We start from the raw sequence: 144,179 nt of genomic DNA on the forward strand, positions 1-144,179 counted from the left end.
TAGAGCTCAATCATTCCACGTCAAACTGAAGAGCTTTTGCAATTGGCCTAATTCCTCCACTTCTTTCTTTTCAGTGGCTAGAGCTGACAGAGGAGGTAGCTGTTAATTTTCAAATTCACGACATAGCACAAACACATATGGACCTAACATATATAAAAAAAACGGTTTTGTGTGGCAGGGCACCCTTAAGATATTGGTTGTCAGATGGAAACCTCTACCGTAGCTGTTAAGAGTACTAATGGTACATGAATTTAGTCTGCTCTTGTCAACCAGCCAACCTTTTCTTTAAGGCTAGAATCTAATAAGCAGTCGCCTATTGCCGAAGTCTTTTCAGAGACCCATCCATTGATGAAATGCTCATAGCATTTTAAACTCTTATAATTCATCAAGCTGTCACGTGAGCGCCATTTCGAACATTTTCAGCGCGAAAACGAGGCCGAGGTGGTAGACAGTTCGGAACATTGTTGTTGTGAATGAAGGTGAATGGATAAATGCGGAATGATGTCTTATGGTATTTACTGCTGTGTACCGGGCTGTAATTGTTACCATCGACGGAACAAAGAATTATCTTTTTATCATTTCCCGAGAGACATAGACATCCGTTGGCAGTGGATAGTAAAAATAAAGCGTGGCGTTGGACCACATTTTCAGGTAACTGAAGCAATTCAAGGAGAGCTAGCTAATGTTAACTTAGCTAACCGAAGAACCACCATCGTAAAAACATAACGTTACTGATAACGATAGCTAACATTGATAGTTACCTCTACAAGTAAATCATTTAGGCTACATGACTACTGACATTAACCCGTCTCTCATCTCAGATTAGGTGCCGGAAGTACGTTTCCCATCAATGTCTACCATTGACGTTTTGGAAAAAATTGTATCTAAAGAGTTTTAGAGCATGTCTTAGGCTAACCAGCTATGGCGTAACTCATAAGCATACAACATATAATTTCGAATGAAAAAACGAGAAAATCCAAAAAAAGTCAAAGATACAAGACTGTGTACATATTTTCATTTCTGAGTGAAGGAACTACTCATCCCATCTCACCGCACCTCACTGAATAGTATAGCAAGGCACAACTGGCGCAAATTGCCATTTGAACAACTTCCAACCGACGACAGCACGCAAACCTTTTCCTCCAAACAGTGATTTTTATATAGTGGTTGTGCAGTTAATAGCAATTATTTGGAGTATACCCGAGGAGCAATCGTGTAAATAATAGTGTTTTGGTATTGAATTTTATATTTATCATCGTGCATTTTATATTGTGTGTGTGTGAAAGCGCTTAACGTTAGCAACATGGTGCAGTGCTTCATACCTAACTGCTCAGTCGGGCTGATGCATGGACCGGTGCATGGTCTGCTATTGGACCACCATATATTCAGTTTATTAACTTGCTGTGAATTATTACACAAAATGTTCATTAAATGCACGAAGAAGTATTCCTAGGTTAATGATTGATATGACTCATACAGTATGAAGGGTACAGTAGCCTAGCTAATGTAAACTAGCATTACCAACCTCCCTGCAAAACTCACCACAACTTTGTAGGTCTTGACTCGCACATTGCTACTGCTACTGGAAGCAACTGGAAAATTTCCACGGAATTATTTTCTCGGCCTCGTAATGAGCCCGCTGCCCCTCCTCTGCATGTGCATTTAACAAAACATTGATTGTTGAAGGATTGTTGTTACCACATAGAAGCATTGCATAGAAGACGGTGGGCTAAATTGCTATTAAATCCGCTTAGCATCGTGACAATGCTGCGCAAATTTGTTCAAAACTGCTGCATTAAAGTTAACTCTGCTAAGGTCTTATCACAACATAGTACATTGACGAGACTAAACTAAGTTAAGTTATGCAGTCAAGCAGTAAGTATCTCAAAAAGCCAACGTTAGAATACTGTTTGGATGTCGAGTTTAGCATGCTTACTTACAGCTGCTTGTCGATTTCGTTACTCATGCAGGGCTCATTTTATTGACTCCGACACTGAATGTTTGCAAAATCCCGATGTAAATGGAAAAGTGTCCCCCCCCCAACCCCAACGTTGTACAAGTCATGCTACCGCCACAAATTCAATCAAATTCTGTGGGAAACACTGAGGGCCAACGCTTTTGCGCCCACTTCAGGCGTATTTGTTTCGCAATGTGCGTGTAAAATCATTGCGAGGTATGTACAAACAGGCCGCAATGATGTAAAAGGGCAAACTGCCCGACGCGGGAGCTGAAAGTAACAGATTGCATTTGTCATGTCATGCATATGCATTCATGGGAGGATCCAGGGGAAAGTGGAAGTTTAGTGTAAAAAGATGGGAGGGGAAGAGTAAAGAGCGCCTAGTTATGTATTCCGCGGTATGTACGAAGACTGCTCCTGAAAGCGCACTTCTACTCTGCGCCAAATACTTCCGCCTTGTAAAAGCAGGTGTTAATCCAGATTGCAGTTCAATGCGTCAATAAGAGCACCTTTCAAAGCCAACAGAATCGCTATTTAGAGCACCAGTTTTTGTGGTGAAAGTATTTGTACTACCAAAAGCAACCTTAACTTTCGTTGGCCTTTCGAATGTCTTACTTTCACTTTCACGTCATTCACTTTAACTTCACTTGCTAGATTTGACCAATCTTCCATAGCCTACGTGCACAAGTAGTTTGAGTAGAACTACTGATCTTCATTATTTCCCTGCTTGTTTACATCTTATCATGTATGGTATTATTTCATGATCGCTAAACGTTTGATTATTTTTAATGTTGTCATCAGTTAACTTCATTCAACTGTGCTTGTATGTAGGCACTGCCATTCAGTTGTGGACGTTCGTAAATTGCGTTTATGGGCGGAGAAAGGCAATCTGCGGTGTGTCCATGACGCTAATAACGCTACGTTCGCAAATGTACGTATATCTGGCCCTGAGTTACACAAACTGATGACTGAGACTATTGTTTGTGCTCTATTTATCTATTGCATGGTTTTATGACATGCCTAAATAATATGTTTATATATTTGTAGGCCTAATCTCATTTCCTTTTTGTCTTTTTCTCACACAGGTCCATACAGGTTTCAGAGGCAGTGCCTGACCATGACTATGTGGTGAACTCCTTGTCTGTGAAGAAGCGGCAAAGAGAGAGATTGCCCGTCTGGAGAAGGAAAACCAAAGTTTGAGACAGGAGCAGTTTAATATCCAACGCTTCCAGTGTGAGCCACAGTTGATAATGTTTTACACTGGATTTAAAGGTTATGATACACTGAAAGCAGTTTTCCTAACTTTAAAACCCACAGCAGAGTCAATGATTAGATGGAGTCAAATGCAAACAAGACCACATTGTGAAACCGGGGTTCCATGCCCAGCACCTATGTCTCTTTGACCAGTTCTTTCTTTTCCTTTGCTGTGTGCGGCAAGGTTTTTTTTGCTGTGGATTTAGCTGTGCAGTTTAGCGTATCACCAACAATAGTCAGAAGGACCTGCATAACATGGGGGAACTACTTGTTCTTCATGCTTGGCACACTGCCAAAATGGCCAATTAGAGAGGCTATTAATGAAATGATGCCACCATCCTTTAAAAGGACATTCCCCAACTTCAAACTGCAAGCTCAAAGGTTCTGAATTCGGTCACATACTCCCATTACAAGGGTACCACAACACTGAAGTCATTGATCGGCATTACTCCTTTTGGTTCTATTAGCCTAGTCAGCAATCTGTATGCAGGTTCCATCTCGGATAAAGAAATCACCAAAGAGTCTGGCATTCTCAACCTCATACAGCCAGGAGGATAAGGGATTTCTTATCAAAGACCTCCTTGCTGACATAAATGTGAAACTTATAATTCCAACATTCTTGGGACCAAGTGGGCAGTTCTCCAAAGAAGAAATTACACACAAGATAGAGATTGCCCACTTGTGGATTCACGTAGAGAGGGCCATCAGGTGTATTAAAGAGTATAATATATATGATGGCGTCATGCCCCTTTCACTGTGGTGTAGTTAACCAGTTATGGACTGTTTGTGCTCTACTTACTGACTTTCAGGGACCTAACTTTTAATCCTGTTTAATCCTGCATTTACAACATTCTGTCAGACATCTTGCGCACACACACACACACTCATCCACCCACACACTCACCCACATTAGAAAAAAGACTGATTGATTGATTAAATAGAGGGTTCTCATTTCCTGATATGTTTCCTGAATTCTTTTTTGGTTGGATACCAAAGGAACATTTTTGGCCTCAACGAATTTCCACCTCCACTTCCCCTGTGCTCTGGTCGTGCCAGGCAGCTCAGATTTCCAGTCATGTGCCACCAGGGAGTCATAACTATTCTTTGTTGTGGGTGGCCACACCGACCTCTTGTTTGAGCATGTTCAGAGAGATACACCTTGACTCTTCTCCCCACACTTTTTATAGTTGGTATGGGCCTGAGAGTGTGACACGTGCTGAGTTGTGTATATGTCTGTCTGTCAGTCTCTCTCTCTCTCTGTGTGTATGTGAGTGCATGTGGTTGCAGCACACAATGGTATAACTGGAGCAGCCAAACGATGCGCAGTGCCAATGTAATCCCAGGTATCGTTTTATATGAATATGTCAACAAGCACATCACTCCACAGCTTATTCTGTCTCAAATAACACAGGGCCATGATTAAGAGGATCTGTATCGCAATGGTAGGCCACTGACATTGCCCAAAACCAGTCTGTAATTGTAAAATTATGCCCTCCTTGTGTTGCAAGCATGTCTTATTTAAGCCTGCAAATCTTGGTGAAACCAAACCATGAAATATGAGAGTCCAATATAATCTGAGGTGCTTGTTATTTTATGAAAATCCACTCTAAAATCATTGTAATGAAAACATGACTTTTCTTGGTTATGTTTGTGTTACTGAAATATGCCTACTGCTTGAACATGTACAATATCATCAAATAACCATGAAATATTTACTATACGGTGCTTCTACTGTGTCACAATTTTATTGTTAATTTTTTGAGAGAAAATTCATAAGAAGCCAGAGAGAGGCCATGTGGCAGAGTCTAAACGATGAGAGAGCACCAGGTCCTAGCTCCACTCTGCTGATGTTCCTGGCGCACGGTCAGTGACCTGATGGAAACTTGGGCTTGCCTGCCAGTGTCAGGCCTCCGAACAGTTGATCGCCCACCCCTCCGTGTATCAGCTGACTGTCACACCACCTCTAGTCAGCTCTGCTCGCTGAGTGTCATCTGTCAACATGTATGCCAGTCAGATGCCACCATTTCACAGTCACCTAACACAGAATAGACTGTCAACACACACAATAGTGGACTTGACTATGATGTTCCACCTTTATTAGAATTCCAGGAAAGAATTTGAGTGCTTGAAATGAAAGAGAATCTTTTGGAAAGTAAAAAAACAATGATTGGCACCACACTGAAGCTGATTAGCTCAGTATTTTCCTTCAGTATCTTTTCCCTTGACATTACTCAACCATGCCCTGTTGTGCTGCGTATTACACACCTACTCATCCAGGGGGAGCATCCGTCTCAGACAACCTACACAGCTGTCAGCATGTTAGCATTTATGACCATGTGTTTACTCAAGTTTACATTGCTGAGGCCCTTTGAGCTTACACGAGTGGTACCCTCTCTCAAGGACACCAGTGTAGTTTGTCATGCAAAATAAACATCACAAACACTAATCCTCTGTTCGACAGAGCTCTTCTGTTAAGAGCTTAATCAGTCTCAGAGTTGGAGTGTTTAGTTATTTACATTTGATTAGGAATGTTTAAACTTCAATTAATCACACCCTCAAAGAGGAGAGAAAGATGCCAAGCAGGAGCTGGTTTGGCTAAAGATGCCAGTGATTGGCCTTGATTATTGCAATCTTCAATAATTCTACCTATTAGACTTTTTGAAGTAGTAGCTTTCAATAAACACCCCAATTACACAGTAATGGTCTGAGGTGGAGCGAAGTGGACAGACTTCCTCTGAGTGTAAGGTGTGGTTCAGTCATTTCGGTTACACTGTCATCTACAGTATATGAATGCCCCCAATGTTTCCTGTGTTTGCTGTGTAAAGTAAGGAAATGCTGACATCCATTCATGGCAGATAGGAAGATAGAGCTGGATGACAATTCCCATCCTCTTTAACTCACTGTATTCATCTAAAAAAAATTTGAGTACCTCTTACGCCTCTGTTTGCTAATATTTCTAGTTTCCATTATTTCATTTATAGTTATTTGATATCTAACAAGAAATAGTGAGAAAACTGTCTCCATTGAATTCACATTTATAAATACTGTTTGATTATCTTTGGTTGACCATCCTAAGGGTCTGCAACCAGGCAATTTCCCCGAGCGTCGCCGTTGAAGCAGGCAGCTCACTGCGCCGGGATTAGTGTGTGCTTCACCTCACTGTGTGTTCACTGTGTGCTGAGTGTGTTTCACTAATTCACCGATTGGGTTAAATGCAGAGACCAAATTTCCCTCACGGGATCAAAAAAGTATATATACTTATACTTCATTTGTAGCACATTCTAGCCCCGGGTCCAATTTTCTGTCTGCTTTTCTGTTCAGCCAGGGCTGCTGTGATTTCAGATATTTTGAAAAGGTCTCTTTAATTTTCAATAGACCATTTTGAAAAGTAATGTCCATTTGCCATTTTAGCATCCATCCACAACTTTTAATGTGTTTCCCGAAATGTGGAACCAATCTACCCATCTGAATACTGACAGGGTCTTCGTGTCAAACCTTTCAATGGTGTTTCTTACTAATGACACCAAAAGAAGAACTAATGTCACTCGTGGGACCTTGTTCAGGGGCCCTGCAAGTAATCTGGTTCTAATTGAGTAGCATGGAAAGCAGCTCCACCAAATGGGTCTTAAGAGATATCTTGGAAGTTCACTTTAACCCTCTGACCCTGCTTGGCTCTGCATGATGGCTGGGTTTACATTTTACACTCGTAAGTAAAATATAAACTTGCCTTCAAAGTACAATTTTTAAAGTGTATAGGAATTTAGTATGGGGATTTTTGTACACAAGGTGAGATAGCTGAGAACAGTTCTGAAATGAGCCTGTGATTGTCTGTGTCATGATTTGAAAAGAATCTCATTTTGTGAGGACCAAATGGACTGTCCTCACACACACACCCGCTCACTCTCTTTCTCTCTCTCTCTCTCTTCCTGTTCCTCTTACACAGAAGACATACATAAACAAACAAGCACACACTCTCAAGGCACTGTGAAAGAAGTCTCTGTTTCTACTTTTATTTTCCACTGAATGCTCAAACCTGTTCTGGACAAACAAGCTGACTTCAGGAAACCACAGGCTCAGATTTTTGCATGGGTGAAAACAGTAACTTTTTTACAGTTGCTAAATGCCTGCTAGACCTTCAGTAATCATAAATGCAAAACCAACATTTTGAGTCAACAACCACTCCCTGGGCTAAATTCTATTGTACAAACATAGGACAAACATGTGTAATCAATCTCTGTTAAGAAAAGCAAGAAGAAGAAAACAGAGTTGTAAAACTTGTAATGTGTGTTTTATATGTTTCCTGTTGAGGTGTGCCCACCAGGTATACTCCACCCTCGTGAAAGTGCCTTACTCCACATGCTACATTTGATACATAAATTTCTCCAGGTCAGACATAGAAATGCATCATTTCAGTCAAATACCTCACTCTCTGAATGTTTTCTTTTTATTTACAAGGGTATGTTATTTCCCTAGTGGTAGTAGCCCAAGTCATGTTTGAGGGGCTAATGGAGGGCCTTCCCAGGGTAGTAGTGTGAGGGTGCCTCTGGCTCCCCACGCCTGTAAATAATGAGTGTAAAATGAGTTTTGTTGCACTTAATGCACAGATTTTACAGGCATTCCACAGCACCAGATGATTTAGCCGCCATGCTCTCGCCCCCAGTGCCCCTTCACATCTCATGTTATGCAACGAGCCATTATCATCTCGCTCTGGAGCTGGGGGAGGAGGCATGTCTTGATTTCCTGGCACTTGTTCTTGTTTTTAGTTACCGTAGCCACAGCTACCAAGAGGCCAGTATCCCCCTCTCCCCCTAACACATACACACACACAAAATAAAAGATCAGGGTTACTCCACGTGTCTACTTTTACTTCCACTTGGTTTCTATTTTCTATTATTTTCATCGTTTCACTTTTGTCATGTTCTTTTCATGTCTACTGTTATGACCTGCCATGTCAACTTTTGGAAAAGATAACTGATTATGTCCTACACAAGTCACTGACTAGAATATCACTTGTTATTACACGGTTCTTCATAATGCTGAAGAATGCTCCATTCACTTGAATGAGCCTTCCCAAAGTTCGGTGGTCTGCTAATTCTCAATAACAGACCGTTGCTAAGTATAACAGACCGCCGTCAAGGAAAATGGGTTTTGTGCTTCTATTTCACGTCTTTTATATCACTACGCAAAGACTGGAACTTCATTCAAAAGTGAAAGCGGACGGTTGATCACCTGTGTTCTAATGAATGTTTGATTCAAGTTCAGCGTGTGTTGCGAACTATGTGTTTCTCTGCAAAAGCCACGATGAAACGGTAACAAATAGGCTATAGCCTAGGCTATGTAGGCTAAAGAGTCATATCGTGGGGAGTTTATTGTTTCGGTTTGGCAAGTAACCGTGTAATAAGCGGAATAATGTATAGAACGCCGGTCATTATTGGGAAAACTAGATGTACTGCAGAGCGGTACAAAATATGACCACCGCCCAGTCCAGCACATTTTTTCCACAAAAAGAAATCACGCTGAAAGGCCTATATGATTCTAACTGTCTCACTAAATTGCATTATCCACACTCAATTCTCACTGGTATCTGCTAGACAACAAGTACCAAGACATGATTAGTTCATAGATTTCACATGTAAAATTCATTTCTTCATCCTGTTCATAATTCTGAGAAATTCTTGATTGTTTGTGTTATGTTATGTGTGTGGGTGAGTGTTTGTGTGTGTGTGTGTGTGTGCGTGCTTGTGTGTGTGCCTGCGTATGTGCCTGTGCATGCAAGCGTACATATGTCTACTGTGTGAGTATGTGTCATACGTATGATTACTGTGAATGTGTGTGTGTGTGTGTTTCTGTTTGTGCACATGAAATGGGTTAACATGACCCCTGGAGGCAAACATACGGAAAAAAATGGTCATCCTAGGCCCTACAGTTCTCAAGATATTCACAGAGAACTGTGTCTGTCCTACCCTCCTTTCGGGGGTCCAGTCCAGCGGGGGGGCTACAGATCAAAACGAAAAATGATGGTTCCATGCTATCCATGTGGGGGTACATGCCCACCAAGTTTTGTGTACCCCGGTCTTTCAGTGTCCAGGGAATCCTTGTTGGTGTACGTCACTAAATGTACACATAAATTATTTTATTGTAAGGCCCCCCATGAACGAAAGTACACAAAACTTGGCATGCATTCGGAGGGTGTCATAATGATCCTACACTTTTAATTTTGTGCAGTTTTGACCTTGTCAGCCAGAGATATTGTGATGAAAACACCTAATTTTTTGCTTTTTAATTTTTAACTAGGTGGCGCTATACATATAAAAAGTGGTAATGGGATGGGTTGACATGCCCCCTTAAGACCAACATACATAAAAAAGGTGGACCTCCTAGGCCCTACGGTTATCGAGATATTCACAGAAAACTGTCTCCGGCCACCTACAGGCCAGTTGGTGTATAGTAACATAAATTAATTTATTGTGTGGCCCCCCATGAACGGAATTCCACAAAACTTGGCATGCATACAGAGGGTGTCATAATGATCCAATTTCGTGCAGTTTTGTCTATGTTAGGTCACAGATACCAATTACAACACCTCATTTTTACTTTTTTGTGTTTAACTAGGTGGCGCTATACATGAAATGAGTGGTTATGGAATGGGTTGACATGGCCCCTTGAGATCAACATACAAAAAAAATGGTCCTCCTAAACCCTACGGTTTTCGAGATATTCACAGAAAACTGTGTCTGCCCTACCCTCCTTTCGGGGGGTCCAGTCCAGCGGGGGGGCTACAGATCAAAACGAAAAACGATGGTTCCATGCTATCCATGTGGGGTTACATGCCCACCATGTTTCGTGTACCCCGGTCTTTCAGTGTCCCGGGAATCATTGCCGGAAATTTGGGCATGCGAAAAAGAAAAAAAAATCTGACTAAACCTATATGACCGCCGCTTCGCTGCGCGGCGGTCATAATAAGTCCCTTCAGGGCTCGCTGCGCATTGGGGTCCGGTTCGCCCTGTCGGGACTTATTTTCCCAATAATGACCGGCGTTTTATACATTATCCCTTACTTGAAGAACATAGCAAAGTCAAGTAGAACACTTGTAAGTTATAAAATATGTTATTGTTCTATTCTTTGGAGATATCTTGTAACAATATTGGGTAACACTAATAACTACACATAATTCATCATTTAATAAGCCTTTGTTACTTATTAGTTAATGGTTTGGTCATCATTAGTAATTTCTTGTTTATACATAATTTATCATCAGTAAAGCATTTGTTCACACAGTTATAAATGGTTTGTTCATAGTAAATAAGCCTATCCATAAATGTAAGTACATGATTTATACTTAATAAATAATGAAACCACTTGAAATGAACTAAATGAAATCATTTTCCTATTATAAACCAGTTGCAAACAATTACAAAATGCATTTGTAAAGCATTGCTCCTATGCCAATTCTCATAAATAAAGTTTGTATACACAGTTATAAATGGCTTGTTCATAGTAAATACGCCTATATCTAAAATATATTTATCAATTATTGTTAATACTTAATAAATTATGCAATAATATTTTATTGATGAAGTAATATTTCCATTATTTAACAGTTGTTACATACACATGCACTAATGATAAGTTAGGATGAGGATACATATTTTATAAACCACATCCTAATACTATAATTCATGATTAACTCAGGAGTTACACGTGGTTAGTTAATGATATTTGTGAGCTTATCTAATACAAATGTAAACTTTATAACTTAAATGTGTTGCAAGGCATAAAATGTCCTCACTTTAGATGAGCTCACAAAATATCATTAACTAACCACTTGTAACTCCTGAGTTAATCATGAATTTAGGAAGTAGTTTATAAAATCCTCACCCTAACTAATCATTAGTGCCTGTGTATGTAACAACTGTTAAATAATGGAAATACTTCATCATCAAACATATTATTGCATCATTTATTAAGTATTAAAGGGACACCAGGCAACGTTTTCGTGTTAAAGGAACCGTATATGTAAGAAATGTATTACAATTAATCATAAAATGGCCCTGGTATGTCACTAGACATTAATCATGTTCATTTCAAATACTTATATCACTGACAACAGTAGTCTGGCCAGGATATTGTCATTTAAAAAGTGAAGTTGCTGCCCTCAACTGATGTTGATGTTGTGTTTTGTCATGTCATGTTGTGTTTTGGCCTGATGCGCCACCCTCCACCTATCTACTAATCACAAAGTCAGTAGTGTTTCGGCATCCGTGTTGGCAACCTTGAGTCAGGAGGGGATACACCGCTCTACACTAATTTGAAAGTGGTTGCAGTACCAGTTTTGACCACAATCTTACATATGGTTCCTTTAATTAATCGTCTTCGTAAGTCGGTATATGGTTAAATGACTCATACGGGGCGGGGAAGAATATCCCACTTGCAAGTTCGGTGTATCCTACCCGCCGACCTTCAGTCTCACAAAGTCTCAGACATTGCGAGAAGCAGGATCAGGATCATCCCCAGCACAGAGGCAGGCTAACGAAACGCTAGCGATTTTTGCAAACGTGTCTATAACGGCGGAGCCGGTAAATAAGCAGCGAAAACCCTTGACGGAAGATGCAAAGGCAAGGAAAAGAGCTTCAGACCGAGCGAGGGCTCGTACACGTATCGAAACGTACAGATGGTAGGGGGAGCTTCGTAGAGAAAAAGCATCAGGCTTGCCTGGTATCCCTTTAACAATAATGTAAATTACTAATTGATGAACAAACCATTAACTAATAAGTAACAAAGGCTTAATAAATGATGAATTATGTGTAGTTATTGTAAAGTGTTACCCAACATTGTATGTGTTTGCATTTGACATTCATAGCAGCAACAACTACAAACTGAATGTGAAAACACCCCAGGTTTTTGGCAGTAAAATCAGTCCATAATGTGTGTGTGTGTGTGTGTGCATGTTCATGGATGTGTACGTCTGTGTGTGTGTGCTTGAGTATGTGCTCATGTCTGTATGAAAGAGAGAATGTGAGTGAGAGAGTGTATGCAGGAATGTGTGCAGTGTGTGTGAGAGAAGGCCAGGACTTAAATATCAAACCCTAAGCTCTAAAAGAAGCTGTGGCATGAACATATGGCACCGAGCCCAAAAACATCCAGGTCTTTACACAAGGCTGACAAGGGAAACAAACCAACAGGAGAATAGGATTTTCCATGCATTGCAATAATGCACCATGACTGGCATGGAACACCACTTAAAACACCTTGAATGCTGAAAGAGACCAACAATGTTTTTGTGATGTAAAATGAGTAATATTAGGAATCTGCTACTTAATCAGTTAATGTTCACCTACAGTATGATGTACCTTAAACCTTCAGCTGCCATTTATTAAGAAAGTGTGTCTGGAGCAGTTACATTCCACATTTGTAGTAAAACAGCAAAACCTGAGAGCAGACTCTGTCTTTTCCCTTGTCACAGTTCTAAAATAAAACTTCAAAATGCAATGTTACAATGTACATCCAATAATACACAAAATCAGAACCCCCCATCTTCACATAGTCTAGTCGTGGTATGCCTTCAGCACTGGTAAAAAAAAAAAAAACCCAGCACAGGGCCTTTAAATCCACAAGGATCCGCTTAGCATCCATCAAAGAGGCGCCCCAACGCGAGAGACCCATTCCACATTCCAAAACGTGAAGAGCATAAACGCAACCGCGGGAGGCGGGAGCCCGAGGGCAGAGATGGGGGATGTGGGGTTGGGCTCGGCCATTCTCTCACTAAAACCTGGATGACCTCCTGTGAGCATATGGGGACAGCCTCACACCAGAGATCTTGGAGGGCTGTTGATTTTGCATGGGGGATGGCTAACTGGTCGCAGCATCGGAATATGGAAAAATGAATGATGTAATCATCGAGGCTATCTGGGTTAAGTATAGTCAGAATAGTTTAAACTGCACAGGTTGCTTAGCGGACATGCTGTCCCAGTGAATCGTGATCATGTAAATATATTATCACGGTAATATGCTGCTGTGCATGTGTAAAGGCATGATGGTTTCCATTATGCATATGCCTCCCGCATGACAACTGCTTCCATTATGGGATGGGGGTGCAGCAACAAAATATGTCTGTCAAAAAAGAACGGCAGTCTTTTATTCAGTCTGAACACTTAAAGCATGTGCCCGCCTAAGATGTGTACCATATGGATGTGTGATGTGATCTCTCTCTCTCTCCTATTTGAGGAACACTGTATGACTGTATGACACTGTCAGTGTGACTCTGTGAAGTGGAGGTGAAAGATAGTACTGTAGTGTTGTGCTGAGTATGCATGTATGTAAGGTTGTGATCACACCTGACTTTCTTTTTTGCTGTGTGCTTCACCTCACTGTGTGCTCTGTGTGTTACACTAATCCACAGATGGGATAAATGCAGAGACCAAATTCCTTGTACACAGTATACTTGGCCTATAAACATGATTTACATTTACATCTTATACAATGATTTTCTTAAAAGTTGAACAAAAATACACGGACTGTTAAGAAAACCAAGTCAGTTGTGAACATGGTCTTGCAATTTTAGAACCGGAGGGCAGGTTTTAGGGGATTAGCTTCATACAATTAGCATCGGCTAGCTGAATACTGTTATTAATTCATACTTATTGAGCCGCTGTCAAGCACATTGTTTCCATAGGCTGCTGCTGTAACTTTGTGTGTGTCGATAAACCAACTGTGTAAATATCTTGTAACTCTTGTAAATATTTCTCTTATGACGCTGTTGTGCTGTGTCTGTGTGATGTCTTTATGTGTCTGCATTGTGTGCCATGTGATATGGTATCTGTTATCTGATAATGTGATGTGTGAAGGTGCATGAGCAGTGGTGGCAGTGAAACTGAATTTCCCATTGGGGACAATCAACTAACTAACTAAAAACATTCTAGTCACATCGTCTTTTATAAATGCCATGCTGAACCAGACAGAGCTTTTAGCCTATCCTAGTGGGTGCCATCAGAACATTTTTCTGCCTCAGAACTGCGTCTGAAAGGGGGTGGTAGGCAATTTTATCCAACTCAATATAGCTGGTATCTGATGAGAAACGACTGGTACTGTTCCCATTCTGTTGACTGGATGTCTCTGTGCCAAGCTGCTGCTGTCCGCTGACTCTCCTCACCATTCTATGTTCCAGTTCACTGGGCCGGGTCATGTCTGCGGCCGTAACAGCCTCAGCACGGTGTGCCAAGTCTGATGAGGTCCGGAGGAGTCACAGTAACTGGGTTAGGATCAAATGGGCTTTTCAACGTGGTCTTTGTCCTGGTGCTATAATTGGGACAATGGGGGCCTTTGTTTCTCTCTGAGAAAGCACAAAGTATTTTTGGGATGATTAGACTAAACAGTGAGCATACATGCATTTTGGGAAGTAAGGCAACATCACATAGTGCACCCACTTTTCTCTTTGTGAACAGAATGAATTTATCACAATGAAATTAGTAGTTAGTGTCAGTGGTGACCATACTTCTAGGGAATTGAAACAATCTGAAGGGACTTGATACATGATGGATAAAGAGTGATGCATCATTGTGAGAAAAAACACATGGAACATTTTGTGCTGGAAAGTTTAAAAAAAACTAGATTTTATGGGCTTCAAAGGTGATATCAGTCTTTCTATTAAAGGAGAAGTTTGGTATTTTTCAACCAAGTGCCTATTTCTGGATGATAACTGATTATCTTACTCTTCTTCTGGTTGCCGCCAACTTCACTAACAGTCGTTTAATACTCTTTTCTTTACACTTACAAAGGCAGTAGTGTCTCAAGCCTCGTTGATATAATATTTTCAGTCTTACTCAAAATCGCACAGATTAAAGGCGTTTTGTGGCAGAGAAGAATATGATGTAGTGGTCAGTGGCTTTAGTTGTGTTTAGAACAATTGAACTAATAAAATCTCCTCCTTTAACAATTGAACTACTGAATAAAATCTCCTTCTCCTGAACGGTAGTTAGCAAGTTCAAACTTTTGATTGAAAGTAAAATTACGTGAATTGGAGTTTTGAACAAGACTGTTTTTTGCATTATCACTGAGGAAAATGTCCTGGCTTCCTGATCCGGTAGCGTCAAATCAGCGGGCGCCTTTGATCTTGCAGCGCTGCCCAGATCAATCAAATCAATAAGGCATGTTTGTATTGCAGAGCTGCCCTGATCAATCAAATCAATAAGGCATGTTTGTATTGCAGCGCTGCCCTGATCAATCAAATCAATAAGGCATGTTTGTAAGATTCGGCAGATTTGTGCAGCAAGATCGAACGCTAACGGACCAGGAAACCGGGACATTTTCTTCCTACAGATATAGGTCTTGTTATATGCTCTCTGTACACTTTCAAAGCTTACAATACTTCGGGTTGTCTGTCCAGACCCTCACTACACTACCACAGAAGTGCAATTATATTTTGAGCATTGTCAGTGGTATAAAATACTGTTGGTTTTTTGATGTGCTAGTTGCCCCTTTAGCTTTCACTATAAGCCCATTCAGTGCAAAAAACGGTCTTGCTCAAAACTCCACCAATTCACGTAATTTTGCTCTCAATCAAAAGTTTGAACTTGTGAACTACTATAAATAGACCCTAGGTTGTTTTTACTCCAGAGTTACACTTTAAGGTGAACATTTAATGTGGTGTGCATTTTGATCAACATTCAAGTACAACAATCAGCATGGTTTCCAGGCAAATGTGAGTGCTACTGCTACATACATCAATGTGGAATGGAATGTAGAACATACTCTGATTGTGACTTCAACTACAGCCATTTAAATGTTGTGTTGTGATATGGTCCAATCAGGTAAAAACCTCTACAATGTATCACTCAAATCATGACTTCTATTAATCAGCACTTGGGCTAATAAAATAAATGACTATAAACAATCCTGGACCTCTCCTTCAAAAACTCTGCTCCAAGAATATTAACACAAGATCTAAATTAAAGACATATTAGGCACTTCCAATGGTAAGGAAATTAATGCATGTGTGCAAGTAATTCCGGGAAGTCAGGGGGAAGTGCTGTTTCTTCCTGCCAGTGTGCGTTGCGTGGAGCCTTTTGTGTAAGCTTACACAACTTTGGCTGATGTTCCGCAGGCATGCTGGCTCACTCACACTACTCTATTCTGCTCTGTGTCGGCGCAATAGAGATCCCAGTCTTGATTAAAGAGATCACAACTCCCCTGGAGGCTTAAACGCTATTACAGCGGGAAGAGAGGAGCCAAGGTTGAGCTCAGATTTTTCCTCTGTTCAAGGCAGACAGGTGTCCTCGCTCCCTCGTGTGCAGTCAAACTGAGCTCAAGTCAAGCAGAAAAGGCTTGGGGAATTGTATGGGGATTTGCAACCACTCTTCTGCCTCTACGCCTTGTATTCTATGATCCTGTTTATTTTGAATTCAAGCCGTTTCCAGAGTCATGAAAAGTCATGGCAATGAAGATAATGATTTGTCAAAGAAAACAGAGTAAACTAGGACACACATGGATCTAAAAGAACATTCTACATTATGCCCTGAATATTGGGGGGAAGGCAAGGATGTTGAAACACACCACTGTGACAGCAAAAGCTATAAGCAAAAGGGTTCTAGATCATTTTTAGCTTTGTAAGTTAAACATTTATTAAGACAATGGTATTGAAAAGCGGAAATAGGAAAACGATTCCATGCACTGACTGTGCGTCTAACTTCTACACTGTGTGTGTACACGATGTATGGCTTTTGAAGCCTTGGACACTTTACGCCTTGTTCTCATGCTGAGCTTGACTGTCGTACTGTATGAAGAGCTTGTCAACCTCTGAGGTGGTGAGATATTTTAATGAACTGAGAAATACCATTGGTGCATAAGTTATATTGCGTATGGAAAGAAGTCAATAAAAACAGACCAAAGCCTGAACTCTGCACTATGCTCAACTAAGATTTGGAGAAGTTGAAAAGTTTAGGAGTTCAAAGTATATAGCCTGGCAGACACCCCAGGAATGCTTTGGTTATAGCAAGGGGGAAAAAACAAAATAAAATAAATTGTGTGAAATATGGAATAAGGCCTGTTTTTATAAAAAGATGCATCTGTTGTTCCACTGCATCTGACACAACCTCTGGGCTTTGTGAGTTGCATGATGGTGGCTTTGAAAAGCCACAAATGTGAAAACTGAGAGTCTATTCTTTTAAATAATTGGTTTTGTGTCATCCTCAAATAGCCTCTGCAAAAAGTCAAGCTGCACCTCATCAGCTCCATGCTGGAATTACATAATCTGTGGGTTCTCCTTAAACTGCAAACAGACCATTTCCTAAGTTTCTTTCTCCATTCTCTTCCAGTTTGGTACATTTTCTTTGGCTGAGATCGAGGAAAGCTACATATTGCTTTGTGGACTTGGAGACATCAGAGAGACCAGTGTAATCTCTAGTTAAAGATGCACCCTCTGAGCCAAACCTTACTTAAAGCACATAGCAGTATGATCAAGTGTTATCAGCAGAGGTGGGACCAAGTCACTGTTTGGCAAGTCACAAGTAAGTCCCAAGTCTTAGCACTCAAGTCCAAGTCAAGTCCCAAGTAAATACAGAGAAGGGCAAGTCGAGTCCAAGTCCAAGTCTCATCAAAGCCAAGTCGAGTCCAAGTCCAAGTCCCAATCTTTTTCAAGTCCTGAACAAGTCATCAGGTACTCTTCACTTAATAATGGCATTATTAGACTATCGATCATAAATTTAAATCTAATCCACAGAATTTTTTTTTATAAATACAGATTAAAATATGTTCAATGTTTCGGTCTTGAAATCTTTTACGATATATGCATGCGCATACAATATACACCATGTATATATATGTGCATACCTGAGTAATCTGTACAAAACGGATAGCTACATGACAAATAAAAATATTGTTTTTCCAAATTTCGGAGCCCACTGTAAGGATGAGTAATAATTTGACTGATGGCATTTCACTGCGCTAGGCCACAGATTTGCCTGCAAACAATTTATTAGGCTGTCTGCCAGTGGCGACTCATAAGGGAAGCCAAGGTCAACACTTTTATATTATTTAAAAAATAATAATGACACAGTAATTTTGTTTCAAAGTATTCATTTCTTAAGAAATACTACACATGTGATGCCGTTTATCTCATTTGTAAATGGTGCACTGTCACTTTAAGCCCATTGTGTGCCACTGTCCACACATTCTCATAATGATCTTTTTTACCAGCTCCATTCCTATGGCTAGTCCACAAACTCAAACATTGTTTGTGCCACATGAATAGCACAATATTAACAATGATAAGCATTATATTAAGTTGGCACAAACAGCTTTCATTCCTTTGGAAATAGATGCATGTATGACATGATGCTTGCTTGACATTTTCTGTTTGCAATTAAATGTGAATTATGAGCCTGGTAGCCATGTAGCCACCTAGCTAGCTGAGTGGAATGCGTTTCAATCGGCATATCAATGTGCTTCATGTAAACAAATTATTGAATAGGCCTACTTCAAGACTCACCATTTCCATTAAACAAAGGCAAAGACAACTCTTCATATTCTTGTCCACTTTCCAAATCACAGTGAGTGCAGCCTATGTCATAGTGACCTGGATCTCATAGTTTATAACAGTAGTGAGAACCGGATAAATCCGCAATTTCCCCCAATCTCGTATTTGTTGCCTTCATGATTTCCTTTTATACGTTTCTTATATTTAAAAGAAAATATCAATCATCATCAACAATGACAAGCCAGCTGGAACCTGCCACTCGTTTTCTCTCCCTCTCGTGCGTGCTTAGATGGGGTTCTCAATTAAATGGAGTAGGCTAGCATAAGTTCAAGTTGGATCTTAATGGAGAGGACTCGAAAAGTATCATCTTTATGTAACATGCTGTTGGTGCATTTTGACATTGTAAACGTTCTCTAACAAGAGTGCAAATCAGTTTGCAGTAAAGCTACTAGTTATTAGCTAAATGTTGGTCGTTTCTCTGTCTCTTGGTGCCCTACACACAGTGCGTAACGCATGTGGGGGTAGCGGCAGCACTGAACTGTGCTCTGGACTGGCCGCTTGTCTCCGCTATTTTTTTTTTTTTTTAGTCGCGGAGGGAAAGCATCTCTGGGGTGACTGGTCCACGATCAGGAAATTTAGTTTTTGACTCGAGACATGTCAAGTCGTCACAAGTCAAAGAGGCAAAGTCCGAGTCAAGTTTCGAGTGAATAGTATTCAAGTCCAAGTCGAGTCGCAAGTCATGCCGAATTTTATCAAGTCAAGTCTGAAGTCATTAAAATCATGACTCGAGTCTGACTCGAGTCCAAGTCATGTGACTCGAGTCCACATGTCTGGTTATCAGTGCACTCTTTGTTAAAACAACAATTGATGTTAAATAGAGAACCAGCTTGAAAAAGCTTTGACAGGAAATACATTTCTGCTTTACCAGGCATTATATTACTAGCCTGTTATTAAAGGTGGATGTTTATATTCATGCTGGCACCAGTGCTTTCTTGTTGTAGACAGCATTTCTCAGGGCGAAGTTCAGTAAGAGTAACATAGTTTTGGATGCAGTAGTTGAATATCAATCAAACTTTAACATGTTAACTTGTCCTGTATTGTCAATGCCCTCCCCCCTCACACACACACACACGTTTTAGCACTTTAAACCTTTGCATTATGTGTGTGTTGATTACTGTATTGTTGTAAACACACTTAGTCTTAGTTGACTCTATACTATGAAATGTACATGTACTTTCAGTTGTCTGCTGCAGATACAGTACACACCCGGGATAGGTCTTATAATCCTCTACAGAGTTTATTGATATGCTGCCATAATGAACAGCAGGCCCTTTCAGCCACACACAGGGCAAATTCTATTTATGGAACACAAATGTTTCTTTGTTACCAGGTGTTCCTTAAAAAGAATGCTACAACACCTGTATAACACCTGGTCTGGTCTGTACATATTTTTGTTCATTGTTACTGTGTTTCTGGGTATAAGCCCATTTAAAGAAGGTTCCGGGTTCAAAGTTCTGAGAAACAAATGCATATGCAAGAGCAGAACTCTTATTACTGTTCCTGAAATGAGAAAAACAAAAGATAGACAAGGTGTCAATCAAGGATGTTTAATTGATCAAGTTTTAAAATAGATCTTTCACAAGACATATTTAGCTATACCAGTAAAAACCTCAAGGTATATGGTATAGCGTTGCATAGAGGCATTCTGGACATGAGTTATATGGTATAGCGTTGCATAGAGGCATTCTAGACATGAGGTATATGGTATAGCGTTGCATAGAGGCATTCTAGACATGAGTTATATGGTATAGCGTTGCATAGAGGCATTCTGGACATGAGTTATATGGTATAGCGTTGCATAGAGGCATTCTAGACATGAGGTATATGGTATAGCGTTGCATAGAGGCATTCTGGACATGAGTTATATGGTATAGCGTTGCATAGAGGCATTCTAGACATGAGTTATATGGTATAGCGTTGCATAGAGGCATTCTGGACATGAGTTATATGGTATAGCGTTGCATAGAGGCATTCTAGACATGAGTTATATGGTATAGCGTTGCATAGAGGCATTCTGGACATGAGTTATATGGTATAGCGTTGCATAGAGGCATTCTGGACATGAGTTATATGGTATAGCGTTGCATAGAGGCATTCTAGACATGAGTTATATGGTATAGCGTCGCATAGAGGCATTCTGGACATGAGGTATATGGTATAGCGTCGCATAGAGGCATTCTGGACATGAGTTATATGGTATAGCGTGGCATAGAGGCATTCTGGACATGAGTTATATGGTATAGCGTCGCATAGAGGCATTCTAGACATGAGTTATATGGTATAGCGTCGCATAGAGGCATTCTGGACATGAGTTATATGGTATAGCGTTGCATAGAGGCATTCTGGACATGAGTTATATGGTATAGCGTTGCATAGAGGCATTCTGGACATGAGGTATATGGTATAGCGTTGCATAGAGGCATTCTAGACATGAGGTATATGGTATAGCGTTGCATAGAGGCTTTCTGGACATGAGTTATATGGTATAGCGTTGCATAGAGGCATTCTGGACATGAGTTATATGGTATAGCGTTGCATAGAGGCATTCTGGACATGAGTTATATGGTATAGCGTTGCATAGAGGCATTCTGGCATTCTGGACATGAGTTTCAGGTGGTTTATTCACCCTCTTGTATGCAGTAACAGGCTCAAGATCAAAAGAGCATACTGTAGCACACTCAGCCACTGTTCTTCCAGGCCATAAAACACAACAACACAGCAAGCTGGCTAACTGCAGGGGACCAAAAGTGATTGCTTCAAGAATTTTTATCTGTGGACACCTCACAAAAGAGTTTATAGTGTAATATATACCAGTACCATTGAAAATCCCTGAAATCTATGTGCTATGCATGCATGCAGTATCTGCAGAAGAGTAATTATGCCAACTAGCTTCCAAAGACATTGCTGATGGGTAATCTGAGATGCATTCTGGCCAAAGTAGGTGACAGTGAAACCTCCACAATGTCATCCTTAGACCTGCCACCTTGGAACATTGTCGTGTTAGTGCTGAAACGAGACCATGCAAAGTTATTTCAGGTCCTTTTAGAGCCCAGGTACAAAGCCCTGCGTATAACGCTGCTCCACTACGGTTGTGGACCAGGGTATTTGACAGTTGAGCCTCTCGTTAATCACGGCTCCGTTTGACTTTGCAGGGCGAGGGTGACACGGGGCTGATTTATTCATGAGGATCTTTGACTCTTGGAACCTTTTTGACTCCACCGCACCATGAGGAGCTAAACTGAGAGAGCCTGAGCACATACAACATGCTCCACATACCTGCCCACAAGGAGACTCGTGTTCACTCACTGGTCGTCTCTCCATTGCAGTTTAGATATATTGACAACTGCAATCGCAATTCATCACATGCAAAGGCACATAATTACACTGTTTTGTACCTGTGCCTGTAGTGCTGTGCCTGTAGTGCAGTACACGTTTCCTGTGATACATTAAAAAAAAGTTTTAACACGAAAAAAAGGAAAAAGAAATGTAATATGTTCCACTGATCATTCTGTATTTGGGAAAATGTGCATTATGGGTAACATCTGATGTGTCAGGTCTATAATGGTAAGCATTAAAAATGATCTTCCGTGCACATTGCAAGGACACCAGTCTTTATTTTATGATAACGTCAAAGTAATATGATATCCCCCATAATTCTTTGCCCGAGTAATGTCGTACACCACAGGGGTTACAAGCACATGGCCTTAATTGTCTCTTGTGTCCTGTAATTCGCGTCACTGTCATTTCAAGGCCTGCCACAGAGGGCGGGGGGGTTGCAAAGGGAACATTCAAAATCTCAAGTGTCTTGAGTCATAAACACTATGGAACAGCATGTGGAGCTCTTTCGCGTGTGCTTCATGAAGAATGACTCAGCAAAATATCAGGGAACACATGGTTAGAGAGACTGGGACTGGGTGTGTACCGGTAAGTGAAGTGCAGCTGTGGCAGTTGGTGTTGAAAATGAGGTACACATTATAAAGCGGAGGGGAGAGCGAGACTAACAAAGACTGAAGACCCTACAGACAAAAGATACTAGAGCGGAGTTCTAGAATCTTTGCTACAGACCCTGCCATTTTTACTGTCCACGATGTATTACATACTGTAGATACACTGTCAATATGAACGATTGATAAGTAAGAGCGGTGCATTAACATATGTGTTTGTGTTGTTACAGATCCAATATTTCATAACATATGCATACTTTTTCATTCTCTTCTGTCAGAATATGTATAGCCTTATTGCTGTCATAGTGACTTGAAAAAGAGGGTAATATAGCAGGGATTACATCAATCAAAACAAATCTCCAACCTCCAGTTTGTTTTTCATGGGCCACTGCCCATATATCTGGATGGCAAATAACCAGTCCTCTTACATTCTCTAATGATTGTAAATACCACACTTCTTCAGAGCACACTTCCCTGAGTCTCCAACCTGCCCAGCAAGTTCAACCTCAACTTCAGCTGGATTCATCCCCTGACTAGCTTCCCTTCCCATCTCGGCTAGTTCAAACCGAAAGCCTTTTTTCAAAAAACTACCAAAAGCTACCTTTTTAAAGTAAACATTTAATAGTACAAGGTAAGTACGGCAGATTATTGCCATTGTCCAGCTCCCTGCAATGGACGGGAACGACAGGTGCATAGCCTGCTTGGGAGATCAGGGGGAGGAAATCGCATCCGGCCCCAGTGCTGATGCCAGCCTCTTGGCTGACTCGTACTCCCATCAGGAGCCTGTGGCAGAAACCACCAACCACTGCCTGGATGGACGGCTGCTTCTTCGGGGCTTTCCCCATGAAGCACGATCGACCACGACTGGCCTTTCCAGATTTCGCCCAAGGAATCTGTACTCCTGGTAAAACCCACTTTTACAGTCTGAAAGTTGCTAGTATATCAGTAACCTGCTCTGTGCTCTTTGCGCCAGTGATTTTCCCTCTTGTGCCAGTGAGCTGTCATTATATGGAATCCACTATCTTGAAATCTCCTGGCTTCTTGTTCTTCTTCTTATAACTAACTCTATAACTCTAACTTACGCTTAATCTACAGACATGTTGAAACCGTTGTGTAGGTCTGGAGTTGGACAAGAGAGTTACTTTTTTTAGATTTTCTTAAAAGTTTATACTTTTTGAGAAATAGGGGATTAAAAATGTCAAAAAGCTAATTTTTCCCCCATAGACTTGTATGGCTGTGATGTCATAATGGCCTAAAGCCAGCTGCACTCTTTAAGCTCCCAGAGAAGTTCCCGGGCTAATCAGAACACTGGCACAGGTGTCACCTGTGAATTCAACTGTCTCAGTTTCCCGTCTGTCAAAATAAAAGTCACAGCCATATCTCATTCTTAGCGCATTATATCTCAGAACGGCTTGACGCATATGATTCAAATTTGGTACAAGTGTTTGTATGGACTCAAAGATTAAAGGGGTGGTTCAGGATTTTGGACATAGGACCTCATTTCCAAGTAAGCAAGTGTGATATTTATCAGTGGAGACCGTTTTCAACACGTTTCATCCAGTCCTTCTAATTGCAGAGTTCGCAGGTGCTAGGCTAGCGCAAGTCAACGGTATGTGCTAGCCTGCCACTAAAGACAGTCTTACCCACTCCAAAGTACACCCGAGGCAAATAAATTATAACGCCAGACTATCGATGTAAATGTCTGTATTGACAGTGTTATTTCTAACGTTATTCTATCCTTGCATTTCAACGATCGCATTACATTTTGAGGGACTAGTTTCTTAGCAGCGGCGGAATTATACTTGCTCCGGTTAGTAGTACTGCGCCGAAAAGTAAACAGTAAAGCGCACTCCAATGGGGATACCTAGTAGTAGCCTTGGTAATATCAGTCCGCCGCTGAGTTGCAAAATGACTACTAACAACTTTAGGGACCAAAGTATAACTATTGCAACGCGATGCAAGAGTAGTTGTATTTCTTACACTATTCTATCAACACAGACATTTACATCGATTGTCTGGAATTTGCCTCAGGTGTACTTTGGAGTGGGTAAGACTGTCTTTAGTGGCAGGCTAGCACATACCGTTGACTTGCGCTAGCCTAGCACCTGCGAACTCTGCAATTAGAAGGACTGGATGAAACGTGCTGAAAACGGTCTCCACTGATAAATATCACACTTGCTTACTTGGAAATAAGGTCTTATGTCCAAAATCCTGAACCACCCCTTTAAGTGAGCTGATGTTGGAGGTCAAAGGTCAAATTCATGAATACTCTGAGCGTGATATCTCAAAAATGCCTTGACATACATGCCTGAAATTTGGATTGAGTGTTTGTATACTCAAAGATGAAGTGAATTGATGTTGGAGGTCAAATGTCAATGTGAAAAACACCTTGAGTGTTATATCTCAAGAACGCTTTGACACACAAGGTTTTTTGGTACGAGGGTTTGTATGAACTCAAAGATTAAGTGATTCAATGTTTTTTTCCAGGAATCTCCCTACCAACATTAAGCCAGCAGCTTTCCATCCACTATTGTAATTCATCTTACATTTTCTAGTTGTTCATTGAGACTCCAGTACTCATCCGTGGTCTGCCTGTGCTGCATTGTCGGCATGTATCAACCATGTGTGCCTTGAGTCTCCTGTGTGAACGCCTGTCTATCATCGCCAAAGAGGTGCTGATACATTGGTTAACGTTGCGTGAACTCTGCCAAAAGAGAATGTATGGTTTAGTATAACTTCGCTCCTCCGCTCCACTGGCACTTTGGACCTGGTCTAATTGATCCCTAAATAATGTAAACGAGGACTATTTTACTACACAGAATAGAACACTGGGTTGGATTTACAGGCATAGTTATCAGCTGGCTCAAATCATATCTACAAGAAAGAAGCTTCTTGTTGCCATTGGAAGCTTGTTGCCATTGGAAACTACCTCAACACTAGCATCTTTGACCTGTGGTGTTCCAGGGGTCGATCTTGGGGCCACTATTATTCAACCTCTATATGCTCCCACTTGGACAAATCATCCAAAATCATCCATACCTTAGCTATGCAGATGTCACACAAATTTACTTAGCTCTGTCAGTGGTCCCCTTGAATCTATGTGTCAGTGTATAGAATCTGACACCTGGATGTCTCAAAATTTTCTTCAGCTGAACAAAGAAAAAACTGAAGTAATTATATTTGGTAAAAAGGAGGAAAGACTTGCCACTGTCCTTGATACAAAAGGGTTGAAGGCAAAGGATACTGTTCAAAATCATGGTGTATTAATTGACAATGATCTAAATTTCAACAGCCACATGAAAGCGATAATTAAATCAGCTTTTTACCACCTCAAAAATATTGCCAACTTTAGAGGGCTGATGTCAAAACATGACTTAGGAAAACTCATTCATGCATTTATCTCCAGCAGGGTTGATTACTGCAATGGACTGTTCACAGGCCTTTATTAAAAGACTATTACACAGCTTCAGGTGATAAAAAAAGCAGCTAGGATTCTAACAAAAACTAAAAGAACTGACCACATTACTCCAATTCTTAAGTCCCTGCACTGGCCTCCTAGCCTGACGAGCCAGATCCACATCAAGATGTAGGATCTGGGGACTCACCATTCGCAGTCTGAGGGGGGGATAAACGGTTGTCTTTCAAATTCCATCTGCATGCAATAGGATAGCACTACAACTCATGAGTCCCATGCGTTTTCCCACCAGCAGAGCTAGTTGGCTAGTTGTTCAAACTTTTGCCAACTTAAAAAAAGCTCAACTCGTGTCACGCTGTTCGCCAACAGCAACATTCATCTTCTTCGTTTTCAGGGAATTCACGCCGAACTGTCGCAACTCTGCCATCATTATGTTAAGCCCGCTTACCGACTCTATACACGACGTGATTGGCCTGATCGAAGTTTAATTTTTCCAGCTCACAAGCCAACGGAGAGTTGCTAGAGGTGCGTCTAGATTTCTCGGCTACTGGCTTCCAGTAATTCACAGGATTGACTTTAAATCATTACTGCTTCTTTATAAATCAGTCAATGGAGCAGGACCTAAATACCTATCAGACATGCTTCAGCAGTAGGCTACACACTTTCTCGTCCTCTCAGGTCCCAGGTGAAAAACCTGTTAGTAAAACCTGCTGTTAGAACTAAACATAGTGAAGCAGCTTTTTATCTGCTATGCAGCTCAGCTCTGGAACCAACTTTCTGCTGACCAAACTGTTCTCAGATGCTTTCTGCTAACTGCGCTGAGTTACAAATTCTGAATCTGTCTTAAAAAATTATTCTACCTTGTCTTTTTATTACTTTTATTTCTTTTTTTTACTACTTTTGCTTATTTTCTTATTAATTTTTCTTTTTTTTTAATGATTTTACCTTGTGAGTTTTTTTTTTATTATGATTTTTACCTTTTGAACTATTCTTTCACTATATTGCCCTTCTATGCTTTTATTTGTTATTACTGTTTGCTTTTGTTTATGTAAAGCACATTAAATGACCTCTGTGTATGAAATGCGCTATATAAATAAACTTGACTTGACTTGACTTGGTTCTTTGCAATGCGAATATATAAAAGCAATGACTCATGAACAAATCCCAAAAACGGGTAGTTGGAGATTGGTTCAGATGGATGACGTCATCCGTGAATGACTTTCCATTAGTTAACATCTTGTGTATTGCACTAAAGATCAGCCCTTTCATTCTACAGGCATTCACATCATTCATGATGGAAACAAGAACATTTCTAAGTGACTCCAAACTTTTGAACAGTAGTGTATATAATAAATGCATGGAGTATATCATGCTTTGTTTACTAATTGATAGTATTTGCAAACTTTTCAGAGGCATCACAATGAACAAGACAATAATATAGAACTTTTACATTTATTTGTAAATGTATCTTAAGAAGACCAAGGGGAAAATATATTTATAAACTGTACTGAATTATGTACACTTTTTACATTTCTCACAATTTACACTGCTGCAGATTAAGATATATTATGAGAGGAATATCTCTTCTCCTGTGACATAGCCATGGTACACATCATTCCTCTCAATTACATACATTCAGTGGTGGCAACCAGCCAGCTAGCCGGCTAGCACCTGCTAGTACAAGAGTTTCAAATGGATCGAAAGGAATGTGTCGCTGACTGTGCATAGCTCACACTTCACTCTAAATCACTCACTCTCATGCCTGTATTACCTTGCCCTGGTGCAAACAAGAACAAAAGGCAAAAATGAAATGAAAAAAAGAAAACATCCCCGGTATTCATTCACAAATATCTAAAGCCATAAAATGAGTGACATGAAAGCCAAGATGTGGATCAAAGTGCAGGGGAAACAGCTTACTTTAAGGCCACAGCTCTTCAGAATGAAGTTTGCATACAACTGTTTATCACCTTACACATTTGAGGGGATTTTAGAAAGTCAGTCTTGCCAGTAGTACCAGTCTTGCCACCTTGAGAAACATGCTTGTACAATCACAGAGATTGCGCAGGGAGATCAGTTTTCCCTCTTACACAGCCAATGTTTACATCCATTACATGTTTTAGCACACTTCAACACTTGATGAACCCCATTGGTGCAACTGTGTAATTCTTATCTATTGTTCAGCCTTCATAGCCAAACTATTACTACATTTTCCAAAATTGCAGTCATTTATCCGTTAGCCAGGTGCGTACCAGACTTTACTTTCCTCATGTTGGGCAAGGCCAGGTGCAATCTGCTCTACAGTTCACATCTACAGACAGAGTTGGGGGATGGTATGGGGTGATATTAAGGCAGTCCAGGGGAGTTTAGCACCATATGCCTTCAGTTAATGTTGAATAAATGTGCAACGACACATCAGGCAGGACAGGACAACCGCCAGTCCTTGAAAAAAGGCTTTTAGGGCTTCCAGTAGCTTCTGTAGCCATGAGCTGAGGCAGTCGTTTGTGTGTGACATAGAGGAGCTCTTCTTTTCCATGTCTGTAGCTGCTTAGTGTCAACCAAAGATTCTAGAACAGAGCTCCGCTCTAGAATCTTTGGTGTCAACAAGTATTCCAGAAAAGAACACAACACATAATCCAGTTATGGGTCTTACTGCAGGGCTGAGTCTGTCCATGGAATCAAAATAATTATTTAACATCACTTACTATGTACTTCACTTAAGAAGTGGACATATTTAAAACTTTAGTGCCATAACAGTTTCATTGGCCCCCAATTTGGACATAGATGATATACTAAGCCCAGCATATGTATAGCATTTTTGATATTCCAAGGTGAGTCTTCAAGAAACAATGACAATCATATACAGAAAAAAGATATACACAGAAATATACTTAATCACGTGTTTAGGCCAAAACAATGTACAATAGGTCATATTCCTTCATAAATGGGATAGAAATCCAAATGTCAGTACTATAGAATAAGTACAAATGTGCGTATTTCCTTTAAGGGCATCAACGGTAGTCATGAACTGACCCATAGACCTAATTGGACTTCAAGCAAATCACAGTTATCCCTCAACAAAACACAAGGCAAAGGATCTCCCTCATTTGCCAATAGCTTATAATGGCATGATCCTGACAGTGATCAGTAGTTCAAATGAACCTACATTTTTGGTTTTGAGGATCTAAATAGCACAACTACATTGGCAAAGAGAGACATTATCATAGAGTAGGATAAGGAATGTTGATGCTTTAGTTATAGGCAGGTACATCAACAATAAAACATTAAAGTACTTTGAAAATTAAATTATGATATTTATTTTGTCTAAAATTTGGAATAGAAAAAAAGAGTAAAAAAACTACAAAAATACACTCTAAATGAAACTCAAGACATCTTAATACCATATCAAGTAACAGATTTTGTTTTTTCATGTTTGAAATCTTTCCCTTCAGTCATTTCCTTATTCAATAAATTATCACAGTACCACATTTAAACTTCTCTTCCTGGATCACCTCATCAACACACTCACACACACACACACACACACACACACACACACACACACACACACACACACTATCACACATATTCAGTCTTCCCATTCACCTTTTCAAACTCTCTCATCCTGTGTGACCCATTCTGTCTTTAAATCTCACACACAAGCTTTTTCACAGCCCTTGTTCCTTTTCTCTTTTTCCCATGTTTGCCTCTCCTCTCTCTCCTCTCTCTCTCTCAACTCCCTCCTCTCTCTCCTCTCTCCTCTCTCTCCTCTCTCTCCTCTCTCCTCTCAACTCTCTCCTCTCTCCTCTCAACTCTCTCCTCTCTCCTCTCTCTCTCCTCTCAACTCTCTCCTCTCTCTCTCCTCTCTCCTTTCAACTCTCTCCACTCTCTCTTGTTCTCCCCCCCCCCCCCCCCCCCCCGCCCCTCTCTGGGCCCCAGTCCCCCCCCCGCCCCCACCCCTCTCTGGGCCCCAGTCCAAGCCAAGGGGGTTGTCTGAGGTCAGTTTGCAGAGCGCACTGTCCTGCTGCTTCGTGGAAAGCGATGGACTTTGATGTGTTTGGACAGGTGATCGCTGCGGGCAAACTTCTTCTCACAGACGGAACACTGGTATGGCTTGACTCCTGAGTGCGAGCGTCGGTGTCGCGAGAGCTCGTCTGACCTTGAGAACCTAGCGAGAGAAAAAAAAAAACAAGAGTCAGCCAGGCGACCTGCTTCCAAATCTCATGCCACATCAAATGCGTTTCCAAATGCATTTGACATGTTGTAATCTCCCCTGCTCCAATACAACCAGTAGCACATTTGAGAGTGAGGATGGCATGATAGTATAAACAACCACAAGTTCACATCATTTCCAAATTTATTTGAAAAATGTATTCTAATTGAACACAAATAGAATCTTTGTGAATGAGAACAAAAATCATCATCAGGTATCTCCATGGAAAAGATTACAGTCATATTATTGCTTGTTACTAGGCAGAGTCATATGTTCCTATGGATTTTGCATATGTGCTGCCAGAGGACACCATGTGCGCTATCCTGGCAAATGTCACCAGCTCGTAGCTTTTTGCCCAACCCTTATTTGAAACGGCACATGTGTACCATAAATTCAGTCCTTGTCACATCACTGAGGTTACACACATTCTGGCTGTTTGCTGTTTGGCTGACAGTCCAGTTAGGAGTTAATCCTCTCCTGCCCTGGACTCTGACTTATTCATTCACATATTTAAGTCCAGCTTTCTCTGTGCATCTCTAAACAGTAGTACTGCATTTGTTGATTTTTTCTCCAAACATAACATTTGCATATTTGTTTTATAATAAGGAGCACAATGACAACAGGTCCAGTGCTGCCATAACTCACTGCTATTGCACACCTCTCAAATACATTCTCTTTATTTACATTTTTGGAGATGACCATGGACTTTACTGCAGAGTCATTAAGAACAGAATCTTGTGGCCTTAGAATAGAATCCTGGGCCTCTTCAAGAGACCGCAAGACATATCAGTAACAATTACATAGCAATCAAGCACTTGGCATGACATAGAGGTTCATTTCCCCAGTGAGTGTAAAGAAAGGTTGAAGAGATTACTTCCACATCCCACAGCAACGTACAAAAATACTATGTTATCAATGTGATCAATGTCCTCAGCAGACCTTACACCGATAATGACTTTATCAGTGGCTTTCCTTCAAGAAAGACTAACGTCCTCTTTGGCATCTCAAAGTGCAAAAAACCCCTATGATATTTCCACCAAGGTAAGTCCCCAGCTTCCCAAGCCCCAGAACGAATGCCTTTCTTTAATGTGCTCGTTGGAGATGTTGAGTGTGTTGGAGGAGACCCTTGGGCATGGGTGGAGTGACCCCACTGCTGGGTACTTCTGTACTCCTAGTCATCAAAGCTCTCACACTGGGCTCTTTTGTAGCTTGTTGAGCTACAGCTGTAGTTTAAACTCATTGCCCTCTAGAGCACACATGTACATAGCATCAGTGGCAACACACACACACATGGACACACACACATGGACACAAACACAGACACACACGCAATTCATTCATTTTTTCATACAGCCAAATGCATGGAACTGAATTCCACAGCCAACACAGCATTTAACATCACCACCAAGCAATCATCTACAATTATACAAGCTGCAATTGCTTTGTAATTAATCTCAGACTTGCTGTGTCAGCAGCCAATTCAACAGTTTTTCAAGAGTATTCTTTTCTAAGTCAAACACATACTACAAGATCTACAACAGAAGAGGAAACAAGAAACTAGATTAAATAGAAGTGTTCTCTGCAGCAAGCACCAATTCACATCATACATCATGAGCCAACTAAATTTGGTTGTGTTTAAAACTCTACTATTCTCTAAGGTAAATTAACTTCACTATTCTTATCATTGACAAATGCAGAAATATGAAACTATATGAAAACACACTTCAGAAGTTGTGACATCTACACATGTGTACTTAGAAAGTATGAAGTGTGCTTGCTCCTGTCGATTTGGATGTCACTTGGCCTCTTTTGCTGTTCGTGGGGAACCAAAGGAATGTGAAACATGCTCATAGAACTACGAGACAGCCAAATTACAGACGGCCAAAGAGGCATTCTTCTTCTCCCTCACATGCATTTCCTGACCACGTAGAGGAGGTCGCGGATGCCAACTTTGAAGGCCGCATACTGTCCTGAGGCAGTGCAGCTCTCCCTGCAGAGAGGCTAACCTAGGTCACTGATAAAGACAGTGGAGCCCAGAGTGTCTATAAGTGGCAATCTAACGCTGGCACGAGGAGATAGAGTGAGGGCATGAATGCACACTATGGCTAATGTGAGACACTCTGACCTGGGACACCGAGACAGATACCAACAGCTACCACAACACTTCTGCCACCTACACCTTAGTCTTCATATGTATCATCCATAATAAGAAGTCATATCTATATCATAGCTTAGTCTTCATATGTATCCTCCATAATAAGAAGTCATATCATAGCTTAGTCTTCATATGTATCCTCCATAATAATAAGTCATATCTACAGTATATCACTGCTGCATGTCTGTCTGTTGTTTGTGGTTCTATGTAGAGAAACAAAGACATTTCTGAAAACAATGCTGTTTGTGATATCTATAGCTGCAAGCTCCTTTGCTTCATTCAATTGACCATTCAAACCCATTAGGTTAGTTTAAGCGTGGTTGAAACGGTTGACAGTGACCACTGACATGAAATGTCATGCTTCATCTCCGTCATTTAAAGTGTTTGTAGCATCAGCACATTTCGAGTTTGCGAACTTGACTGCAGTTTGGCTGTGTTTTAACAGAGCATGCAGCCAAGTGCAGACGGAGAACAAACACAGCAGATGCCTGAGGGAGCAAAGTCCTTCCTGACTTCAAAGGCTTTATCTAATCTAGAGCTTTGTGAGAGAGGGACAAAAATGGAGATAGGGGAAATGTGACAAAATATGCTCATGATCTTTTACCTGCATGCAAAACTCTGTGCAATCTGTTACTTATAATGATGTATCAATGTGTAGTCGAAAGTGGACTCTGGCCAGAGAGTTGTCCAGCCGATGGGACTCCATAACTTAGTTAAAGGATGTGCAGAGAAAGAAATACCCTAATCTCATATCTTTATTTTGTAAGATTGGGAAGCAGGAATGGGAGATTTGATGTAATATTTCAAATAAAATCTTTTGGAATTATAACTGATTGTTTGAACATGTCATTCCTACTTGTGAATCCAAAGAACAATATTGTCATATCACCAATCTCTCTCTCTCTCTCTCTCTCTCTCTCACTCACTCTCTCTATCTCACCTCCAGCCACATCCAGGCCAGGTGCAGGCGAAGGGCTTCTCTCCTGTGTGCCTCCGGAGGTGTGCCTTCAAATGGCTGCTTTTGGTGTACATCTTGGCACAGCCTGGGAAGGTGCATTTGTGCATTTTGATGAGGTCTGCCACAGAGCTTTTCTGGAACTTCTGACCCCCAACTAGGAGGCCCGTGCCCTGGGAACCAGCAATGCCTCCCTCTGCCAAACCCATGGGCTTGGCTGCGATGGGAACAGGGGCAATGCGGACAAACTTTGAGGAAGAGCCGTTACGATTAGCTGGCGGTGCCACCTGAGGAACCAGTGCGAAAGTCTGACCCTGGATGTTGACCAGGAGTTGGGCAATTTTGATGTCCGAGGCTGACGGGGTGGGCTGTGGTGCCGGAGATCCATTCGGGCTCTGCTCCTGTTTGATCTGGATGGGCTGTATTTGTAAAATGACCGGTACACTTGTCCCATCCGACACTGCTGACTTGCTGGAGGAATCCTCCTTTTTAACACCCGATGCAGCACTCACGGGGGAGCCCGTCATGAGCTCTGCATTCTCACTCTCAGCGTCAACAGTGACCATATCAACACTGGTGGAAACAGTTTGGTCTGGGTTCTGTGCAAAAGCCTCACACCCAAAGATGTGTTCTATACCCTCCAGCAAAGTCTCATCGCTGGCCTCCTGCTTGAGAGCGACCACCTCCATGTTCTCCTCCAGAAACTCCTCAATCTCCTCCAGCGTGGGCTGAAACAGCAGCCGGGCATGGTCCTCCAGATCCGCCGGGAATGCCGGGAAGTCGGAGGTCTCCTCTTTGGCCGTCCGCTCCCGCCGTGACTCCCAGGCGAGCCCCATGGGCAGAAGGGGAGGGACCGTGCTGGGGGCGCTGGTGGCGGAAGAGGAGGTTCTGCTCAGCGTGGCCTGCGAGAGCAGGAAGTCCAGGAGCCCATCCTGGCTCTCACCGCTGCTGCTGCTGCTGCCGTAGCTGGACCCCAGCACCTGGGACTCGGGGCTGGAGCAGGAGCGCAGGCTGGAGGTGTCGCTCTGGTCGTCCTCGGAGAAGGGCGAGGGCAGCATGTGATAGACACCCTCGTCTGTAACCATAGCTAAGTGGCTGTAGCCTGGTGGGGAACAAGAGAAAGGCAGGGAGGTCTCTTCTCTGGTAAGCAAGTGATCCACCATTCCCTGCTCCCTCCCACTAAAACCCAGCAGTTTCCTTTTGGGAGGCTTCAACAAGGTCCTTTTTCCTACAACGAGCATAAACAATACATTATTGTCAATACCACATGTAAAACACACACTAACACAGACACAGGCACACAGACACACACACACACACACACACGAAAACGCACACGCACACACACACACACACACACACAAATGTGGATCTCATCATTGGAAACTGAAACCCTAACCAACTTCTGTAGTTTGTCAGGCACAAGGGGTATGACAGAGAGAACATGTAACAAAGCTACAGCCTCACTACAGAATGGAAAAATGTACAACCTTGGGCTTGCTTCACCATTTATAATGAACTTACCTATTTATAAAATAATAACATTTAAATTGCAGGGAAAGCAAACTATATTTATTCTACTTTGGAACTAATAATTCTGATGCAAACTGCATTAAACTGACCCTTGTAATGTGTCAAAGAACTTAACTGTAATATCGTTAAACCCTATGTGATCTTAACTAATAAACCCTATGTGATCTTAACTAATAAACAATCCCGTACTACTGTAACTACACACAGTCCACAGAATCAGCCTATGAAGAGCTTCGGGCGACCAAATCCGCGTTGACAATTAACCGAGAATAACCCAACCTTCAAAGGGCAATGTCACCAGAACAGCATTGATGTGGATTACAGATATAGGACATTTTTTTTATATATATATATATTTGAAATATATTCAAGTTATCTAACAACAGTGCAAAACCTACAGTCGTATTATGTAATCAGGCAAGGTGCAGGAGCTAGCTATATCCTAAATTGTAATAACTTTGATCCGTTGCATACATCTTGAACCTTTGCGCTGTTGTAATAACATGAATAACTTGCATACATCCTTTAAATCTTTATAGCGTCTTCGGAAGAAATAAACAGCAAGCTTCTCAATGCAACCGGCGAGGACAACGAGTTGTTTCTGCATAGTTTCATTATGCCAGTTGGAGGAACACTGAAATGCACTAAATTGTTCCACAAATGCATTAAACCCAGATTTGACCACCATTGTGGTCTCGTAAACAAACGCCTCCCCAGACTTAGCATATGCAAAATAAATCTAACAATAAATAACAAAATGAATCCAACTTACCTTGCAATTTAAAGTCTGGTATCCTATCTACAATCCAGTCCTATGCTTTCACCTACAGCGTCTTCTTAAATTCTGTACCAGTCGACGAGTGTGTGTGTGTGTGTGACCTTCCGTCAAGCTTCACATTGCAACACTGAGCACAGTGACGATCATGCGGTCTTTGCCTGTTGTAGACTTGGCTACTACTACATTACCATCACATGATTACTGCCGAGTAAGTTCAGAGAAAACTATGGGTAGGTTGTGAAGGCTCGTCTGCTGCCCTTTCAGGGATTGGTCGGATTTGTCAGAGGCTGGACTGTCGTCTGTGTGTCGTCAATGGAACAATTGCTGTTCAACAGCCGACAGCCACACCAAAGTTGCGCACAGCTGGCTAACAAAAATGATTAAGTTTTACTATGGAAACTATCTATAATAGCCAATATTGGAAAACATTCCCCCCGTGAGAACCAGAACATGTCCTTCCAATATGGATGAGAGCCTGAGACACATGTTGTAGCCTGTAGGCCTACATGTTGCCTAGACAGCTGGTATCGACTTTGGTGACTTTGGTCTTGGCAAAGGATCTTCCGATTTAGATCTTCACAGTTCACAGCTGGTGCCATCGCTGTTGAGCCATTAGACAAGATCAAATGCATCATAGATTCTCAATGACATGCCATTTTGTAATGGCAGCAACAAAAACAAACACATCCAACAAATGACTCTACTTCAGATTAGAGAAAGTAATTCTAACACATTTACAATTTTAAACTTTCTTTTTTGGCATCAGTATTCATTACAGCACTCAACATAGCAGACAACATCTCCAGCAAAGTTGTGGGCAAAGTCAGTGAGGTGAAGTCAGTCAGTCATATTATCTGTTAGCCACCTGGGCCTACCCATACTGATTAAAGTGTGACAAGAGAGGAGCTGACCTGCTGGTGAGGTGTGTGCCCTTCCCCAGCACAGCAGCACATGCCTCTGACCCTGGGTTATCTGCAGCAGGGCTACTCTTTGTTTGTTAAATCCTTTAAAAACATGACAAGGTCAAAGGCTGCATGTTCTTTCACTACACTCAAGGGCATCTTCTACCAACAAATATGTCTTCTTGTTTTGGCCAGAGTTCAAAAAACAGGTCACTGGGATTATGTTTGTTCCATTTGGACTCAGTGGTATTCAATTGAGTTCGGAGGTCCATGTTACTCAGTGAGTTAAGCAATAATATCATCATTAGGCTAATGGCTATGGAAATGTTTTGTATGGTTAATTTTGTATTGTTTTATTGTCAATTTGGACAAAGGCTTTTGCTAAATCCCATAACCATAACCATACACATAAAACAATGTGTATAAAACTAGCCTAATTAATGGCATTTTTTTTCCTTTCTCATAATAACCCATAACCTCAAGTAGGTCACATAACTGACTGTCTGGTATGGGCTAAAGTTTCTATAGTTTAGTTAAAATCAATTTAGTTTGGTTCAAATTCATCATGCTTCAACAATAATGCAGTTGCCTAGGACCTACCAATTAATGGAAACGTTTCACTGAGTCTTTTAATGAGAAAAATACACTTGCAAAGTCATCCCACTGCTCATTCAAAATTGCAGACAATAGCTCTTCTCTTTCCAACCCTCTTTCTGTGGAGAAACTGTGTCTTCATCGCCATCTGTCGGCTATGCAAGTAGGCCTACTAAATGTTTGAAGTTCAATTATGACGTTCCCGCCACTCATACTACAGAGCAAAGATTCTCTATGATTCTAGAGCGCTCGGCTACAGAGCCAGATTTATTACACATTTATGACGCAGTATTGATTTGACGAGGAGGGCGTCAAGCAACATTCCTCAGAGATTATCCAGGATTAGGCCTATTTTATCCGCGATGATATTAGGGTAAATTCTCGTCATTTTGTTGATCAACTCTACCTGGTGTTCGTAGTACCTTCATAAATAAAACAACCTCAAACTGTAAGCTAACACTTTGTTTCTGACATTTTCAGACAATGTCTACATAGGCTAGATTAAATCAAAGATCGTTTTCATTCATGTGACTGGGTTTGTGAAATGCAAGCGTTGGTGAATCCGTCTGACAAAGTAAGTAGGCCTAATTTTAGCCATGTAATTTGATGTTGCTTTAGTTTTTAATATAATTACCCAAATGTGAAGCCATGTAGGCTACCAGGAAAGAATGGAAGAAACAGTGCAATGTACAAATTCTGAAAATTATATCGAAATAATGGAAACGGATAGGAAACAAAAACATGTGTTTGATCAACTGATTCTGAGCCATTTTTATAACATAGGCTACTTTAGATGAAAAAGATGAGGCCTTTTCATGAATGTATTGATACTATATTCCATCTGTCTCTTCACATCACTTGTTTTCACTGCTGCAGAAAGACAAACTGACCTGATGAATATGAAGATGGGAGGCAAAGCAGAGTGTCCACAGTCAGGTGACAAGCTATCACCACACCTTTAAAAGAGACAGTTATTTATCAATATCTGAATGAAAATGATTATGTCTTTGCAAGGCTATATATATCATATTATGTATTTGTGTGTGTCTTCCCTGGGCTTAGTTGCACCCTTTCACCACTGACATTTCTCTCCCAAACCTTCTCCAAATAAAAGCTGCTGTGCCAATATAACACCACTTCATCCACACCTCATTATACACTCGGAGCACTGCACGTGAGGGCATCTAAAGCCATGTTTTTATTGTATGTATTCTCTATGATATTCATGCAGGTGGCGCTGGAAATAATGACTCAAGCATTTCACTGAGAAACCCCTTCAAACTCCCCGAAGAAGACATCTTTCTTCTCAGAAACAAACAGAATAAGAAAAAGAGGCAGGTGAGTGTCCACATTCATTACAGAAACTGTTGGTGATTTCAGACCACACTGAATTGATCTATGAAATCTTTTGCTGTGTACATAACTGGCTATGCTATGTAGCAACAAAATTGTACTAATACAGATGAAATTCCTTGTGCTATTGGGGGCTTCCCACAGTGCTTGATGAACAGCTAAATTAATACTACAACATGACACAGGTGTCACGCCATATGGGCCTGTGGGCAGATTTGGACCCCAAAGCAGACACAGATGCAGTGGATAAGGCAAATAAAGTATTTTATTGCAACAAAGTCTCTAACGAAAGATAGTGAGCATAATTTCAAATAGTCCAATGTCATTACACGGGGCAGGCAGGTACAGAATAAATCCAAGAACAGTCCGAGGTCGTTACACAATGCAGGCAGGCAGGCAAACAATCAATCCAAGAAACAGTCCGAGGTCCTTACCAGTGAGCCGAGCGATAAGCGACTCTGTAATCCAAAAAGCAATCAAGGTCGTGCACAGGTACGGCAGTGAGATGACAGGTAGCAGGACAGGGAAAACCCAGCTCAGGATCTAGAAGAGCCGGGTCGGCCTGTGACAGCAGGATACAGCATCAATGCAAAATTGGCTTGATACAGCCACAACATGTGCCGCAGGCTGTACCTAGAATCTGTAAAGGCATTTCTTCACTGTACAGCAATCACTGTCCATAGCCAATCACCAACCTAGGTTAATCACACACCAGGGCGCAGGATACAGCAATAAACAACTGGCTGGTGGCATGCCACAGCACATTTAGTTATGACACTGTTCTCTATGATCCCATAGGAACTGGAGCACCAGAAGGAGCTGAAGGTCCACCAGAAGAGCACATATTTGGGGAAAATCCAGGACAAACGGGTGGAATTTCGCCAGGCTCTGAAGAGGTGGGAGAATGAAGCTGACTCCAAGACAGCCAATACCTCCCTCAGAAGTGGTCCTTCCTGGAGGAAAGCTGCTATCCAAGGTTTGTAGAGCATACAACAAATCAGTTTGCCTCGTAAATCCTAGTTCGCTAAATGACCCTTTGTTTTCGGTAAATTATTAAAAGGGGAAGTATCGGGGCACCCGGTTGCCTTTTCAGAGACAAACACTAACTGCAATCGGTGAAATTCTGATGATGGTCATGAGCAGTAGAGCAGCGTCCAGACTATCTACAGTAGTTGAGGTTTAATCTGTGCAGATATAAGGATTTGACAGACATGCTATGTCTATGTTAAGCTACAGTGCATACCTAGTTTCCAATGAGCAATAATATGTGCCCTCTCTGTCTTTCATGCAGAGCATGTTCAATCCATGCCATATATTGAAGATTTCAGTTGATTTGTATTCCTTTCATAGAGTACTCTTCTACTTCACTGGAGTCAGTTTTCTTGGGGAAACTGAGGGCTATACCCAGTTGAACCAAGGTTTCTGGGCTTATTCAAGTAACTTCAGGAGGAACCACTGATCTCAAAAGAGCATGTCACATTTAGATGTTCAGTGCAGTGTTGTTCAGTGATCAGCCTTCTCCTGAGGTTACCTAGATAAACCAGTAGTCTCACTTTGTAGTGAACCCCTCAGGCGTTTGTTTTAATGTTTGATTAACATTTGATTAATAATGTTCTATTGACACCACTTAAGGTCTGATTATCAAATTGATTAAAAAGTTACCATCCATACAAATATTTTTCTCAATCTCATTTTAGAACAAAATGACAAAGAAAAAATCCGTGACTACATCAGCAAAAAGAAGGACATGTTTCTGCTTGAGGTAAGGGAAAAGATCCGTGAAGTTTAAACTATTTTACTTCTCTCATATACAGTAGCTACTTTCTCAAATCAATATTTTGGTAAAATACTTCCTGTAAATGAAAACAGGGTAACACTTTATTTTAAGGTTCACATGTTAGCCACTAATACATACCTAATTAATGCCTGTATTAGTGACGTGTAAGGCATGTGTTAGGCAACATTAATCATTTGTTAGGCGTGTATTCGCAAATTTCTTGTTCATGACGAATTAGGCCTTTATTCTTGATATAATCTTAATAATGACCTAGTAAGCCTTGATCTCTACTTACTAATTAGTAGTAAGTACCAAAAGAGAATGTGTATAACCCACTAGTATACTGTCTGAATAAATTCCAAATAGTGGGAGATGTAGAATAAGACATCTGAGACTACTGGGAGAATCCAGCTCAAAAGGTGTGTCTCTTTTTTCCTTTGTTTTGGTGATAACTCCCAATGGTAGTACTCACTGGCAGTGAAGCAAGAGGTGATGACCAATCTAACCGAGGTGGCCAAGGCAGAAGAGACCAAGCTACAACGGGCCTTGCACTTCCTGGACGAAGATGCAGTCATGTTTGATGAGTTCCTCAAGGAGAATGACAAGAGCTCTGTGCAGGCCATAAAAATGTATTTACGTTTGATAATCATGTCACAGATATGTAGACTCTGCCAAATAATTTATATTATGTAGTTGTATAGATATATACGATAATATGATTTTTGGACTGTGATTAAACATGTATTCCATATACTTCCACCACAGTGCTGAACAAGAGACTAAAGCCAGGCTAGAGAAAATTGCAGATATCAAAAAGATTACAGGGAAAATAGTGGCAGTGAAAAGGTAGAGACACAGAGAAAGATTATCACTTAAGCTATCAAAAACATTCCAAATGGTGACTGCATTTGTGCAGTGTGTTTATGATCTCGTATTTCTAATTGTTTCTACATGTGATTCTTTCTCTGGGTGTTGAAATGCACAGTGATATCTCCAAGTATGAGGACATTTTGAGGGAGTACACCAACTACAAAGAGTTCCTGCTGAGACTCTCCCCGCCGGAGTGGCAGGAGAAGCAGCAGTGGCGGAGGGAGATGGCCGAGAAGATCCACCAGCAGCAGCAAACAGCAGCCAAGGGAGTGCAGGGGCCATCTGTCACTACAGCAAGCAAACGTACACTCCCCAAATCTCTAGCCCTTTCACATTGATTGCTATAATTGAAAAACTCAAAAGGATATTCTGGATGTATTTGGTAAAATCAAACATCAAAATCTCTAGCCCTTTCACATTGATTGCTATAATTGAAAAACTCAAAAGGATATTCTGGATGTATTTGGTAAATTCAAACATATCTGTTGGTCCTTTAGTGGACATTTAATAGAATAGTGGCAAATCAGTGAAATTCCTTTAATTTAATAATTTAAGGAATAAAGTAATTTAATAGTGGCAAATCAGTGAAAATCCTTTTATATAATCATGCAAAAGTGTGCATGCACACATTTTGTACATACTGTATGCATACACATACTTCATATAGCATCACAGAAGCAGGTCCCATAGCCCAGGGCCACTTTCAACCCAACGGGCGTGTCAATTAAAGAAATAGGTGTGGTCAGGCGCAGGATCCAAAAATCGCTATCTTACACCCACTACAAATCATACGCCACTGACCAAGAAAAACCTGGTCTAGCGAAAGGTGCATATAAAGCACAGACGCATTGTGACAAGATAAGCCCTTAGCAACAAGGGCTACGAGTCCCAGGCAACAACTTATTTTCAGGATGAATAGGCTATCCGTAGGATTTTTATTCAGTCATGTGAACATTATTGGGGTAAGTGTTGCTTTTTTTTTCAGTTTTTCGACTGTAACCCCTTGTCAGTCAATAGTGAAAGTAAACTAGATGTATCGCAAAGCGGTACAAAATACGACCGTCGCTCAGTCCTGCACATTCTCTCCGCAAAAATAAATCACGCTTGTCCATTTGTCTCCGTATCCTACTCCATCCCCTACTCTTACAGCTTTTGTGTATGTAAGAGTGTGTGCATGTGTGCATTTGCTTTTGTTTATATGTGTGCTTCTGTGTGTGTGTGTGTTTGAATTCGCTTTCGAGTGTTTGTGTGGGAGTAATGGTGTGTGTGTGTGTGTGTGTGTCTGCTTGTCTGCATGTGTGTGTGTGTTTTATGTTTGTGTGTGTTCGGTTGTGAATGTGTATGTGTGGGGGTAATGGTGTGTGTGTGTGTTTACTTCCGTGTAGTAGGCTACAACGTAATCTGATTGATTCTATATACCGGTAGGCCAGTCGTTAAGTAGTATAAGTATATATACTCTTTTGATCCCGTGAGGGAAATTTGGCCTTTATCCCAATCTGTGAATTAGTGAAACAGACACAGCACACAGTGTACACACAGTGAGGTGAAGCACACACTAATCCCGGCGCAGTGAGCTGCCTGCACCAACAGCGGCGCTCTGGGAGCAGTGAGGGGTTAGGTGCCTTGCTCAAGGGCAGTAACCCTCCGGTTACAAGTCCGAAGTGCTAACCGGTAGGCCACGGCTGCCCCATTACTTTTATAATCGCGGGGAAACATAGCAATGCATTCTGAAGCCCTGTTAATTTTCTCCCACGCCGTTGTACACCGAGGGAGAGGTGCGCTTTTATCTCTCGAGATACTTTCTCCTCTGATAATAAACTTGTACTTGTAACAAAAGGCAATTGAAAATGTAGCGGAGTAAAGAGTAGATTACTGGCTCAAAAATGTACAGTACTTGAGTAAAAGTAGAAGTACCGTTTTGAAAAAGGAATATGGAAAGTTGCCGTTCCACAAAAAAAAAAAATAACTAAAATAACTGCCTCAAAAATGTTTGTAAATAGATGTTTTATACTTAGTTAATGTCATTTTGTGAGCTCATCTAAAGTGAGGACTTTTTATGCCCTGCAACGCATTTACAAATGAGTTATAAAGGTTACATTTGCATGTATTAATTTAGCAGACACTTTTATCCAAAGCGACTTAGTTTGAGTTTAGTTGACGTTACGACATATAAAGTTAAGCTAAAAAAAAAGCTAAAAGAAATGTAATGGTCGCCTAAATCCCACATACACACTGATAATTCTCACAGCAACCTTATTTTGTGTCTTTTATTCACGTTTGCTATAAGTATAAGCTTATTAAAGATGCACTGACTTTCAAAATACTGACATGCTGTTTGATGTTGCGCTCCTTGCCTTTAAAGGTATGACAGATGTCACTCTCATTGGTTTAATGGATGTTACGCCCAAAACACACCCATGATTGATTAAGAAACATAAGAACAACCCTTTTGAACAATGCGCTTGGCGTCTTGCGAACTTACTACACCGTTAAGATAACGATTTTGGACTCACCACACCATAAACGTCTATAAACCATCCTCTTCAGACCGTGCGTTTCAGATCGCTAAAATATAGCCCATGATATGTCTTCACAGGAAAGGATAGCAATGCGAGAGAACTGCCCCCTGTGGTTGACCCCAAAAGTCATCGCAAAGGAGCGATGCCCACAATAAAGGAGAGCAAGACGTAAGTGCAATTTTGTTTATCCATGCTATACAAACCATCTGCATTTGATGTGTATAGCACTGAAGTAAATGTCATTTTTTTGAAATTGAGAGGAATTTGTTTGTTTGTTTTTGTCTCAGGAAGGAACTACCGTCTCCCATAATTGAGGCTGATCTCTCTGAGTATGAGGCAAGGCACATATTCTTTCTCTAGTTTCATGCATGGCTTTTGATTCAGGAACTGTAGATAGACAAAGTGCTATGGTCATGGTTATACAGTGTTCCAAAAAGAATGAGGTGTATGAATTGTGTCTTATGCCATTCTATTGTATTGTTATTCGTTGCATGCAGTGTGATACCTTGATCATTTGTAGGTGCATGTGTGCCTTTCATTATGTTATATTAATTTGTGCGTGTTTGCAGGACCCTCAGCTGTTCTTCACGGATCCACACCAGCTGCTGGACCTGCTGACGGAGCTGGAGAAGCAGAATCTGAACCTGATTCAGAACTCCCAGGACACTGAGGAGTCTCTGGAGGAGTTCCGCATCACCATGCTCAACACCCGCAAAAAGATGTCAGGGGCCTCACTACTGATGCTGCATTAGCTTAGGCTAATGTCCACACATAGTATATAGTATTATTAGCTTAGGCTAATGTCCACACATAGTATATAGTATTATTAGCTTAGGCTAATGTCCACGCATAGTATAGTATTAGCTTAGGCTAATGTCCACACATAGTATATAGTATTATTAGCTTAGGCTAATGTCCACGCATAGTATATAGTATTATTAGCTTAGGCTAATGTCCACGCATAGTATAGTATTAGCTTAGGCTAATGTCCACACATAGTATAGTATTAGCTTAGGCTAATGTCCACACATAGTATAGTATTAGCTTAGGCTAATGTCCACACATAGTATAGTATTAGCTTAGGCTAATGTCCACACATAGTATAGTATTAGCATAAACATTCTGCTGTATATGATATCAGGTATTTGTGCCTTGTTTATTTGGAAATGATATTGGATAAAGAGTTAAACCCAACATTGTGTATGTGTGTGTGTGTGTGTGTGTATGTGTGTGTGTGTGTGTGTGTGTGTGTGTGTCCGTGCAGGGAGCAGGAGACTGAGCAGCTGGCCCAGCAGGTTGAAATCCTCAGTTGTGCCATTGAGAGGGTGAAAGAGAACAAAGCAGAGCTGGAGCTGAAAGCTCGCCTCTTCTCTTTCGGAGAATACAAAGCAGATCATCAGGTTTGTATCGCTACACACACACACACACACACACACAAACACAAACACAATTACAAATCACAGAGATTTGCTGAAATCATTACCTGCCATTATTCTCTCTCGCTCTGAATGAATGGATGTTTCTCCTTAAGAAATGTAAGTAATTAATAAATTGTTCAACCAAAACTGTTACAATATGTATATATACTCTTTTGATCCCGTGAGGGAAATATGTGAAGTAATCTCACAATTGCATAGAATTGCCGAGGGAAGAGAATACTTTTACTTCACTGTTTCAGCTGTAAATGAGTTGTGTTTGGTTGTTAAAAGCTGTGTCCTGGGAATAGCTAGAAAGCATGAAAGGTTGCAGGAGCCAAAAGCCTAATCATACGGTTGCAGCATATCATTATAATGTACCTTGTAATCCATTTGAAGGGATTGAACTTTCCTCCTTTGCTCCATCCATCCACTCCTCCATTTCTCCTCCATTTCTCCCCCTGGCTGCTTGCTCCCTTGCAGGACCGCATGCTGGAGTCCCTGGGCAAGAAGGTGGGGGAGGTGTACCATCTCTGCGTAGGCGAGACGGAAGCCAACCTCACCACGCTGCAGATGCTCACCAGCATTGAAAGCCGCATTGAGGAGCTTCTGGAGGCCATGGAGTTGGTGCCTCGCGAGCGGCTCCTCATGGTGGAGAGGGTCCGCGAGAAGGAGCGAAGGAGCCGGTCAGGGTCACTTGCCAGGCATCGCCTCTGATGGGGTCATGCCCCTCATATGTGAACTCATGCTCTTTTCAGCCCAGCCAGTGTTTCCATCTTTTCATCTATATTTTAATTGAACCACAAAATGATATATGGAAATACTGGGAAGCACCATCTAACTACCAATGTAGTTAAAAAATGATTCAAATGTAAATAAATATGTTTGGAAGTCCCCCTGTGACTCTTCTGCACTCCTAACCTTTCTGCCGTGCTTCCACAGGCAAAGGGAGGAGATGGTGTGTCAGCAGAAGAAGCAGCAGGAGGAGCGTCTCCGTAAGGCCTTGGAGAGGGCCCAGGCCGACATCAAGAAACCTGTGAGCCCACACACACTTTCATTCCATCATGGACCTGTGTAATGTCAGTGCTGTGCTGACTGTGAGTGGTGCTGTGCTTTCAGATGGGCAGGAAACTCATGCCGCGCTCACAGCCGCCCATGCAGGAGAACCTGGAGTACGAGGTGGACGAGAGTGCCGATCTAGAGATGGACAAACATCAGTACTTTTTTACATAGCTCTGCAAGCTGCAAATCCCCTTGGCTTCTTGTGCAATATGAAGCATCATTGAAAATAATAAAATATATGTGAACATTGTTTGTTTCTATGATCATTACATTACATTTGGCTGACACATTTTTAACCAAAACGACTAACAACATGGTAAACAGTTTCTCAACAATTCTAGGACAATTTAAAAAAAGGTGTAGTACAATAAGAATAAGTGCATCAGTGAGTGCTGTTTTTAAACATTCAAGAGTCAGTTCTAGACAGGTGGTAAGTGCTAGGATCAGCAAGACATGTTGTAAGTAGTGCTACGAGAGGAGATGTTCTCTGAAGAGCTGGGTCTTCAGGAGTTTTTTGAAGATGGAGAGGGATGTCCCTGCTCTAGTAAGAACTGGTAGTATGTTCCACCGAGGAACAACAGATGAAAAAAGTTTGGATTGGCCTGAGCGTACCGGTGGCAGATCTAGACGTCGTTTGTCTGTGGAGCGCAGCGGTCTGGAGGTAGCATATGCCTGTATGAGGGCATTCAAGTAAGTGGGAGCAGAACCAGACTACTTATAGGCAAGCGTTAGAGACTTGAATTTGATGTGGGCCGCCATAGGTAGCCAGTGTAGCTGGATGAGCAGCGGGGTAACGTGTGCCCTTTTGGGTTGGTTGTAGACCAGGCGCGCTGCCACGTTCTGGATCATATGAAGGAGACCTGTCAGGAGGGCATTACAGTAGTCAAGTCATGAGATGACTATTGTCTGTACCAGGAGTTGGGTAACATCTGTCCTGATTTTCTGTATGTTCATATGATCATATATTATTGATAACCATAATGATAAATACAGTTAAGTTTGTAACATGAATGAGGTCCATCTTAGAGCCTGGTTTAGTATTACATTGTGAAAATGTCTGCATGTAGTTTCTTTTTCTTGATTTAAAGAAATATACTATACATTACATATTTTGTATGTACAGAGGTATAATTATTGAGTCTGCAAACTTTTAGTGCCCTATCGTACACCCGGCGCAAAGCGTGATGCAAGGCTTGTTCTTATCTTACACCCAATTCAGTGATGAATTTTTCGCTATGTGCTCCACATTCATTAAACATTGTGCCCAAGGGTGTGTCAATTAACGAAACAGGTGTGGTCTGGCGCATGATTCAAAAAAACGCTGTCTTACACCCTCTAAAAGTCATTACGCCACTGACCAAAAAAAACCTGGTCAAAAGTGAAAGGCACATACAAAGCATAGCTGAAGACGCACTGTCACGAGATGTAAGCAGCCCTTAGCAACAAGTCCCAAACAACTCGTCTGCACGATAAATATCCTTAGGATTTGTATTCAGTCATTTGAACATTATTGGGGTAAGTGTTGCTTTTTTTCAGGCTATGTCTTCGATTGTTACCTCAGTCAATAGTGAAAATAAATCAAGTGTGTAGAACTGTTTTGAGACCATGGTTCAATTAATAGGAGAGTGCAGATGCAGGCTATACTCTGCTAGTCACACACAGGTAATAAAGCAAGGTTTAGTGGAATCCCTGTGTTGCATACATGGTGTCGCTTGGAAGCAGATTCCTTCAAATGCACTGACTGTCAAAATACCAACGTGGCTTTTGATGTTGTGCTGCTTGCTGTTAAAAGGAATGACAGATGTCACTCTCATTGGTTTAAAGGATGTTACGCCCAAAACAGCCATGACTGATTAAGAAACATAAGAACAACCCTTTTGTATGTGCCAGGCCTCTGATCACAAAATCACAGCGTTTTATTAGCGAATGTGGACGGGACACCCCTTAAACTTTGCATCTCTGACCAGGCGTTTCCAATCACTAAACTTAAACTTGCACCTTGCATTTTAGTTGGTGTAAATGTCCTGCTCAGCATCAACCATGTGGTGTCACTAAAGTACCATTTATCCCAGACATACAGCACACACACACACACAGAGAAAGGGATATATAAAGACAAACACCACAGTATGAGAGAACCTCTTGGCTTCAGCTGTGGTAGTATTTATGTTGCATTGCATTGCTTACTGAAAACCCAATACTAACCTTTAATATGTCTGACCTGTGATAGATATACACACGTGCACACACACACACACACAAAGAGAGAGAGAGAGAGGTTAGCAGGTTAGTATACACCACCAGAGAGCTGTCTGAGTCTCAAACTATCAGGATGTATATTATATTAGTCTGATGTCTTTTGCACATGGTCAGTTAAATGTAAGCCCTTTTGAATATCTGTATCTGTCTAACAGGGTTGAATTAGTAACTATCTCTATTTTTGTCTATGAACACATACACTGACTTTATTTCAGATATTTAGACCAGTTAGAAAACACAAGATATAATTTCAGATTGAGTTTATCAATTTTATTATTATTTGGCAGTGTTCACACTGTAGTCTAGTTAAATACATACAGTGCAGGGTATATTGCATACATAAAGTCTATAAACAAAAACAAAGTTCACAAAAACCATGGTCAAGGTGTAAAACTATAATTCTGTAAACTCCATTAATGGAGTTTATGCAATGGTACTACCAATGGTAACCGGGTAGAACAGACACAGAGTGAAGGAAGGGTTTTCCATGCAGACTGAAATACATTACTCTTCAGTAGGCTTCAAATACAGACAGTGCTTCACAGTGCCCATTGTTGACCCTATGACAACAGCAACACAGAGAAACACAATACTGTATGAATAGAGGGTGGGGGCACAAGTCTTCCAAATTCCTCTTTTTTCCCAATCACAGTGGATCAGTGCATGTGCCTTTAAGATGTAAACATTTCTTAGTCAATGATCATCTTCTTTCACTGCCCCTTTATATGACTTGAATAAGCAGCCAGCATCCCTAAATAAAAATTGAATTTACACTTTATACAAGATACGGTACAAGCCCAAGCATGACCAGTTGAGACAGGTAGCACTGGGGATCAGAACGGCACAGACAAGTCACTGTACAAAGAGGAACTTGGAGTTCTTTCAGCAACCACAGGCACCACAAGTAGATTTAGAACAATTTCACCTTTTCCACAGATCTTACCACAATGGCAAGGAAGAAAAAAAGAGATATCTATAACAATTACCATGCTCTATACTACTACTTGTGTGTTTATTGTAATTGATTGTGTGTTATCAGCCAGAATGGAAAGTTCTCTGCACTGCATGTGGAGGTGTTCTTCTGACAGGCTTACAAATGCTCAGGGATGGCACAGGATGGGTCACTTCACACGGAGCAGCGTTGGGACGGAGCACATGATGCCACATGATGTTCAGTAGCGTTGGGACGGAGCACATGATGCTACATGATGTTCAGTGACACAGGCTTCCGTTCTCAGGAGGATGCTCTTGGCAGCAGGGCAGTGGTTTGGTTTTGGCAAGGTGGCACACACGCAAACTCTCTGCCTGTCAACACACTCCCTCTCACAGCCAATGCACGCCCACTAATGTATCACATTACCTCTGATTCCTCCTGCACCCTCCGCATCCTGCCTTCTCTTCTCTCTCCCTCTCCTCTCTCTCCCTTCCTCTCTCTCTCTCTCTCTCCTCTCTCTCTCTCTCCCTGTGGGGATACCACAGACTGGCATTTCTGTAGCAGCGGGTGAGAAGCTGTGCCCAGCGCTCCGTGCGCCCTGTGGAGCAGGTAGACAGTCAGGGAGCCAGCGGGAGGGTTACTGGCACTAATGAACATGTGACCTGGTCCCCACAGCTCCACTCCTTACTCATCTGACAAACTGTCACGCTCAGAGGTCAAACACAGTATAGGGAAACCCATGAGGAGGTTGAAGTTAGCATAGTTAATGTGCTATTACATTATGCTTATTGACATAATATAACATCACAAGGCAGAATTATGGCCTTACCCATTACCCCCTCAATGTATCTTGTCGTATTGGTATATTACTGTAAAAACTGAAACCTCATATGCTGAAACAGCACAAGAATACAAACTGGCATAGCTGGTTCCTGGGGTTACTCTCTTTTGCATTTCTGTGTAATGGCAATGAAGGGGGGAAGTTGTCATACTTCACAGTCACTCCAGCCATGTATACATACAGACACCTACAGCATGTGTGTGCAGTCATGCCTTCTGTGAAAGAAGAATTGAGAAAAGACAGAAAGGCAGACATACAGAGAGACAGCGAGGGAGAGTGAGGGAGAGGTTGCATGTGTGACAGAAGTATGTTTTCAACATCTTTGCATTGTCATATCCATTTCAAACAAAACCACACAGTGACACAGTGTACTGTCAAAAACAGACAGAGCAGAAGAGACACAAGGACAGAAAGTGTGTGTGAGTGTTTGAGTGTGTGTGTGTGTGAGTGTGTGTGTGTGGGGGGGGGGGGGGGCTGCAGAGCTATGTGACATGTGACCTCTCCTTCCTCTCCATCACACTTCCTGGTGCATTTGTTGTGAGGAAGAGGAGAGTGCCGGCCGTGGCTCGAAGCCCCTGCTCTTCATGAAGGACAGCAGCTGGTCCGGAATCTCTGCCAGAACATCCTTAGCCAAGCGTGCCATACTCCGCACCTGGTTCCCTGACCGGTCAGTGTAGTCCCGGAAGGACACGAACTGCAGGATACACAGCCTGTGAGCTCAGCTAAGACACTTCAATTTCGAAAAACATAAACATCCATTAAGACTGAAAATATGCAAAGATAAACCAGGTTTCTCGGCAAGATGCAGTTGGACAGATGTCTGGGCTATCTGTAGCTGCACCTGGGCCCGGTTCCCCGATAACGATGGATACATGCAATTACGAGGGGTTTCTACGATTCGTCTTAAGAACTGTTTCCTGAACATGCCTGCAGCGTGAACGCGCGTGCACTGCTCTGCTCTTAAGAGGAGCTGTCCACGTTAATAGTTCTGCAATATCTAATTGGGTGATGTCAGGTGACTGCACGTCACAGTTACCATTTAAACTTCGGATCTACACATTAAATAACTTCAATACGAAAGTAGAAAAGCTTTGAGATCTGTATGTAAGCATCCCCAGTATAGGCTATATACCACACACAGACATAAATAATAATAATTATTTAAGATTAGCCTAGATTGTTGCACTGTTTTCATGTTTGTTGGAAGATGTAGCCTATGACCATATTAGGCTTAGGATAGCCTACTCAGTAGGCTACATTTGTCATGACTGTTCTTTGCTCCTTGTGTGAGTCCCACTGTGTGTGCTTCCTGAGCAATAGAGTGTCACTGAAGAAAACGTTTAAAGATGAGGAAGAGGTCGAGTTAGAAGGTGAGGAAATGTGTAGGCTTAAATAACAACGCCTAGGCTTACATTTTGATCCACCATTTTCCTTACACTGCTGTTACCTTATATGGACCCTTTCAACAAGGTAAACAAAAACAATGCTTGAACGTTCTATTTGGGCCCCAATCTACTTCCTCTGCATAACATATGGAATGTTAAAAAGGAAGTCTTGTGGGGCCAACTATGATGCTGATAATGGAACTCTCTTGAAAGGGTCCATAGGTCTAATAAAAGATAGCCTACACTTACTGTAGACAAAGAGAATCAGAAACTAGTCTGCCAATGTTTCGTTTCATAAAATCTGATTAATTTCAAGTAAATATAATAAAGAATGGTAACGTAAAGTTGGATAATTATGTATATTCTTAGTTGTAATTTTCTTGTATGTTCCGCTGGTGACCTCAGTGAAACAATACCTGTTACGACGTTCTTTGACATTAACAGTAGGCCTACACTCTTAGAACAAAAGGTTCTAAATGGAACCTTTAAGGGTTCTATAACTTGGCACCCTCAAAAGGTTCCATATAGAGCGGGCGGTGGTAGTGTAGTGGTTAAGGAGCTGGGCTAGCGTGCAGTAGCCTGAAAGTTGTCAGTTCAATTCCCGGCTTCCACCGTTGTGCCCTTGAGCAAGGCACTTAACCCCAAGTTGCTCTGGGGACAATGTGATCCCTTGTAATATAGCTGACATATGTAAGTCACTTTGGTCAAGAAGTGTCTGCTAAATGTAATGTAATGTAATGTAATATAGAACCATTCCAGAGGGTTCAATATGAAGAACCCTTAGGGGTTATTTCATTTTTTAAAAAGGGTTCTAAAGGCTGCTCTGGACCACACGTAGATCTGCGAGTGTTTTCATAACGTTCTTAAGCAACAATGGTTTCGGGAAACAGTCCACAAATCTTAAGACATTCATAAGAGGGGCTTTGCGACCTTCTTTAGGCTTACTATGCTTTCGGGAAACCGGGCCCTGGCCCTACCTGAACAATGTCTCGTTCAGCAAACCGCCCCCTAGAGGACACTCTCACTTCATCACCATCCAGCTCCTCCATGGCTACAAAGAAGGAAGAGACAGCAACAAAGTAGCCTAATGTCAGTCAAGAGATTTGGATAAACACATTGATAAAAAAATTATGCCATATATCTCATTAAAATGTAACTATGCTTAGTGAATAACAAAATGCAACCTTATCCGTAATACACTACAGCATAATCGAAAAAAGTAATTAGCCTACCTGGTCATATGGATAAAACATGATTAAATTCAAAGCATTACATACTGTATAGAAAAACAAAGTGTACTATGAAAACAATAAACCCCTTAGCTGAACTAACAGTGATGTATCCTTCCAACTAAGCCCCTGAATCAGTATACTGTACTCCAGCACTAGCTTACATCTAGTACTGAATTGTTTTGTATTCATTACACACAAATAACATTAACTTTTTAATTTTATTTGTCTATCATTTACAGCGATCAACTGAACATTTAAATAATGAAATGTTCAGTTTGCATTAGCTTTATTAAATCAAACTGGATAATTGACTTATAATTAGTCAATCACTACATTGAAATGAAATGACATATTGGTACTTTAGAAGTGGTGGCCAACAGGTTAATTAAACACAGCAAGTTACCATCAAACTCAGCTGGTCCAACTCCTACAATTATAATGGACATTGGCAAGCTAGCAGCCTAAAGGCAAAAAGAGAGAGAGGGAGAGAGAGAGAGAGAGAGATGGTAGAGTTTCATTGATGATAATAATTGTTCTTGTGCTTTAAGTTACAGAAAAAATGGTAACACTTGCCTTGACAGGTGAGTTCATAACACATTCATAGCAGCTGTCATAAACTGCACATAAAGCATTCATGACTGTTTCATGAGACATGACAACATTCATACCAAACCTTTCATGAATGTAGAAGACAGAACGACGACAACTTGTCAAAATAAAAGTCCAACAATCACAAAGCAGCATTGCCATTTTTGTTCCAAACCTCTTAACTGATCACGTCACATCTGAGTCAATGGGCTAAATATTTCTTGATACAATATTATTATAGGATACAATATAATGTTTAGCATGTGGGTGCCATCTATGGCAGCGGGGAACATACAGTATGCTCCATGTGAGAAAAATTGTGACGAAAATAATTATTTTAGGACACGCTTATAGTAATAGGTCAAGGGATAGTGCCACAGTAAATGACAAGGGTATAGAGCCCATAGGCACAGTGTCACACCCGGGCCCAGTGTGAAGTTGTTACACCATGCAGGCAGGCAGGTGTTACACCATGCAGGCACTTCTAACTACTGCACCAACCACCGTTCCAACCACCCAACTTACCGACAATATTTGTGATTGACCATTAGACCTACTCTTTCTAGAAACACCAAATGCATGAAAGACTGAGAAGGAGGTTAGCCAAAGACACTTTCTTGAAATGCACCCCAGAGAAGAATACAAAGAATATAATTACAGCAAATGTACAAACAAAATGTCAACCCTCTTAAAATGTAGGGACTCACATTAACCACAGCCTCTTTGGTCTGGACCATGTCTGATATGACCCCATCTGTGATGATTAGCAGGACAAAATATTGTGATCCTTCCATCTCATGTGCTGCCATCCTGAGAAAATAATAGCAGTCGCCTGGGTGACAAGTCTGCATTGGCACTAGTCACCATGCCACTAGTCAAAGCATGTGTGTGTGTGTGTCTGTGTGTGTGTGTGTGCGTGTGCATGCATGCATGTATGTGTGTGTGTGTGTGTGTGTGTGTGTGTTTTGGCATGACTACAGGTAATGAATGACCTGTGACCCCTTTCCAATTCATCCTGTACATGAAGCAGGACTATGGACCCTTTCAACAAGGTAAACAAAAACAATGCTTGAACGTTCTATTTGGGCCCCAATCTACTTCCTCTGCATTAAGATAACATATGGAATGTTAAAAAGGAAGTCTTGTGGGGCCCACTATGATGCTGATAATGGAACTCTCTTGAAAGGGTCCAAATGCCTGAGGGAGGGAGGTCAGGCCACCCACCATCCAGTAGGTGCCGGACATTTAGCTTGACCCTGTCAGTTCACCCGTCAATTTAGGCATTGTGAAAAGGTAGTTAAAAAGGTTATGAGGATGAGCAACAAAACGTTTCAAAATGTATTCACAACAAACGGTCCTCTGAATGATGCTGCCATTGAATGTTCTACAAATCAGATTGTGAGACCAGTCTCCATTTGTGCTGTTGACAATGGCACTGCCTATGTCCTATGCCTCCAAGGCAATCTTAGAGTGCTGTGAAAGGTTTGATGACTCAGACTAGGAGTGAGAACTAAGCAAGCGTTCTGGCACCTGATGTGTCCTTGTTGTGCTTAATGCTGTTGGTTATGAACAGCTGCATACTGCAGTACCGGCGTTTCCCTTCAAAACAAACTCTTCCAAATAAATATAGAAGTCAACTGGAGACGGATGTGGTATGTGCTCTGAAATAAAATAAATAAATAAATAAATAAAACAAAAACAAGTCTACTCCAGTAAAGTATGCTCCAGCAGAGCATGCATGCAAGTCTTAATATCCAATAGCGGCCAGAACTAAAACATGTGGGTAGTTATTATAAATGGGTAGGAGAGAAAATGGGGCCAAAATAACATTGTTAAAAACCTAAGTCATTAATCATTAAGTGTATGAGCCGCAGCAGTGGTACCAAGTAAACAAAACAGTGAAACCATTTGGGCCAAGGTAAGATTCAAATCTAATCAGCATTCCGAGTGCCTCTGCCAGCGTATGTGGGAGACATTTGAGACCAATATATTTGGAAACCTCTGGAAGGAATAACAAATAGTGGGCTTGTTAGACTGGCAGTTTTCACCCCATAGGGTGAAGATGGAGAGAGTAGGGAAGGGAGATATTTTGAGAGAACAGTTCTGAACACATTGTCTGGGGAGTCAGCAATGTTACCATGTCTAGGTCTGTGTGTTATGGGTAATGGAGATGGGTCTTCAGGGAGGTTTGTAAGAATGGTAGAATGAAGTTTGAAATGTGTGTTAGGGTGGATGGTGGATGTATAAGTAAGTATAAGTATAGTGGGGGGAGCAGTGAGGGATTAGGTGCCTTGCTCAAGGGCACATCAGCCATGGATGTGGGCCCGCGAGAGCGGTGCTCAACCACTTCCCCAGCCCACATTTTTCCTACTGGTCGGGGATCGAACTGGCAACCCTTCGGTTACAAGCCCATAGCCCTTACCACGGCTGCCCCTACACTACAGTATAGGATTTAATATACCAAATATAAAAAACTTACTGAGCCACAAGGTTGATGATTGGTGCAAAGTTGGTGGGTCCATACAGCTGTGCTGTTCTAAGGCTCTCGAAATAAGCCTCTAGAACCCCCTCTATACCCACACAGTTGGCATCTTCACTGTCTCTGTTCTGCAGGAGCAAACACAGCAGACATATGAACAAAACATGCAACCTTCAAATAATTACATAAAATACTGCAACCTTCAAATAATTACATAAAATACTGCAACCTTCAAATAATTACATAAAATACTGACATTGATAACTTATACGTATATCATTTATAAAGTCATCATGACTCGTCACTTGTCCAGGCACATCTCTCAGTAGCCATGAAGGGCAACACTGGCAATCAGTCTGGATCACCAGAATCACCTTATTCTCACGTCCCCATTGCATTTACGGGAGTCCCAGGTCCCAGGTTATTTCTTATCTTGTATCATGTAAATAATTTACAGCCAGAAATGTTTCAATATTTTGGAAGAAACATTCAGGATTGTGATCAGTGTAGAGTTGTGGTCACTGGAGTTTGTGTGTCTCCAAATGTCTAAGGCCAAGTTCGAGCTGTGCGTGAGGAAGAACTTCAGCTGAGAGGTGTGCTGGAGCCTGTTGATATACGCAGATGAAGAGCCTCCGTGATTGGATGAGACAAAGCAGACAGTGGTCAGACGGCTGATGCAGCCAGCCGCCCGCGGAGCAGCATAATGAAGGGAGAAACAGCTGTCAACACCAACTGTAACACCCAACCTGAGCTGCGCTGATGAACACCTTTTTTTCCTCTCACCTGGCAGGGTGACTGATTGTGTTGTTTTTGACTTATGAGTATTGATGGTCTGAGGGATAATACACTGCATCTGAACGAAGCAACTTTATGAGCCTAACCTCTCATTTGAATTCTATTATCTTCCAAAGCTCTACATATACTGTGCCATAATGTGTGTAAGATTTTTTATTCTGGTAAACAGCTTTTGTCCTTAACATAACATAAATAACAATAGCATAAATGATGAACTTAGGTAACTGGACTTCAACAATGCCAGGGTGGCTAATTGTTCCAGGATTGGCGAGCATTCCCAGTGGGTTTGGGGGCTGGACTGTATACAGCTCTGCACTTACTGTTTCCCAAATACCGTACAAACACACACAAGCACTCACAAACTGCTCACAAGTCACACATATATCTATATTTACAGTAATTTAGGGGAGTGAATGAGTGGCCCTTCACCAAGGGGCACAGCCCTGGTTTGACAAACTCTCAAGTGTGCAGGTTCGTAATAAAAGCCCTTGAAAAGCCAGTGAAAATAAATGATGCCATGCAAGAGTGTTTTGGGTATTCTATCTGTCATCTACACAGCAGATCTAATGCTATTTTACAATACTTGGTACACAACGTTTCAGTGGACAGGAGAGGAATTGTGCATACTGTAGGTTACAGAGCTTGTCACTTTTGGCCTCTGATAGAAGCTAACTATGGATAAGAAACATTTTAAAAGGTAACAAGGAAGAGGTGTAACAGTAACAACTAACAAACATTTCAAGCTAGCATCAGGTCATTATGTAGTTACTTCTACTGTATAGAGTATAATCCATATAAAGTAACTATTATTATTAGTCAGGCAGGGTCCCATTGCAAACTATCTGGACAAGAGCAAAATGGAAATGAACTGTATAGACTCATTTATCCCCACCATCCTCTCACATCCTCTCTTTCTCACAGATAGTGTGGTAGCCAAGGTGATGTGTTTGAGTGACACTTCTGACCAACTGAACTAGGCTACTGTAAATGCACAGCATCCAAAGCATTAAGCACTATACGCCTACACCCATTCATATTTCTGCCTAACCTGTTGGGTTGCACCCCAATCAAAACTCAGCATGTGTTTATTTCTATTAATTATATTTAGGAGTATGTTTTAAACGTTGTTAATGAAACAGGTATAACATGAGTAAACACATATCAGTGTGTAGCTATGCTGACAATTTTGTTAATTTTCTAACCTTGATTACACTGCTGAAGACATGTAGTCTTTTGAAATATCAGCTCTCTTTTGAAATATCATCTCTTTTAACACTGCTGACAAAAGCCATGAATCAGAGGCCTCGTCATGACAGAGATGTATGGTAAATTAAGGAAGTGACTGTCGAAGTCTCCTTTCATATGCTTTTGGTCCCAACACATTCTGCTGCAGATGCTAAAATAATGTGTTTCAGTAAAAAAAGCAGTTCTTAAACTGAGTTCTTTAACTGAATCATGCCCCTCATTCCCATATGTTCACTCTGTCATCTGCATCCACACATGCACACAAATACACACATGCACACATACACATAAACACACATTCACACATACACATGCACACAAATACACACATGCACACATGCACATAAACACACACTAAATGTATAATGGGTAGAATTATTTCAGGGACATACAAGAAAGCGAATGACAATGGCATAGGCGTTCATTTGTCACAAGAAAACACACACACACACACACACACACACACATGAACAATTCTATTACATGTGTGTAACCTATTAAGGGGTGTAAAGCAAATAGCACACACACACACACACACACACACACACACACACACACACACATTTCTTCTCAGTCAATGCATAAAAGATACGAAAATACTTTGATGCCTTTGGTCAGGCCATGCACCGAGGTCAACCCTCACCAGGGGAAAAGCATGTGAGATTTTTCCATCTGGGGGCAGCTTGGCTCCGAAGCCATAAGCAGGGAAGAGTTTGTCACTGTCATAGTCCTGTATGATCTCGCCCACTGCCTTCAGTGCCATGGCATAGGCATTCATTTGGTAGGGGCTCATGTAGTGCAGAGAGGAGGGCTGAGACGGGTTACCTGAGACACACAAGCACCAGACAAACACATCAACACACAGGGCCCTATTCTGGCCATCACAAACAAACACATCAAAACACACAGGGCCCTATTCTGGCCATCACAAACAAACACATCAAAACACACAGGGCCCTATTCTGGCCATCACAAACAAACACTGGCCATCACAAACAAACACATTGTAACACACAGGGCCCTATTCTGGCCATCAGAAACGCCTGGTCAGAGGCGCAAAGTTTATAGACATTAGAGGCGTGGTCAGTCCACAATGACTAATTTAATGGCCTGATTTTGTGATCAAACGCTGGGCGCAGGGGCAAAATGGTTTTGTTATGACTTAATCAGTCATGGGTGTGTTTTGGGCGTAACATTAAACCAATGAGAATGGCACCTGTCATTCGCTTTAACAGCGAGCAGCGCAACTTCAAACAGCGCATCGGTATGTTGATAGTCAGCGGCGCATTTGAAGGAATCTGCTTGAATGCGAGACCGTATGGAACAGGGATTCCACTAAACCTTGCTTTACTAAAAGCTGTTGGTGACTAGCAGAGTATAGCCTATATGCATCTGCACTATCTGCCTATTATTTGAACTCATACTGTAGGCAAAGTCAAACTAACTTCACCGTGGTCTTATAGTCAAAACCGTTCATTACTTTCACTATTGACTGACAAGCTTGGGTACAAGGGGTTACCATCGAAAACATAGCCTGAAAAAAGCAACACTCAACCCAATAATGTTTGAATGATTGAATTAAAATCCTAAAGATATTTATCTTGCAGAGGAGTTGCTACTTACATCTCGTGATACATCTTGCTACTTCAGCTGTGCTTTATGCGCCTTTCGCTTTAGACCAGGTTTTTCTTGGTCAGTGGCATAATGATTTTTAGAGGGTGTAAGATAGCGATTTTTGGATCATGCGACGGACCACACCTTATTTTGTTAATTGCCACACCTCTGGGTGCAAGGTTTAATAAAAGTGGAGCGTATGTCGAAAAATCCCTCACTTCATTGAGTGTAAGATAAGAATAAGCCTTGCGTCTCGCTTTGTGGCACCTTGCGCCGGGTGCACGATAGGGCCGACAGGGGTGAGGTGACAACAAAGAGACTAGTTTTCTGGTCAACTATGATTTTAAACATTCCCACTCACCATTGGAAGCAGTGAAGTCTATGGCCACTGTGAAGTTAAGCTGTGTCCTGTTAGAACAGAAATCCAGTTATTAGTTAGAAATCTGGGGGCGGTGGTAGTTCAGTGGTTAAGGAGCTGGGCTAGCGTGCTGTGCAGTAGCCTGAAAGTTGTCGGTTCAACTCCCGGCTTCCACCATTTTGCCCTTGAGCAAGGCACTTAACCGGGGACAATGTAATCCCTTGTAATATAGTTGACATATGTAAGTCACTTTGGACAAAAAGTGTCTGCTAAATCTAATGTAATGTAATGTAATGTAAATCAAGTTAGTAAGGCGACTTGGATTAACTGGGGAACATGCACACATTCACTGGAGTATGGACTGTTTTTTTGTGCCAAAATTAAATAAATAAATGAAATATGAAATCAATAAATGAAATATGAAATAAATAATTAAAAGTTTAAATAAATAAATAAAATATTAAATAAATAAATAAATAAATAAATAAATAAATAAAAGATTAAATAAATAGTTAAATAAATAAAAGATTAAATGTAAAAACCATATACACATTGACATTTACATTCCATATGCACGGTTTTGCAATGTGCCATGAAATAAATAAATACGTCAGTCACCCATCAAGGCAGGACCTAGCCGCTGATTGGTTGCTGCCTGAAAAAAAAAATGCCTTGTGAGCATGACTGGCTGATCAGAATAAAGTCATTGATAGAAGCTAAAAGCTAGTGCTACTGCTAACAGCCATAACCTAGGCATTTTCATTCAGAAAGATTGTGTGTTCTGTGTTGCTAACTCTTGGCTGTGAGTTATCAGGACGTAAAAGCATAGCATCTAGTGCTGTCAAAAATCCTTGTCGGCTGCTAAGTTATACCCTCATATTGAGAACTAAAAAGTCTCTGGAAAGTTGTGGACACTGCTTGGGCAATGTAGCAAGCTGGCACTGACACTCACATAATAAGAGTTCACGGCATGGGCATCTCAAGCTTTATTGTTTATGTATCATATAACAAATGAGGTGAATTCAGCTCAAGTGAAGTTAACTGGGACGTCTGGGCACCCTACTATAAATAGAAGCAATAGCAAAGTCGTTTGCCATAGATAGAAGTTCGCTTTCTGTAGATGTCGATAACTAGCTAACGCTTGTGCTAACTGTTAGCGCTAGCTCTAGATGTGCACATACAGTAGCATGTCTATCAACCCTCAGACACAGCAAACAGACCGACAGAACGCTTTCACGCCTGATATCTTCCCAAAAGTATGAAAGTTAGAATGAAATCCTTGTTGTTGTATGTTTCGTGAGTTATGATACAAGTCTGAGCTATGTCCTTAGTCCAGTGTGGTTCACAGGTAGCAAGCCAGTACAGTCTGACTCAGAGCTGGATCACTTCCTGTTATTTCAGGCAGCAATCAGTGGTTAGGTCCCGCCTTGATGGGTGACTGACTTATTTATTTATTTCATGGCACATTGCATGACCGTGCATATGGAATGTAAATGTAAATGTCAATGCATATATGGTTTTTACATTTAATCTTTTATTTATTTATTTATTTCACACTTTATTTATTTATTTAACTTTTAACACAAAACACATTCCAAACTGGAGTCACATACAATGCAACTACAACCCTTCCATAGAAATAAAAGGGAAAAGCACAATCCAAAATATTTACTTGGTTTACTCGATAAGGTTTACTTGAACCTTCAAGTTTCATTTTAAGAGGTAAATAGCTGCTTGGTGTGAGGACAATAACAAATAACCGGTAATAAAAAACTCAATAGGATGGAAGTAGGTTAGAGACCAATAAAGAGGAAAAGATATCATCTAACAGAAACTGAGAGAGGCAACATTAAGCAAGTAAGTACTCACCCGCCCCGAATAAAATCCACAAAGGTGTACTCAGACTCCACTTTGAAGGAGAGAAGCGTTACCTGGATATATTAGAGACACAAAGCGGTTTAACGTGGGGGTAGCTAATACAAAGACAATAAACGCAAGAGCACTAAGCTCTCAGAATATCATGGGTGCAGTGTGCAATGGTGCCTACCGTTCCAGAGTTTATATATTTTTTCTTTTTGCCTTTCTTTTTAGGATTTAAAACCTAAGAAAAAAGACAGAAGATTACTCTGAGTAGACTGATTTCCAATGTGACATATTTATTATGGTAATTCATAAAATGTCCAAAGCCTCAATGTGTGAATATATGAAGACAGATGTGAACAACAGTGTGTCTCACCTCATACACATTAAACTGGTTCTGACCACGAGACAGTTCCCTGTAGCTGGTTGTAAACTCGCCAATAAAGTCATGGCTATTGACCGAGAGGGGGAAATAGATTCAGTTCTGTTCAGACAATATTTAAACATAATGTTGCCCAATGTCTCTGTATGATCAAAGGTTTTTCCACTCAAGTCCTGCATTTAGGAAGTGTTAGGCGTTTAGAGGTTTTCAAATACCATTTGTTCAATAATTGCTCCACCCACTGATACTAATAATATGTATTTTATTGTTGTTGTAAATGTCTGTAAATTCTAGATGAATATTTAACATGCTTAATGACATAACTATTGTTGTTTGAAACAAACAAGAAGCAGTAACACAATACCTCCCATCTCGATCCCAATCATAAACATCCACTTTGACAGTTCTGATTAAACCATAGAAAAAGAAGAATAAGAACAGGTTGAAAAAACATTTGAAAAAAAATAATAAACACAAGCAGCATGTCTTATCAACTTGGTTAGATAAAAAAAAAAAGAGCAGCTCAAAATTGTAACCATCAAAAACCATATACAACTGCAAATGGCACTAAAATACATATTGCCACATATTCCTGATGTATATGCTGCTTTGTATGATGGTTTAATATTTCTCTTTAAAATTTCAAATATTTCTCCAAAAGGTAAATATACTCAGACCGAAGACAGTGCTGAATTTGAAGCTGTATTCTGTTATCTGTTCATGCGTCTCACCTGTCATAGTCACCGTTACACAGAGCCCGCACTGGAATTGTGAAGGGTTGCCATACCGGATTTAATGTGTTCTTTATCACTTCTGTTTTGTGACTTATGGTGAACCTAAAAAAAGTATAATTCAGCATTTTATAAAGAAATGGTTTTTCATTTGTTTAAATAGAAAACAGATATCAAATCTCTTGAATTTCCCCTTGAGGATCAATAAAGTATCTATCTATCTATCTATCTATCTATCTATATATCTATCTATCTATCTAATTGTCTGCCAAAATATTTTCCTTGTCAGAAAATAAGGTCAAAGCTCCACTTTTCTGTTAACATGCTCTGGGGAATATTGGCAGAATATTAGTGTAGGATACTATGAGGAGAAAGCATAGGACATAGGGCACAATTATATGACAGTTCTGACACTTACGTGCCATCTTCATTACTGCGGTAGAACACAAGGAAGGGATCAGACTTCCCAAAGAAATCCTTTTTGTCCAGCTTATTGGCACAGAGTTGCATTGTAGCAATATCCTAGAGAATAACCACATCTGTCAATGGCAATTCAAATAAATCTAAAGCAGAAAAGTGACATTCTACCCAGGAGGAAGCAACAATATAACTTACAATATAACTCTTTGTTTTCATGGTTTTTGGTTATTTTTACCCATAAGTGGCAGTTATTTAATTAAGGAGAAGTTTACATAGAGATCCCTGCTATGTCTATGAAAGGACATAATCGGATAGGACATTGACTGGGGTAGTAGGCTAGGCTCTTTCATAGAGGGCAGAAGAAGTGGTCACCACCAGCAAAGAAATTTAATGAGGAAAGACTGGCAGTCATGTCTGTCAGGAGGATATTGAGGAAATTCACAAAAAAAAATGCATAGCAAAAAGACTTCATGTTCAAAAATATCAAATAAACTGAAAACAAAATTCAGTCAAGACTGATTTTCATACGGTGTATGTGAGCTGCTTGTGCAAGGGAGCTTTACTAACCCTACAGTTACTGAGTTCCTCAGCTGTGAAAATAATGATTCCACACTTCTTTCCTGGAATCCCCCTGCAAGAGAGAGACAGAGTGCATAAGTGAGCAGATAGAGGGGGATGAGTGAGTGAGTGACGACAGGCACCTCTTCAGAAGGAGGGCATTCCTAGTTCTTCGTCCTGTGCTTTCTGTTTACGTGTGCGATGGCTCTGCTCATGCAGTTATACAGCATGTTCCACATCCTTACATGAGGAGGTGCTTTGCACAGGGCCTCTCCTACCAGGGTATCTGCCAGGCAGGGCTCTGAGCTCAGCCTTACAGATTATTAGACCTGGTTGACAAGGGACCTGTCCACAGAGCCATGCTTCTCCTGGCAAGCTTGCTCTCACTCATTCAAAGGAAGAGCTAGCTAGCTCAGTGTGATTGACAGCTAGAGCCATCATCCTACTTCCCTTTTCTCCAGCTGTCCTCTACATCATTCATATCTGACAGGTATCCATCTAATTCTTGGGGAAAATTGCCCACCCTTTATACCTGATATAAGAAATGGTACAAGGTAAAATGAAAACTGAAAACAACTGACACAAACATTCACAAGACATAATGTTAGTATTGTGTTTGGTGATATAGTTAGTAATGTTAATATTTCCAGGTTAATTTTCCTTCTCTAATTACCCCAAACCTGCCTTGACATCAGACCCCCCAGCAGACTGGCTCTATTTTGACAATCTAAGCGCATAATCTGAAGCACGATGTGCATACGAAGGGCCCTAACATGACATTCTAAAGCGCATCGTCACTCGTCAAAAGTTTATTCAAATTTAGTAGGATGTCCAGTTCACATTGGGAGGGGTTTCGTTATCAAACATGGAGCGCATGGTGCAGGTTTTTTAATCAGTCATATGGGTGTGTTTGGGGTGTAACATAATTTAAACCAATGAGAATAACGGCGCAAAGCGCGATATGTCAAATAAATGCATCGGTATTTTGGCATTCAACGGCGCATTTGAAGGAGGCTGCTTGCTTGACTGTATGGTAGTGATGGGGACGAGACCGCCTATGCCGAGTCCGAGTCAAGACCGAGTCTTTGAAGGGTCGAGACCGAGTCTGTTGGTTTTCAAATACAGTCGAGTCCGAGTCAAGACCGAGTCTTTGAGGAAGCAAGTCCGAGTCGAGACCGAGTCCTTTAGGAGTCGAGACTGAGTCGAGACCAAGACCATAAAAAAATTTCAGTTTTAATATTCATAATTTAATATCACCCCAGTTAATAATCAACAGTTAGGCCTACAGACTAAGCTAGATTGGGAATTGTTTAGAGGAGCAGTCTTAACGTCTTAATATGGACTATGCTGACCTACAGACACTCACCGGCAGCAGAGCCATAGAAATAAACAGCTCTGACGGCAGTATCTTTGTATTGCACCATGGGATGTCATTTTTAAATAATGCCGGTCAACATTGCATTTTATTATTATTGTTGTTATGTGTTGTCTGTTTTTTTATATGAACATAAAAAATGCGTTGGTCTCGAGGACTCGGTCTGAAATTACGAGTCCTTCTCCTCCCACTGTGGTCCGAGACCGAGTCAAGACCGAGTCTTTGAAGGAACGAGTCCGAAACGAGACCGAGAAAGCAGAAATTGGTCTCGAGACCGGACTCGAGTCCGAGACCGGACTCGAGTACTACATCACTACTGTATGGAATAGTCATTCCTAAACCATGCTTTACTAAAACCTAGCATAGCCTTCACGCATTTGCACTCGTCTATTATTTGAACTCATTGGCAAAGTGAAACTAACTTCACCAAGGTGTCAGTCAACGACAAGACAGTTATATGTAGTTACTTTCACTATTGACTGACAATGGGTTACCAACGAAAACATAGGCTGGAAAAAGCAACACTTACCTTAATATTGCTCAAATGACTGAATAAAACAACATTTATCCTGCAGAGGAGTTGCTTATATCTCGTGACAGTGCGTCTTCAGCTGTGCTCCATACGTGTCTCTCGTCTCTCCCCTAATCACTTTTAACCGTCATTACCAATTTGCAAATGATGGTGAATAACTACTCATCATGAGATGTACAGTATTTCGTAATATCTTTATTCTAATTATGTTTCCCATTGTAATCGTGCAATTTGTAATGTTTTGCATGGACGTGCGCTGGTGTGCGTTCATGAATAATAGAAGGATGGTGCGTGCACCTGCCAATATGACTCTTCTTAAACAGCTCTTAAAATAACATATAAACAACTCGCCATAGACTTCTGACCAGGTGTACAATAGCGATATTTTGACAATGCGCCAGGCCCCTCCCTAGGTTGTTAATTGCCACACCCCTGGGCGCATTGTTTAAAAAATATTAAAAAAAATATGTTTAAAAAAAATACCGAAATAAACTTTGCGCGGGTGGAAAACGAGTTTTACGCCATGCGCCAGTGTGCAAAATTCAGCCCGAAGTGTCTGACTTCTCATTCCTTATTTTGGGAACGAGAAAGTGGGTCTCTGAACCAGGCGCATTGTTCAAAAGGGTTGTTCTTATGTTTCTTAATCAGTCATGGGTGTGTTTTGGGCGTAACATCCATTAAACCAATGAGCCCTTTAAGAGCAAGGAGTGCATCTGTCCCTCTGTCCCTTCCCTTTAAGAGCACGGAGTGCATCTGTCCCTCTGTCCCTTCAGAAGGTGCAGAAGGAATCTGCTTGCACACGAGACCGTGTATGCAACGCCAGCACACGAGACCGTGTACGCAACGCCAGCACACGAGACGCAACACCAGGATTCAACTAAAGCTTACTTTACTAAAACGTGTGTGTGACAAGCACAGTGCAGCCTACAGTACATGCATCTGCACTCACATAGTATTTGAACTGGTAGGCAATGACAAAACAAAGTCTTACACTTACACTTCACTACTGACAAGAGGTTACACTCAAAAACATAGCCTGTAAAAGGCAACACTTACGGCAATAATATTCTAATATTATTGAATAAAAACCCTAAGGACATTCATCCAAGCAGACCGTAAGTTACGCATGTAACTATGGATCTGTGAGACCGAGGGATGACCGTCACTACTTGTCACTGCTTGTAAATAGCGGAGATTGCTCCCGGTTCAGTCTCCTACCTTGAGCGCCTCAGGATGGTCCGAGCGACAAGGATAGTGACGGTCATCCCTCGGTCTCACAGATCCATAGTTACATGCGTAACTTACCATCTGTTTCGACCTCACTCTGACCGTCACTACGGTCTAAAAAAGGGACGACACCAAAAAAGTCGCGAGGAGCTCTAAGCTAACCATTAAAACCTCGCTCGGTCACGGACATGAGGGCAGCGTCGCCAACCGGAGCTGGGCGAGTGACGTCCACCCTATAAAACCTGGTAAAAGTGCAAGGCGTCGCCCATGAAGCCGCTGCACAGATATCGCTTGCTGGTACCCCCTTAAGGGCAGCCCAAGACGTAGCCATACTCCTGGTGGAGTGAGCCCTTGTACCCGAAGGGACCGGCATTCCCAGAGCCTGGTAGGCATGGGAAATAACCTCAACCAGCCAATGCGACAGCCGCTGTTTGGAAAGCGGTAGTCCCTGCTTCGCCGCCCCATAACAGACAAAAAGTTGAGTGTGTTCCCTCCTCAACGACTGCGTACGGGCCAGATAAGCTCTCAAAGCCCTGACTGGGCACAGAGTGAGCAACTTGTCGCGCTCTGCCTGTGAGGCAGCAGACGGCTTTAATTGGGTCAGCTCCAGAACCTGGTTGATAGACTGCTGACTTAGAACCTTAGGCAGGAAGGCTGGATTAGGCCAAAGTGACACGCCAGTGCCCCCTGCCTGCCACCTCAGGCAGTCTTCGCTGACAGAGAGGGCGCACAGCTCCCCGACGCGCCTGGCCGAACAAAGAGCCAGGAGAAAGCTAGTTTTCAGAGACAAAGATCGCAGATCTGCATCTAAAATGGGCTCATACGGGCCTTCAGTAAGAGACATTAAAACGGTGGGCAAATCCCAGTTTGGTGCCTGTTATCCGCACCCTGGTGATAGGCTGAAATGGCCGAGGCATAAACCTTCACAGTACTGACCGCCTTGCCTTGATCCAAATAGGACTGCAAGAAGCGCAAAACTTGTGGCACAGGGCAAACCGCTGGCTCAAGACCCAAGCTGGCACACCAATCCGAAAAGATCCTCCACCTGAGTGCATAGCAAGCTCTAGTAGAAGGAGCCCTGGCGTTGTTCAGAGTCTCCTGCACAGACTCAGCTAGCTGTTCAATGACTGACTCTGCAGGGGCCAAACCCACAGGCGCAGGGCACCTGGGTACGGATGCCAGATCTGCCCGTCTGCTTGTGACAGAAGATCCGCCCGGCAGGGTAACTGCCATGGCTGACCCCGCAGGAGCCGGAGAAGGTCTGGAAACCAAGGCCTCGCCAAAGCGTACAACAAGCCTGTCGGCCAGTCTTGTGACAGAGCATCCAGGCCCAAACTGCCTCCCTGTCCCTCGAGAGAGTACCACTCTGGGCAGTGAGTCGTTTCTGCCGACGCAAACAGGTCCACTTGTGCAGTCCCATACTGAGCCCAGACCTGGCTGACCACCTCTGGGTTCAATCTCCATTCCCCCGGGAGTGGCCCGGTCCTGGAGAGAATGTCGGCCGCCCTGTTCTCCACACTTGGAATGTGTACTGCCCTCACTGAAGCCAGACGCGGCCATGCCCATGACAGCAACTCCTCCGCCACCTGGAGGCACCGCCAGGACCTCGTTCCGCCTTGGTGATTGACATGATACACCGCCGAGGTGCTGTCTGACCTCACCACAACATGTTGGCTTCGCAACCCTGGCAGGAACCTCTGCAGGGCGAGATGGATGGCCTTCAGCTCGAGGACGTTGATGTGCTCTGACGTCCAGGAGGGAGGCCACACGCCCCTCGCTGACAGCCCTTCCCAGACAGCTCCCCAGCCTGTCAGAGAAGCGTCTGTCGAGATGACTTGCCTCTTGTGAGGAAAGCCCCCCAGTGGAACACCCTGGAGTAAGAACCTCCTGTCCGTCCAAGGACGCAGGGCTCGGATGCAAGCAGGAGACACCCGCAACTTCACATGCCTGTCGTCTCTCGGGTGGAGCTGAAAGGCATTGAACCAACACTGCAGGGGGCGTGCCTTCAGCAGGCCCAATGGCAGTACCGCAGCTGCCGCGGCCATTAAGCCCAACAGCCTCTGGACTTTGTGGGCGGTGACCAGTCTGCCCAGCCGAAAGCCTGTCAGAGCCTCGGTCAAGCTGTCTGCCCTCCGTGGGGTGAGAGACGCCGTCATGCTGACCGAGTCGAGGAGGACACAAAGGAAATCCGCCTGCTGGCGGGGCTGCAAGTTGCTCTTTTTCCAGTTGACCGTGAAACCCAGGGCCTGGATATGGGTCAGAACCGTGTTGGTGTCGTGCACCACCTGCACCTGAGATGGGGCACAAATTAGCCAGTCGTCCAGGTACGGTAGGATCTTAAGGCCCTGGACCTGCAGGGGGGCTAGCGCAGCTGCCACCACGCGAGTAAAAATTCTGGGGGCCAGTGAAAGGCCAAATGGGAGGACCTGAAACTGGAACACCCTGCCTTGGAAGGCGAAGCGGAGGAAGGACCTGTGTGCTGGGCAGATAGGGATGTGGAAGTACGCGTCTTTTAGATCCAGAGACGTAAACCACTCCCCTTCCTGGATGGAACGAATCACTATTCCAACGTGGACCATTTTGAATGGCAGCACCTTGAGGTACTGGTTCAAGGGCCTGAGGTCGAGGACCGGCCGGTAACCTCCGTCTTTTTTGGGAACAATAAAATATTTGGAATAAAACCCAGTGTGCCCTGCATGCAGCGGTACTTCTGAGATGGCCCTTTTCAGAAGCAACTCCTGGACCTCCTTGACAAGCACGGAATTTAAAAGGGGGTCTTTCACAGACGTCATCTTGACACTTGAAAACATAGGGGGCCGCCGCCGTTTGCCAGGAGGTCCTGGACAGCTGGGAAGGGCAATCGACGGGCAGCCCCGGATCCCTAGGCAGGACCGCCACCGCGGCCTGCACCTCTGCCTGCGCCCCGTCGAGGTCTTTGCTGTCCTCTGGGCCAGGGAGTTGGGGCTGAGCTCTGGTCTGGTGCACGAAAGCGCCGGTCCCGTGGGGCAGCATAGTTGATACTTACCTGTGGTGTTCGGGCGGGCTGCCACCGCCCATACTTACCTGATGCTGCCCTGTGGGGAACCGAAGCCCACCTGTGGCACACACGCTGACCAGTTTCTCTAGAAGCGCCAGCCTGTTCCACTCTGTCCAGCACCCCCTGGGAGTCTGGATGGAACACATGCCCAGGCACCACGGGGAGACCTAACAGGTCTGTCCTAATGGCATCAGGGAGAGAGGTTTGGGCAAGCCACACCTGTCTACGGCACAGCACCGCAGAGGCCATAGCACTCCCCACATCACGCGTCAGCTGGGAGTGGGCTGACAGTGCGGCATCCACCAGGGCCCTTGCATCATGGTCCTCGGGGCTCATCATTTTTCGCAGAGCCGCCAGAGTGATAGCCAGGGCGTTGCCCATACGGGCTGCCCGTGCTGATGCGTCAAAGCAGTGACTGATGAGACGATCCGTCTTGGCACACTCCTTACGCGGGCAGCGTGGATTGGGAGATGCATTGGCAGGCCCCAGGGAAGTCCAGGCGGCGATGGACTGCTCGACCGGTGGCATATCCCCTAGCCCTGAGTCGGCCGGATAGGCAGCCTTTGCCAGCTGACGGCAACCTGGATTGAATTGGGGGCGCTGTAGCGACTTACCCCATGCCGTCCGCAGCGCCTTCGTGTAATCCACTGCCACGGGTATACAGGGTGGTGGACTGCTGTGCGAGACGCCTTCCCAGACGCCCCCAAGGGAAGCCATGTCTGGCATAGGGGCCTGAAGACCCAGGATCTTGGAGGCACTCAACACCCGTGACATCAAGGAGCCGACGGGGACCTCCCCTGGCACCGTGGATTCATCAGTTGGCTCCACCATGTCTGAATGTAGCTCATCCAGGAGGCCGTCCCCGCTTACGTCATCGATCGTAGAACGAGGGGCATGGAGCGACAGCACATCCACATCACCCAGATCAACATCCGCATCATGGCTCTCAGGCCTGGATGGTGAGAGACCTTCCTGGCCAGGGGGCAGAGAAGGGGATGACGTGCCCTGGAGACCCTTCAGCCTGTCCATTCTCCTAGCCAGAGCCTGGAGAGCTGAGAGAATCTGAAGCGACTCTGTGCCATTACCCTCGGTCATGGCAGCTGGGGCCGAGCGCTTAGCAGGTCCAGGGACCTCCACCTGATCATGCCTGGAAGGGGACTCATGTTTACGGCCATGCCTATGAGAGTGGGATGGTCGGTCAGGTGAGCGCCGCCTGTCCCGTCCACGCATGTGGCCACATGCCTGGTCAGCCCGACGGAGCCGTTCCTCCCTAGGAAGGTCACAGGCTGCGCTGCAGGGGCTGTCGACATCCTCCAGGAGGTGGGCGGCCCCAAGGCAAGCGGGACACTCTCTATGCCCGTCATTGGGGGCCATCATGGCCCTACAGACTCTGCAGTAGTGTGCCGCCATTGCCTACCACAGAAAAACAGAATGCAATACAACACAATACAATACAATAAGGCACTTACCTTGGCCGTACAACACACTGGGTCTGCAAGCAGCAGCCCGTAAAGAGATACAGCAGTGGTGTAATACAGTACACCGGTGGCCTGAAGCAGCGTGCGGACACGCTTAGCAGGCTCACACTGGCCCAGCTAGCTGCGGACAGCAGCGACGGGGTACACAACAGATACACAAAGAAGGCGGCCACCAGTGGACAACTGGAGAAAAGACACACAGCAGCCCGCACCTCGTGCAAGACTGCACCTAGCAGACACAAACAGCTAAACTTACTTTTTGCAAGTAGCCTAGCACACAACAACAAAGCTAACAAGAAGCACACAGTAACATTAGCGCCTAAGCGGCCGAGCACATACGCGCTGATCAGGCCCACACAGGTTCCAGCTGCCAGAGCAGTAAACAGAAATGATAACGGTGGCCCACGCCGGTGCGCAAACGCACCCAGCAGGCTCACACCAAGCCCAACTAGCCGCGAACAGCCAGATAAGGTACACAGTAGTTAACAAACAACAACCCGGAAACCTGGCACACACAAAAGGAAAAGGAACACTGAAACGGCAGCCCGCAGCAGTGCGCGAACGCAGGCAGCAGGCTCACACTAGCCCCTCCGCCGTGCGGTATGGGGTGAACTCAGGAAAGGCGTCAACAAGTTAAACAAAGTTAAACAAAGTTAAACGAAGTTTCCTGAAAAAAACACAGGTTACTGCCACATGCTGACTAACCAACACAGTCAAAGCAAGAAAGCAGTGAAAGTACGTACTCACGTATCACAGGTCTCAGATGAGGCGATCAAGGTGAGAGACTGAACCTGGAGCAATCTCCGCTATTTACAAGCTAGAGTCGTTCTGCTTCCGGAGGTCACGGGCATGACTTTGTTGACATATGGTCTCGGTGATAGGCAGAACGAAGGTGATCATTCCTTTTTTAGACCGTAGTGACGGTCAGAGTGAGGTCGAAACAGATCAGCCGTTGTCTGGGACTCATTGTTAAAGTCTTGCTTACATTTCGTGAGCGGGCGCTTTCAAAATAGCTGTGCGTCATGTGCCTTTCACTTTAGACAAAGTTTTTCTTGGTCAGTGGCGTTAAATCATTTTTAGTGGCATTAAAATAGCAATTTTTGATCATGAGTCTGACTACACCTATTTTTTTATAATGGGTGCGCACAAGTTCATTTGACAACTTGAGTGCTTGGCGGAAAAATCCTTACTGCGTTGGGTGTAAGATAGGAAGAACACTTATGTCGCACTTGGCACCAAGATGCTCCGGGTGTAAGATAGGGTCCGTCAAATGGACTGAATGGATCTAATCACAACCTTACAGAGTTTACGTTCTCCACTGACCGACAGAAGTAGTTAGTGCTCTAGCATTATAGAAATAGATGAGCTGTGTCATTCCCAATTTTCAAGCCAATGTAATACTGAAAAAGAACAATTGTTGATTTCTGAATCATGATTACCTGGTTACCTGAATTATGTGAATGCATGGTCTCTGATGCTACATTGCCATATTGACTGAATCTATAGTTGACAAAAGGCATGAGGATCAACGTGACTAGGGCATAATGATAAGAAACAGTTCAACATAATCTCCTCCAAAAGGATTAGAACAATCTGGAAAACCAGTGAGTTAAGCCTATCAATAATACTGATACATTAAAAATCACTTTCTAAAATGAAAACAGAGATCACAGAACTTCCCATTCTACTGGTTCTTAAACCATATTCTTACCATTCTGATTTCTTAGACCAGAAGGCAGGATAACATTCCCCATTCTTGGTAGTGTATTTGTGTCCCCAACCATGGTAAACTGTACTATGTCTATCTCCACCTGACAGACCTGGTACACCACATTTGACATTCATGGCTGAGTATTTGTTTACCAACCATGATTCTACACAGTACAGGCATATCTCCACCTAGCATAAGTCTGAGGGACCTCTACAAACCTCCACACACAGAAACTCACAAACAAACAAACAGAGAGAGAGAGAGAGAGAGAGAGAGAGAGAGAAAAACCCAGTTCCTTAGAAATCCTGTTAGAGTCACAAAAAAGCACAAATGTTATTAGGAGTGAAGGGCATCCCTTACATACCCCATTTCCCCTCTAATCCCATCCCTGCATGAAGACAGGGAGGTTCAAACAGGGATGCAAGAAGCGTTTCCAACAAGTCCATCACAAGTAGAACACATAGCATACTGATCAAGTATTGGTTTTAGGTAACCACCTTAAAATAACAAGACAGGAACACCTCTGTTGATAGCTTTTCTTGTAAAACTCTGTTTTAATACCGTAAGAGTTGGAATCTTTCACCTAGAAGAAGAGTCAGCCCAATGGCCCTCATTTAAGAAATTAACTTAAGACATAAAAGTAGGCGTACAATAGATGTATGGTCATTCCCAAACAAAGGACGTGAGCAGATGTTGCTATCAAATCTCACGTCAAGTCTCAACTCGTGTACGGACGTTTCTGACTCAGAATGAGCTTGCAGTGCAGTATAGCAAGTAAAGTCAGAAGTCAGAATTGTAAAACATTCTTTAATCTTTTCCTTTAACCCATATATTGACAGCTGAACTGCTCTTTTCTAAAATTAGGTATACTAAATACCGGTTACCATGGAAAGGAGGCTATGCACACCGGTGAGACCAATACCATTAACCGTTACTCAGGGGGCAACAAATAATATGATTATATTTTTTCTTCACGGATAGGAGGACCTTGTGGACAGATGACAAGTGACGATTTCACTGAGCCAATAAAATTACAGGATAGCCATATGGGATACCAGCATGAGCCACAACATTCATCTTTCTTGACTGTCAACTACAAAACATAACTATTTTAAAACGTGTTTTCACAGTTAGATACTATCAGTCTGTCTGACTTTCTTTTTTTATCTCCAGTCACACGCTTTTAACAAGTGTGGTGGCTGACAATTTCCAGGAAAAAAATATCTATTTACCTACAGCCCTCACTGATATTTTATCTATTATAGCAAAAGAGCAGCAGATCTATATTCTCCATTCATGTGTGGGTATGTACACAAGGAAGAACAAATTACAGAGAACTGTGTCATATCTAGACAGGATGTTTTCAACATAGTTTTGATCTTTAGAACATAGGGGCAAATTATATGCATTTTCCTAAATTTGCCTTTCCGAGCTGAAAGGTTACCATAGAAACCTCCAGGTGAAATAGAAGCAGTGCTTCTTTCATTCACAGCTTGAGATGTGCTTGGGTAAAGGAAGACAAAAAAATAGTCCAAAAAGCTCCTTGCCCTTCTTAACCATTTTTTCAAGGACGCACAGCATGGTGCCTGCACTGTATGAGGAATATGTGGCATTCTGGCAGTAAAAGCTAACACAGGCTTTCTCTGTGACTTATCCCACAACCATAAAAATGCCTCCTACTTGGAGGTTTGTTTCAACAGGCACTCTCCAGGACTCTCATCATATGCACTGCTCACTACTAAAAAGCATCTGTGACAAAAGGAGCAGTTGCCTCTATGGGTGGGTAGAGAAGCGTCAAGCTACTCCTCAAAGTCATTACATGCAACACATGCTCTTGAGCCAAATAACATGTTTGAGTAAGAACCGGATTGTTCTGAAATGTACTGTAGCTATCATATCATAACATGAAAGTCCACTAAATGGGAATATGTAACTATGTTACATACTAACACTTGCATTTGTTTTATTCTCGGCAACGCGGTCATGTCATTTCCTCTTGAGATGAAGCACAGTCTAATGGCTGCTGTTTGTGAAAACAAAACCATGAGGTTGTATTTGTTCATTAAAAATTAATAGAACTATGCTGATGAGCTAAATAATAATAATAATAATACGTTTATTTTATATAGCGCCTTTCTCAAACCCAAGGTCGCTTTACATAGTAGGAAGGCAGGAAAACACAATAACAAACAAACAAAACAATACAACAGAGACAAAGGCAGGGAAACACAATAACAAACAAACAAAACAATACAACAGAGACAAAGGCAGGGAAACACAATAACAAACAAACAAAACGATACAATAAAGACAAGTTATCTGTATGGAACTATGTGTTGGGTGTGGAGGAGAAGTCTTGAGATGTGCTTTGAAGAAAGGAAGAGAAGGACAGACACAAAGAGGTTGGGGGAGGGAGTTCCAGAGTTTGGGGGCCAAGGCACTGAAGGACCAGCCACCCAGGGTGGAGAGTCTGGAGCAGGGGATAGCCAAGAGTTTTTGGTCAGAGGATCTGAGTGAGCGGGAAGGAGTGTAAGGGGTCAGGAGGTCGCAGATGTAGGGGGGAGCAAGGTTGTGGAGGGCTTTGAAGGTGAGTAGTAGTACTTTGTATTTGATCCGGGACGGAACTGGTAGCCAATAGAGTTGATGGAGAATGGGGGTGATGTGTGCTGAACCGCACACACAGATAGAACCGCAAAAGCATTACAGTCTGAAGTTGACAACAGCTGGATTGAGTGAGTGCCCCTACAGATTACCAGCTTTCTCATAGAAAATGTATCTGACTAAATGGCCGAATATTTGATTAATTCACTTCAGTTGTCATGGATGGATGGACGCATTTTTTTTCACAGAATTGTCCCAAACCGGAAGTGGCCACGATGTCAAGAATTTCAGAATACAAGGGCAGTGCTTAAAGCACTGTTAAGCAGTCATGCAACACAAGCAGTCATGGTATGGCACTTCAGTACTCCACAGCATGCATTCTTAGCATGAGAGCAAAAGTTAGTCCTCAGAACTTGCAGAGGACACATGACAACATCCAAGAAATGTTCAAGTTCAGTCAGGGTTCATGCATTGGGACTGTGGAGAGGCAAAAATCAAATAATGATTCAGCGCCTTCGCTTACAGTACATCACAGGTTTGATTTGATGTCAATCAGCCAGTGTGTTGTTCTAACCCTTCCACACCCAAGTGAGCACAGCTCCAAGTGTATTCTATCTCAATCTGTTGACTGAGCTGCCACCAATATTGACTGATTCATAATGTGAGGAGACAAAACCGTTGGAATGCTGAATTGCACCACAATGAAAAATATACACAGTAACAGAGAAAGCAGGTAACATTGTGTACTGCCATTGACCATTTGAACACAAGGTCAGGGGCAGCCAGTCATTTACCACATATAAACAGCTAAAGACAAACGAGTGTTTAGTCTTTGAACACATGGTTGGTTTCAGATACAAATGCCAGAGGGACATTATGCTTTTCCAAACAAGACATTTGTATCAGGCTCCTTCAGAGACTACCTGACCTGTGTCTGGTGAAGTGATTGATGACCAGAATGGAATACTCACGAGAGGGTCCTCTCCAGCCGACTGCCCTTGGAGCCGATGATCTCCCCCAGGGTGCAAAATGTCTGGCCAAGAAAGGACTGCGAGGCAACACAAGAGATTCAGACAATAACATAAATACATTGTACAATATAAAATGTATTGACTGATCAGTAACTAGATCATTTAATTGAATCCACATCATGAACATAAGCAAAAAAAGTGTGAATAACATTGAACTAATCTAGGAGACACTATTTTCTTGAGATGCCATTGATGCTGTTAACAAGACATAACAGGCTAATGAAATAAAACTGATCCCAAAATGATTTTAGAGTTTCAAAAAGAACAATGTATGAATGAATTGAAACAATGCTTATACATACTCTGACCATTGAGTTCTTATACTGATAAACTGAATTCAAATTGAGATGAATACAAATGAAATGGACTCATAGATTATGACTACTGATCATGTGCAAGTTGAAGTGAATTTCCATGGTTACTGTAAATGAGTAAATGAAATAAGAAACTTTGCTTTACATTCTCTGACAGTGCTGTACAGTACTGAGAAGATGGGGAAGGACATACTAGATTTTTCAACATTCCTCTTTTACACTTTTTTAAACCTGAAGATTATAAGCCATTTTAGAGGGATTGATACTGTATATACTTTATATTTTTAAATAATGTGAAATATTTTTTTCTTGAAGGCAAATTGCTTAAATAGATTGATAACAACACTGAAAGAAATAAAGAAAATACAAGGCACAGACAAGGAACAGACAATGCAGTACAGTATGTTTTACCAACCCTCTGCAAGTCCATGGTGGAAAGAACAACAGAAGAACATTAAACAGGCTTAATGATTATGTAAATGATTTATGTAAATTCCAATAATAATTAAGAATCTCGACTGAGTCTATTGCAGTGGTTCTCAACCTGGAGATTTCTGGAGGTTGCCAGATTTTGTGAAAAAAAAAAAAATATATATATATTCTAATTCTACATTAAACCATTAGTTCATAAATAATAAACCATTACTTCTTATTCATTCTGTTTCATTTCCATTGCCATTTTTAACACACACACACATGCTAACAGCATTGATGCTCACACACACATGCTAACAGCATTGATGCTCACACACACATGCTAACAGCATTGATGCTCCCACACATTGATGCTCACACTAAGCAGCCTATAAATTAGCAGTAGGCCAACATTGCCAATATTGCAGCCTTTGTGGGGTATTCATTTGTGTGGCTGTGTTGTTCCATTAGCTGTGCATTGTTGTTATAATAGATAGGTCAGGAATAGTGATAAACATGATAATGTTGTCCGTTTCATAACACTTGGAAAAGTAGATCCAAAAGCCTCATCCACTGCCTATGAGATGGCTTCTCAGAAAAAAGTAACATTATTTCAACTCAAGACTCCAATCTAAATCTAATCTAAAAGCACAGCAGTAAAGCTGAAATGGAATTTATTATTATATATGCAGAAAAGTGCAGAGAACTTGAAGGTGGAAGGTACAGTAGGGTGTGAGGTTCCGAACATCAACCAGGTAACTCTAGGGGTCGTGATTCTTAAAAGGTTGAGAACCACTGGTCTATTGTTTATGACCAAACTCTTACTTGCAGTTCAATACATTGCAATTAATTCAGTAACACTTTACTTGAAGGTATCTACATAAGACATGACATGACACTGTCATAACCCTAACCCTAACTTGTCATGACAAAAACCGAATGGCACTTGACAGAAGCGAGTGACAGAAGCGGTATGTCATCAACTGGCTCTGTAGTGGGAGCTGAACTGGAGTGGGAGCTGAACTGGAGTGCATCACCTCAACATCTGACAAAAGGACCCTGAACAAACTGATCAACATCTTGGACAATGAGTGTCATCCACTCCACAACATTATTGTTAAGCAGAAGAGCCTGATCAGCTGGAGACTTCGCTCACTGTCTTGCACAACAGACAGACTGAGGAAGTCATTTGTCCCCAGGGCCATTGAACTGTTCAATGCTTCACTTAAGGGAAGAGGAGAAATAGACTTCTCCGCATAGTCTGTCTGCCTCTTCACCCCCTCCATGTCTTGAACTGTCTGTCCACTAGCCACTTTTTACCACTGTCTTCTGCCTCACTGTTTGCGTGCTATATTAGCACATATGCATAACCCCTCCCTCCATGCCACAGCCGAACTGTGACCACACTTATACCTTCCTTAATATAGTTATATATATATAGACTTTATTCTTGCACTGTTGCACTGTTTGACTTACTCATTTGCACCATCACCATGACACTCATTCACACAGATCACCTTACCTTACCTTACCTTATGCACAGAGAATCACAGGCTCAGTCCCTGCCTCAGTCATTGCGAGCGCATCTTGTTTGATTAATCACCCACTATGTGGATACTGTTTTTTTTTAGAATTGTGTTATTTAGTATAATTTGTATTTTAGTATATTTAGTATTTAGTATATATTTATCTTCTACTGTCCTTATTGCTTAGTTGTGTGTGTGTTGTCTGTATGCTACTGTGACCTTGAATTTCCCCTGGGGATCAATAAAGTATCTATCTATCTATCTATCTATCTATCTATCTATCTATCTATCAACGTTTATGACTTGGTTATAATGTTTATGACACATTAATGACAGTGTCATGTAACTGTTATGTAAATACCTTAAAGTAAAGTGTAACCATTAATTCAATAATTACAAAAACAGTAGCCTATATGAAAAACAAAAATGCCAGAACTTACATGTTTAGAAATATTTGAGCTTTTGGAGTCCATACTATAACTATAGAACAGGACAGAAGACAGGGGTTGGATGGTGGACACAGGGGCAATGCATTCTCACTTCAAGATCTACCTACAAGCATTCTAGGGAATGTACTGAGGTTTAAACATGTGTGAGAGGCCATTGGGTCTGAAGCATTATAATGGTGATAGAACTTTTTCATTTAGCTACTTTCAGTTCAGAAAATAATATTTTCCGAACTGAAAGTAGCTAAATGAAAAAAGTCTATTGTGTTCTCCACAGGGAAATATGGAGACTAAGACCAGTAATGGCCTCTATTGAGAAAAAAGTTCACAGTGACCTCTTGCATAAAGACATTGCTATGGCACAGAGACTCCCATATACAGCTACAGATATGTGAATACAGAACTGTGCTTCCCTTTGATGAATAACTCAAATACATTTTCAGCAAAGTTCAAAGAATTATTTTTAGAAAATGATCAACTACAGCTAGAGCCACAAGTAATTGATATTTCTATTAGCTGTGGATTACATGTTGGAACGGTGGAGCAGATTAACATGAGCCCTAAATCATTATATAACATTATAACATTGATTAAATGTAGCGTATCTTGAAATTCACAACTTAAATCACCCCTGTGGTAAAAAAAATCAAGTGTTTAACATTTTTGATCCACATGGTGTATTTGTGTCTAAAATATACAATATTCTTTTTTCATGAAAAAAGTCACCTCATAGCCCCTAAAATGTACTTAAATGTAACTTTACACTTCCTTCCTCATTTCAGGAATTGGGATCTATCTGGCCTCTACACTGTTCGCCTGCTACAGGCTGCTGCAGCTACTTAGGATTGGTTCAGGTTCAATAATAAAATACTGCATTTTGAATTATACTGAGGCTGTGATTGGTTCAGGTTCAGTCATAAAATACTGCATTTTGAATTATACTGAGGCTGTGATTGGTGGACTGGAGATCTAAAGCAGAAATCCTCGGTCATGTCATTGACTGCTTGAATTCGCTCATGATATGTCTTGTAAAACTGCAGACACCATATGGGCATGTTAACAGGGTTGATTTGATTTTCACCGGAGGTGGTCTTTAACAATTTAATACCACATTAGAACGCTACTATTTCAACAATATAAAGTGATAACTTGGTGTAAGACAAAATATCTATATAAAAAAGAAAGACTCACACATCAAATCGGAGATTTTGTTTTTCCTCAAAGAAGTAATCCAGTACAAACTTTCTCACAAAATCTGGGTTCAGTGTATTGTCAATCATCTCAGTTCTTCCAAACTGTTAGGTTAAACAAAAACAGTCAAATGTCAAAAAAACATGCCATCATATTCACTCATACATAAGAAACTATAATATCTTGCTTAAGTCTTTCCAAATTATCATCTTAGTTTTTTTGTTTTTGTATGCCTTTAATGACAGGACAGTGGAGAATGACAGGAAGTGAGTGGGAGAGAGAGTCGGGGTGGGATCCGGAAAGGACCACGGGGCGGGAATCGAACGGTGCAGGTGCCGCAGCCAGTTGCACCACAGCCAGGGCCCCAAATTATCATCTTAGCACACAACCTATCCATGGGTGTTATGTTTAAAACTCAAGATGAGGGACCACAAAGTCCAAAGCTGTTGACCTCATTGGAAGCCTCTCCAAGCGGCCAGCAGACCAGGCTAGTGTGGTGGAGCCCCAGTGGTAGCGCTAGAGATCCTCAGCCTCTCTCACTGGCTGCTTAGCTGCCACCTTTCTGGCACTCAGACAGTGATCCCCACAGGGAACATTCTTTTGTGGATGGAACTTTGGCAGAGGGAGTAATGAGCTATTATCCCTGCCAGCACTGCCGTGTGGCGGACTCAGCAGGAGTCCACTTCTACCCCTGTGTTTCTTCCAAGTCGTCTGCTTTGGGTAAATCTGATTTTAAAATGCAGGGAGTCCTGGGCACTCAGCAATGGCAAAGCCTCTTAAGGATGTCATGCAGTCCCAATAATATGGATTATTAGAAGTAATATGTTATTACATTGTGCAGCAAAAAGAGAATGGCATTCAGGACAATCCAGAGAAATTAAATGATGCAGTTAGCAAATAGATACGAAAATGAGATGTCCACTCTGCCTAAATTGGGTGGACACAGTGGTGGGTGGAGACAGGCTGATGCTCTCTTTTTGTATTTTCATTGTAGATGGCTTGTCAAATGTCCTATACAGCCAGCAATCCACCACCCATCTCTTAAATTACCGATATGGGTTAATGTATGATTAAGCTTTTTATAATACCCCAGAATTTGCACTTTGTTCAGTATCAGTTTCCAATTTGTTCTGATTAGATCCTAATGTGTTTTAAATGACAGGTCAGCAGGAGCTACGTTTTCTTTTGAAACTACTTCACAGTGCAATCTCATTTTAAACTACCTCCTCATTCTATTTTGCAAAATGTCATTAAACTTGATTTAACAGTTTTCTCAAACACACTAAAACCATTGGCTCAAAATTACTTCAACATCATTTGATTGACTAGAGACACATCCTGACATTGCAGGTCTGGTCTTAGCTGGAGACTGCATAGTAAAGGTACAGGTATGTACCCCCACAGTAGACTGTATATTTCTGATGACATAAAAGCTGGTCGCACCAGCGTCAGAGGTAGGAGTGTGCAGTAAATATGTGAATAATTTATCATGTTCTCTGGAGGCCAGTGACTAATTCTCTTGAGAGCATCACTAACTCTGGCGCTGTCCTTGGTACTGCTTTCTACAGCATTTTCCAACACCTTCTCCTAATCTAAACCATTAGAGAATCCATGCTCCCAGTCATAAAATGCATTTAGTGAAGGATTCCTTGTGATAACTCACAAACTAATGGAGGCACAGATATCATATGATGAATAAGGACAAGATTCAATCACACTGAATATCAAAATCATCACAGTGGTAGCAAAAGAATGAAATTAATATGAATTATTTTAAACACAAGGTTAGGTGCTCTTTAGAAATATTATATATATATAACATTATACTTATATAGGCTTATAGACTTAATAAACATTGTGTTTATTTAGACTTATAGGTCTAAATAAACACAATGTACATTTGGAATAAATACACTGGAATAAATGTATTTCAACTTTGCTCATTTTGACCATTTTGAATGTCTCTCAAAACAGAAGCATCTAATGACAGTGTTTTTAAGAGTTTGATTGTTTTGATGAAATTAACTTACCTCTCGCCATTCTTTGGTCCCAATGCCCTGCACATAAAGCACAACAACTAAAAGAAACAGACAAGGGAGTTTAAACCGATATGAAAACCACCTATACATATATATATATATATATATATATATATATATATATATTCCTAAACTAATTTGTCTCTCTAATGACAATCTGAATGTAACTTTATAAGGTACAGTTCTGTATCAAAAATACAGTTCTGTTTCTGCAAAACAGACCAAATGTCTGTGTCCAGATCAAGCCAGTTTCAAGCAAAACACATTGCCTTAGGAGCAGAGGAGGGAGGAGAGTGATTCGTTTGGCCTTTGGGCAAAATATCAACTAGCACACTGCATCTTTAATAGAAATGGCTCGATAATTACTTCAGTGAAGCTTGCTTACACTGAGGAGTAAGCAAGCCCATTTGGGTCTAAATAGCTGTTAATGAGTGGGCACTGATGGATCACCCAGATGAGGTTTAAGGGTATTTCATTAGGAAACATCTGTTGATACTTAAGTAATATACAACAAGCCTTTAACAAAACCTATGTCAGCAACCATCTCAGAACCTCAAGTTTGACGAGTAGTAGTACATGTATAACACTAAGACTGAATTCACATCCAAATTCAGTCATAGAACAAAAAATAAATTTAACATTTAACAGAATATTTCATTTTTCAGTGTAGCTCAATTCAGGTGGAGAGTCTGTTCAGGCAGACATGGGTTGGGTGGAGTCCTGACAAGAACTGGAAAATGATGAGATTGTGTGATGAAAGTTTGGCAGATAGACACAGCACAGGTTGCAACCGGAGATAGCATGATGGAGATTAATTAGATAGATAGATAGATAGATAGATAGATAGATAGATAGATAGATAGATAGATAGATAGATAGATACTTTATTGATCCTCCAGGGGAAATTCAAGGAGAGTTCCTGATTAATGTTGATTGTCTAGCACTTGATTTCAACTGTACAATCTTTTTGCATTACAATTACAGTGCTGTTGAGTAAAGTATGTCATCCTTTTTAATAGTTCAATATTAGGCCATATCCTTGATTTCTCTAACCTGGCATAGCCATGGTACCATGCCAATGGGATTTTATTATCGGCCATAATTCAACTTGGCCAAGAAGCCAGTCCGAATTTACCACAAAAATTTCACAAAAATTGATAATGTCAAATGCCTAAATCACTGTTTTCTGTTTGTCTTATTTTTTTAAAGTTATTGCACTGTAAATATCTTGTATAACAGACGTGAAATGTAAACATCTCGCTTGTCAAGGGGCAGCAATTTTGTTGAAAAACAAAATCAACTCTAGTGCACTCAGGTGAATGGCTGTTTCACTGTTCCTCATCCAACTATCATTGTAAAAAGCCTGCTCAAATCATTTATATTCCTCTCACCAACAAGAGAATACCATCATATTAAGATTATTAATTTAAATTTAAATTATTTAATTTAAAGCACAAGGATTTTTGCCTGTGCAGGTTAGTAGCACAGCAGTTACTAATTCATTGAAGGAAAGGCCATTTGTTTTGCTCATGAAAACACAAAATCTTCAGGGATCCCTGAATATTTTTGCACATTGTTGGCTGTTATGTGTAGGCTATGTATGTATGTATCAATATTAGCAAAACTGGCTATAGGTGGGATAACATTTCAATATCTTGTCTAATAGCTACTGCCACATCATTACCACACTATGACAGAGAGCAAAACAATGATGGTCATTTTAAACTATTAAAAACATCAGGCTGTGACAACAAATAAAGCTCTTGTGAGTGACGAAATGTAGTCCACTATCGTTTCTACATGTAAAAGATAATTACGACTCAGATGAGGTGAGCTAAAGACAGGCAAATGTACAGACACAGGCAAATGTAAGTACATGAAAAAGGCAGGGAGACACAGCGAGGCACACATTAGGCTTACAGTAATTACTTTAATTGCTTTCAGGCTGTCATCTGCACTTGGAGAGAATGGATTGGAGGTGTGGCTCAGTGCAGAATGCAGAAATTAACATATACCTCTCTTTCCCCTCACTCTCATAAGAATCAGGTGTGAGAGTGAAATGAACATGTATACCTCTCTTTCCCCTCACTCTCATAAGAATCAGGTGTGCTGAGAATGCCAGTGGACACAATCTCTCTGCCAAACAAGGGAAATGAGCTGTTGCAAATGCAAATTGGTCTAAATATTTACCAGCAAATGCATTCAGTAACAGTTTTACTGTATCTGTTTCTGTCCTCCTCATGTGTACACAGTAGGCCAAATTCTGCACATATTAAAACAAGGAAAAGTCACCTGAACCCAAGTTATGAATGCTGACTAATGAATGAATGAATGTGAATGATTGAATGAACCAATACCAGACCAATAAATTAAAGGCTCTCTAAGCGACGCCACACGCTTTTTAGGCTAAAACATTTTCTGTCACTTACTGCAAACATCACCTAACCAACCGCTAGCTGTCTGTGTCCTGAATACACTGTAAAAAAACGCGATCTCTGTGGACAGCTTGGGAAAGTTCGGAAAGATCAAAAATTTTCAGATCAAAGCCTCGCAGACCATCAGGGAAGATAAAAACATTACTAGAGAGTGTGTATGTGTGTATTTGTGTGTGTGTATTTCCCATCAGGGAAGATAAAAATATTACTAGTCTCCAGATTACACACATGACTAGTCTCCAGATTAAACACATGACTAGTCTCTAGATTAAACACATGACTAGTCTCCAGATTAAAAACATAACTAGTCTCCAGATTAAAAACATAACTAGTCTCCAGATTAGTCTCCAAACATATCAAACTGTTCCAGCAAATCACAGACGAGATGCGCGTTTAGGAGAGTTTCAATTGCACGGAAGAGCACGGGAGGGAGGGGGAGGAAGTAGCAAGCTAGCTCTCTGTTTTGTTTGAAAGTCAACACAGGTGAAGTTACCCAGCATCGCTTAGAGCACCTTTAATTGATTATTCCAAACTGGACAAATTACGTTATATAATGCACATACCTGGATCAGACTTTGAGAATGTATCTATGTCCAACAAATTCCTGTGAAAATAAGTCACAATTTAAGCAAATAAGCATTTTCATTATTCTGGAACATGAAATCAGGACACCATCATAAGAATTACCAGCCCTTTCAGTTACACTTTACTTGACAGTATCGACATAAGAGTGACATGACACTGTCATGAATGTGTCATAAACAAGTCATAAACACTTTCATGGGCCAACATTTTAACCAAACTGTCTAACGCTACACCAAAATGTTTATAGCCGCCAACTAGATGTACCGCAGAGTGGTACAAAATATGATCGCCATCCAGTCCTGCACATTCGCTCCTCAAAAATAAATCACGCTTGTCAATTGGTCTCCATCCCCTACTCTTGCAATTTTGTGGATGTAAATGAGTATGTGCATGTGTGTGTTTGCTTCTGTGTGTGCGGGTGTGTGTGTGTGTGTGTGTGGGTGAGAGGGGGGGGGGGTAATGGTGTGTGTGTGTGTGTCTGTCTTTATGTGTGTGTGGGTGCAGGTTACAGAAACATCATTATGCATTAACTTTACTGTTCTACAACTGACAATACTGTACTTCTCGCATGGAAAAAATGGAAATACATTTTTTATGGAATAAAAATGATATCAGACACATGCCGATTATAATGTGTCCTCTGACAAATATAGTTAGAGTCATAGTTAGTACCTGTGGTCCAGAAGAGGCCCGGGACTGAATTAGCTGTATGTATAAACAGGGGTGCTGTTGATTACATCAGACCTTTCCACTGATTAAGGTATGCAAATTGCTGGCCTTACAGCAGTCAATGCATTTTTATGGCTGTTTTGATAAAGGTACAGTATGTGTTTATAAAATTGCATCATGTTGTCTTTTTGCTCAGAAGACCTCATTTTGGAGCCACTCTGAAGCTGGATAAATTGTGGTGAAAACTGAATGGTATTTCCTGTTACCGAATTTTCCTTTAAAGCACAACTGCACAACTGTCCACATTTAAACCTCCTTCTTAAATTTGAAATGTAAAGGGTATTCTACCTCAAGACAAAAAGAGACAGAAGGCAGAAATAAGGGAATCCTGACAATGTGATACCTCACACAGCAGTATGCATATGAGCTGTCCACCAGATTGAGCAATGAATTCCAACTCCATGCTGTCTGACGAACCCCTGCTCTACAGGAGGCTAGTGTCAGCCATCAGGTGCCAAGTCTGAGGAGATATGACGCATTCAACCTTAGTACCTGTAGAGCGGCTTAGTTTCCCTAACTACCGGGTACCATCCACCGAAATCTGAAATCTGGCATCCATAACTGGTTTGGCCAGTGAGGTAGTAATCAGTATCACTACCGCAGCAATGAGACCTGGTGTACACAGTGCATCACAAGCGTAAGTGTGGCCAAAAAAGCGGGTACGTCCACTTACCACTTGAGTGTCAGCTTGACTATCATGCGCTTGGAGCTGAGCTTGAGTCCAACGAACATCTGCCACTGAACCATTTCCTCTGCAAACTGAGGCAGCTGAGGTGACTGAGAGAAGCTGCTAAGTGATGCAGGATTGCTGGAGAGCTGGCCATCAGCATCCAGTCATCCAAAAAATTCTAAATGCGAATTCTGTCCTGGTTCTAAATATTCTAAAGGAGAGCCAGTGCCACATCTATGCACCACAACAATGTTTAGGGAGAGAGGGAGAACCCAAACGGAAGGACAGTGAACTGCCACAACTGCCAATTTCTTCTTTCATGCTAGTAAAACACACCTTGTTTTCAAACACAAAGTATAGATAGTTGCTCTGCGTGGCCGTTATCACAAAGTGAACTAACCAGTCTCCCTGTCGGACACTGGACTGAATTCTGTATGCCATTTGTTTCATGCTTGACATCCGGAAATCCAGGAAGTGGACGGTCACGCTTTGTGTGGCAATCCTCCAAAAAGTAGCCATCCATCCTGGTCTTAGCCACTGGTGGTGGTTCCAGCCAAAGCATGTGGAGCTCAAATCAGCATGGTGGGCTATCATCGGCACTGGGGCCAACCACAGCTTTCTCCACCTACCCTTCTGCCCCACCGAGGATTCGAACAAAATGACTTTGTCACGGTGACCAGGTCTAAACATGTCCACTGGGAGCTCACCCCTCTCTACACCCTGGGATTCTGGCAAGCGCTTGGGTGAAGAGGGAGAGGAGCGTCATAATGCGGGCAGCATCGCACACTGGAGAGCGAGAATGGCTTGGTGGCAAATGCTGCTAGTCAGGGAGGATGGAGATCTCCAACGCTTAAGTGGAATATTGCCGCATTGAGAAGGCCTTCTTCCACCTTCTTTCTTGCTTTGTTTCAGCCACAGACCAACCAATAGGCACCCATCCTATTTTTAGCATGAAATGTTGCTCGAGCCGCACCTGAGACATGCATGTCACCAGTGTACATGCTCTAACCTGGGCGCCAAAATGAAAATGCACAAGTAACGCAGCTGCGTTAGTCACATAGTCGCCATGCATGCGGTGTGAATCAGCCGTGAGAATGACTCCACTTGGTTAACATTGAGTGAACTTGACTGAAAGAGACCTACTGCTTTCCCATGTATATAAAAGGGTTATGTGGTTGCCTCTCTTCTTATAATACATTATGTGCACCAGGGGCTCCTGCAGGAATGAATGCTATGGTACGCACACACATCTACAGACAGATTCTCTCTCCTGCTCAAACAAAAGGTGTGCGTGCATTAAGTTGATTTTGATAACGTGTTTACAAACTTTACAGAAAATTGTAAATAGCCTGCTGTCACAGAGTTAATGGGATACTGTGCAGAGTTGGGAAGTTATTGTGAAGCTACTTTGGCAAATGTAAATCTGCTGACTTCACCTTTCCTAGAGTGGTTATGTGATAAAGACTTACATAAACTTTAAATGACACCCTGTTATCAGCCTGACTGAGGAGGCTCCAAAAGATGTGGTGATTCATAAACAAGAGCACAGGCCACATGGTAAACCTGCAAACACAAGTGTTCCAGTGGTAACATTAAGTTCATTCAAGTAGGGTGTTTAGGGTGTTGATGTTTCAGAGCCAATTGGAATCAATCTCATTATATCACCACAGTAAGTTGTACAACTATTGACTATTGATCGTTTTGGACAAAAGCGGCTGCTAAATCATATATAACCATATAAATCATATAACTATTTTACAACTTTTTCTTTTGTTCACTCTTTACTCATTCAGTCAGTGTATAAGCATAAGCATTCTCTCATAAGCATTCTCTCAGACTTTGTCAAGGCATTCAAAACAAGGCATAGAAATGGTTTCTTTCGACCTTAAAAAGTAGGCTATGTCCTCTATTATTAATCTTTAATAAAAAACAATTTGAAAATGTAATTTTAGAAAGAAAGAGATAGGAATCTACTGAGAAGAAATATCCCACTTCATGTAAGCTAATACAAAATAGAAGCTTCTGATCTACAAGCTTCTGAAGCTTCTATAGTTTTCTAATTTGCTGATAACATTTAAGCTAAGCGTCATTCTTTCATGCTGTCATATTTCATGATGATAATTTCTTCTTTCATGCTAGTAATATTTTACAACAAAAAGGAATCAAAATGGACATGGTGGTAGAGTAAAAATGATTTCTAATGGATAAGCGATGGACGTTGTCAGTGAGCAACAGCAAGAGAAAAGCTTCATTTTTTAAAACATTCTTTCTTCCGTCAGATTCCTTCACAGAAATGTATATCCATTGATGCTGCTATGATTTTGGACCTAACAAATACTTTCAAAATACTCTACGGTAATTCATCTCCAACACGACAACTACGAACTGCCTGAGTATAAAAACATTACACGTTTTATTCTGAACGTTGTGATTCTCAAATATGGGGTTATAGCAGTTAAAAACACACAACTTCGTCGGCTACCGCACAAGGTCACTGAGGTTAACCTGACTGAGCCGTTAAGGAACGGTATTCGAGTACCACTTTGATTACTCTAATATTAACACCAGTGACTCTCTTCCTCAATGAGGAAACATATTGCAATTCACTATTAATCGTCGCTTACCTTATAAGTTACTGTAGCCTATTCGTTTGAAGTTACATCGAAGTAGGTACTAACCTGCACGAGACGGTAACTTCTATTTTGGTTGCGGGTACATTCGAGTGCAATGGGTCACATTGTCCAACCGATGCCATCGTCTCATTTGTTGAGCTGACTTGCCTTCCTTTCAACATTTTGAATGCTCACAGAATCCGGTAAAAGCGATATACCAAGTTGTTACCAGTTTATGTCATGTCCATTCACAATGTTCATTTGTGACAGTAGACAACCACGGTGAAATAAGTCATATGCGACATCTGGATGTTGTGCCACTCGTGGTATCACAGGAAAGCGCGCGCGCCTCTCCAACACAGATTCTCCCCCCGTTCTGTTTTCCAGCGCCTTCGACAGGAGTTGGAGCAGTTGATTGCCTCTGAAGCACATGCATAGCCAACTGATAGAGAAGGGAGGGCTAATGAAATCTCAGGTCTTCTGGAACATATTTTTAATTGGAAAGGTTGAGTTGAGAATGTTTAATGATTTTATTTCTAGTCTACTGAACCCAAGCACATAACAAAACATAAGAGCCATGGCCATTTTGAGATTATGAGATGAATTAAAAATAGATTTTTATCAAAGATTTTGTAGGAAATCAAACAGAATTTCAAAGGTTGCATGTAAAGAGTCTTCATTGTCCTTTGTAAATGGCTGTTAATACAGTTGTCTGAGCCCTGCCAAATAAAGACTGATGTTTTTATTTGTTATTTGTTCGCCATGTCCACTGCTCTCTATTTGGTGGCCTTGTTTTTGGTTGAAATTGAAATATGTATGAAGGTCGAAAAGTAAGCCAGTGAAAGGCAGAGTAATCTCTCCCAGCTTTTTCTTCCACATAGTCCCTGTATCTGAGGGTGCACAGGTGACAGAATGATAAAACTCCTCCCTGGTCTCACTGCACCCATTCACTGGGAGACTTTATTACCCCCAGGGCAAACGTCTGTTTAGTTTTCCTGTCACAAGAATGGACTTGAAGAGAGAAAAGGAATGAGAAAGTACAGCGTTACACCTGCATACAAAATCCTTCCTGTGTCCTCAATATCCTTGAGATGCTCATTGTGCCCCACTGCTGGTGATTGCCAGTGCCTAATGCATCCAAGGTCCTAGATTAAAATGCAGCCTGCATCTGGATGCTGTTCACATTATAATCCCCTTTAAAAGCAGATGTGGCAGATGTGATCATGTGCAGAAACACCTGCCATAGGCACACACTGCAAAAAATGAAATCTAACCAAATGTTAATAATCTTATATTAAGATCAAAAAATCTATTTGGTATTGTTTTTAGTATGAAAAGACTTACCTAGCGCTCTCTCGAAAGATCATTTTGACTTAATTTTAGAAGACTTTGACTTATTTTAAGGAGATTTTTCAAGATAAATTTACTCAGTGCACTGGCAGACAAATTTACTTGTTTTTAGGACAAATTGGCTTAACGCACTGGCAGACAAATTTGCTTGTTTTCAGGATGAGATGTCTTAATTTAAGAAAAGTTTGACTTATTTTAAGTCAAATGATTTCATCAGAAAGTGTAAGAAAGGTAAGTGTCTTTAAACAATATCAACTAGTTTTTTTTATCTTGATATAAGATTAATAACACTTGGTTAGATTTTGTTAGATAAGCAGTTTTTGCAGGCTCAGTCACCCCTTTTTGTTTGCATTCTGCTGCTACGTTTCTGACTGGACCTGGAGACACAGAAGACGAGAACTCACACCTGGACCTGGAGACACAGAAGACGAGAACTCACACCTGTTTTAAGGGCTGAATTTGCAGTATGCTGGTGCCGACATTTGAACAGAAGTGGGCTTTACTTCATGTGTATCTGGAGCATCTATGCTATAAATATGAACCACTCTAAAGCCATCTCCATCCCCCTCTCTATTGTCAAGTGTGTGCTCATCATAACAACACAGACACACACACACACACACTGACACACTGACACACACACACACACACACACACACACACACACCTACATGAAGTATAATAAGGCAAGGGCAAAATAGTCTACACAGTGGGAAGTGTATCTAAGAACCTGAATGTGAGTGTATTCAGTAAACTGAACCCAGTAGCACAATTGACATATGCACATATGAATTGAAGTTAGGCTACTACTAAATCCTCATTGAATAGCTGGAGTACACTTGCTTAGGCATTTATTGTTGATAAATACCCTCAAACATGGCAAGTCTGTTTTTATTAAATTTATTTATCATTTATTGTTGATAAATACCCTCAAACATGGCAAGTCTGTTTTTATTTATTTATTGATCATTTATTGTTGATAAATACCCTCAAACATGGCAAGTCTGTTTTTATTTATTTATTTATCATTTATTGTTGATAAATACCCTCACACATAAGTCTGTTTTTGCAACCTGAGAGTTCAGTAGAAGACTTGTATCAGAGACATTGCCCTTTAATGTGAGACTAGGATAGCAAACTGGAATATAAGTATGCAGAGCTGGATTTGGGTCCTTGTTACTAGTTCAGTAGCTGTGCTCTTATTATTCAGTGTATTCATACCAAACAAAAGAAAACACAAGAAACATTTGCCTTGTGGTGTGTGTGCCCTGTATAGAGTAAAGTCATGTCATAATGGCTTATGAACTATGGGGATGAATGGTGGCAAATATGAAAATGTTTTCATCTATTTCATCTATTTCATTTCAAGTGTGCCTGGAAAATTCAGACTCAACTGAGGGAGGCTTTAGAATGGATAACTCTGTGATATTATAAAAGGATGTTTCATGACTACACATGGGAGACGCCTATTTTGCACTGAAGCATTGGAAACCACATACCCGGGTTTCTTGATTGCACCCCACTGGTCCTCAACTCTTAAGGGCCGTTCACACCAAGAACTATAAAAATAACGGTTAAAAACTATCGCTACAGCGAATATGAATGACGATGTCCACACCTAAACTATAATGATAACGATATGAAGAATGATACATTTTGCCTCCAAGAAAACCAGCCATGCAACTTCAAGAACGGCGGCCCGACAAATCTCACGAGAATAGTGAAACATTACCTTGTCATAAATGTTAAACTTAACTGTTACTTTACAGTTTAGTAGATTTTGCTGTTTCAGTGACATTTAAATGAAATTAAGTTGAATTGATGGCCTTGTAACTACATGAGACATTGTACAAATATAGCAGTAGTGCTGCACACATCCACCATAGATTGAAACATGGTTTAAAGCTTGGCAGGATTTCCCCCTCTGCTGGAGAAATTGTGCTGGAGAAATTGTGCATTATGCTATTTCAAACTGTGGAAAAAGGTAACGCACATGGATTTGTTTACAAGCTAGCAAAACGGTTAGCATAAGTTCGTTAGACAATGTGGATGTTACAAGGTTAGAAACACGATTTAAAACGAGTTTCTTGTTTCTCACTTCTCTTTCTGGGATGGTAGTCTCAATGTTGCAAGGTTGGTTTTCCGCCTGGGGACGCTAGGGGCAGCGGGAAAAGTCACCATTTTCACCGGAACAGGTCATTTAACCATCCAAATGATTTCTAAACGGGTTTATTACGTTTTAATAGTTGCCAAGTTCTCCTTTAACCCTTTATCAGAAAAAGTGGTATTACTACAGTCTCTCATCTTAGAGCTCTACTCTTAGTGCTCAGTGCTTCTGAAGAAGAGCTATTAAAGACCAGATGACCTTGAAGTTTTACAACTGGTCAAAGCATCACGCCTCTCTGAAGACAGTCAGATGAAGTTGTCACTAATAGATTGTAAAGGGACATGACATCACAGCACTGCTGAGCATGCATCTGCCTCCATGTCAAAGGTAAAAAACAATCAATCAATTAGCCATCTGTGTCTGTAATTCCTGTCTAAAGAATGGCTTTTGTTTGGGTAATTTACGAGCACCTCTTGCTCCTGCAAATGGGAGCCTTCTGTTTTGCACAGTTGATTGTATTTACATCCACATCAATATCCCCGCCTTACCGTTTTTGGTCATATTTGGGATATAACATTTACATGAATACTGGCTATTTACCTGGTAATTACAGTGCATGAAAATGCACTGTACTGTTCTTCCTAGGCTTCTTCTTATTACAGTGCATGGAAATGCACTGTACTGTTCTTCCTAGGCTTCTTCTTATTACAGTGCATGAAAATGCACTGTACTGTTATTCCAAGGCTTTTTACAGTGCATGAAAATGCACTGTACTGTTCTTCCTAGGCTTCTTCTTATTACAGTGCATGAAAATGCACTGTACTGTTATTCCAAGGCTTTTTCTTCTTCTTATTCTTCTTCTTCTAACGCAGTTAATGCAGCTTAAACCGTTTAACGTAGAAACTTCATTCAAACTATGTTACGTAGGTCTTACTTAGGACATGTGGGCTTTGTATTTTTCAACTTTGTAACTTTTATACTTTTTAAACTATTAATTAAAAACTAGTCAAAATTTCCCCATAGACTTAACATGGGCTGATGACATCACAATAGAGCCGTTAAACAATTAGAATCCTATGGCAGGTGTTCGGGCCACCTGGATCAACTGCCAGTCTCAGGCTTTAAGCATACAAACTGGCCCTATTAAGACTACACATCCTGTTCAACTGCTTCCTCTGCCAAAAACTGTTTCAAAATAAAAGTCCTCACTACAATATTTCACTGTTAAACAATGTAACCCTTTAAACTACTGAACTTTTTAACTGTTCAGCCATTGTAACTGTTACTTGTCATCAACTATGACTCCTACCCACTGTAGCTAGTTAGCTAAGTTAGCTAAGTCACGTGGTTAGCATAGTTAGCATGCTAGCATGCTAGTTAGCATTTTTAGCAAAACTGCTAAAAATGATTAGCTAAGTAACGTGGTTAGCATAGTTAGCATGCTAGCATGTTAGCATGCTAGTTAGCATTTTTAACAAAACTGTTAAAAATGATTAGCTAAGTTAGCTAAGTAACATGGTTAGCATAGTTAGCATGCTAGCATGTTAGTTAGCATTTTAAGCAAAACTGCTTAAAATAATTAGCTAAGTCACATGGTTAGCATAGTTAGCATGCTAGCTAAGTCACATGGTTAGCATAGTTAGCATGCTAGCATGTTAGCATGCTAGTTAGAATTTTTAGCAAAACTGCTAAAAATGATTAGCTAAATCACATGGTTAGCATAGTTAGCATGCTAGCATGTTAGTTAGCATTTTTAGCAAAACTGCTAAAAATGATTAGCTAAGTTAGCTAAGTCACATGGTTAGCATAGTTATCATGCTAGTTAGCATTTTTAGCAAAACTACTTAAAATGATGAGCTAAGTCAGCTAAGTAACATGGTTAGCATAGTTATCATGCTAGTTAGCATTTTTAGCAAAACTGCTAAAAATGATTAGCTAAGTTAGCTAAGTCACATGGTTAGCATAGTTAGCATGTTAGCATGCTAGTTAGCATTTTTAGCAAAACTGTTAAAAATGATTAGCTAAGTTAGTTAAGTAACGTGGTTAGCATAGTTAGCATGCTAGTGTTTTAGCATGCTAGTTAGCATAGTAACTTGGTTAACATTATTATCTTTGTTAACATAGTTAGCATAACTGCTAGCAAACATTAGAGCCATTCTAACTGTCAGTTATCGTCAACTATCTACCCAAATAATTTAACCATTTAAACTATCTACCTATTTAACTGTTCAGTCATTCCAACTATATTAAACCTCATCTACTTAGCAACAAATATAGTTTGTTTTTACTCTGTATGATTTTTTTACGTTATATTTTTGCATTTTCATGCACTGTATTTCCTTCAGGAAATGCTTTTCTAGTTACAGTGCATGAAAATGCACTGTACTGTTCTTCCAAGGCATTTTATTATTATTCTTCTTCTAACGCACTTAATGCAGCTTCAACCGTTTAACGTAGAAACTTCATTCAAACTATGTTACGTAGGTCTTACTTAGGACATGGGTGCTATGTATTTTTCAGCTTTGTAACTTTTATACTTTTTAAACTATTAATTAAAAACTGTTCAAAATTTCCCCATAGACTTAACATTGGCTGATGACATCACAATAGAGCCGTTAAGCAATTAGAATCCTATGGCAGGTGTTCGGGCCACCTGGACCAACTGCCAGTCTCAGGCTTTAAGCATACAAACTGGCCCTATTAAGACTACACATCCTGTTCAACTGCTTCCTCTGCCAAAAACTGTTTCAAAATAAAAGTCCTCACTATAATATTTTACTGTTAAACAATTTAACCCTTTAAACTACTAACTGTTCAGCCATTGTAACTGTTACTTGTCATCAACTATGACTCCTACCCACTGTAGCTAGTTAGCTAAGTTAGCTAAGTCACATGGTTAGCATAGTTAGCATGTTAGCATGCTAGTTAGCATTTTTAGCAAAACTGCTTAAAATGATTAACTAAGTTAGCTAAGTCACATGGTTAGCATGCTAGTTAGCATTTTTAGCAAAACTGCTTAAAATGATGAGCTAAGTCAGCTAAGTAATATGGTTACCATACTTAGCATTTTAACATTGTTAGCATGCTAGTTAGCATAGTAACTTGGTTAACATTATTATCTTTGTTAACATAGTTAGCATAACTGCTAGTAAACATTAGAGCCATTCCAAGTGTCAGTTATCGTCAACTATCTACCTAAATAATTTAACCATTTAAAGTATCCATATTTAACCGTTCAATCATTCCACCTATATTAAACCTTATCTACCAAGTAAATCATTTACCTATATAAACTATCCACCTATTTAACTGTTCAGTCATTCCAACTATATTAAACCTCATCTACCTAAATACAGTGCATGAAAATGCAAACAATATGATGTCAAATATCATACAGAGTAAAAACAAACTATATTGGTTGCTACCTAAATAATTTAACCATTTAAACTATCCACTTATTTAACTGTTCAGTCATTCCAACTATATTAAACCTCATCTACCTAGCAACCAATATAGTTTGTTTTTACTCTGTATGATATTTTACATCATATTTTTGCATTTTCATGCACTGTATTTCCTTCAGGAAATGCTTTTCTAGTCTTCTTATTCTTCTTCTTCTAACGCATTTAATGCAGCTTCAACCGTTTAACGTAGAAACTTCATTCAAACATTGACGCGTAGGTCTTAATTAGGACATGTGGGCTTTGTATTTTTCAACTTTGTAACTTTTATACTTTTTAAACTATTAATTTAAAACGATCAGAATTTCCCCATTGACTTAACATTGCCATTTATGACATCACAGCAATTAGAATCCTATGGCAGGTGTTCAGGCCACCTGGACCAACTGCCAGTCTCAGGCTTTAAGCATACAAACTGGCCCTATTAAGACTACACATCCTGTTCAACTGCTTCCTCTGCCAAAAACTGTTTCAAAATAAAAGTCCTCACTATAATATTTTACTGTTAAACAATTCAACCCTTTAAACTACTGAACTTTTTAACTGTTCAGCCATTGTAACTGTTACTTGTCATCAACTATGACTCCTACCCACTGTAGCTAGTTAGCTAAGTTAGCATAGTTACCATGCTAGCATGTTAGCATTTTTAGCAAAACTGCTAAAAATGATTAGCTAAGTTAGCTAAGTCACATGGTTAGCATAGTTAGCATGCTAGCATGTTAGTTAGCATTTTTAGCAAAACTGCTAAAAATGATTAGCTATGTTAGCTAAGTCACATGGTTAGCATAGTTAGCATGCTAGCATGTTAGTTAGCATTTTTAGCAAAACTGCTAAAAATGATTAGCTAAGTTAGCTAAGTAACATGGTTAGCATAGTTAGCATGTTAGCATGCTAGTTAGCATTTTTAGCAAAACTGCTTAAAATGATTAGCTAAGTTAGCTAAGTCACATGGTTAGCATGCTAACATGCTAGTTAACATTTTTAGCAAAACTGCTTAAAATGATGAGCTAAGTCAGCTAAGTAACATGGTTAACATACTTAGCATTTTAACATTGTTAGCATGCTAATTAGCATAGTAACTTGGTTAACATTATTATCTTTGTTAACATAGTTAGCATAACTGCTAGCAAACATTAGAGCCATTCCAAGTGTCAGTTATCGTCAACTATCTACCTAAATAATTTAACCATTTAAGTATCCACCTATTTAACTGTTCAGTCATTCCAACTATATTAAACCTTATCTACCTAGCAACCAATATAGTTTGTTTTTACTCTGTATGATATTTCTCATATATTAGTATCATATTTTTGCATTTTCATGCACTGTATTTCCTTCAGGAAATGCTTTTCTAGTTCTTATTCTTCTTCTTCTAACGCACTTAATGCAGCTTCAACCGTTTAACGTAGAAACTTCATTCAAACTATGTTACGTAGGTCTTACTTAGGACATGGGTGCTATGTATTTTTCAGCTTTGTAACTTTTATACTTTTTAAACTATTAATTAAAAACTATCAAAATTTCCCCATTGACTTAACATTATGATTATGACATCACAATACGGCCGTTAAGCAATTAGAATCCTATGGCAGGTGTTCGGGCCACCTGGACCAACTGCCAGTCTCAGGCTTTAAGCATACAAACTGGCCCTATTAAGACTACACATCCTGTTCAACTGCTTCCTCTGCCAAAAACTGTTTCAAAATAAAAGTCCTCTCTATAATATTTTACTGTTAAACAATTTAACCCTTTAAACTACTAACTGTTCGGCCATTGTAACGGTTACTTGTCATCAACTATGACTCCTACCCACTGTAGCTAGTTAGCTAAGTTAGCTAAGTCACGTGGTTAGCATAATTAGCATGCTAGCATGTTAGCATGCTAGTTAGCATTTTTAGCAAAACTGCTAAAAATGATTAGCTAAGTTAGTTAAGTAACGTGGTTAGCATAGTTAGCATGCTAGCATGCTAGTTAGCATTTTTAACAAAACTGCTAAAAATGATTAGCTAAGTTAGCTAAGTAACATGGTTAGCATAGTTAGCATGCTAGCATGTTAGCATGCTAGTTAGCATTTTTAACAAAACTGCTAAAAATGATTAGCTAAGTTAGCTAAGTAACGTGGTTAGCATAGTTAGCATGCTAACGTGTTAGCATGGTAGTTAGCATTTTTAGCAAAACTGCTAAAAATGATTAGCAAAGTTAGCTAAGTAACATGGTTAACACAGTTAGCATGCTAGCATGTTAGCATGCTAGTTAGCATAGTTAGCAAAACTGTTAAAAATGATTAGCTAAGTTAGCTAAGTAACATAGTTAGCATGCTAGCAGTTAACATGCTAATTAGCATTTTTAGCAAAAAAACTTGGTTAACATTATTATCTTTGATAACATAGTAGCATAACTACTAGCAAACATTAGGGCCATTCCAACTGTTAGTTATCGTCAATTATCTACCTAAATAATTTAACTATTTAAATGATCCACCTATTTAACCGTTCAATCATTTCAACTATATTAAACCTTATCTACCAAGCAAATCATTTAACTATATAAACTATCCACCTATTTAACTGTTCAGTCATTCCAACTATATTAAACCTCATCTACCTAGTTCAGTCATTCCAACTATATTAAACCTCATCTACCTAGCAAATAATTTAACCATTTAAACTATCCACTTATTTAACTGTCCAGTCATTCCAACTATATTAAACCTCATCTACCTAGTTTAGTCATTTGAACTATATTAAACCTCATCATGTTGGTTGCCAATTAGCACATCATCTGTTTTAACAATATATTTCACACCATATGTTTTGCATTTTCATGCACTGGTAATTCCCTGGAATTGCGTTTTCTAGTTACAGTGCATGAAAATGCACTGTACTGTTCTTCCTAAGCTTCTTCTTATTACAGTGCATGAAAATGCACTGTACTGTTCTTCCAAGGCATTTTATTATTATTCTTCTTCTAACGCACTTAATGCAGCTTCAACCGTTTAACATAGAAACTTCATTCAAACTATGTTACGTAGGTCTTACTTAGGACATGGGTGCTATGTATTTTTCATCTTTGTAACTTTTATACTTTTTAAACTATTAATTAAAAACTAATCAAAATTTCCCCATAGACTTAACATGGGCTGATGACATCACAATAGAGCCGTTAAGCAATTAGAATCCTATGGCAGGTGTTCGGGCCACCTGGACCAACTGCCATTCTCAGGCTTTAAGCATACAAACTGGCCCTATTAAGACTACACATCCTGTTCAACTGCTTCCTCTGCCAAAAACTGTTTCAAAATAAAAGTCCTCACTACAATATTTCACTGTTAAACAATTTAACCCTTTAAACTACTGAACTTTTTAACTGTTCAGCCATTGTAACTGTTACTTGTCATCAACTATGACTCCTACCCACTGTAGCTAGTTAGCTAAGTTAGTTAAGTCACATGGTTAGCATAGTTAGCATGCTAGCATGTTAGCATGCTAGTTAGCATTTTCAGCAAAACTGCTAAAAATGATTAGCTAAGTTAGCTAAGTAGCATGGTTAACATAGTTAGCATGCTAGCATGTTAGCATGCTAGTTAGCATTTTTAGCAAAACTGCTAAAAATGATTAGCTAAGTTAGCTAAGTCACATGGTTAGCATAGTTAGCATGCTAGCATGTTAGCATGCTAGTTAGCATTTTTAGCAAAACTGCTAAAAATGATTAGCTAAGTCAGCTAAGTAACGTAGTTAGCATAGTTAGCATGCTAGCATGCTAGTTAGCATTTTTAGCAAAACTGCTAAAAACGATTAGCTAAGTCAGCTAAGTAACGTAGTTAGCATAGTTAGCATGCTAGCATGCTAGTTAGCATTTTTAGCAAAACCGCTAAAAACGATTAGCTAAGTCAGCTAAGTAACGTGGTTAGCATAGTTAGCATGCTAGTGCTAGCATGTTAGCATGCTAGTTAGCATTTTTAGCAAAACTACTAAAAACGATTAGCTAAGTAACATGGTTAGCATAGTTAGCATGCTAGCATGTTAGCATGCTAGTTAGCATAGTAACTTTGTTAACATTATTATCTTTGTTAACATAGTTAGCATAACTGCTAGCAAATATTAGAGCCATTCTAACTGTCAGTTATCGTCAACTATCTACCTAAATAATTTAACCATTTAAACTATCCACCTATTTAACTGTTCAGTCATTCCAACTATATTAAACCTCATCTACTTAGCAACCAATATAGTTTGTTTTTACTCTGTATGATATTTTACATCATATTTTTGCATTTTCATGCACTGTATTTCCTTCAGGAAATGCTTTTCTAGTTCTTATTCTTCTTCTTCTTCTAACGCACTTAATGCAGCTTCAACCGTTTAACGTAGAAACTTCATTCAAACTATGTTACGTAGGTCTTACTTAGGACATGGGTGCTATGTATTTTTCAGCTTTGTAACTTTTATACTTTTTAAACTATTAATTAAAATCTAGTCAAAATTTCCCCATTGACTTAACATTGGGCCTTTATGACATCACAGCAATTAGAATCCTATGGCAGGTGTTCGGGCCACCTGGACCAACTGCCAGTCTCAGGCTTTAAGCATACAAACTGGCCCTATTAAGACTACACATCCTGTTCAACTGCTTCCTCTGCCAAAAACTGTTTCAAAATAAAAGTCCTCACTATAATATTTTACTGTTAAACAATTTAACCCTTTAAACTACTGAACTTTTTAACTGTTCAGCCATTGTAACTGTTACTTGTCATCAACTATGACTCCTACCCACTGTAGCTTGTTAGCTAAGTTAGCTAAGTAGCATGGTTGGCATGCTAACATAGTTAGCATGCTAATTAGCATTTTTAGCAAAACTGCTTAAAATGATTAGCTAAGTTAGCTAAGTCACATGGTTAGCATAGTTAGCATGCTAGCATGTTAGCATGCTAGTTAGCATTTTTAGCAAAACTGTGAAAAATGATTAGCTAAGTTAGCTAAGTAACGTGGTTAGCATAGTTAGCATGCTAACGTGTTAACATGCTAGTTAGCATTTTTAGCAAAACTGCTAAAAATGATTAGCAAAGTTAGCTAAGTAACATGGTTAACATAGTTAGCATGCTAGTTAGCATAGTTAGCAAAACTGTTAAAAATGATTAGCTAAGTTAGCTAAGTAACATAGTTAGCATGCTAGCAGTTAACATGCTAATTAGCATTTTTAGCAAAAAAACTTGGTTAACATTATTATCTTTGATAACATAGTAGCATAACTACTAGCAAACATTAGGGCCATTCCAACTGTTAGTTATCGTCAATTATCTACCTAAATAATTTAACCATTTAAATTATCCACCTATTTAACCATTCAATCATTCCAACTATATTAAACCTTATCTACCAAGCAAATCATTTAACTATATAAACTATCCACCTATTTAACTGTTCAGTCATTCCAACTATATTAAACCTCATCTACCTAGCAATCAATATAGTTTGTTTTTACTCTGTTCATGCACTGTATTTCCTTCAGGAAATGCTTTTCTAGTCTAGTTATTATTCTTCTTCTAACGCATTTAATGCAGCTTCAACCGTTTAACGTAGAAACTTCATTCAAACTATGTTGCGTAGGTCTTACTTAGGACATGGGTGCTATGTATTTTTCATCTTTGTAACTTTTATACTTTTTAAACTATTAATTAAAAACTAATCAAAATTTCCCCATAGACTTAACATGGGCTGATGACATCACAATAGAGCCGTTAAGCAATTAGAATCCTATGGCAGGTGTTCCGGCCACCTGCATCAACTGCCAGTCTCAGGCTTTAAGCATACAAACTGGCCCTATTAAGACTACACATCCTGTTCAACTGCTTCCTCTGCCAAAAACTGTTTCAAAATAAAAGTCCTCACTACAATATTTCACTGTTAAACAATTTAACCCTTTAAACTACTGAACTTTTTAACTGTTCAGCCATTGTAACTGTTACTTGTCATCAACTATGACTCCTACCCACTGAAGCTAGTTAGCATGGTTAACATAGTTAGCATGTTAGCATGCTAGCATGCTAGTTAGCATTTTTAGCAAAACTGTTAAAAATGATTAGCTAAGTTAGCTAAGTAACGTGGTTAGCATGCTAGCGTGTTAGCATGCTAGTTAGCATTTTTAGTAAAACTGCTAAAAATGATTAGCTAAGTTAGCTAAGTAACGTAGTTAGCATGCTATCGTGTTAGCATGCTAGTTAGCATTTTTGGCAAAACTGTTAAAAATGATTAGCTAAGTTAGCTAAGTAACATGGTTAGCATAGTTAGCATGCTAGCATGCTAGTTAGCATTTTTAGAAAAAAAAACTTGGTTAACATTATTATCTTTGATAACATAGTAGCATAACTGCTAGCAAACATTAGGGCCATTCCAACTGCCAGTTATCGTCAATTATCTACCTAAATAATTTAACTATTTAAATGATCCACCTATTTAACCGTTCAATCATTCCAACTATATTAAACCTTATCTACCAAGCAAATCATTTAACTATATAAACTATCCACCTATTTAACTGTTCAGTTATTCCAACTATATTAAACCTCATCTACCTAGTTCAGTCATTCCAACTATATTAAACCTCATCTACCTAGTTCAGTCATTTGAACTATATTAAACCTCATCATGTTGGTTGCCAATTAGCACATCATCTGTTTTAACAATATATTTCACACCATATGTTTTGCATTTTCATGCACTGGTAATTCCCTGGAATTGCGTTTTCTAGTTACAGTGCATGAAAATGCACTGTACTGTTCTTCCTAGGCTTCTTATTCTTATTCTTATTCTTCCGCTAACGCATTTAATGCAGCTTCAACCGTTTAACGTAGAAACTTCATTCAAACTATGTTACGTAGGTCTTACTTGGGACATGGGTGCTATGTATTTTTCAGCTTTGTAACTTTTATACTTTTTAAACTATTAATTAAAAACGAATCAAAATTTCCCCATTGACTTAACATTATGATTATGACATCACAATACGGCCGTTAAGCAATTAGAATCCTATGGCAGGTGTTCGGGCCACCTGGACCAACTGCCAGTCTCAGGCTTTAAGCATACAAACTGGCCCTATTAAGACTACACATCCTGTTCAACTGCTTCCTCTGCCAAAAACTGTCTCAAAATAAAAGTCCTCACTACAATATTTCACTGTTAAACAATTCAACCCTTTAAACTACTGAACTTTTTAACTGTTCAGCCATTGTAACTGTTACTTGTCATCAACTATGACTCCTACCCACTGTAGCTAGTTAGCTAAGTTAGCTAAGTAACATGGTTAGCATAGTTAGCATGCTAGCATGCTAGTTAGCATTTTTAGCAAAACTGCTTGAAATGATTAGCTAAGTTAGCTAAGTCACATGGTTAGCATAGTTAGCATGCTAGCATGTTAGCATGCTAGTTAGCATTTTTAACAAAACTGCTTAAAATGATTAGCTAAGTTAGCTAAGTCACATGGTTAGCATAGTTAGCATGCTAGCATGTTAGCATGCTAGTTAGCATTTTTAGCAAAACTGCTAAAAACGATTAGCTAAGTCAGCTAAGTAACGTGGTTAGCATAGTTAGCATGCTAGCATGCTAGTTAGCATTTTTAGCAAAACCACTAAAAACGATTAGCTAAGTCAGCTAAGTAACGTGGTTAGCATAGTTAGCATGCTAGCGCTAGCATGTTAGCATGCTAGTTAGCATTTTTAGCAAAACTACTAAAAACGATTAGCTAAGTAACATGGTTAGCATAGTTAGCATGCTAGCATGTTAGCATGCTAGTTAGCATAGTAACTTTGTTAACATTATTATCTTTGTTAACATAGTTAGCATAACTGCTAGCAAACATTAGAGCCATTCCAACTGTCAGTTATCGTCAACTATCTACCTAAATAATTTAACCATTTAAACTATCCACCTATTTAACTGTTCAGTCATTCCAACTATATTAAACCTCATCTACTTAGCAACCAATATAGTTTGTTTTTACTCTGTATGATATTTTACATCATATTTTTGCATTTTCATGCACTGTATTTCCTTCAGGAAATGCTTTTCTAGTTCTTATTCTTATTATTCTTCTTCTTCTAACGCACTTAATGCAGCTTCAACCGTTTAACGTAGAAACTTCATTCAAACTATGTTACGTAGGTCTTACTTAGGACATGGGTGCTATGTATTTTTCAGCTTTGTAACTTTTATACTTTTTAAACTATTAATTAAAAACTATCAAAATTTCCCCATTGACTTAACATTATGATTATGACATCACAATACGGCCGTTAAGCAATTAGAATCCTATGGCAGGTGTTCGGGCCACCTGGACCAACTGCCAGTCTCAGGCTTTAAGCATACAAACTGGCCCTATTAAGACTACACATCCTGTTCAACTGCTTCCTCTGCCAAAAACTGTTTCAAAATAAAAGTCCTCTCTATAATATTTTACTGTTAAACAATTTAACCCTTTAAACTACTAACTGTTCGGCCATTGTAACTGTTACTTGTCATCAACTATGACTCCTACCCACTGTAGCTAGTTAGCTAAGTTAGCTAAGTAACGTGGTTAGCATAGTTAGCATGCTAGCATGTTAGCATGCTAGTTAGCATTTTTAACAAAACTGCTAAAAATGATTAGCTAAGTTAGCTAAGTAACGTGGTTAGCATAGTTAGCATGCTAGCATGTTAGTTAGCATTTTTAACAAAACTGCTAAAAATGATTAGCTAAGTTAGCTAAGTAACGTGGTTAGCATAGTTAGCATGCTAACGTGTTAGCATGCTAGTTAGCATTTTTAGCAAAACTGCTAAAAATGATTAGCAAAGTTAGCTAAGTAACATGGTTAACATAGTTAGCATGCTAGCATGTTAGCATGCTAGTTAGCATAGTTAGCAAAACTGTTAAAAATGATTAGCTAAGTTAGCTAAGTAACATAGTTAGCATGCTAGCAGTTAACATGCTAATTAGCATTTTTAGCAAAAAAACTTGGTTAACATTATTATCTTTGATAACATAGTAGCATAACTGCTAGCAAACATTAGGGCCATTCCAACTGTTAGTTATCGTCAATTATCTACCTAAATAATTTAACTATTTAAATGATCCACCTATTTAACCGTTCAATCATTTCAACTATATTAAACCTTATCTACCAAGCAAATCATTTAACTATATAAACTATCCACCTATTTAACTGTTCAGTCATTCCAACTATATTAAACCTCATCTACCTAGTTCAGTCATTCCAACTATATTAAACCTCATCTACCTAGTTCAGTCATTTGAACTATATTAAACCTCATCATGTTGGTTGCCAATTAGCACATCATCTGTTTTAACAATATATTTCACACCATATGTTTTGCATTTTCATGCACTGGTAATTCCCTGGAATTGCGTTTTCTAGTTACAGTGCATGAAAATGCACTGTACTGTTCTTCCAAGGCTTTTTCTTCTTATTATTCTTCTTCTTCTAACGCAGTTAATGCAGCTTAAACCGTTTAACGTAGAAACTTCATTCAAACTATGTTACGTAGGTCTTACTTAGGACATGTGGGCTTTGTATTTTTCAACTTTGTAACTTTTATACTTTTTAAACTATTAATTAAAAACTAGTCAAAATTTCCCCATAGACTTAACATGGGCTGATGACATCACAATAGAGCCGTTAAGCAATTAGAATCCTATGGCAGGTGTTCGGGCCACCTGGACCAACTGCCAGTCTCAGGCTTTAAGCATACAAACTGGCCCTATTAAGACTACACATCCTGTTCAACTGCTTCCTCTGCCAAAAACTGTTTCAAAATAAAAGTCCTCACTATAATATTTTACTGTTAAACAATTTAACCCTTTAAACTACTAACTGTTCGGCCATTGTAACTGTTACTTGTCATCAACTATGACTCCTACCCACTGTAGCTAGTTAGCTAAGTTAGCTAAGTCACGTGGTTAGCATAATTAGCATGCTAGCATGTTAGCATGCTAGTTAGCATTTTTTGCAAAACTGCTTAAAATGATTAGCTAAGTTAGCTAAGTAATGTGGTTAGCATGTTAGCATGCTAGTTAGCATTTTTAACAAAACTGCTAAAAATGATTAGCTAAGTTAGCTAAGTAACATGGTTAGCATAGTTAGCATGTTAGCATGCTAGTTAGCATTTTTAGCAAAACTGCTAAAAATGATTAGCTAAGTTAGCTAAGTAACGTGGTTAGCATAGTTAGCATGCTAGCGTGTTAGCATGCTAGTTAGCATAGTAACTTGGTTAACATTATTATCTTTGTTAACATAGTTAGCTAAGTAATGTGGTTAGCATAGTTAGCATGCTAGCGTGTTAACATGCAAGTTAGCATAGTAACTTGGTTAACATTATCATCTTTGTTAACATAGTTAGCATAACTGCTAGCAAACATTAGAGCCATTCCAACTGTCAGTTATCGTCAACTATCTACCTAAATAATTTAACCATTTAAACTATCCACCTATTTAACTGTTCAGTCATTCCAACTATATTAAACCTCATCTACTTAGCAACCAATATAGTTTGTTTTTACTCTGTATGATATTTTACATCATATTTTTGCATTTTCATGCACTGTATTTCCTTCAGGAAATGCTTTTCTAGTTCTTCTTCTTCTTCTTCTTCTTCTAACGCAGTTAATGCAGCTTAAACCGTTTAACGTAGAAACTTCATTCAAACTATGTTACGTAGGTCTTACTTAGGACATGTGGGCTTTGTATTTTTCAACTTTGTAACTTTTATACTTTTTAAACTATTAATTAAAAACTAGTCAAAATTTCCCCATAGACTTAACATGGGCTGATGACATCACAATAGAGCCGTTAAGCAATTAGAATCCTATGGCAGGTGTTCGGGCCACCTGGACCAACTGCCAGTCTCAGGCTTTAAGCATACAAACTGGCCCTATTAAGACTACACATCCTGTTCAACTGCTTCCTCTGCCAAAAACTGTTTCAAAATAAAAGTCCTTCCTACAATATTTCACTGTTAAACAATTTAACCCTTTAAACTACTGAACTTTTTAACTGTTCAGCCATTGTAACTGTTACTTGTCATCAACTATGACTCCTACCCACTGTAGCTAGTTAGCTAAGTTAGCTAAGTAACATGGTTAACATAGTTAGCATGCTAGTTAGCATTTTTAGCAAAACTGCTAAAAATGATTAGCTAAGTTAGCTAAGTCACATGGTTAGCATGCTAGCATGTTAGCATGCTAATTAGCATTTTTAGCAAAACTGCTTAAAATGATTAGCTAAGTTAGCTAAGTCACATGGTTAGCATAGTTAGCATGCTAGCATGCTAACATGTTAGCATGCTAGTTAGCATTTTTAGCAAAACTGCTTAAAATGATTAGCTAAGTCAGCTAAGTAACATGTTTAGCATAATTAGCATGTTAGCATGCTAGTTAGCATAACTGCTAAAAATAATTAGCTAAGTTAGCTAAGTCACATGGTTAGCATACTTAGCATTTTAACATTGTTAGCATGCTAGTTAGCATAGTAACTTGGTTAACATTATTATCTTTGTTAATATAGTTAGCATAACTACTAGCAAACATTAGAGCCATTCCAAGTGTCAGTTATCGTCAACTATCTACCTAAATAATTTAACCATTTAAACTATCCACTTATTTAACCGTTCAATCATTCCAACTATATTAAACCTTATCTACCAAGTAAATTATTTACCTATATAAACTATCCACCTATTTAACTGTTGAGTCATTCCAACTATATTAAACCTCATCTACCTAGCAACCAATATAGTTTGTTTTTACTCTGTATGATATTTGACATCATATTTTTTGCATTTTCATGCACTGTATTTCCTTCAGGAAATGCTTTTCTAGTTATTATTCTTCTTCTAACGCACTTAATGCAGCTTCAACCGTTTAACGTAGAAACTTCATTCAAACTATGTTACGTAGGTCTTACTTATGACATGTGGGCTTTGTATTTTTCACCTTTGTAACTTTTATACTTTTTAAACTATTAATTAAAAACAAATCAAAATTTCCCCATTGACTTAACATTATGATTATGACATCACAATACGGCCGTTAAGCAATTAGAATCCTATGGCAGGTGTTCGGGCCACCTGGACCAACTGCCAGTCTCAGGCTTTAAGCATACAAACTGGCCCTATTAAGACTACACATCCTGTTCAACTGCTTCCTCTGCCTAAAACTGTTTCAAAATAAAAGTCCTCACTACAATATTTCACTGTTAAACAATTTAACCCTTTAAACTACTGAACTTTTTAACTGTTCAGCCATTGTAACTGTTACTTGTCATCAACTATGACTCCTACCCACTGTAGCTAGTTAGCTAAGTCACATGGTTAGCATAGTTAGCATGCTAGCATGTTAGCATGCTAGTTAGCATTTTTAGCAAAACTGCTTAAAATGATTAGCTAAGTTAGCTAAGTCACATGGTTAGCATAGTTAGCATGCTAGCATGTTAGCATGCTAGTTAGCATTTTTAGCAAAACTGCTAAAAATGATTAGCTAAGTTAGCTAAGTCACATGGTTAGCATAGTTAGCATGCTAGCATGTTAGCATGCTAGTTAGCATTTTTAGCAAAACTGCTTAAAATGATTAGCTAAGTTAGCTAAGTCACATGGTTAGCATGCTAGCATGCTAGTTAGCAGTTTTAGCAAAAATGCTTAAAATGATGAGCTAAGTCAGCTAAGTAACATGGTTAACATACTTAGCATTTTAACATTGTTAGCATGCTAGTTAGCATAGTAACTTGGTTAACATTATTATCTTTGTTAACATAGTTAGCATAACTGCTAGTAAACATTAGAGCCATTCCAAGTGTCAGTTATCGTCAACTATCTACCTAAATAATTTAACCATTTAAACTATCCACTTATTTAACCGTTCAATCATTCCAACTATATTAAACCTTATCTACCAAGTAAATCATTTACCTATATAAACTATCCACCTATTTAAGTGTTCAGTCATGCCAACTATATTAAACCTCATCTACCTAGCAACCAATATAGTTTGTTTTTACTCTATATGATATTTGACATCATATTTTTTGCATTTTCATGCACTGTATTTCCTTCAGGAAATGCTTTTCTAGTTATTATTCTTCTTCTAACGCACTTAATGCAGCTTCAACCGTTTAACGTAGAAACTTCATTCAAACTATGTTACGTAGGTCTTACTTATGACATGTGGGCTTTGTATTTTTCATCTTTGTAACTTTTATACTTTTTAAACTATTAATTAAAAACTAGTCAAAATTTCCCCATAGACTTAACATGGGCTGATGACATCACAATAGAGCCGTTAAGCAATTAGAATCCTATGGCAGGTGTTCGGGCCACCTGGACCAACTGCCAGTCTCAGGCTTTAAGCATACAAACTGGCCCTATTAAGACTACACATCCTGTTCAACTGCTTCCTCTGCCAAACACTGTTTCAAAATAAAAGTCCTCACTACAATATTTCACTGTTAAACAATTTAACCCTTTAAACTACTGAACTTTTTAACTGTTCAGCCATTGTAACTGTTACTTGTCATCAACTATGACTCCTACCCACTGTAGCTAGTTAGCTAAGTTAGCTAAGTAACATGGTTAACATAGTTAGCATGTTAGCATGCTAGTTAGCATTTTTAGCAAAACTGCTAAAAATGATTAGCTAAGTTAGCTAAGTCACATGGTTAGCATAGTTAGCATGCTAGCATGTTACCATGCTAATTAGCATTTTTAGCAAAACTGCTTAAAATGATTAGCTAAGTTAGCTAAGTCACATGGTTAGCATAGTTAGCATGCTAGCATGTTAGCATGCTAATTAGCATTTTTAGCAAAACTGCTTAAAATGATTAGCTAAGTTAGCTAAGTCACATGGTTAGCATAGTTAGCATGCTAGCATGTTAGCATGCTAATTAGCATTTTTAGCAAAACTGCTTAAAATGATTAGCTAAGTCAGCTAAGTAACGTGGTTAGCATAGTTAACATGCTAGCATGTTAGCATGCTAGTTAGCATTTTTAGCAAAACTGTTAAAAACAATTAGCTAAGTAACATGGTTAGCATAGTTAGCATGCTAGTTAGCATAGTAACTTTGTTAACATTATTATCTTTATTAACATAGTTGGCATAACTGCTAGCAAACATTAGAGCCATTCCAACTGTCAGTTATCGTCAACTATCTACCTAAATAATTTAACCATTTAAACTATCCACCTATTTAACTGTTCAGTCATTCCAACTATATTAAACCTCATCTACTTAGCAACCAATATAGTTTGTTTTTACTCTGTATGATATTTTACATCATATTTTTGCATTTTCATGCACTGTATTTCCTTCAGGAAATGCTTTTCTAGTTCATATTGCCATACTGTAGATGATTAATAAAGGTTGGCCTATCCTTGTAACTGATCACTGCATTATTAGCTCAGTCGCCGTGGGATACAGTAGGTGTATGCATGGATTCAGTACTCTTCTCTCTTTCAGAGTACCCTGTCTGACATGAACATGTTTTTTTAAAACCAGGGTCAACCTTCAGCCAGTCATCAGCCTTAAACACCCTTCTCAACAACCTTCACCAAAAGTTTAAATATTTTTTATTATTTAGGTCATAGAAGGTATTTTACTCCATCTGCCTGTTCTTGGATATTTTGACATTGTAAAATGATTGTGTAGGCCTATTGTTCTTGTGTATATGTGCTGTGATACACTACAAAGACTATTGACAACAATATTTATGTTAGACAGTAGTCCTGGGAGAAAGCAATTTACATACATCATCGCTGTGTAACCTTGTTCTCACTTTCCATCAGTTGGTAGTGTAATTCTCTTTCTGGACAGCAGATGGCATTACAGCATAATGCTGATCTTTCCCTCCAATCACTGTAGTCAGCACCTATGGAGGGCATAGATGAGAGGAAATGTATTTTTAAAGTCAAATCCACAGCCTTGTTATAAAGGAATGAGAATGAGAATAATTTTGCAGAAATATTTATTCTATTCCTAAGCCAGCGGTTAAGAATTGAATCTTAATCAGAATGGTAAAGCTTGTCAAAGATTATATTTATGTTAAACCCAGATGACATTTTCCTTTGGGGTTTTTTGACTGACCATACTGTACATACATATTTACTCTATGCTAAAGCATGAGGCAGAGATCATATCTACCTAAGGAGTTGTTTTATTTTGTGGAACCATTCCATAATGTTCCGGCCCTGCTGGGCCTACACTGGCCTCACCACTCTGTGCACCTGTGTGCCTGTCTGCGTCTGAATCTTGCAGCAGCACGTGGACTGGGATGAGCAGGTGTGCTGTGTCCACTTGATGGGCCGCAGGAGAAGAAGGCCTCGGCTCCGCTATGCAGACGGGCTTCCTCCTCTCCGTCTGCGCTTGGACAAATCTCCTGCACACACATTTACTTTATCTTCACGATACTGACTTTTTCTATATTCTTGAATACATATTCTTTGCCGATTATATGAAAACCTTCCAACAAGCTTTTGGTCTGTTCAAGCTCAGACATCAGGATAGCAGAATTCCAACGCTTTGGCACTGACCAATCAGACAATTATTCAGTTTATTGTTTGGTCAGGTCAACAGTGTGCCTGGAAAATTCAGACTCAACTGAGGGAGGCTTTAGAATGGATAACTCTGTGATATTATAAAAGGATGTTTCATGACTACACATGGGAGACGCCTATTTTGCACTGAAGCATTGGAAACCACATACACAGTGGCTTGATTGCACCCCACTGGTCCTCAACTCTTAAGGGCCGTTCACACCAAGAACTATAAAAAAAACGGGTAAAAACTATCGCTACAGCAAATATGAATGACAATGTCCACACCTAAACTATAATGATAACGATATGAAGAATGATATATTTTGCCTCCAAGAAAACCAGCCATGCAACTTCAAGAACGGCGGTCTGACAAATCTCGCGAGAATCGTGAAACATTAGCTTGTCAGTAGATAGCTCTTTGATTTTGCCTGGAATTTTTGCCTGTTTCTATTCCTTCACCTCCTCATTGTGTACAAGGGGGATAAGTCATGAGAAGATTGCTATTTACAACAGCAGAGTAAAATATGAATATATCGCGACTCTAGAGGGAGCTCTACAGTCACAAAAAATACCTAAACCGGCATAGTGTACCTTTAAAACTAGTTTAACAACAGTGATGACCGAATCAGTCTTAGCTAACAATTAGCCATGTGCTTTTTCTATGGCATTTTAGCTCTAGATGCCAAACTCTAAACTCCCATTATTCCTCAATGAAACAGTGATCTCCTGAGACTAAAATGTAAACTAAATGTACAGAAAATCTTTTGCATCACCTTGTATAAGTATATATACTCTTTTGATCCCGTGAGGGAAATTTGGTCTCTGCATTTGTCCCAATCCGTGAATTAGTGAAACACACTCAGCACACAGTAATCCCGGCGCAGTGAGCTGCCTGCAAAGTGTTTCACTGAAAGCGGCGCTCGGGGAGCAGTGTCAAGGGGTCAGCCGTGCCTACTGGTCGGGGTTTGAACCTGCAACCCGGTTACAAGTCCGAAGCACTAACCAGTAGGCCACGACTGCCCCTTGACACTGCGGCACAAAGAAAGGGACTAGGGACAGCACACTGCATCTATGTTCCCAGGATTCTAAGTTCCCTGGTTCCTGTGTTCCCTTGGTCCTGCGGGTGTTTTTGTCACATATGTACCCCATGGAGGACTACATGTAACACAATGCAATGCTATAAGATGTCTCAATGTGCAATACAATGCAACATTTTTTGGAGCAGTTTCTTATTATGACCACCGCTAGTTACCACGAAGGTTTTGTCAAAGTTGTTTTTGTTTGTTTTCAATGAATCCCGGGACACTGAAACACTGGGGCATGTCAAACTTGTTGGGCATGTAGCCCCACCAGACTGATAATCAATAGAATAATTCTACCTGTAGGGGGCACTGAAATTGATGTAATTCTTTATCCCAAGAACAACTTCACAGCTACAGTTTATACTTGGCCACATTTGCTCACATCTCCTTATGTTTCCTTTGGCTCACCCAAAATGGTAAATCAGTATTCAGCAGCCGCCACACATGTGCACACACACACACACACGCACACACACGCGCACACACACACACACACACTCACTCACACACATTTAATGAGTAACCGTATCTTCTTTATCTACAATCATATTCAGTTTTATCATTACTAATATTTTTTGTATTTTTATTTATTTTTTGTCATTTATATTTTGTTTAATTACTGTTTTATTTTATTTCTGTGAGCACCTTGGGTCAATTGCATTGCGTTTAAGTGTGCTATATAAATAAATATGACTTGACTTGACTTAAAGGACAATTCCGACGCAAAATGAACCTAGGGGTTAATAACACATGTGAACCGAGGTCGTCCGTTCACTGGGATATGTTTTCATGCTAATCAAACGCGACCAGTTTTGCCACAAACCGCTAATAAGCGTCTAACGCTAGTCTTCGGGGCACATGCAAAGTAAAACGAAATCGCTACTTCTATACCACTAACAAGGCTCAAAATAGCACCACACTTCCACGGTAGCATAATGAGGGGCCCTACATGTAAACCGAAGCATTGAGAACTTTGTAAGTGTATAGACAGTTTATTAACAGATAGTTTAGAAACAGTACCGTTCACGTATACAAGCAGGCGCCATCTTGGGAAAACTAACACAGTCTCACTCCCTGAGACTGTGTTAGAGTAAAACGACTGTTACACGCTGTTACAACTGTAGGCTACAATGGTCGCAATACAGAAATATGCGCGTGTTAGTTTAGTTAGAGATTATTGTTATTATTATTATTATTATTATTATTATTATTGGGATGAGGGATTAACATGAATGTCTATCTGACGGACCCCCACGTCGGAAAACAACGCAGAAGGTACACCTTTCTCGTTGGAATTTGACGCCAAGGACCCTTGACCATGCGTCAGACCTTTGACGAGTAGGGAGTGAGACTGGGTTGGGAAAACAGTCATGTAACAGTCAACAGTCATGTCGTGCAACGTGAGCTGAATTGTCACGTGACGGTTTTCCCAAGATGGTGCCAGCCTGTATACTATGAAGGTATATTGGGTGCAAAAGTGGCGAGCACATTTAACTGCAGATTTTGCATGTGCACACTAAAGTCATAAATGTGTAACAGTAAAGTTGAAGTTGTACATATTTTTTTTGCGAAACACATTTGCACATCCCTGTTTCATAATCGATCATAGTGTGATTTCATAATGTGTTTCGCACCAACTGCGCTGCAACGATTGGAGCAAAAGTGTCGAGTGCGTGACTCTTGAAAGTTGTGACTCACAGGATAGGATTTGTGTACCTGTAAAAAGGATTTGTGAACCCGTAGCCCCTATTTTGTGTTAACAAGGTATACAAAAATATGTACAACTTCAACTTTATTGTTACACATTTATGACTTTAGTGTGCACATGCAAAATCTGCAGTTAAATGTGCTCGCCACTTTTGCACCCAATATACCTTCATAGTATACGTGAACGGTACTGTTTCTAAACTATGTGTTAATGAACTGTCTGCACACTTACAAAGTTCTCAATGCTTCGGTTTACATGTAGGGCCCCTCATTATGCTACCGTGGAAGTGTGGTGCTATTTTGAGCCTTAGTGGTATAGAAGTAGCGATTTAGTTTTACCCGAAGACTAGCGTTAGACGCTTATTAGCGGTTTGTGGCAAAACTGGTCACGTTTGATTAGCATGAAAACATATCCCAGAGAACGGACGACCTCGGTACACATATGTTATTAACCCCTAGGTTCATTTTGCGCCGGAATTGTCCTTTAATTGAAGAATTGTATTGCTTTTCTCTTATTCTGAAAGACCACTCCATCCACTGTGGCTTGTACTAGTTTAGCTGATCTTTACTTCCATAAATGAAGACACTCAGTGCCATCTCTCATTGTATATATAAGTATATATACTCTTTTGATCCCGTGAGGGAAATTTGGTCTCTGCATTTATCTTAATCTGTGAATTAGTGAAACACACTCAGCACACAGTGAACACACAGTGAGGTGAAGCACACAAGAAGGTTTATAGTAGCCTACTTATAATCATGCTGGCCAACCGGCAACCCTCCAGTTCCAGGTCCGAAGCGCTAACCAGTAGGCCACGGCTGCCCCATGATAGTGGCAGAGCCCCAATACAAAGTGTATGCTGTCCCATCACTGGTCTTTAAACCAAAGGTCCTATTAAAAACATTTATTTGTCCTTTGTTATTATTACTTTATTACTTATTAAGGGTAAGGAGATTTTTAAAAGTCCATTGATATCTGCATCACCTGCAGTAAAATCTGATGATATAGGTAAGTCTGCTCATCACCCTTGGCCCCAATAGCGGGTGGAGGGTATTGCAGTTGGGTGTCATTCATCATCTTGGGAAAAGTTTCTTTGTTTCAAAGGGTGAGAGAAGCTGACTTAATAATGCCCAAGTGTTCAAATGACATTGTCTGAAATATAAGTAGGCCTAGCGCATCTATGAGTTAACGTTACCGAAGGAAAAGGACTCTTTGTTTGGACTCTTCTTATTAGCAATTAAATGGGCCAAATCAACATTTCATCACTAAACAAAATACTTTCCAAGGTTACTACTTTAAGGTTTATACAGTAGTAGCCTACTTATAATGATGCTGGCCAAATAAAAGTAATTTAGCTTGTCCTGTGTATCAGAGCTTTTTGGTGTTTAAAGAATGGCCCCTAGGACAGAACCTCAACTGACATATTTATCGATTGAAGAATTCAGAATGTATTTAAACCATTAAGTGGAAGGATTTACATAGTATCTGCAATTCTGTCTGCAAATCTGCAGTCAATTGGGAGCTCTACTAAAAAGGTGAGTCAATTTCCACACTGGATAGCTCTATCAGTCAGTTATTATACATTTGCAGTGGTAGGGTATACATTAACCTGAGGAGTGCTGTTTGATAAGGCTATTTCCCAGGAGTCCACCCAGCCTACATTAGCTTTAAATCCAATTGTAAATTTAAACCTGCCATGGTGCCAGGTTTCATTTTTTTTACCAAAGTGATTGAAAGATATCTAATTATGTCAAGTGTTACTCAGCATAATAGGCAGAAAGTAACAGTTTTCACATGGATCCATGTGAAAGCCATAAACATGAAAAAGAGAGTTGGACTTTTTCTTTTCAGACAGATGTTGTACAAAAACACCTAAATATGTTACCCAGTATTAATCATTGTCTCCAGATGAATTAATGATTCCATTGTAGGTGAGTTTAATTCAGAAAAATGGTTGGATGGCATTGTAGTGCCAGATGCTTTGTAGTGCATGTCCCATCTAAATGTTTTGGTAAGACTTTCTGTGAACCCAGTATTCATAAAGCATTATAAACACGTCCAAAAAGGGTTATAAACCATTCATAAAGTCTGAAAAAAAAAAAATAATTATGTATTATTGGCATTCGTTTATAAGTTGTACCAATATTTCCCAAGTAGGTTAGCTGTTACCAATATTTCCATATAATCTGATTATAATTACTATTTCTTTCTCTGTCCATATCACTGACTTATTTTTCTCATACCTACGTTTTACATCTGTCCCATATAATTCAGTGGACATAGGCTAATTGAATTTACATCATCGTATTGTAACCAAGGGGAATCGTCATCATCTAGCCTTAGCAATCATCATCCTGTGTGTGTGTGTGTGTGTGAGAGAGAGAGAGAGAGAGAGAGACTTCAAACCACAATAATGGAGTCACTGAAGTCGATAGCTCGACAGAAGCCTTTATGCTTATGACACGCTCAAACACACATAGCCTACGACGGACAAGCATAAAACATCACAGGCTTCCCATTGACAAATTGGAAATATCTCAGGAAAGCCTTCCATGGATGCCTAAATTGCGGTTCAGATTGCTATTTGCGAATGGGGGACACAGCACCCAAATAGGGCAGCACAACGGCACGTCTCGGTATTCTTTTGGATGAAAGGTAAACACTACATTGACGAGCCTAATTAGAAAAAGGTGACGTGGAAAAGACATTCGTTCCTTTATTCGGTACCTGATGTTCGCTATCTTTGTAGACTAACATTTTGCAAAGCTATTCTTTTATATCATCTGTAGTGGCAAATTAGCGTGGGCTTTTACGCATCGACGTGAAATTAGGCTACTGTGCGACTACATTTTTCCCTTCGTAATTCAGTATAGCCTAGGTTTTAAATTATTGAAGCTATAGACCAATTCTTACACTATATGGATAATATATATAGTCTAGTGGTAGTAGTAGTAGTAGCAATAATAGTGGCAGCAACCTCCAACAATTTGCTATTAAATGCATTGATTTCTAAATCAGCACTTGAAGACCAAAAGCCATTGAAAGTACACAAGGGAGAACCTGTCAAGATAAGATAGGAAAACACGGGCGAGTCTGTGACTAATAAGAAAACGAAAAAATGCTGCCTTCGCAAGAAGCATCTAAGATATACCATGAGAATTATATGAGGAATTCCAGAACAATCGGGGTTTTATGGGCGATATTTACAATATGCCTCGCTATCATCAACGTGGTGGTCTTCGCTCAACCCTACTGGATTGGCGACAGCTTGAGCACGCCACAAGCAGGCCACTTCGGCTTATTTCATTACTGTATTGGGGCTGGCCCCCCGAGCAAGGAGATGACCTGTCAGGGTAGTATCTCGGACTTCAGCGCCATCCCCTCCAGCGCCTTCAAAGCGGCGTCCTTCTTCGTGCTGCTGTCCATGGTTCTCATCCTCAGCTGCATCGCCTGCATGGCGCTCTTCTTCTTCTGCAATATCGCCACTGTCTACAAGACGTGTGCTTGGATGCAGCTTCTCTGTGGTGAGTAAATGAAAAACATCGTGGCATTTCTTGTCTCTGTTGTTCACATTAATCGAAACAGACAATAAAGCAAGCATGCTGTGTTATATTGATTTCTTTTGGTGATGGACTATCGGTCAGGTATATTCATTTATGGTTGTTGAAGCAGCAGCCAGCACATGCCATGTGTTTCATGTCAGTGCTAAACAACGACTTGGTACCCAGGGAAATGTGGTCAGCATTTGGTGAAAATGGTTGTGCAAAGCTGCTGTCAGTGTGGAGTCATCAGTGAGTCTAGGGCATGCAATAAAATCTTTGAATTATCTAGCGGTATTGTCAGCTTCAACAGAATATTATCAGATTGGACCTTGAAGAAATTATATGGTGCCATTTTTAAAGCATGTGTTTGATCTATTGCACCATCTTGCACAGAACTGCTGTGGATTAACATTCCATGCTTCACATTTAGAAGTATTTTTTTAGGAATGATGTAAGCTTGTGTACTGACAGGCATGCAAACAGAGATGTTGCAGTAAGTTAGTGTTGGTGCAGTTAGCACGCTCTGTGAGAATTTGGCTTTATCCCTACCTATGATGACGGTGAAGGTGATAATAATGATGATGTTGACAATAATGATCAACAAATCAAATCAGAAGACTTTATAATCACCATCTTACTCACATCATCTGCACAAAATGAACTGCTGTCTGGCTTTCAAATATGGCCACTGAATGTAATCCAAGTAGGTGTCATGCTAAGCTTTAATATACAGTATGATATTACATACAATATGTGTTAATTATACTTGTGTTATAATGTACTTTATGACACTGACAAATAGTGTACTACATTCTAGAGACCCTATGAGTCCGTTATAGCGCTATGTATTGTAACATGTAAAATACATGTAAAGCGACCTTGGATTTGAGAAAGGCGCTATATAAAATAAACATATTAATATTATTAATATATATTATATTATAGGTTTCAACTACATGTTTTCAATTCTTCAGACCAACGGTAACATGAAAAAGAAGCATCCAACAGAAATAAATAATTTAGCCACACAGACAAGCCCGTTAAACAATATGTTGAGTGTCATCATGGATTTGACACAATGGTGAAGAACATCCTGTTAACATATAAAAAGATCACACTGTTGAGGTTGCACACCTCTTGCTATTTGACCAGCAGGAATCACACGTTGAAAGCCAAGACCAAGGCCAAAGACCACTGAATCAAAATAAACAGAGATGAGCACATCCCAAAAAATATCCAAATGTGGCTTTTTAGTCCAGTTCACTCTTGCCGTTAGTCTATTTCTGTTATTTATAATCGTATGAATAGAAAAGAAAACTTGTCAGTGGTGAGTGAAATCTGAAGCAGTTTGTGGTATTTGTTATGGTCCACAAACTGCACAGAATAGGTTTTCCTTTATGCTTTCCTAAGGGTAGCTTTGTCAGAAGACAGATGTAGTGAGTGCAGTTAATAGCACTAAGTTTCTATGGCCACTACAGCTGTCTATGCCGAAGGGGGATAGCCACAATATGAGTTAATTCTTCTTTTTTAGTGCAGTAATATCTAAAATAATGATATTGGCTGAACTAGATTTGAAACCCAAAGCTATTTTACTCATGCATGCATACACACGCTTAGAACTACAACTACATTCTGTACATGCATTACCAGAGCTAGGGATAGTGCCATCATCCATTTTTTCAACTTCAACTCCAACTGCAATAGCATCTCTGATCAGTGTGCTGTGTGCACAGCCCTTACCTTAACCCAACAGGAGGGAGGGCCGCACCTATAAAGGCAGTGCACCTTAAAGGTGCAGTCAGCGATTGTACAACACGATTTCAAGCATTTTTGTCACATTTGTCATCTCCTCATGGCTAGCTCAGTAGGCAGCCCAGGCTCCAAAAAACTGGAAACAAACAAAGAAGGGGCAGCCTGTCCCCCCAAACAAAAACGAAACCCTGTGTGAAATTTTCCTAGGAATGCCGAAGGGAAGGGTGAGCTACCTCTCTGGTGTGTTTCATATGGTCCTTGGTTAAAATATAATGTACATTGTTTTGGACAAAAGCGTCTGTTAATAAATTTAAATATAAACATAAATAAACAAACGTGACTTCTTGTGCCATCGCTGACTACACCTTTAGTGAAACTGACTTTGGCGCTCTGTCCAACTGGAGATGATGGTTTAATCAGCTGTCGTGGCCAGTGCTAACGCAGAGCCGTTTGCCAGGCACCAGCGGGACAGGGGCGAAGGGCAAAGAGGGCCAGATGCTCCTCTCCATATCCAAAGCGTTCTGTGCTGGCATAGTCCAATGGTCTTTCAGCCCCCCCAACACACACACACACACACACACACACACACACACACACACACACACAAACACACACACACACACACACACACACACACACAAACGCACACGCACACACACAAACGCACATGCATACGCACACACACACACACACACACACAAATGCACACGCACACACACAAACGCACACGCATACGCATACGCACACACACACACACACACACACACACACACACACACACACAGCAAAAACTACATGCTTTGACAGTCAGGGAAAAGTACGCTTTTGCTCTACATTACAAATTCTCGGAAAGACCGGCACTCCCAGAGCTCACCCTAGCGTGCGTTCTCTCAGGGGAATCCCTGCTGCTTTTGGAGCCCTGGGGTTGACCTGAGAGAGGTAAGGCCAGAAAACTGTCAGCTTCAGTGAGCTTTGGATCCCAACCTGGATTTCTGCTAGGGATCACTGTACTGCAACATATGTGTAAAATGAATCCAGAGTAAGGAAGGCAAACAGCTTGGCGGTTGGAAAGGTTTTTTATAGCAAATACTGTCTAAACATGCTGAACTTTCACAGCACAAACACTGTTAGGAAAAACTAATTTAAGATTATCCTTGTCCAAGTTAGAACGGTGTCTTAGTACTTGGACATGTCCTCATCAGATAGTTTTGTTCAAGACATTTTGGTGAGCTCTAAAGTAGACACTAGTCCTGAAGCGGCTCTAAAATTGTATTTAATTCACTCTATTTGGAGTACTGAGCAGTATCCAGAGAATGGCTCTTGAGTGCCAGACATCATCACATCTGAGGCTAAGTATTAATTCACCTCCATTTGACTGTCTATAGTGTGTGGCTGAGTGCCAAGTATTGATTTTTGTTGCTTGACTGCTATCAAGGCCAATAGCATCATGCTTCATATCAGTTGTCAAATTTGCATGAGGGCACTGGGAGTTAAGATGCACGCAGATCACTACAGGTGTGACCACACACACAGATCACTACAGGTGTGACCACACACACATCTAGTTCAGAACGGACATGAGAATAGTGATAATGTGTGAGAATGCTGAAGAAAACATTGTACAGTATACTCACAGATGCTGTACTATAACATGTGGTGCTGAAAAGCTGTGTACTCACACATGGTGTACTATAACATGTGGTGCTGAAAAGCTGTGTACTCACACATGGTGTACTATAACATGTGGTGCTGAACAGCTGTGTACTCACATATGGTGTACTATAACATGTGGTGCTGAAAAGCTGTGTACACAAATGGTGTACTATAACATGTGGTGCTGAAAAGCTGTGTACACACATGGTGTACTATAACATGTGGTGCTGAAAAGCTGTGTACACAAATGGTGTACTATAACATGTGGTGCTGAAAAGCTGTGTGCATTTTCTTTGTTTCTAGGCTAAGAGCTTTTATGCACTCTCCAGTATGCACTGTGCACTCTTCTTCGTCTGTGTGTGTGTGTGTGTGTGTGTGAGAGAGAGAGAGAGAGAGAGTATGCACTGTGCACTCTTCCATACCACAGCACTCACTTCACCCAAATGGAGGATTCAGCATAATATTTTACAGCAGAGTTTCAAGGAAGTGGGTCCATTAAACAGTTCATCATTTCATTGTATGCTCTGTGGATCACATCTAAATCATCTGTGCCTGATTCCATCTCATACATTCCCTCGAAAGAAAATTACAATCACCAAAAATGCTCTCGGATAAGTGTAAAAGGATATGTTTTAACATTACGGAGAGTGGGAAATGTAGTCCACTTTTCATGGCTCACTGGTCAACCCACTCACTACACTTTCTCCCATAACATAGCCATTTTATCATCTTCTGCTTGTGTCTGACCTTGTTCTCATAAAATATTGAACAGTTTTTCAATGGACACACTTGCTTGAAAGGAAGTCAGGGCAGAACCCATACACTTTTGCTTGAAAGGAAGTCAGGGCAGAACTCATACACGTTTGCTTGTTTGCCTTGACTCTTGAGTTTTTGTTTTGTTGATCAAAGGAAATTCCTTGTGATTACAGGATTCACTTCCTGAATGTGTCAATAAACCGAACATCCCTACAGTAATTTTATTTCACTCTGACTTTTTTATTTCTGTTTTTATTTTGTAATAAAAAAAAATGTAAATTTATTTTGTAATATCAACTAGGTTTTGTAAGAATAGCAAGCTTGCTTTTTTATTTCCCGGATTTAGTTACACAAGAAGGAAAATGTTCATTGATGCCCTGTTATAAATAATAAAAAAGAGCACATTGTCCATGAAGTGGATCAATACCCCCTTTAGAGTCACAAATGAAAATGGAAAATACTTATAAATACACAAATAATCACCACCTCTGGTCAGGCCACATATGGACCCATGGAATGGAATGTCTTGTGGGTCATTTGTTGTCTGTACTGTAGATCAATTTGATTGTGTACTGTTCCCTCCCTGTCTATGATGCAGTGCTCAATGGCAAATGGGCTTATGCTGCGGTGGAGAGAATGTGCATGTTTATAGCATGCTTGTTTTATTTGAACATTCATTTCTAGGGTGGCAATTTTCTATAATCACTGTCGGGGGATGGGAGCAGGGTTATTGCCTGGCCTGAATAAATCTATTATTTTTTAATTAAATTAGTAAGATGTATTGGTTGGATTGTCCACTAGTCATTACTTCATGTTAATTCCAGTTGCATACTATCAATACATGTCATAAAAAGGTCACAAATGCCTTTTTTGTCTGCATAGTGGTTGATATAAGCTTATCTTCATTGCTATCACAATGAATGAGTATGTTTGTTCATGCACATGTGTGTGCTTATGTGTGTGTGGGCGTTCATGCATGTGTATGTGTGCGCGTGTGCACGTGTACGTGTGTCAGTAATCTTCTGAAACGGGGTGCTGCAGTATGCTCCATCTAAAAATAGAAAGGAAGGGGGAGAGCTAATCTCCAAGGGAATCCCGAGTGGTTCCCTTTCTCTTTCCCAAGATTTCAGCCTGTGTCTTCTCCTAGAGACTGACATGTTTTAATTATCAAATGTAATAAATAATTCCAAGTCACTGGGGCCCGGCTAAAAATAGCACAGCGGCTGAATAATGCATCCGAGTGACCCACCTTTGCATCGTCTCCCCTGTGATTTTGGAAGTGAGAACATGGAAAGAATTAGATTTTGATATCCATATGTTCAGTGCAGATTGAATTGTTTGACGTATAAGATGCTGCTGAAATGCAGTGCTGTATTTGAGCTGTGAACTGTCACAGATCAGACTGTGACTATACATAGCAATAAAGGTTGATCTGGACTGAGAAATTGCTATTAGAAACATATGTTCTGGGGATGAAATAATATGTGTTTCCGCTTTTATTCCATCCCCCGAAACATGACAAATATAGTGTCAGTGGAGCAGAAAGCAGGTGTACAGAACCATATCCGTTTCCACTGATGTGTCAATGGGTTGAAAGGAAGAATATGTTGACACTCCTGTCCTCAGTGAGGCCCCTGGCACTATGACAGGAGAGCACCAGGACCAGACAAGTAGAGTATTAGATCATTCCTTACAAATCCACTTAATAAGGGGATTCCCATAGACAATGTGGACTATGTAATTCTGTATTATCGTTAATTAGGCTGTTTCAGGTATTGGAAGGGGTATTAACGCAAATACGTTGGGAAATCACTAAAATGAACAGAGAGCTATCTTGCCACTCCCTCCCGTGCAATTGAAACTCTCTTGAAAGCGCATCTTGTCGGTGAATTCACTTAACAACATTTTCCAACCATTTACCGACGAGATGCGCGTTCAGGAGAGTTTCAATTGCACGGGAGGGAGAGGCGTGATAGCTCTCTGTTTTGTTTGAACGTCAACAGAAGTGACGTTACCCAACATCGCTTAGAGCACCTTTAAGATCAAAAAATCTTTTTGGTAATGTTTTTAGTATGAAGAGACTTACCTTACTGAAAAGATCATTTTGACTTAATTTAAAGCAACACCAAATAACTTTTTCTCTGTCGCACGCACGCTATTTGTTTATCCAGCACTGGCTTTGCAAATAACGATGTCCACAGAAAAGGTAGAGTATGTTGCATGCGTTTATGAAAGTACGATAAATTGCGACATCAGATGCAAGTCAAATTTGTAGTTTCTTATGTCTCATTCCATCGAACTACAGATCCGCTTCCCAATCTGGCAGACTTACACAGGAAACATTATTTTACAAAAAACTCTTTGGTGTTGCTTTAAGAACACTTTTACTATTTTTACTTATTTTACTTATCAAGACAAATTTACTCAGCACACTGGCAGACAAATTTGCTTAACGTGCTGGCAGACAAATTTGCTTGTTTTCAGGATAAGACTTCCAGTGTTTCCCATACATTGACTTATTTGTGGCAGCCCACCACAATATCAACATTGACCACCACACAATGATTTTCCTGGTTGTACTAAATTGTGTTTGAATCTGGTTGGAATCATAACCGTGCTGCACTAATTTGTTAAAAACTGTTGCATTCAAGTTAACCTTGAACCTACCACCTACCACCACAAATAGAATTCAAATCTGTGGGAAACACTGACTTCTTTAAAAAAAAAATTAAACTCTTCTTAAATTAAGTCAAATGATTTTACAAGAAAGCGCTAGGTAAGTCTCTTTATACTGAAAATAATACCAACTAAATTTTTGATCTTGATATAAGATTAAAAAAGACTTGGTTGGTTAGATTTTTATTAGATAAGCAGTTTTTGCAGTGTAGAAGAAACAGCACATCATGAAAGAACAACACAAAATTCAAAACAAACGTGTTTAATTTAAATTTTTGTTCCATATACAATTTTATTAGCTACATGATCACACAAAGCCAATACACATTGGCTGTAGAGGGGAAGGGAAGGACAGGGCAATATATAGAGAAGTCATCAATGGCTCACTAACAGTATCTATAAACAACTTCTGCTGAGAGAAAATGGCATAACTGAGATGCCAATGACCTTTTCATCCATATTTCCACTTGCTAAAAAGGCTTTCTACCAGAGAAAAGCCACACGTCTCTTCTCGATCATCAACTGCCCCATCAACTACTTCACTGTCTGCAGATGAATTCACTGAAAAGTTGCTATGTGCCTAGTTCTCTAAGCCTTTAAAAAGGCATTACCTTGTGTACATATGGTAACATCATTGGATTCGTTCTCTCCTCTTAATGAGGAAGATGTTTCTATATGTCTTCAGCGAAGTCATCCAACAACATGCCCTCATGATCTCATTTCATCCACTCTACTGCAGTCCACACTGTTTTGCCAGTGGACACACACGCTATTAACTCATTAACTCATTCATTAAGTTCCCTTTTTTCAAACAAGCAAGGGTTACACCTTTACTCAAGAAAAGTACACTCAATTTAGAACTTTACCTGTCTCCGTTCTTCCCTTCTTGAAAAAAGAAGTTCAATCAAGTTTCTGATTTCCCATCTCAGAACAACCTACTAGGTGAACAGTCTGGTTTCAAGAAACTGGTCATTGTACCGAAATCATTGTTTTACGTGTATCTGTGACTGAAGCATTGAAAGTAGCTAAAGCCTCTGGTAAATCATCAGTTTTATCTGCACAGTGAATGCTTTACTTTATTTTCTGAGCTAAGCATATCTTGGAAAGCTCTTACCTTCTTCAAAGCATCCTACCACAAAGGGCATTCATTCAATGTGTCTTGGCAAAGGCAGGTATCAAAGTCTCACCAGCTCACCATGTACCAGGTGTACCTCAGGGATCAGTACTTGGACCACTTCTGTTTTCCATTTACACCACTTCCTTAGGTGAAATCCCACAAACTTGCCTATCACTGTTATGGGTATGATACTCAACTTTACCTGTCTTTCCCACCTCATGACTACTATTTATGCCTCATGGATATTTCAATCTGGGTGAAGGATCGATTCCTTAACCCTTTGGTGCCTGTACCGAACATTCTATTTCCTGTGCTTATACACAAAATATACATTTCTTGAATATATTATATTATTTTACTTACAACTAGTTCTATAAAACGGTGTAATTTTGATACAGTAGAGTGCAGTCTCTAAAAATCATCTCCTAATTTATATCCAAAAATCTTAAAAATCTCATTTAATTCACATAAAAACCCATTTCTGGCATATTTGTCTACAGAAGAGAGAAAAATGTAGAGTGTATGAAATACAGTGAATGTTGTGGGTGATTTAACAAAACCTTATTTGAACAAATATCCTTTTCAGAAGTTATGATACATTTAGTGATCAGAGTAAAAATGTGATTTAGAATGTTGTCAAAGCTCCTATTGAAACAAGTTATTTTTTTTTTGTGGAAATACAAGCAATGTGCACTAGAGTACAAGTATCATAAAAAGTATAACTAATATATTCATAAAACTTGATTCTCTTCATAGATGCACTGATAGATATGTTATATTGTATGGATATGGATAGACATACAGTATATGCATGCCATTTTCTATAATTTGTACTGCCAAGATGTTAAAAATGAAATGGATTGTTGAAGAAGTCAAAATTGAACAGATGTTAAAAAAAGAAAATAGCAGAAAGTGGGCCAGCACTTGTGCTGCTAGCCTCTTCAGCTCTGTTGTTTTTCTCTCGTTTCCACACAGACCTTCTCTTTCTCTTTCTCTAACCTTGTTCCTCTCCCAGTTGCCTTTGAAGTTCCCTTGCAAGTTCACAGATATCTGATGGGAGGGGTATAGAGGGAAAGAAAAATGAAGGAGGAAAAAAGACAACAACTTCAAAGCGCTTGCCTCTCGCTCTGCTGAAGAGGATATTTTTGGAGCATCGATTTTCAACCTGCGGGCCAGCTATAGTGAGGGTGCATATGTGCAGATTTACAGCTGGGTAGCAGCTCTGTATGGGGAGCATCGCTTCACTCCACACTGCACTGTGCCCTGCATTTACCAAGGGAAACCCAGTAGGCCCGAATGAAAGGGGGTCTCCCATAAATGGCAAAAGAAGTGCTAATTCAAATCTAACAATTAAACAAATGCTGTTGTCAGGATAGGACTGGTGTCCCCCCTGTGAGGGAGTACAGCCTTCCCTTATGCTGCTTATGAGTAGCAAACACGTTAGCATCAAGGGAGTCGGTCATATGTATAATTAATTAGACTTGTTGGAGGATGGGTAAAATATGTAAAGAAGCCTCTATGGTCATGTCTCAAATCACAGATTCACACCTAGCAGTGTCCTACTGGCTAGCGTGTAAACTGTCTGGTACTCAACTTCCATGTGTTTGTTGTTATTTATATTATACATCGTGTTACATGTGAGAACTTGCTCCTTTCTATCAGTTGAAATGCTGGTTTGAGTGATGAGCTGTGTTTTGTTCCTGAGAACCTTGTTGCTAGTGATTTGGTTGAGGTATGACATTTTCCCAAGTAGCCATGGCTCATCAGTCATGGAAAAATACATTTTAGTAAGTATCCTGTCTTCTTTATCTACAAATCCAGAGTTGAATAATATGGACAATGAATGGACAATGGATAATGAACCATCCATGACAACGAAAGAGGACTTGTACAGTTTGGATGCCCTTTGCATGTCCTGTTTCACAAACTGGGGGCTATGATGCCCAATTTTGTTACTAAAAGTGATGCCAAGGCCATGCAGCCAAATGACCACCCCCTCTGGCTGTCTGAAGGAGAGAAGGCATGTCCTTGACTCCCAAGGTGGCAGGTGTGGATCCAAAATGTTGAATGTACTTTGGATGATATACTGTAGGTAGCTTCCAGCTAATTTTAAACATAACTAAGTAAGTAAGGAGAGAACAAAAACAGCCACAACCTTGATCTTCCATTGCTACAAACATGCTGACAGATGAGTGCACGATGTAGAGAACTTGTCTCTCTCAGCAATAACCCCACTGTCATCAGGGGTCCTCTTGCACCACTTAATTAGCCCAGGATCAGCAGAGACGACTTAGTAAACTCAGCAGTGTGTGTGCGTGCGTGCGTGCGTGTGTGTGTGTGTTGCAAGGGGTGTGGTGTCAGCAGGTGAGGCAGAGCATTCACATTTTTCTTCATACAAAAGCGTTGACACCTATAAACACATGGGGATGAATCTATGAATACATTATGTAAACGTTCTTATGAATGTTTGAAGGGAATCCTTCTTAGGGTAGATCCTGCAATATAGTGAGCCATGTGATAGGGGCCTATCATATCAGGAATTCATCTGATTCTTCATTTAAAATAAATTGAAGTTTTCAACCACCATACTGTCACTGTGCTGCCACAATCAGCTATCCTTTGACCATGCATATGTTGTCTTTATATGTCTGTTAAGGGGTATGGATTTAAAATATGTGGATTTGTGGATATTAATGTAGCCAACATAGCATGATAACCACAAAGCACAACACATTTCCTCTTTGTACTTGGAAAATAGGGGTATACTTAACAAATCTAGACAGAGAAACAGTATTTTGCATAAAAAAGTCAACATCTCCACTCTGGGCCCATGGATCTCACAGCAGAGCAAAAGCAGCAGGGCTTCCCTGGCACTAGGCCCCCAAATAATAATGGGATATATTCTGAGCTATGAACAACGGAGACGTCTGAGGGAGCTTTCATTGTAATAATCCGGCTAACTCTTGTAAATAAGATAACAAGACAAGCTCACAAGGGTCACTGTGACATTGTCAAATAGTAATTATGTGTGATGGTATGGTTCTGTCATCTTGTAAAATTCTTTAGTGGACAATCAATCAAGTTTATGATGATTAGTATTAGCCATTATACACAGTCTGAGGACCTCTGTATTTCATTGTGGGTTTATGATTCATAAAGATGAGGAATGATTATGGTCACTTTTGCTTCCAGCTCCAGGCCACTGATTGTCTGTCATCTCCTCTTCTTCTCTCCTAGCTGTGTGCTTGGTGTTTGGCTGCATCATATTCCCTGATGGCTGGGACGCTGAGGTGGTGAGAGACCTGTGCGGGGAGGAGACAGGGAAGTACACCCTGGGAAGGTGTTCCGTGCGCTGGGCCTACATCCTGGCTATCATTGGCATTCTGGATGCTCTCATCCTCTCTTTCCTGGCCTTTGTGTTGGGAAACCGACAGAGTGACTTCTTCTTCGAGGAAGTCAGAACTGAAAACAAAGGTAAACAGCAGTATTTATGGGTTTCATCAGGTCCCTTTCCACAGGTGTATAAAATCAAGCACCTTAATTATCAATGCAGACTGCATGGTGCTTGATTAATACACCTGTGGAAAGGGACCTGATGAAACCCATGAATACTGTCAGAGTGTGGCATAGAAAATGACATCCATGTGCAGGGTGAATTCTTACAGCTACAATTGCACCAGCTAAATGGCAAGAGTCAGGTTTTATGAAAAGCTTATGTATTTAGCATACTTCATGTCCTGTATCTCCTTTGCTAAATATAGTCAAATGCTAGACAGGTTGCAAGATGTGGCTATAAATAGTGTTTACAGACATAATGCAATTCAAAGGGATATACGTAGATGACCTTATTCTATAAGAGTAGACTTACACATGTTACACAGCATATTATGTTAGTCATTTAGAGTATATAAGATGATGATACACCATAAGAGAAATATAAAACACGATTTCTAACAACAATAGGTATATACTGCAGAAAACGGCATGTTTGTATAGGCTTCATGTTGTTTTACTCTGAGCTCACACTGACAGAATCTTTTCTTCCTCTGGTCTTTTCTCCAAATGTTGGGGAAAATGTGAATGTAACGTGTTTTGAGCATCACTAAACCCAGAGTACAGGTTGTGGTGGCTGTAGAATGGAGCAAAAATATATTAATAAATTAACATCACGACTCGACTATAATGAGACGGTTTCCATGGTTACCCACCATGGGGATAAGTTTTTTTTCCCTCACTCTAGTCAGCCCCCTTATTTGAGTTTCTTGCTGAATCTATGACCAGCATTTTGTTACAGACAATTCAGAGCCTTGCCCTAGTTGAATAAGCAATGTGACTTTTAAAACATGATCATTTGCATTTATATTTTGAATAATTATCATTTTAATACACTAATGTGCAAACACTCCTCAGCAAGCAAAGCAGATGTGTGTATTCACTGCTGACACATACACAATTGTTACATAAATGTTCCATTCTCTTTTTACAGACATGGCTGTGTCTAGGGTAAGTTTGCTGTCACCGCATGCACAGCTCATTAATGTTGATATTTGTGCTGTTTGACACACCCTAGTTTAACACTAAAGTGTGTCCACTTTACAGGGCACAGATGAGTTAGGTCAGAAAGAATCAAATTCAAACTAGTTTCTTCTGTTCTTCTGTTTTACCAGAATCCACCATCTTTAAGCTATCAGAGTCTGAACAACTATTTTGTCTGTACCTGGTTAAGTGGATAAAGAATGGAGCTCTTGCATTCGTACTTCTTTTTGTAATATACAATTTGATGTACCAATTAAATTTGCATGAGTCATCAGATAAAATGTTATCAAATGAATGAGGCAAAATTAATACTTCATGTTTAACTGAAACTGTGCAGGTAATATTTCTCTATGTTCCTTAAGGTGACACTTTTTCATGTTTATTTATTTGTGCTATATAGAACATGGCTATCCTTCACATTATAGTATACTGTCTTCCTCAATACATAGCACTTTCCTCAAATTAGCCTATGGGTACAAACTCATCTCGTAGAATTGAATCTGAAAATTGCCTGTATCTGCACCATAGTGCCCATGTAGACAAATAGATATTTCTGTCATGCTGTTGAATTTGGTTGCTATCTTGTCAGTCTGATGTCCTCTTTGTGTCTGCAGATTGAGGTACAGGACAGAAGAAATCCTCGGTTTACTGGGCCGAGATACTGAAGGGTTCCCCAGAGGCAACACTTCCATGTCCTCCTACGGTTCCACCTAAAATCCAGCCTGTGGTTTAATGAGGAGGCTATATGTACCACAATCTGTTTGTACATTGAATTTGCTATATTTTTTAAAGGATGTCAGTCTTGCGCATTGTAAATGTCATCAATTTTGAAACTGATTGGATAACTGTATGTACTGTATATATTTATGGAGTATGACAACTCACTGAAGCTTTGTAAACTCAAGACCTCTGGGAAAGTCTCCTCATCCCTAGTTAACGTTTCCATGCTTCCAAACTGTGACAAGCACTGATGCATTCTAACTTCTCTCAAGTTCTCAACACATGTTTATGTTGTGCATATTGGACAGAAACATTTTCTACATGTAGACTACTTTTTGTATCTCTTTTGAAATGTCAGATTCCACCATTGGATGAGATTTTGAGGAACTTTTGACAAGAACTGTCCTTTTCATTGAGTGTTGTTAAACTGCTCATTGGCTTTCAGCTGTGTGTTGGGGAGTAGTTGACATTGCATGTGCTGTATTATTCATAATATGGCCTAACTTCAGGCCATTTGGTGTCAGGCTAAGTTTAGTTTCAATGTCACTTTTTGCCAGATGTTCTCCAAATGAAAGTCACAAGTATATTTCAAAGCAGTAGTCAAATGACTAGTAATTATTTGGTCTTACCAGAGAGTTCAACTCACTATACTGTACCTTGAAGGAGCTATTGTCTTGAGCTAAGGAAAGTGTCTGAGTTACATCAGGTGAAGCAGTGACTGCATTTAATTCAGTGAAGTCAATCACACAGGGCCAAATGTGATTTTGGCACTTTGTAATGAGGGTACACAGTCTGTGGAAACTGTGCTATGAGGATCAATTGGGAAAACGCTGACTTTCCGCCTGAAACCTGATCATGCCTATCACCTTTGCTGTTTTCATCTGCACCTTTTCTTATAACTCCACTTTTACAAGGTGTCAGATTTGATTTGGATGCTCAACACTCTTATTGATTTCTACATGTAAACCTAATTGCTACATTGTTGTCTGCAGCTGTATATTCTAATATGTGTCTAGTATATCTCTGTTGATATTCAGACATACTGTATATTGTAATATACATCCGAATATCACATATTCGGTGTGGCTCCACATTACAAATAGTAAGTATATCTGTCCAGAATATCTGGTGGAAGTCACAGTTTTGTCATCATCATTACACAGAGCTCATCAAGTAGAACAACAGTTCAGTGTTCTGTTACACCCAAGAGCAGTCGGACTCTCTCCGATTAGATAGCCTCTGTAACGTGACTAATGAGAAGTCGCAGTAGAGGTCATCCAACATGAGTAGAGGTCATCCAAAACCTAGCATCTAACTAACAGTAGTTACAGCAAGCATACAGAGATTCAAACACAAACCTAATTGTGTAACGTTATGGCTCTGTCCAATTTAGATTCAAACACTAACCTAATTGTGTATGGCTCTGTCCAATTTTATATTAGCCAGATGAGGTGATCTGCTGTGTTGCTGATATGGTGATGTGGTCTGAAACGAGGCACGCCCTTTATGCTGCATTTTAACTCAGGCTTTGGGGACTGACCTTTGTAGCATTCATCTGAGGGTCCAGGGCAACTGGGCCCTCGCTGAATGACCTTTGAGGTAGCTGTGACCTTCTGTCCCAGAGACCCACTCACACTGTGCTTGGTTGATGCACTGTGGGCCTCGTCCTCCATCTCAGGCTGGTGATGTCTCATCTAGATTGCGGAAACAATATCACAAAAGTGTGAGGTTTATTTAGGTCTTCTGTCTTGTTAGGAGTTATTATGTACGGTTAGCATCAGAGTGTGTTCAAAATCAGCCCTCTGATTCCCCATTGGCTTTGGAAGGAATCTTTTAAACATTCTATTTAAGTATTTCCCTTATTATTTGATTTTATATTCATAATATGTAGTGTATGTTTAAAGAAAATGGTCACCATACACCATTCGCCATACCTTATATATGTGTGTTACCATTAGCATTCATTTTGTTGGTGTATGATTGTATTGTGATGAATTAAAGTTTACAAACAAGTAGAATTAGAGGATTTTTTAGAAGTATTGGTTTGGTTCAAAATAGTTTGGATGTTGTGATGAATATCACTCTCTTACCAAACAGGATGGTTTTACAAAATTAATTACTGTATACACACACTCAAAGTGCCCGGTGTTACTCAACGGATGAGGTACCAAGATGATGACACCCTCCAATTTAGCCAAATATGTTATATATCAGTATGGCCGTTTTTTGAAAAGGAACACTGAAGGGAAATAAAGCTTGTTTTGTTTATGAAATTTGAGCAGTTCTTTATGGTTATGGTGTAGATTTTGTATCAAAATAGATTTAGCATATGAGTATATTACAGGATGAAGTGCTGCACAAAACTGCGAAATGTATCCCAGTTTGATCTAAGAGGTTATCACTCTCAACCTTTTAACCTTTTTTCCCCCACATTTTCCAGTTTATGCTATTCAGTGTGTATTACAGTATATGATTGTTTTTACTCACCTCTGCAGATGTTTTATTATTATTATTATTATTATTATTATTATTATTATTATTATTTTCTAAGAGAGCTAAGCAGGTTAAGCAGCACAACACAGCACAACAAAACCAGAAGAGATGTTGTTCCTGCAAATTTGACAGATAAAACCATTCCATCCATTAAAATGGTTATATTTACACATAAACATTAGGCTTGTCATGTAAGACAGGGACCAATTGTTTTAGCTTACTTAATAAATTTAACACAACTCTATGAACTCAGTCAATAGTTGTACTGTTCATCTACTTAAGCACTCGAACATGTCATTTCCTTTCCCATAATGCCTTTGGAAGAATGCATTGATATTTTTTCTGTTTTTTGAATTGGTTGAAGTAAAATCATATCTAAACCTGGCACTTTTCTCTAGTACATTTATAATTCTTATGTGGGTGATAACTGTGTGTAAAATATGTACTGTAAATTGAAAATGAAATGTTTTGAAAACAACAAAGGGCCAGGTGCAGTGGATATATGAACCCATTCCCTGGAAGCCTCGCTGTAAGTGGTGCCTCAGGGACTATAGCAGGAGTGAGAGGGAGTCACCTGAAGGCCATGTTGCTGTTTGCAACACAGCTTTAACGAGTGCCACTATTCCCAGCTGTGTGTGGCATCTGAATGGATGAAGACTTTTTTTCTGTGGTGGTGGTAGTGGGCACAAAAGCATGACAAAGAGGATTCTGGGAAATGCAGTGAAAGACAGAAGGCTTTCTGAGCCCTTTTGCCACCATCTATGGCCTATTTCCATCAGAGACATTGGTTCAATTTTAACATTTAGATATGAACATGGAAAGGATTCAATTCTGGAAGAAATAAATTGAGCATACCCAAATTTGATGCCATATTTTGGACATTTATGGAAAAGCTGTGTAGTCAGACCTGTGTCGTCAGCGAAAATGCCTGTAAATCTTACCTGATAGGATGCAACTGTAAACAATACACAATGGGTTAGTGCAGCATATTCCACCTGGGTAACTCTTTTTTATGTATACTTTTCTGTGGATTCTGCCCTTTTTGCCTATAGTTCTTGGTATTTCTAATGGATCAACGTTATTGATGTCTACAATTTTGACATGAAAATTGTGATAGTCAGATATGTAAAATCAGTATTACTGACAAGGACATATTTTCTATATAAGATTATTTTTAAAAAAATCTTATTAATTGAGCATTCAGTAATGAAAATTATTGTTATAATAATGTTTTATGATACATTGATGATGTCCAACAGCACATTCATTAAATGGTCAAAAATGGCACAAACATGCACTGATGAAATAAAGCATACTGAATTACTTGTGCTTGTTTAGGTGTATTCTGATATACAGTATGGTTCAGTTTTCACAATGCAAATATCTGACTTTTTCAGTGCATTCAGTTTTTTTAGGCAATTTGCCGTCTATGTCATGATGTGAGGATTCCGGGGAACATTCTGTATGGCTCTTTCTCTGTGACTCAGTCCCTATTTCCACAGTGCGTTGTGAATGCACATCTATGAGTAGCATCTAGCCTACAGGCATCCTTATTTGGAAGCTTTTTTATTTAATTTTTTAAAAATATATTTCAGGTCACATTTCTTGTGAATATTCTCTCTAATAATAATCACCTGCGCTCCAATCTGAGTTATATGCCATGCATGCTCAAACCTAGAAAAATGTCAATAATCAGTTCCAGAAATATGGATTCAGCCACTCAAGGTTCATGTAGGAAATGTTTCTCTCACAGAATTATTAGATTGCATTGGAAAGACACATAGAAAAGTAAACAACAATAGTTAGGAATACTTTCTAAGTCTTCATAAACTGTTAGGAGACACCCACCTAGAAAACCCACCTCAGACAACCCCCCCCCCCCCCCCCCCTCAGAACTGGGTCATTACTCATCTGCTAAGATAACAGTGTCTACATGCCTATAATGTATCAATTTGTGCAATTGAACTCCAGGCACAAATCTAATGGAGGATGTAGTTGTGTAGTAGCACCATACAGGTGTGTCCCATATGAGAAATGAAGAGACTATTTAGGCCTTTCGCCACTGACCCTTTTGTCATTTTAAACAATCAGATGAAGGATATTTTACATTTGAATTCACATGTAATCCGATAGTATTAACACATTTTAAAAAATTAGAAAAAAACTCTGGAACATCCCTCCCCCACCCTCTCATGGGAGAGGGAGCTTGGAGGAGAGGTGAAATATGAATAATGAATGTTATAACCCCCAGGGGAAAAATCTATATTATTTATTTATTTGCCCACACATTATTTAATGTTTTTGTGTGGTTATCAAGGATGTACTGTATATCTCAGAACAAAAAAAATAACATAGACCATGTTCAAACAAACAAATCTATCATCATATTTTAGAAAGACTTCATGTCAGTGTATAAAATTCCAGAAATGTCTCCTGTGTTTTTGAAATATGTTCCATCCTGTTGGACCTATGAGCAGTGCGAGAGTTTCCACTGTCCATTTCAAGTATTCAACACCTGAGTTTTATTGTTGGGTACAGCACCATGAGAAGAACAGGAGTGGGCATCTGTCAGGCGGATGCCAAAACAAAGTTTTCTTTATGACCATGACTATTTCCTCTATGTTCCGTGATGAGGCATTGACATTAGCATGTTAATTATTTACAGTAACAGAGCAGGGGCTTAAGTATTGATTAATTAAAAGGTGCCCTTATGAAGTCACAACTTTTTTGTCAACAGCACTCCTCTTAGTAATTACACATATCTAATTTAGAATGGATTCAACACACATCCATTCATTACTTAGGCTACTGATGATGACATACCTAGCATCGGTGTGATGGGTTAGTGTGTGTGTGTGTGTGTGTACGTGTGTGTGTGTGTGTGTGTGTGTGTGTGTGTGTGTGTGTGTGTGTGTGTGTGTGTGTGTGTGTACGTGTGTGTGTGTGTGTGTGTGTGTGTGTGTGTGTGTGTGTGTGTGTGTGTGTGTGTGTGTGTATGTGTGTCTGTGTGTGTGTATATGTGTGCCATTCCGTGCCATTCTAGGGCCTTCTCCCAGTGAACTAGACTGACAATCAAACACTCCTCGGAAAGTCGGAAAGGGCCGTGTTCCAGACTGACCTCCTCATGCTTTTCCAACACCACAGCATACTGCCCGCAGACACAGACATACAGTAGGATGCCAGACACGAAAATCCTAATATTTATAGGGACGCTCTGTCCCCTGCCCAGGCCCTGACTCTGCTCCTAAACAAAAACCGGCTGACAGAGACGAAGAGAATGGCACGGAGGAAGGCCTCTCCCGCCTCCTCTTCCTCTCCCGCCTCCTCTTCCTCTCCTGTCTCCCAGACCGGCTCCCTCCACCTCTTACATGCACGTTGACCAGAGTATAAATACTTGTGGTTGAGGAGACTCAGTGGTGAGCTGCTTTTTTGAAACAAGACGAGAGTCGTTCTGTAACCCAGTTAAGTCTGTGGGTAAACTGAAGAGCTCCATTCAATTGCTTTGTTGAGGTGGTCAGAACCAACTGAGAGCTGTTTGTTTTACATCAGTATGGAGCTAGCTTCCAAACAACAGTCAACCCATCTGCTTTGGAAGACATGTGCCTTTCTCCTACTGCTGGGTTGCTGTGGTCTGACCCAAGCATCCGTCTATCACAAATCAGGTAAGACTCTAGCTTCCATTGCTCCTGCATCTATATTATTCTCAAACCTGTTCTAGACATGTGACTGCTAATGTGAATGGCTAAGTTATGGGCAGGGAAGCAACTGCACATCACTAGGCAAATCCATCCCTCCGGTTACGAGCCTGCTGCCCTGAGACTGTAGATGCCCTTTCCATCCTTTTCATGTTTCTAGGAACATACCCCCTCGGTCAGCAGGTTTTGGGTGTCTTGGGCACAGCTCGGTGTCTTTAACAGAACTTTAACCTCACTGCTCTACATCATCTCAACATGTCAGCAAAGGCCACCAGTGTGGTGGTATCAGTGCAGGTTACAAATCATATCAGTGAGGTAGATTTAGCAATGGGATTGAGCTATTTAGGTTATTTTTGTTCTTATAAACATTGATTTATAGTCTGGTTGACTTTAATTCCATGCACCAATCAAGCTAGTAGAGTTTACAGTATGTTTACTCTTCTTGGTATGCTGGCTCCATTCATTAATATACAAATTAGCCCTAACTAAATCAGTATTGTGATGTTGCAAACGAGATGTTATACAGATGAACACAGACTTCTACTGGGTACAATCCACCCAGAGGAAGTGGGGGTGGAGATGAAGGTTTAAATATTCAGCTCTGTTCTTTGCAAACATTTTGCTACATTTTTAACTTGAATATATTCTATTTAGCTATTTGATAGTTTATCTCAACAACAGTCTCATCCTAGTCCTCCGATTTGATCTGTTCTCTGGTCCTACTGTCATTCTGTAGTTGAACATTTGATGTTTCTCTTTTTGCCTGACAGGTATTTGCACATACCAAGATCAGCACTTTAAACCAGGGGAGACCTTCTACAAAACCTGTGACAAGTGCTACTGCCATCATTTTGGTTTCTTTTGCTATCCGTGAGTAAGAGAATGCAACTGTCAATACTCACATAACTGTGGAACAGTGGAACGATGGAAATTGTGTACTCCTTGTACATGCCTGCAACATCTGCAAACTCCTCACACATGATTGGTCACAGTAGTCACAACATTCACCTGCACTGATCCATCCAGCAACTATTCTTGCTGGTGCCAATAAAGCTATAGAAGTCAACGCTTAAGAGTTCTGTGCACTGAAGAGCTGTCCATCCTTCTCTCCTCTAGACCAAAGAAACCCACCTCCTGGCCTAAGAAATGTGAACGAATCCCAACAGAATGTGGCTATCGGGTGGTTTACCGTGACAATCCTGAGATGGAATGCCGGGCCTACAGCTGGATCGGCTGATGGATTAGAACACTTGACTGTAGTGATCATCATTTAGTCACTACTTGTATTACTTTTAATACTATGATCAGTATTTTTTCTATTTTTTCTATTTTTACTTTCATCTGTATGCTGAACGTCTGTGGGCAACTAATTGTATATTTTGGTGCGAAGCAAACTGCTTGTACAGTCTGAAATAGAACAGAACTGAGATGTCTTCAAAGCTGTTCCTTAAAAGTTTCCTCATTACTGATTACTGGTCAGTTAGCTGAACAGTTTTTGTTTCTGCCTCATAGACTAGTACAGTAAAGTAATGAGAAGGAGTTTGAATCTGGGCCATTCAATTGATCTTGTATGAAATCTAGAATTCTCAAAGTTTGTGAAGATGGCTATTTTGATGGCATAATTTGCTCCACCGATTTCAAAGAGATACTATTGGGTTTGGGATTTCAAATTAGTGTGGAAGTTACGCCGATTTTATCTAGACCATTTGTAAGCATTTTGTATTGATTCTTTTGATACCACATGCTAATTATCATTAAGAAAACAGGTTCATAATGTGGAGAAATAACTCTATTTTGTACACCAAGCCTTATTGAGAATTTTGATTTTATTGAAACATATTCACATAAACTATATGTGCAGTAGATAGGACTGAATGTAAGAGTTACAGTACACAATAATTTCTCAGGACCTTCGTTGAAGGGAGCACCATTAAACAGAAAAGGGTTTAAATACAGCAAAGAGCTGGAGGGAGGTAAGAAAAAAGATCTCTGGGCTACACTATGGTGATTCACTCACTTACTCTATTTACATCCACCCGGAGGAATTCTCAGTTATTTTTGTCACACATGCATACACACAGGCGCGCCCGCACAGACAGACAGACAGACAGAGAGACAAACACGCACACATACACACACACACACGCACACACACACACATACATACACACACACACACACACACACACACACACACACACACACACACACACGCACGCACACACACACACACACACACACACACAATCTTTCATGAACATGTGCAATTAAAAATTCAAGTTTAAAACATGTAAAAGCACAGCAATAACTTGTGAAGGTCGTTCTTGTAGTTCACTCATTGGTGCCCGCAGTGAAATGTCTCATATTGTGTGCAGGTCTCCATATGTTCGGGTGTAAAAAAAAGCTGTAGAAAGTTCCGTCTCGGTGCTGGGCACTGTGAGACAGCGGGGCCTGTGCCAGGCCCTAATGTCAGCAGCTGAGCCAAGGATGTTTGAGACATTGAGCGGCAGTGGCCCGTCGCTCTGGCAGGAAGTCTAACATACGCAGCAGAAAGTCAGCAAAGAGAGACGCCTCCCTCAGGGGGAAGTGGTATTTCTCCACCAGCACCTCGTACAAGCTCCACGGCCGCAGAACAGCGATCCGACGCAGGTCACCTACACGTCCACGCACACACACACACACACACGCACACACACACAAAAGAAAATAGGTGGTGTAGAAAATAAAAGCATGTTACTTTTAACCCGACTGAACGCAAGAATGTATAATAATTAGACTTATTAACAAACATTAGTGATAATAACCGTAGAATAAGCATTAACCTGTGTATAAGGCCTTACATTTTCAGATCTGTGTGCATAATTGTCATAAAAGTGTCATCAGTGTAAATGAAGTAAGAAAGCTCACCTCTGTTATTGAAGTACTCAAAGGAATATTTCCCAGATAGTGCAATTGCAGGAGGAATCTTGCCCAGAAGTTCAATGATGTGAGCAATATGATCTAAAACAAATTCAATACATTTGTATTGTAATTACACAACTCTCAATATTTCACATATTCTTATCCACTCAAGTGCAATCTGTAAGAACTGAAAGAGAATTCCCTTCACAAATTTGAAATGTATTGTGAGGAGGATAACCCCTTGAGATGAGACATCTCGTTTTCGAGGGGGTCCTTGGGACACAAGACAAAGACAATACAGCACGTGTACATTCACACCCTCTAAAGCCCTCCCTCATCCCACCCTCTAAAGCTCTCCCTCATCCCACCCTCTAAAGCCCTCCCTCATCACACCCTCTAAAGCTCTCCCTCATCCCACCTCGCCCGCCACAACCACCCCGCCAAGTCCTTAGTGAAAACCAGACCATGTATTAAACATAAGACAGTATTAAGAGGCATGACAACATTTAGCCCATGCACATATGTATTTACATACCAGTAAATACATATACACACATGATATGGTCCATGATATAGTCACATACTGTATAAACACAAAAACACATGAGTAGAAAGTAAGGACAAAAAGTATCCCACATGGTAGTATAGAAAACAAAGGACCAGTCACACATGAGAAAAACATTTACAGGAACATTTTACTTGCAAGTGAGTAAAGAGCGATGTTTTAAAGGAACGCAAAGAAATGGCCGATCTTAGAGACCCAGGTAGGCAATTCCAGTCTGAAGGGGCTTTAAATTTAAAGGTACGTCTACCACTCTCTTTGGAGATGTTTGGCACAGTGAAGGAGGGATATTCAGTGTGTCTCAGTCTATAGCTGGGTCTATATGGAATTAAATAGTCCTTGAGGTAAGAAGGATAATCAGTGTACACACATTTAAAAAATAATCTGATACCAGTGGTACTGTCTTCTGGCTTTAGGTGATAATAAGTTCAGTGAGTCATACATTACACAACGATGAGTAGTAAAAGGGCATCTTAGCACAAATCTGCATATATAATTGAACGCAACATTTAATGATTTTTGGTGTGATTCTGATGTATTTTGGTAGACAACATCTGCATAGTCTAGGATAGGTAATATTAGTTGAGACACAATCCTTAACATAATCGGTTGAGTAAAACAATTAATGGAGAGATACAACATTCGTAAATTACAGTTGATCTTTTTTACAACAGAATTAATGTGACACCTAAAGAAGAGTTGTGAGTCAAGCCAAAGGCCCAAGTATTTAATTTCATTAACTAGTACCAATGGAGTATTATCTGAGAATTTGAGTGAAAGAGTGTTATCTTGATTTGATGTAGCTGATTTGGTGGGGAACAGCATGCTGTGTGACTTTTTCTTGTTCAGTAAAAGGTGGTTGGATTGAAACCAAAGTTGAATGGCATTAAAGTTTGATTGCAGTGTGGATTGAATCTTAGAAACAGACACATTAGATGTGTAAATCACTGTGTCATCTGCATAGAGATGAATGTGACAGTCTGAACAGATTAGAGGAAGATCATTGATAAACAGTGAAAAAAGGAGAGGCCCTAAAGAAGAGCCTTGAGGAACGCCTTTCTCCATTATTAAGGACTGTGATACAGAACCATGAAGAGAGACACGCTGACGTCTACAGTGGAGATAAGAATTAAACCAAAGAAGAGAGTGTTTGGAGAGGCCTATTGCATGTAGTTTGTCCAGAAGCAAATAGTGATCGACCATATGAAAAGCCTTAGTGGGGTCTATAAATATTGCACCAGTCGACATGTTATTGTCTAGGGAGGAAAAGACAAGGTAAATTTTAGAAGTGCAGTAGTTGTAGAAAAATTTGGTCTGAAACCAGATTGATTTGGTGACAGAATGGAGAAATCATTAATATATTTGAAAAGTTGTTTAAATATTAATTTTTCAAACACTTTAGCAATACTACTGATGATGGAAATGGGTCTGTAGTTGTTAAGATCAAGTGCATCACCACCCTTGTGTATTGGTGTAACTCTGGCAGTCTTCCACATTGATGGAACCTCGCAGGTGGATAACGATAAATTAAACAGATCTGATATAGGAAATGACAGTACATGAGAGGCAAGCTTAATAAACTTGATCTCCAGGCCGTCCGGATCAGTGCCATTACCTGACTTTAATTCAGAGATTGCTTGCTGAACATCAGAAGGATTTATTGTAGCAAATGAAAAAGAGCTACTAGGCTCAACAGCCGGACTAGAGTAGGAAAAGTTATACGATTGTGAACTACATATAGAGGAAAAATGTTGGTTAAAGGCATTGGCAACTGCAGAAGGATCACTGATAATATCGTCATTGACTTTGATTTTGGTAGCAAAGCTTTTAGTAGAACTGTTAAATGAAGAACAGTTATCTGTTATCTGTCTTACCTTCTTCAAGTGAAAAGCTCTTCCCTGCTTTGGGCTCAAACAGCGAGTCACCAGTTACGAGCTCAAAAGCCTAAAATAAAATATATTTTTTTTATGTCAAAGTGTACTGTACTCTCAAACACACTCCACATACCATATATCAGTGTCATCTAAAATAATGCTTGGAACATTCTAGCAGTGACACACAGGCCTACCATGCAGGCCACACTCCAGATGTCCGCAGGTGTCCCGTAATCACAGCCCAGCAGAACCTCCAAGGAGCGGTACTGTCGGGTTTGGATCTCCTCGCAAAAGTGCTTGTACTGAGAAAGGAAGATCGTCTTTTAAAGTCAGAGAATATGAAAGCTAAGCAACACTGTGTGGCTGTGGTGAGGGTTGCTTACCACCCAACATGAGCTGCCCAAGTCTGCTATCTTTACTGTGATTTTATCGAGGTTGAATTTCTCTGTGGACAACAAATCATTACGTCGTTTTAGGCCTATATACCGGTAACAATATAATAGCAATCTAGGGCCATTATATTTTTTTCATCATGTTGATCCAATACCTGTAGTATTCGCCACGGGAGCCACATAGCCCAGAAACTTGTGTGAGGCGCCCTCTGCTGGGCACACATGGGACTGCGACTCCAAGCACAGCAGGATGTTCTCAGGCTTGATGTCCGTGTGGATGATTTTACAGTGTGTGTGCATGTAGTCCAGACCCTCCAGAACCTATAGAAAGACAGTTGCTTACTCCACACTCTGTGACTCATTGTGAGCTCGACCAA

General features: G+C 40.3%; 5 protein-coding genes across 7 annotated transcripts in view; 2 read left to right on the forward strand and 3 right to left on the reverse strand.

Annotated features, from left to right (window-relative positions):
• Window positions 1–30,058: 30,058 nt before the first annotated feature.
• klf15 (Kruppel-like factor 15) lies at window positions 30,059–35,926 on the reverse strand. Its single transcript, XM_042099064.1, has 3 exons — window positions 35,725–35,926; window positions 33,405–34,647; window positions 30,059–30,264 (listed from the first exon to the last, which is right to left on the reverse strand). Exons 2-3 carry the CDS (start codon window positions 34,580–34,582, stop codon window positions 30,096–30,098), a joined length of 1,347 nt encoding a protein of 448 aa, XP_041954998.1. The 5' UTR covers window positions 34,583–34,647; window positions 35,725–35,926; the 3' UTR covers window positions 30,059–30,095.
• A 1,538-nt stretch (window positions 35,927–37,464) lies between these two features.
• Window positions 37,465–46,471, forward strand: LOC121713944 (cilia- and flagella-associated protein 100-like). Of its 2 annotated transcripts, none has more exons than XM_042099043.1 (16): window positions 37,465–37,599; window positions 37,707–37,804; window positions 38,103–38,162; window positions 38,458–38,564; window positions 39,378–39,555; window positions 40,277–40,341; window positions 40,822–40,985; window positions 41,122–41,202; window positions 41,342–41,529; window positions 43,823–43,913; window positions 44,033–44,081; window positions 44,315–44,466; window positions 45,010–45,145; window positions 45,644–45,846; window positions 46,103–46,196; window positions 46,280–46,471. In XM_042099043.1, the coding sequence occupies exons 2-16, from the start codon at window positions 37,771–37,773 to the stop codon at window positions 46,391–46,393; spliced, it is 1,716 nt and encodes a 571-aa protein (XP_041954977.1). In that variant the 5' UTR covers window positions 37,465–37,599; window positions 37,707–37,770; the 3' UTR covers window positions 46,394–46,471. The 2 variants fall into 2 exon arrangements, with proteins under 2 accessions (XP_041954977.1, XP_041954978.1); XM_042099044.1 differs by having other exon boundaries at window positions 37,539–37,599; window positions 37,707–37,800.
• Window positions 46,472–50,733: 4,262 nt separating this feature from the next.
• On the reverse strand, window positions 50,734–90,160 carry LOC121713945 (copine-9-like). Of its 2 annotated transcripts, none has more exons than XM_042099047.1 (21): window positions 89,923–90,160; window positions 85,824–85,864; window positions 82,817–82,843; window positions 80,787–80,890; window positions 79,590–79,629; window positions 77,625–77,627; window positions 76,836–76,912; window positions 63,913–63,976; window positions 63,344–63,447; window positions 62,926–63,030; window positions 62,559–62,600; window positions 62,189–62,264; window positions 62,000–62,053; window positions 61,822–61,883; window positions 59,956–60,002; window positions 58,624–58,805; window positions 55,941–56,068; window positions 54,169–54,271; window positions 53,277–53,334; window positions 52,619–52,692; window positions 50,734–50,950 (listed from the first exon to the last, which is right to left on the reverse strand). In XM_042099047.1, exons 4-21 carry the CDS (start codon window positions 80,873–80,875, stop codon window positions 50,771–50,773), a joined length of 1,488 nt encoding a protein of 495 aa, XP_041954981.1. In that variant the 5' UTR covers window positions 80,876–80,890; window positions 82,817–82,843; window positions 85,824–85,864; window positions 89,923–90,160; the 3' UTR covers window positions 50,734–50,770. The 2 variants fall into 2 exon arrangements, with proteins under 2 accessions (XP_041954981.1, XP_041954979.1); XM_042099045.1 differs by having other exon boundaries at window positions 82,817–82,863.
• A 27,367-nt stretch (window positions 90,161–117,527) lies between these two features.
• LOC121713977 (LHFPL tetraspan subfamily member 4 protein-like) lies at window positions 117,528–134,372 on the forward strand. Its single transcript, XM_042099099.1, has 4 exons — window positions 117,528–118,657; window positions 129,867–130,103; window positions 131,116–131,132; window positions 131,780–134,372. The coding sequence occupies exons 1-4, from the start codon at window positions 118,252–118,254 to the stop codon at window positions 131,828–131,830; spliced, it is 711 nt and encodes a 236-aa protein (XP_041955033.1). The 5' UTR covers window positions 117,528–118,251; the 3' UTR covers window positions 131,831–134,372.
• Window positions 134,373–140,262: 5,890 nt separating this feature from the next.
• si:ch211-220i18.4 (SRSF protein kinase 3) overlaps window positions 140,263–144,179 on the reverse strand; it is a 6,404-nt gene continuing 2,487 nt past the window's right edge. Inside the window, exons 7-12 of the mRNA XM_042099072.1 lie at window positions 143,958–144,123; window positions 143,794–143,855; window positions 143,605–143,712; window positions 143,411–143,480; window positions 140,981–141,073; window positions 140,263–140,727 (exon numbers count right to left, since the gene is read on the reverse strand). Of these exons, the coding sequence (XP_041955006.1) occupies window positions 140,543–140,727; window positions 140,981–141,073; window positions 143,411–143,480; window positions 143,605–143,712; window positions 143,794–143,855; window positions 143,958–144,123 (684 nt within the window). The 3' untranslated portion in view covers window positions 140,263–140,542. The remainder of the gene's footprint in view (window positions 140,728–140,980; window positions 141,074–143,410; window positions 143,481–143,604; window positions 143,713–143,793; window positions 143,856–143,957; window positions 144,124–144,179) is intronic.

Source organism: Alosa sapidissima, chromosome 7, assembly GCF_018492685.1.
Source record: "Alosa sapidissima isolate fAloSap1 chromosome 7, fAloSap1.pri, whole genome shotgun sequence".
NCBI lineage: Eukaryota > Metazoa > Chordata > Actinopteri > Clupeiformes > Clupeidae > Alosa > Alosa sapidissima.

Bases quoted from the DNA above. Each gene is read 5' to 3' on its own strand.
- LOC121713977 (XM_042099099.1), top strand. From the start codon at position 118,252: ATGCTGCCTTCGCAAGAAGCATCTAAGATATACCATGAGAATTATATG. The intron at 118,658-129,866 runs GTGAGTAAATGA...CTTCTCTCCTAG, and splicing joins TTGGATGCAGCTTCTCTGTG to CTGTGTGCTTGGTGTTTGGC.
- LOC121713944 (XM_042099043.1), top strand. From the start codon at position 37,771: ATGCAAGCGTTGGTGAATCCGTCTGACAAAGTAA. The intron at 44,082-44,314 runs GCAAGGCACATA...GCGTGTTTGCAG, and splicing joins CTGATCTCTCTGAGTATGAG to GACCCTCAGCTGTTCTTCAC. The intron at 45,847-46,102 runs GTCAGGGTCACT...GTGCTTCCACAG, and splicing joins GAGAAGGAGCGAAGGAGCCG to GCAAAGGGAGGAGATGGTGT.
- LOC121713945 (XM_042099045.1), bottom strand. From the start codon at position 90,038: ATGTTGAAAGGAAGGCAAGTCAGCTCAACAAATGAGACGATGGCATCG. The intron at 80,891-82,816 runs GTAAGTTAATTT...TTAACCTAACAG, and splicing joins GGACCAAAGAATGGCGAGAG to TTTGGAAGAACTGAGATGAT. The intron at 60,003-61,821 runs GTGAGTACTTAC...CTGTTCTAACAG, and splicing joins GTGGATTTTATTCGGGGCGG to GACACAGCTTAACTTCACAG.
- klf15 (XM_042099064.1), bottom strand. From the start codon at position 34,582: ATGGTGGATCACTTGCTTACCAGAGAAGAGACCTCCCTGCCTTTCTCT. The intron at 30,265-33,404 runs GTGAGATAGAGA...TTCTCTCGCTAG, and splicing joins TGGCCTGGATGTGGCTGGAG to GTTCTCAAGGTCAGACGAGC.